Here is a 109,014-nt window from a genome sequence, read left to right on the forward strand (position 1 = left end):
TGGAGATGAAGTGGAGATCTAACCACACTGCCTTAAAGGGGCACTATAACCACACTGTCTTAAATGGGCACTATCTAGTCACAGCATCCTAAAGGGAAACTATCCATGAATAATAATAATAATCCTTGCATTTGATATAGTGCCTTATCACGTCTTCGAGACGTCTCAAAGTGCTTCACAGAATATACTGGATATTTTGTGGGCAAAACACAGTGGCCAATTGAACGCAGTAGTGTCCCACAAACAGTCTTGGATTGAGTAACTAATCTATTTATTTATTTATTTATTTTTTGACAGGATTATTACCCCGGAAAAGCAATCCGCCAAACGACTAATAACTGGGTTCCTACTTATTTCTAGGTAAACAGAGGCAAGTGGAGTAATGAAACTTGCTCAACATTTCGCCTACCCAGGTCCTCTCGCTTGTGAGGTGAGTGCTCTAATCGATAAGCTGCAGGACTCCATAAAATTAGAGAAGGGAGTTTCTCCCAGTGTCCTGGCTATCAACCCTCCCAATAAAGTTAGTCATTCACTTCACGCCTGTTTTTGCACAGCATCTTCAAGGGATACATCTATTTGCCCCTTTAAAATGCTGTGTGAATACAGTAAATCATGTGAAGCAATTTGAGATATTTTGATGACCCCATAAAGTGCTACATTCAATGTAAGGGTTATTATAATAAAGTCTGCCTTTGAAATAGTGCCTTATCATGTCGTTAAGACGTCTGAAAGTGCTTCAAGCAGCCGATTTGCATACAACAATGTCGCAGGAACAGCTGTGGAATGAGTGACCAATTGTATTTATATCTATTTATTATATCTATGTACCAAATTAGTTTTAATATTGAATATACAATAGATGTAGAGACATTTGCACAATAAAGGTCACACGCACACTATTCACATTATATATTGTGGAATCCTGTACCTCAGTGGTTAGAGCACTCATCTCGCAAGCGTGAGACCTGGTTTGATTCCTGGAAGGGCGAAATGTTGGGCAAGTTTCCTTACTCCACATGCTTCTGTTTACCTAGCAGTAAGTAGGAACCCGGGTGTTAGTCAACTGGCAAATAACTTTTTCGGGGATATTAATTCCTTATGAAATAATAATAATTTGGTCACTCAATCCACGACTGTTTATGGGACAGTGCTGTGTGCAATTGGTTGCCGTATTTTGCCCAAAAATATACAATCAATTTACTTTACAATATATTCTGTGGAAGGTCTTTGAGACGTCTTTCTCGGGACAGGCAATGCTGCTAAAGAGGTAGGATTTTAGGTGAAATTTAAAGGCAGGCACAGAGAGGGCGAGACAGAGGGTTGGTGGGGGGAGTTCCATATATTTGTATGCTCAGTGAAAAAGTTTTACTGTTTTAATGCAGTTGATGTAACAGTCTAAATGTGACTATCAGCTCAAGTTCATGGTTTACGGGTTAATATTAGACACCCATGAAAAGTCTTTTGATGAAAAGTCTTTTGATGGGTGTCTAATGACTTTTGAGGAATCAAAAGTCTAGCTTCAGATCTTGACTATTTCTCAAACCCTCAATGTTTAACACTGGCCCACTCGTTATTTACCAGAGTGACCACTGGGTGGAGCTCTTGGCTACCAGTGAAACCCTGAGACAGTGAACAGTTGGAGCTATATTTGGCTTCAACCTCCCAGGAGAGAAAAATCAGCCAAACTTCCTGCTCTTATTGCAGCAGGACGTGGGTGTGGATATCAGCTGAGGGCAGGATTGTGCTTGGCTTTTTCAATAAAAAATAATGTTTTAAAGCAGCTTTTCTGTCTGTGATCGAATTGTCCACGTTGGTATCTAACTTACGCGAGGTTTCCTTGTAGCTGAACTGGTTCCCTGGTGACATGTTTGACAATGGAATGTCTTTAGTCCAGTTCCTGAGCCAGCACAGCACCGCACAGCACAGCCCGGCTCATCGGCAGGACTTGAAAGGGCAGATCAGTCACTGGGGGCAGGGATCATCCCACTCAGCTCCTGTTAACCCTGCAAGCCAAAGCCTAACGGGTAGGGTGGTCCTAGCTGAACAAGCAGTGGGAAAGCTTGCGACACAGTGATAGCAATGGCAAGCCATGTGGTTTTAGCTGGTTAGACCCCAGCAGTACTCCAATGCACACTCTGGGGTCCCCAAGCCTTGGCTCTTGACAACCTGTGCCTAATACTTTCTGGAATTAGGTAAGCAGGATATATCCCTCCAGGGAGAGAGTGCACATTCCATTTCAACAATCTATCTCTGGGATTTCCATGTGTAGGTGGGATGCCTGGAGTTCTCAGTTTGGTTTGGACACTCTTTAAGTATTGTGATGGGTTACCGCAAAAACACAATCTCTCTTATTAGCCACAATAAGAGTGGGCTGGTAATAGCCTGAAAGTAGAGAATGGTGGATACTGGAGGTGAAAGGAAGGAGGTTAAAGTGGGTGTTAAAAGAAATTCTCACAAAAGATCAGAGAGTAAATAATTCCAACCACATGTATCTGAGTCATGAATACCATAGCATCATCTTAAAACTCGAGCTAGGTTGGTTAAATGTGAAATCCAGATAGATTTCTTCATGGAAAGGAGGGTTGAGTGAGATTGTGGATCACACGTCTCCGGAAGACTGGAGATGTGGAATGGACTGAGATATTTAAGACTGAGTTACAGTGGAATGCTGCTTATCTGCAGATCAGGCAACTGCATGTTCCCACTAACGGGCGAAACGTTAGGTTTCCTTACTCCACACACTTCTGTTTACCTAGCAGTAAATTGGAACCCAATTATTAGTTGTTTGGCAGATCGCTTTTGTAAGTCATAAACCCCTTTTTTAAAAAAAATCACTCAAGGACCTCTAAATTATTTGTGGGACACTGCTGTGGGCAATTGGCTGCCACATTTGCCCCACACAAATACACAGTTAATCCACTTTACAGCATATATTTATAAAAATATATATATTTGTATGTGTGTGTAACTGTCACTAGTTTGATATGGAGACTCTTTAAGCACAGTGATGGTTTTCAATGTATCAGACACTCAACACTGACGAAAACAAGCACTAACTCAGCACAGACGGGATTTGAACCTGCAATCTCTGGTTCACGTGGCTCAGATTTCTGTGAGGATTACCAATTGACCCATTAGGGAGTCTTACATTAATTGCTTTGGAGCTTTTATATCCTTGCTGTTGTAACCCAGGGCTGAACTGCGTGAAGACATCTGGAATCAATTTAATATCATTGTAATGACTGGAATTGGCTCAATAACTATGAGTGAAAAGCGGTGACTGGGAACACTTTATGCACATTGATTTGCCTTTCGTGCTGAGCCGTTGCTGGCAGTAAGGGTCCTAACGTGGGGCTTAAGGTTGGGTCTTCCCATACATTGCACTTATTCATTGCATTGGGACGATTCAGGATCACCTTGGAAGTCATTTGCAAAATCTGCATTCTCTACTCTGAATCAGGAAGGTTGTGGGTTCAAGCCCTATGTGAGGACCCCTATCTCCTAGTCTGGACTGATAGCCTTGGGAACCAGTGCCTGGTTAGGAGTGCTTTGCTTCACTATAAAAATGCTACTAGAATGGAGAGAGTGGGGGAGATTGCACTCATGAGGAGCATAAAAGAAACAAAGATCATTACATTTAGCTGATCGCGAGACTATTTCAGTTAAAGCCTGAGATTTTGGCCTGCTCACTTATATAAATGTTGGCAGATATATTACATCACTGCTTTCCTCTGCACTCAATAACTCCAATTTGGTACCCCCACTGCTTTCTGAACAAGGATATTTTCCATGCTTGCACTTCCTTCAAGGTAATTCCTCACTTTCCTGCCCAGATGCTCAGTGTTAAGTTCAAGGATTCCTTTTCACTGGTGGGCACAATTAGCAACTCCTGGACTGGTCCCCAGCACAGGCCTCTGTGCTCGCCAACTCTCTGGTCGTGTAATTTTGTGGTGTATTTTTAACAGGACCTCTAGTTGCGAAACACACTGTTAAGCTTCATGGGAGACAGGACGCAAAACAGCCAAAACCGGAGGTAATAGGCACCTTTATTTTTGTGGGTTCTGGCCACGACTCTGGAGGTCACAGTGGTTTGGTAGAAATGGCCAATAAATCACTGTACCTGCAGTTTTGTTCTTACAGAATGTTTTAAAGGATTTACACCATCAAATACGTTCTGCCAGTTTATTAGCTCATGCCTTTTACCTCCAACTTTGGCTGCTTTGGGTCTTGTCTCCTTTGAAGTTTAATCCCACCTATTCCTCATATCCCTTAATATCCTTATTTCTCAAGTATTTGCTCACAAAACACACACAGTCGCACTTTACAACTCATTGGGTTGTCTTCCTGACATGAAAGGCACTATATCAAATGCAAGGATTATTATTGATTATTGTCTCTCTGTCTATCTATTTTTCTCTCTCTCTGTTTGTGTCTGTCTCTGCCCTCTCTATGTATTCCCAGTGGATGTTGTCTTCTAGGGCAGTGAATACAACACTTTCTGTGTGAAGGAATGGGTCATGTATTCTGTGTCAACGCCCCAAGTGTGAGCTGTGGCAATGATGGTGGAGCGGAAGGTGTTCTTCAAGAGGCCAATCCCAATTGCTGGTATACTCTACAGTGCTGTCCACTCGTTTGGCTATTGCGGAGAAATAATGCTCTCTTTTTAGGAGCCGTCCCCAAAACACTGCAGGGGAAGCAGTCTGGGGTTTGGCTGGGGGATGCAGTCCTGATACACACAGATCACAAAATTGTTTAATTTTTCAATTCATAAAGCTGATTTGAGGTCGAAAGGGACATCATGATAAATGGAACCAGGGGTCCTGACATGTGAACAAAATGCCGAAAAGGTAAAGACCTTGTAAATCTGGCCTTACTTTCAAGCTTTTTGTTAATACAGTAAAATTGGTCACAAATCCAAATCCACATACGTTGTAAAACGTTAATTGTGTTTGCTGTCGAAAATCTAATTAAAAGCATATGTGAATGTTCTAAGCAATTATTATTATTCTAAGCAATCACCTGTAAGTGATTTGAGAACCCTTGCCAGTGGAGTTATTAGTAAAGAAATTTACAATTTTCTCCTCCTCCAAGACCTACCCCACATGCATAAATACAAGTGTTGTGTCTTCCGTTTATTGGAGTATAGTATAGTTGGGACTGATGCCCAACTGTAATCCAATGGCTTTCCGGCGCTCAATACCCAGCTTTACACACAAAGGATGAACACTGTGGATGAGGTACCAGAGGTCCAACAGATCCATGCGCCTGCAAAAAACACAGAGCTTTCAGCAGCAGAGGGGAGAAAAGCAGAGATATTTGGGGAAGGAGACGCAGCAAAGTAGCTGCCCAGTGAACTGCAGCAAAATGAGGAATATCACTCAGACATTGTTGTGTGTAATGGAAATGTGACACCAATGGGGTTGGGTAAGGGGAGTGATTGTCTCAAACATTATTTAATAATGCTTTCCTTCTGTAAACTTTTGTAGCCTGACTGAAGCAGGCTCAAAGAGAGGTTTGGATGAAGAAATTCCTTTGATCTCAGCCTCCCAAAATACCCATCCCCATCGTCCTCCCATTATAGCACCAAGCCGTTTCTTAAATGAGTACATTATCCTAGCCTCCACCACCCTTCCTGCTAATCTGTTCCAGCTGTACTTTTCATGCTATCTAAATGTATTCTGAATAACCCCAACCGCTTGTCTCCATTACTTCAATCGACAGATTATGCTTGGGTTTGCCGACTAATGATTATTTTCCTGCTATTAACTCTGAAGCGCTCAGGGGGCATTACCCCGCGCTACTTCCTTCCCTCTGTCTCTCCTTCCCTCCCTCTCAAGCTCCTGTACCAATGGGTTTTACTTGAAAGCAGTTATCATGTGGCAATCCTGTCTAGGAATTTAAAAGACTTGATCGGGTAATAACCGCCCACTTGTATCCTGGTCAAACTACTGCCTTATGGTTGGGTATTCTGTCAGGAATGAGAATGAAAAAACAATTTTCCATAATCTGTACATTTCCAAATACCATTTGACAAGGTTTCAGATGAAGACAGAGTGACAGATGAAGACAGAGAGCACAGCTTGCTGCAACCAGAAGAGACATAATTTACAATGTTTAGAATCGATAGCTGTAACCCCCGATCAGTTCACTCATGTCCCAACTCTGATCAATGAAGTGCAGGTAATGAATGGATCAGCCTTTCGATCAGCCTGTTGCTCTGTTTCCCCATACACAGTGACATTTTTATGATTATTAGTGAAATTAGTTTAGGCTAAAACTAAGTAAATTCCATTAATTAAATTAATTGTTTTAATAATCCAATAAGCAGCATTGATGTAAAATAATAGTACTAATCTTTGCTTTTGATTATCACATTGCCTTATCACATTGTTGAGGTAGGTTTCCAAGCTCTTCACAGGATTTCACTGTGAAGCTGAGAGACTGCAATTGTAGGTGTACTCGGCAGCCAAATTGTGCCCAGCAATGTCCCCATAACAGCCAATGAAGTGAGTGACCAATTTTATTTGGGGCATTCTCTTGAAGGGGATTTGGTGGATACTATTTCTGTTTTACAATTTGCTACAATCTCAGCTGATTAAACAACAATAACTACTTGCATTTATATCGACCCCTTCACGCAAGATAGCTTCTCGAAGCGCTGGAAAGGCAACTCATTCAGTGTCCACAAACAGTTGGGAATTGAGTGGATTTTTTGGGGAGGAATTTATTACCCCAGAAAGTGATCCCGCCAAGCGACTAACAACCAGGTTCCTACATACTGCTAGATAAACAGACGTGTGGAGTAAGGAAATTTGCCTAAGATTTCGTCCCGTCCTGGAATAGAACCTTGGATCCCCTCGCTTGGTGGGATTTCACAATATGTCTGTGTCACTCTGATCATTTTCATTACGTGCAGTCAAAAATGAGTTCAAGACAAGGAATATTTGAGGCAAACCTGTCTTGGCGGCATTTCCATCGTCACGGTCAACCACACAGAGGAGGACCGAGAGGTCAGGCACACTGGACTGACAAGTGTCACGTTTAGTCAGCTGATCCATCCAGTGCTGCGGCAAACTGAGAGCCCAGAAGACGAAAGTACAGATTTTAAACCTTCTCAAGGTGCTGAATGTGAGGAAAAGGGCCCCGATCAAGGGGGTCACAGTCCCGAAGGCACTGTTACATTGACAACTTCCTGTTAACCTTTGGCTGGAGCAGTAATCTGCTCGTTCAGGCCAGACTTTATCTGTCTGGATGAAAGTAAATGTTCTCAAAGGCTGCCACGTTGCAAGACAGAGACAGCGGCTGGTGCTGTGTGATGACCTGTCAAGAGTGAGGATTCTGTGGGAGTTTAATTACTGATGGGAATAAGATTAATGCTGGGATTTTTTTCTCCTCTTTATTTTTGTATTGTGAAATTTAACGTGTCCAAAATGTTTCTAATTTTCTCCCCACTGGCATGGGGCTCTCTGTTCCTAGTCTGGCCTCCTCTTGCTGGGGTTCACAGGCATTTATGGCTCAAGTGGGACATTGCTGTGCGTAAATTGCCTGTCGTGTATGTCCATAAAACACACAGTCACTTCATTTCACAGTAAGGAAACTTGCCTAAGGTTTTGCCCTGCCTAGAATTCAAACCCAGGTCCTCTTGCTTGCAAGGTGAGCGCGCTAACCACTACTCTATGAGACTTCACGCATACATTCCAGCTAGTCTTAGCCTGTAATACTGCATGCTTATTTCAGATCGCACAGGATTGTGGAGAAATCTTTAATCCAGCCTTATAGAAACAGTTTTCTGTGGTTCATAAAAAAAAGCTCCCAAATTTAAGAACTTTTAGAAATTAGCACTGAATTTAAGAATTTTTGCACAAAACTGTGCAATCATAAATGCTACGACAAAATGGTCTTACAGGCTAAGGTGAGGTGGAATTTCGGACTTGCACAAGCGAAAGGGGAATAATGCAGTTGGGAATTCTCTCTCAATGGCCTCACTTCCTGGAAACAGCTGGAAGAGTTTAAGGCAAACACATCGCTGTCTCGTCCACTGGGAGGACTTGTCCAGCAGCAGATGGAGCATCTGCTGTCAGTGTTTTTTTGCCTCGTGGATTTCCTGCCTGGTGATTCAGGTGGACGTAAACGGACCACTGTTAATCATAATATTAATCCTTGCATTTGATATAGTGGCTTATCACATAGTTGAGATGTCTCAAAGCGCTTCACAGGATATACTGTATAGACTAATATATATTACATTATTACCATATATTATTATCACATATGTTTTACACATAACATATATATGATAATAATATAATAATTCTTGCATTTGATATAGCGCCTTATCATGTCTTTGAGAGGATATGCTGTAAAATGGTTTCACTGTCTATTTGTGGGCAAACACAGCAGCTAAAATGTACCAATTTCCCAAAACAGCCATGGGTTAATTTTATTTAGGGGATTTGTTTGGCAGGATACCAGGAAAAACTCCCTTCTCTTTTTGAATAGTGCATAACATCCACCTGAACAGGCACATGAGACCTTGGTTTAATGTCTCATCGAAGGACGGCACTGCACTGGTGTGTTAGCCAATGGGTTCCAATTCCAACATGGCGCTTGAACACACAACCTTCTGATTCAGAGGCGAGAGTGCTACCAACTGAGCCAGGATGACACACCAATAACAATATCTGACCTATCGCTGTCTAAATAACAATAAGCAAATATGGGAACAGTGGAAGGGAATGCCAGGAGCTGTTCATTCGGTCGATGAATGCACCAATAGGTGTGAAGGTCTCAACTGGGTGACTGGAGGGAAGCTACAACGGGTGACCTTGTAGTGAAGGGCAAATAAGTCAGCCTGGCTTCCTGCCCCTGATTATTATCCAGTGTCTATTGTCGGATGGCATGACTACGTGCGGGTGAAGACAGTTCAGGAGAAAGAACAAGAAGGTAATAAAACAAAATTGTGCTTCACAGGGCATTGTAACTTGGCAAACAGAGTCAAAGTACCAAAGCAAGATTGTATTTCACCTTCAGAACATTACAGAGATCCCAACGTGCCAGTTTGTAACCAGAGTCACTGCAGGGAATGAGCGAGTTAATCAATTGCAGCTTAAACAGAGTCAGACATTACCGTATTATATCAGAGATGAGCTGTGAAGATTCTAAACATCATTGGTGTCAGCATCAAATGACTCGGTGCCATAACAGCATTTGTTGTGTGTGCATTTATATATTGGCTGTATTCCCTTCACAAGGGTTGCAGTTTTTAATCAAAGGAAAGGGGCAGAGATCTGAAACAGTTGGATTCCTCGCCAGGTCACCCTAATTAGATGTTGACAGATGAATTTACAGACATCTTTTTCTATCATATTTAATAATCTTTGTATCCCTGCTAGGTCTTGGCTGGAAATTAAAACAATCCCCATTCTGACTTGTAACTAACTCCCTCCCTTTCACCTTTCAAAAACTGGTCGAAAAAACACTCTCTTGGTCTTTGCTTTCGAGTCTAAGGTTTAGACCACCTCTCCGTACGTTCCAATGCAGTGCTGGAGAGGAGCTACATTGTTGGAGGTGCCGTCCTTCAGATGAGATGTTAAACCATCTGCTTGTTCAGGTGGATGTTCCAAGTTCCCATGTCATTGCTCGAAAAGAGACGGGAGTTCCTCTCTCCTGGTGTCCTCACCAACAATCCCCCTGACAAAGTTGGTCATTCCTTTCATGGATGTTTGTGGGGCATTGCTGTGCGCAAATCACTTGGGGTTCAACAGAGCGGAATAAGTTGCCTTTCCAGCGCTTTGAGAAGCTATCCCGCGTGACGGGGGTGGCAATATAAATGCAAGTTATTGTTGTTCCATCAGCTGAGATTGTAGCAAATTGTAAAACAGAAATAGTATCCACCAAATTCCCTTCAAGAGAAGGGTACCTGTCCTGGCTAACAATTCCCCAAATAAAATTGGACTCTCACTTCATTGGCTGGTTGTGGGGCATTGCTATGTGCAAATTGACTGCCACCTTTATCTACAAGTACAGCGACTATACTTAAGCAAAATCCTGGGTAGGACTTTAAGGCGCTATATGTAATGCAAGAATTATCATTACAACAACAAATTACATTTGTATAGTGGCTTTCATGTAGGGAGGACATCCCAAGACACTGGGATGAGTTATCACCTTCTATCTCTCACACAACTGAGGTTCTCAATGTCTCTGCGAAGATTTCCTTATTGTCTCAGAGACATATTGTTGTTGTAACTATACTTTTTCTGTTCAGTTAGAACCCCTCCACGAGTTATTTGCCAGATCTCAACAAATGACCTCAGGCCAGTGCCTGATTTACATATAGATTTCCTATATGCAAATCATACAAATCCCTTGATTATATCCCAGCCTGTAACTCACTCTCTGAGCAAGGATTAATTGAGGATTAATTATTCTATTTATATACCATACTATCAACTCAATCAGATTCCAATCTGTAACTCACTTCTGGGGATACATTAATCTGTATATAAACCATCTAACTCCCTCAATTAGAACCCAGGCTGCAGCTCACTCCCAGGGATACATTATGATATATATAAACCATGTGTTTGTACACCTCCTGTACCTCATTCCTAGGAATCTGTTATTCTATATACAAAACAAGCAAACTCATTGATTAAATTCTAGTCTGTAACGTATTCCCATTGGACTGTAATTCAATATATAAACAGTCCAAACCTCTCGATTAGATTTCAGTCTGTAACTCTTTCCCATCAAGGATGGCTCTCGAGAGTGTAGCATTGTATACTGCAGGAAGGTTCTGGGTTGGATAATCAAAGATAAGATAGGGCAGCAATGGAAGGGAGAACATCCACAACTGGTCTCAGTGTCCCTGGACTAGAGAGTTCCGCCTGCTGAAAGTGTAGGCGTGTATCCACACCCCGTTCAGGTGGACGTTAAAGATCCCATGACACTGATTGAAAAGAGAAGGAAAGGGGTTCTGGGATGGAGTTCCAGAAGGTGAGGCAGCCACTCCAACTGGTGTCCGGGCCAACAATCCCCCAGAAAAACATTGGTCATTCACTTCATGGCAGTTTGTGGGGCATTGCTGTGCGCAAATTGGCTGCTGCGTTTTGTCTGCAAATGCACAGTTGGCACACTTTGCAGTAAAATGCCCACAGGTCAGGCAAACTCTGTGACAATCACAGCACAAACTGGTACATGAGCAGTCATTTAGGTCAGGCATCAGAATCTTCCGAATTGTAACCCCCACGCTGTGTTTTTCCCTCCCCCCTTTCTCACCTCTCCAGACAGTGATGCTTGAATGCTGGGGCTCCATGGATAAGGATCTTCTGTGCACCTCACCAAAGAGATTTGTCCACAAATATGCAGTCAATTCACTTTACAGCATATTCTGTGAAGCGCTTTGAGACGTCTAGAAGACGTGAAAAGCACTATATCAAATGCAAGGATTATTATTTTTATTATTATTATTAGTTAGGTAGGCTATCTAGAGTTGCCAGTGCAAGCAGGCTAATATACTGTGTGGAGCATCACACTCAAGCCCAAATGCGTCTTCAGTCAATGTCCACACTTTCCAGCAGGAGTCACTGGTGAGTGAGAAATCATGGCTGATTTTGAGCCCAGTTGGAGTGGCTGCTCCATCCCAGTACCCCAAACTCCATTTCTGCCCACCCCCCCTTGACCTCCTCCCACCCCTACCCCCCCTCCCACCCCACCCCTCTTCCACCCCCAGCTCAGGTGCACACCCTTCACTGTCCAACGCCTTGGGATGTCCTTCTGATGCGAAAGGCACTATACAAATTGTTGTTGTAGTAACTCAGCACAGACTAACAGCTCTGGCTTTTACACTAGTCCTGTCCAAAGCACTGACTGCATTACTGAACCAAACTGTGGCATGTACACGATCCCTGTAATGTGGGTCAGACATCAACATTGGATGTCAGGGGGGATGCTCTAGAAGAGGAAGAGTAAATCACATCAACAAACATTTGTCTTATCTTAATTGGAAGGCAGAGAGGGTGAACTGGGATTGAAGAAGGTCCAGGGATGGGGTTTAGGAATGAAGGGCAGATATTGAGGAAGGGCAGGTATAGAGTGGGGGTTTAATAATAACAATAATCATCCTTGCATTTGATATAGCATCTTATTACGTCATTGAGACGTCTCAAAGCGCTTCACAGGATATACTGTGAAGTGGATTTTGTGTGTGAGGTGAATCAAATGGGAAGGAAGGGGTGATGTTCATTCATTCCCCATATTCATTCCCCCTCCACCTCTTCTTCAATCCGCAATCACCCTCTATGAGGAAAGGAAAGTCCTAGGTACAGTATTTTTCATCACAAAGGACAACTCCATCTGTCTAATTGCCCTCCCTCTCCATTAGGATAGGATTTGTTTTGTGGTGACGTGACTCACTTCTCCTGTAGATGATCTCCCCTGGTTTCCACTGTGGATGTGGCTGACACACATTACAAGGAAATCACTTATGCCCATCCCACTGTGGTTCTGGTTAGCAATGGGGACGTCAGTGCTTTGGACAGGGTTGATGCAAAAAATCTGAAGAAGCCAGAGCTGAGTTTGTACAGAGGCTGAGAAAATAATAATAATCCTTGCATTTGATGTATGCAAATATATCAAAACTTCATAGCGCCTTATCACGTCCTTGAGACGTCTCAAAAGAGTTTGATAGAATATATTGTAGAACGTGCACTTTGTGGGCGAAATCTCGCGGCAGCCAAGCGCGCCCAGCGGCGTCCCACAAAACGGTCACGGATTTGCGTGGCCACATTGTTTATCTTTTGAGTTAATTTTCTCGGAAACCGTTTAGAAGGGAGTTTAGAAGGCGGTTAAGGCGAAGAGATACCGGGGGGGAGGTTGAGAAGGGAAATGAAGGCGGATGGGGAACAGGACAGGTGGTGGCTCCAGGGGAAGAAAGGTGACTTTACTGCCCATCTTGGTGGACTCCCTGGGAGGTAAAAAAAAAGAGAGAAAGCTATTTTTTTTGCAAAAGAAAGGCACTAGGACCCAGTGCTTAGCTGCCTATCTGCGGCTGGGAGAAGGGAAGAGTAGCCTTGGAGGTTGTTGCTGAAGCTAGTGGGCAAGGAGGCGAGGGGCGGGCGGTCGAGCAATCGCAGCCCCTGGCAGACAGACAGATACAGATAAGGCAGCAAAAAAAAATTAAATTAGATACGATACAATCAATGCGAGGATGCGGAGAATCCGTGCAAATGCAATCGTCCTGCTGACTGTAGCCTGGATCCTGGGCATGTTGTATTACTTGTGGCATGACAGCAGACCTTACCCGAAACAAGGCAGCAGCAGCAGCAGCAGCGGCAGAAACGTACAGAAACCCATCAGGTTGGAGAGCAGCAGAGAGGATAGGACTGTGGTGCAAGTGGTAAGTGTGAGATCTGTCTATTGTTGTGTGTGTGTGTGCAAGTGGGGAGGGAGGGTGTGTGAGGTCTGTTGTATTTTTGGGTGTGCAAGTCGTTAGGTGCGTGTGGGTGTGTGTCTCTAAGTGTGAGTCTTGTGTCTGAATTGCGATGGATTTGAAATGTGACACAGCGGTCGGTCGGTCGCCGAGGCGCCTCGAAGCGCTTCGCGGAATGTATTCTAAGGTGTGTCTTGCGGGCGAAACGCGGCGGCGGCGGCGGCGGCCGCTCGCGCGCGGATGGAGTGCAGATATTGTCTACGCGCAGAAAGGTAAACATATAGCCTTGAACAGATCACTTGTTTATGAGGTCTAAAGCGATGCTATTATTATAGACCGAGAGATGCGGTGGGGAGCACTGGGTGAATTCAATAGCCCATCGCCACTGTTGTGAATAGCGAGCGCTTAATCGGGGAGGGAAGGGATTTAACGGTGTTAAAAAGTGAAGTTATAAAGTTATAAACGGATGTGGGGGCGGTGGGGGGGGGGTGTGGGGGGCAAATAATCCATGATGCATTTATTGTACTGATCTTTTTCACAAATATATTAATTTTTTTTATCGTCGTGCACCGCAGCACATCATTTTCAGGCTGATGAAGAGCAAAAGGTGTAAATATTTCTCTCCATGTTTCTCCCTTTTTCCCCCATTAAAATAATCATAATTTCAATGTTGGAATAGAGATGGTTCACATCTATCCTCTCCTTTGTCTCTACCTGGACCTAGATTGATAAGCGCTGTACAAAATGCAGGGATTATTATTATTATTAACATTTCCGAGAATCCAGAATTTGGCTCATTTTAAAATACTGTACAGTTCTGATTTTTAAGCTGTTTTCTGAAAATTCTTTTAACAATTGCATATCATTTGCTTCAAAATTAAGACAGAATTCAACAATTTGCTAATTTTCTGGACTCTCAAATGCTACATAAACCCTTTTGACCCCAGGGAATAATTTGCGAAGAATGTTTAGACTTGCAAGATCATAGAAAATTAGGAACAGGAAGAGGTCATTACATCCCATCTGTTCCTCTAGAGTTTTCAATTGGTTATGAACTTAAACCTCCACTTACACTACCGTATAATATTATAATCTTTGCATTCGATACAGAGTCTTATCGGGTCATTGACACATCTCAAAGTGTTTCACAGAATATACTGTAAAGTGGATTGACTATGTATTTGTGTGCGAAATACAGCAGCCAATCGCACACAGCAGTGTCCCACAAACAGTTGTGGATTCAGTGACTAACATTTATTTTTCTTCCTTGCTAATTGCTCCTTAATATTTTTACTCCACAAGTATCCAGCTATCTCTCTTATAAATGTGTCAGCCTGGCTCAATTGGCAGCATTCTCACTTCTGAGTCAAAAAGTTGGGTTCAAGCCACACATTGGGACTTTGAGTTCATAGTCTACATTGACACTCCAGTGCAGTGCTGGAGCAACACTGCATAATCAGATGTGGGTCCTTTTGGATGAGACATTAAACCAAAGCACCATCTATCCGCCTGTTCAGGTGGCACTAAAGATCCCGAGGCACTATTTGACAAGACAAAGGATTTTCTCCCAGGGTCCTGGCCAACAATCCCCCAGATAACGTTTTTCATTCACTTCATTGTTCACTTCAATTGGCTGCTGCGTTAATTGCCTACAATTGCAATCACTGTATTTTACAGTACATCATGTGAAGTGCTTTGAGATGTTTTGACAAAGTGATTAAGGCGTTATACTACTACTAATAATAATAATCCCTGCGTTTGATATAGCGCTTTTCATGTCTTCTAGACGTCTCAAAGCGCTTCACAAAATACACTGTAAAGTGAATTGATTGTATATTTGTGGGCAAAATGCGGCAGCCAATTGTGTACAGCAGCGTCCCACAAACAGTCGTGGATTGAAATGACCAATTTATTCTTTTTTTTTATCTTGAGGGATTATTATCAGGCGTGTGGAGTAAGGAAACTTGCCCAAGGTTTCGCCTTGCCGGAAATCGAACCCAGGTTTCTCTCTTGCGAGGCGAGTGCTCTAACCACTGAGCTACAGTTTAACGTCTCAGCTATAGGAAGCACCGACAACAATACAGAACTCCTCCAGCATTGTGATGGAGTGTCAGCCTAGATACAAGTTCATATCATTTTGTTGTCTGGTTGGTAGCGGAGGAGGAGGAAGTATTTCTAAAGAATAATATTAGCATCTGTAATACGGTAGGAAATGCAGTTAAGTTGTAGATGATAGCTTACTGCAAGATATCACCAGTGGCCAGTGTCAGAACATGATCGTAATGAGTCAGCTATATTAATAAAGTCATTGAGACATAACACATAATGCCAGCACACTGCACGAGTTTGAGAGCAGTGCAAACAGCGAAGTCGTTTGTTTAGTTAGTCTATATTACAGGCAAATAAATGTAAATTCACCCCCGTATGAGCCTTTTTAAATTCCAATTTAAATTTGAAGCTGAGATGCATAACAGAACATAAAGAGATATTTTACTGCTGTGAACAGGACTATTCGAAGATCGGGTTATATTAACCCTATACATTCAGTATATAATAATAATAATCCTTGCATTTTATATAGCACTTTATCACGTCATTGAGACGTCTCAAAGCGCTTCACAGAATATATTGTAAAGTGGATTGATTGTGTATTTTGTGGGTACTATTTGTGTACAGTTGAGAGATTGCTAAAGGGCATTGGAGCATTGGGAGTACCTACCAGTATCCTGGCCAAAAATTCTCCAAATAAAATTTGTCATTCATTTCATGGCTGTTTGAGGGACATTGCTGTGGGTAAATTGTCTGTGTGGTCACCGACAAATACACAGTTAACACACAGTTAAGGCCTCCTGCTTGTCCCTCGCAACCTCCACCACACCATAGGAGGTCGTGCTTTCAGCCACTACACCCCAAAACTCTGGAACACTATCACTCAATCCCTCCGCCTTGCCCCCCCCCCCTCCCCTCTTTCAAGTCCCACCTGAAAACTTTTCTCTTCGAACATGCTCTTGGCCACCTCACCCCTCCCCTGGCTCAGACTCAGGCTCCGCCACTGTTAAGCGCTCTTAGACGCTACCCTGCCTGGAGGGCGCTATATAAGTGCAAGTTGTTGTTGTTGTTTATAGTGAAATGCTTTGAAACCCCCTCCCGACATGAAAGGCACTATATCAAATGCAAATATTATTATTGGAGAGGAAATGGAAAACTAGCAGCAAGTAAGGATGACTGGCTTGAACTAACAATTGAAGACCTTAAAGACTTTTTGGGTGTTCCTCATTCACTATTCTCATTGACTCTAAGATCCTTGTCCTGACCTTGAATTTGATTTGGGCGTCGTTCCTTTCATCTTCGCTATCTCCTCCATCCCTATTCCCCCACTTGTGCTCCCTGTTCTTCCAATGCGGGTCTACTGGCCCTTCCACACTTCCTCCATCAGCCACAGTGCCACCAATCTCATGGAACTCTGACAATATCCCTTCGCCTTGTTTCTTCTATCTTCCTGCTTTCAAAGTCCTCTTGAAAATATATTCTCTTTGGTTGAGATTTGGTCGCTGTTAAATTCTCTTTACTCTCCTCCCTGCTCGGTTCCCTGTTCTCTTTGTGCATCACTTTGAGATGTTTAGTCAACATGAAAGACACTACATAATATAACACTATTTGTTGTAGCAGTGCTAGGTTATCAAAACTGGGAACATGACATAAAATGCTTCACCTCCTGAGCCAAAGGTACTGACTCAGTTGTACAGTAATGCCAGAATCCGACACATCTAATATTAGCCAGGTTCTGTGACATGTCGAAAACAGTCTCATCTTTATCTCGAGGGAGAGCAACAACACATTAGAAAGGAACAAGCTAAAAGAAAGAAATGGTGGGATTGGGTTGTGCAGTGAGGAACTGGATTCAAATCCAGCCCAAACCATGGGATAAATGTCACCTCTCGTCTTCAGTAATTAGAAGCAATCAGGCAGCATCAATCAAGTTCTGAAACAGTCCAAAGAGTCCGAGTGCACCCAATAATCCAGATATTCGTTGAAAAGGGAAATCAGATAGATGCTTCAAAGGGAGGAATATTAAAGGGTATGGGGGGGCCAGCAAAAGAATTGGATTAGATTGAGTGGTTCCATGCGGAGAAAAATACCAGCCTAGGTGTGATGGTCTGAAAGTTCAGTCTCTGGTTGTAACATTATGAATCTATAAACCATTGATTCTGTTCTATCATTGCCTCTAAATATCTGCATGAAAAACCTCAATCATAAGGTTGTCAAGGTATCATACCAGCTGCTATTGTCATACCAGTTTACTAACCCCTCTCCAATGCACCGATTTAATGATATGGCAATATTCGAAAAAGACTCCAGCATTTGTGTAAAGTATTTCTTTACACAGAAAATAATCACCAAGACTTTTAAAGAAACTGCAATGACCCCAGAACCAAATTAAATAATTTTCTCCAATTCTGCACAATCTTAAATTTTAGGACAAAAGTTTCTTAAAGATTAGGTAGAATTATTTTCCATCGATTTCTCTGTTGATCCTGCACAGCACAGACCGGCTGATCAACAATCAGAAAATGACTGAGATCAATGTAATAATAAAAATCCTTGCATTTGATAAAGTGCCTTTTCTCGTTGTTGAGATATCTCAAAACTCTTCACAGGATATACTGTAAAGTGGATTGACTATGTATATTGTCAGCGTAACACAGCAGCCAGATGCATACAGCAATGTCCCCAAAACAGCCATGGAGTGAGTGACCTGTTTTATTTATTACATAAAAATGACATAAAATGTGCTGATAAAATATAACATGCTCGTAACACTTAGGAGATTTACGAATCATGATGGACAACCATATCATTGCAATGAAGTAGGCCGTCTTTCCCAGATGACAAGGTTGCAAGAAAAAACCTTGCTCCTCATTACACTCCTTATGGAGCTGGTTACTGGCTGCGGTTTCATTTGCTGCAGGTCAGAAGCTAATGACTGAGTAGAGCTGCCTCCAGCTATCTGCTCAGTAAATTGGGGATGGCAGGCTTTATCTGGCCTCCTCCGCTTCATTATATTTGCAAGCGCCTTTCACCCATTTCTGTCTTGGCTAACTGGAGAGCTTTTGGATTAGTGAAACCCATGTTTATTTGATGGGAGCATGTGTCATGTACAGGATACCAGCGATCACTTCAGTGAAGGGGATGTCAGGCTACAGCCTGCAGGGTTACTAACTCAGCTGCATTCAAACCTTATTAAGTAAGAGCGACTGACAGGAGTCTCAACCTTTACAACCTTTACTGTTGCCACTGTGGCCTCTTTGGCCAAGTTCAGGATGGTTCAAGCAGGACGGTCAGTCGGTGAGCTAGATTTCTGGCCTCGGGCAAGCCGGCTCTGACCTATTGATATGGGAATTTGATGGAGCTCTGGCTGAGCTTGGTGTGATAATTATCCTGCTCCCTCCCGAGTGTTTCCACTCCTGCTCCCAAATGGCACGTAATCATTTGGGAGCAGGCATGGAAACACTGGGGAGTGAGCTGGATAAACATCACAATTATCCTACCAAAAGCAATCTCATACCAGTGTCAATGGCTATGGCCATTCATTTAATTACTGAGTAATTTGAGCATTAACATTGACCCATCCAGCGTGATTATTTGCTCCCTCTTCCAGCCATCTTCCAGTTACTACTTGCCATTAATCTTCTCTTTGTTCCCAATATAGTTGTGCCACACTGGAACAGAATGCTAGAAGCAGGAGAAGGTCACGATGCCCTTCAAACCTAATCTGTCACAGACTGTTCCATGAAACCATCCACTTTTGAGCTGGAGACATTTTGAGCTTGTCTCAGCAACGGCTGAGTGAGTGTAACCTGCAGCCAGTTACCAGAGCACACAGCCTGGCTCAGTTGGTAGCACTTTTGGCTTTGTGAGTTCAAACCCCATATCGGAACTTGTAACCTACATAGTCTAGGCTGACACTCCAATATGCCTCATTGTTGGAGGTGCTGTCTAAGTTGAAGCGTTAAACAGAGGTGCCATCTATCTGTTCAGGTGATAGTTAAAAATCCCATGGCACAACGCGAAAGGGGAAGGGAGTTTCTCTCTCCCGGTGTCCTGGCCAACAATCTCTCAGATAAAATTGGTCACTCACTCCATGGCTATTTGCGGGACATTGCTGTGTGCAACTGGCTGCCGCTTTGACCCACAAAATACACAATCCATCCACTGAACAGTATATCTTGTGTAGCGCTTTAATACATTTTGATGACATGATAAGGAGCTATGTCAATTGCAAGGATTGTTATTATTTTTACGCCCTTGTAAAATACGGTAGGATGCAGTAGACCGTCAAATCATCTGTGTAATGCTGGGAATATTTTTTAGTCGTGAACGAGTTATCCAGGATCTAGAATCGTGACTGGAATGGAGACTGAACTGACAATGCAGAACAGAGCAATCCAATCCAGTTAAATCCAAGAGAGGGAGAGAGACACACACACAAATGCCCATACACTCACAGACAAACACAGAGGCACGCACACACTCTTTTACGTCAAACACACACAAGTGCCCACATAAATAGTCACAGAGACAGTTAGAGAGGGTGGGGGGGGGGCACATATACAAATGCAGAGAGAGAGAAAGACACACACAGATCTTACACACAGACACAGATACACAAAGAAATAATCACAGAGAGAGAGGCACACAAAAAAATTAATACACAGACAGAAATAATCAGACAGCCAGAGAGAGAGAGACACACATACCCACAGACAATAGACTTACACACAGACAGACAGACAGAGCAGTAAACACAGAAATAATCAGAGAGACAGTTAGAGAGTGAGACACACCCACCCAAACATATAGAAACACAGAGCAAGAGAAAAATAATCCCACAAAGTGTTGAGGAAGGAGACAGAGACACACACACAGACACTAACACATGGAAATCTTACTATCTGCAATACTTTAATTTCCTCAATGGAACTGGTCCTAATTAATAACGATAGTAACAACAATAAAGAGCAGCTTTGGGGCTCAGTGCTGTATCGATCACCAGGACATAATTAGCAGTTCTGTCACTGCATTCGGTTGGCAAATTAAGGGGTTGAATCCTTTAATCTCAATAAACGACTTGGAGCTGTTTAACAGCAATAGGTTTTATTTCTGCCTGTGGGGATTAGGCCATCTGCCTTCACTTTCCCTGATAATTCCCTTTTCCGTCAATCCAGAAAGCACCGTTAAGCAGCAGTCAACCTTCAAACCAGATGGGTGTTAGAATAGTAACATTAGAGGCAGCTAAAGAAGTGGTGGAGTGTGGGAACTCTTTAATTCTTCATCACCCAACAATTGACAAAAAATACTTGTGAAATATTATTAACTTTTGTCACCCTGAATATTAAATTCATAAATAATAAATGGCTCCATACAAAGTAATGTATTGTCAGTGTTCTTGCTGAGACACTTGCTATTAGTTAGACAGAGGGATAATTGGGTTTATTAAGTGCCATGTGTGAACCATGACTAAACACAGGTGTATTATGTGCCACATGTAAACCATGAGTAAACACAACAACAACTTGTATTTACATAACGTCCTTCATGTGGGGCAGCGTCTCGGAGCTGTTAGGTCTATTACAGGTCTACTAAGCACCATATGTAAAACAGGTCTAGTATGTGCCATGTGTAAATCATCATTAAACACATGTCTATTATGCAGCATGCGTAAACCAAGTGATAGATAAGCTCATAACATAAGAAACCCAGAACCATTTAACAGATGCAGTTAAGTTTAAAGTTCACTACACGTTAAACTAACGTTTTGCAAAGTGCTTTGAAAAAGGATTTGATTCTACTGAATGCCAGCATTATTATTAATAGGTTAGAGAGAGAAAGAGTTAGACAGAAGGAGTCACTTGTGAATTCCCCTCATTTAAAGGAGGCCCCTTGTTGCTCGGGTTCCCTCACATGAAGCGTAGCACTGTGGATGCACGGCACAACATTCCTGTGTAGCAGAGTAGACGACCCTCATGACCTCTGCCACTCTGGCTGACGTGTTCTGCCGGGAGCTCACTCAGAAGCCTCAGCAATGGGAGTCTCTCCTCTACTCGTTCAGACAGTTCAGCAGCTCCTTTACAGCAGGCTTTGGGAGCCAGGCAGCTCTCTCTCTTTTATTTGAGCTTAAGTTTTTTAAAAAAATGAGAGCGATGTTCTTATCTTCTAAAGAATAGGAGCAATGTGGAGTACTGTAGCGTAGTGGTCAGCACACTCGCCCCACAAGCGAGAGGACCCAGGTTCGATTCCCTGGCAGGGCAAAACCTTAGGCAAGTTTCCTTACTCTACACACCTCTGTTTATCTAGAAGTAAGTAGGAACCCTGTTGTTAGTCGATTAACGGATCGCTTTCCAGGGGTAATAATCCCTCCAAAAAAAATTGGTCACTCAATCCACGACTGTTGTGTGACACTGCTGAGTGCAATTGGCTACCGTGTTTCGTCCACAAAATACAAAGTTAATCCACTACAGTATATTCTGTGAAGCGCTTTGAGATGTTTCAACGATGTGATAAGACAGTATGTCAAATGCAAGGATTATTATTATTATTAAAAATGCACATTTCTCAAAGCTCTTATATTCCCTATCACATTTTTCTGAAGCAATTTTGTTGAAATTATCAACACGAAGGTTCCAACACTGAACGTGACAAAGATCACGTACTGTATAAAGCTGGCTTCATTGATCACTGTGGAGATAGTGGGAGTTTTGTAAAGACAAATTGCTTTAAATTTTAATGTACATGCAGTCTAGGAATAAAACCTTCCCTTGCACTTCTGGTTTGGAACATTAGTCATTCCCTTCTTGAAAGGGATGTGATTTGATTTTGAATATATTGTGGTAAGCTATTATAATAATAATTATAATCTTTGCATTATGTACAATGCTTAAAACATCTCAAAGTGTTTCACAGTAATTACCATTAATTACTGTAGGCAAACATAGTATTTCTGGGCAAACATAGTGTGCCAATGTGTGCCATCAATGTCCAACAAACAGTGAGCGATTAATATTATCTGAGGGCTTGTTGGCCAGGACACCGGAAGAGAGAAACCCCCTTCACTTTTCGAATGGTGCCATGTGATCTTTAATATCCACCTGTACAGGCAGATGGGACGCTGGTTCAACCTCTCGTCTGAATGACGGCACCAATGACAATGCAGTGCTCCTCCAGCACTATACTGGAGCGTCATGTGTATCACGAGGGAGGTCCCTGGCTCCATCTCTAGTTTGTGTCAAGTTAGATGACTTCAGCTGAGGAGGCAGGAGGATAGGTGCTTTAACTGGTCTCAGTGACCCTGGGGTAGGAATTGTAGTCTTGGGGTTGCGAGGGGAACACAATGCTCCCTTTTATAAGACAGCTGGTCTGCACCTTCAATCCAGCATTTAATTTCTCTCTCTCTCTCTCAGCGTTAAACTACATCCACCTTGGCAAACTCACAACATATTTGGCAACCCCCCCTCCTCTATTGATTCTTACGAATCCAGAAAGTTACGCCAGACCCGAGTCAGAGTCTGGATTCTCTCGAGGGCCCCAATTTTATAAGAGTAATAAACAATGTAATTCCGTCCCAGATCCCTTCTCCCAGACACCAAAGTTCCATCTTCTCACAGACAAGGCTGTCGGGGTATCTGCCTCATTCCCTGCCCACTCCAGTCTGGAGCCATTTGCCTTCTTCATCAGAAAAGCCTTTAGCACGACCCTCTAACCATGCCAAGCCCAGTTTGGACTTTGACTTCACATGGCTGGAAATCCAGTGCTGTGCTAGGGGAGAGCTGCACTAGTGTAAGTGCTGTCCTTCAGATGAGGCTTTAAACTGTTCAGGTGGACGTAAAATATTCGAAAAGAAAAGGAAGTTTCTCCCAGTGTCCTCCATATATACTAGTCATTCATGGCTGTTCGTGGGACATTGCTTAGTGTATATTGCCTGCTGCATTCTATATTTAACAGAAATTACCCATGAAGCGTTCAGAGATATTTTGACATGCTATATCAAATGCAGGTATTAGTGATATTTGAAATACTGTATTCACCTTGCAGTAAAACAGTAAAACACAACCTTTCTCATTGCACAATTCTTTCTATTAAAAACTATCAAAGGCACTGTATAGCTACATTCTACATGAATGTCGAGATAGTGTCTGTCCATTATGCAGGAACAGTGCTTGTCAGACCCAGTCATAGCCTTATTCATGCACTCAAATACAAAATACAGAGTAGTGGTGTACAGCAGGTTCTGACCCCAGTGTTAGCTATGCATAAGAACATAAGAAATAGGAGCCATTCGGCCCCTCGAGCCTGCCCCGCCATTTAATAAGATCATGGCTGATCTTCTAACCTAATTCCATTTACCCGCCCTATCCCCATATCCCTTAATCCCTTTAGTTTTTAAAAATCTATCGATCTCAGTCTTGAATATGTTCAAGGACTGAGCATCCACAGCCTTCTGGGGTAGAGAATTCCATAAATTCACTACCCCCGAGTGAAGAAATGTTTTCTCAACTCAGTTCTAAAGGGCTGACCTTTAATCCCTAGTTTTAGATTCTCCAACCAGGGGAAATAGTCTCACACTATCTACTCTGTCAATACCCTTAAGAATCTTATAAGTTTCTATAAGATCACCTCTGATTCTTCTATATTCTAGGGAATATAGGCCTAGTCTACTCAACCTCTTTTCGCAAGTCAACCCCCTCATCCCAGGAACCAACCTAGTGAATCTACTTTGCACCCCCTCTAAGGCGAGTATATCCTTTTTTAGATAAGGAGACCAAAACTGCCCACAATATTCCAAGTGCGGTCTCACCAAGGCCATGTACAATTGCAGCAAGACTTCCCTACTCTTGTACTTTAACCCCTTTGCAATAAACGCTAACATGCTATTAGCCTTTCTAATTGCTTGCTGTACCTGCATACTAACTTTCTGTGATTGGTGTACAAGGACACCTAAATCCCTCTGAATACTAATACTAACTAGTCTCTCCCTCGCTAGAAAATAATCTGCTTTTCTATTTTTTCTACCTAGGTGAATAACTTCATACTTCCCCACATTATACTCCATCTGCCACCTTCTTGCCCACTCACTTAACCTGTCTAAATCCCTTTGCATCCTCCTTTAGTCCTCCTCACAGCTTACTTTCCCACCTAGGTTTGTATTGTCTGTGAATTTAGATACATTAAGCTCTATTTCCTCATCTAAATCATTGATGTAGACTGTAACAGTTGAGGCCCAAACACTGATCCTTGTGACACTCCACTAGTCACAACCTGTCAATCTGAGAAGGACTCGTTTATCCCTACTCTCTGTTTTCTGCCTGTTAATCACTTTTCGATCCATGCTAATATATTACCCTTAATTCCATGAGCCCTAATCTTATGTAACAACCTTTTATGTGGCACCTTGTCAAATACCTTCTGAAAATCCAAGTACACTATATCCACTGGTTCCCCTTTACCTAACTGGCTAATTACATCTTCAAAAAACTGTTAAACACGATTCCCCTTTCATAAAACCGTGTTGACTCTGCCTAATCATATTATGACTTTCCAAGTGCCCAACGACGACGTCCCTAATTATAGACTGTAGAATTTTTCCTACCACCGATGTCAGGCCAATTGGTCCATAATTCTCCGTATTTTCTCTCCCACCCTTCTTAAATAGCGGTGTTACGTTTGTGATCTTCCAATCAACGGGAACCGTTCCAGAATCCAGGGAATTCTGGAAAATCAAAAACAATGCATCCACTATCTCTGCAGCCACCTCTTTTAAAATCCTAGGATGCAGGCCATCAGGTCCAGGGGATTAGTCAGTTTTTAGTCCCATCAATTTCTCTAGTTCTATTACTTTACTGATATTAATTTCTTTAAGTTCCTCACTAACATTAGTCTCTTGGTTCCTCAATATTTCTGGTAAGTTTTTAGTATCTTCCAACGTGAAGATAGAAGCAAAGTATTTATTTAGTGACTCTGCCGTTTCTTTATTCCCATTATAATTTCTCCTATCTCTGCCTGTAAGGGACCCATATTTACTTTTGTTAATCTCTTCCTCTTTATATACTTGTTAAAGCTCTTACAATCTGTCTTTGTATGTCTAGCTAGTTTACTCTCATATTCCATTTTCTCCCTCTTAATCAGTTTCTTGGTTATACTTTGCTGATCTCTAAAGCCCCCCCAATCCTCAGGTTTACAGCTCTTTTGGAAATATTATAGGCCTCTTCTTTTAATTTTATACTTTCCTTAACTTCTCCAGTTATCCATAGTTGAATCACTTTTCCTGTGGAATTTTTATTTCTCAAGGGAATATACGTTCGTTGGGAATTATCTAATATATCCTTGAACGTTTGCCATTGCTTGTCTACCATCATATCTTTTAATCTACTTTCCCAGGCTATTTTAGCCAAATCATCCCTCATACCTGCAAAGTTGGCTTTATTTAAGTTTAAGATCCTTGTTTCGGACTTAACCACATCACTCTCAAACTTAATATTAAATTCCATCATATTATGGTCACTCTGCCCTAGAGGAACCTTAACTTCAAGATTACTGATTAGCCCTGCTTCGTTACACAATACAAGATCTAGGATCACCTCTTCCCTGGTTGGTTCCTCAGAATACTGTTTTAGAAAACTATCTCTAATGCATTCCATAAACTCATCCTCTAATTTACTTTTGCCAAATTTGGTTTTCCCAGTCTACATGAAGGTTAAACTCACCCACTGTTATTGTATTACTCTTGTTACATGCTCCTCTAATTTCCTGATTGATACCCTGCCCAATACTGTAACTGCTGTTTGAGGTCTATAAACTACACTCACTAGTGTTTTCTGCCTCTTGTTGTTTCTTAGCTTCACCCATATTGATTCTACATCCTGATTTTCTGACTTAATATCCTTCCTCTCTACTGTTTTTATCTCATCATTTATTAACAGGGCTACACCCACCCCCTCATTTTCCATATTGCCTATCTTTCCTATACGTCAGATATCCTGGAATGTTTAGCTCCCAACCTTGGTCTCCCTGTAACCACGTCTCAGTAATCACTTCAAGATCGTACCTGTTCATTTCTATTTGTGCCATTAATTCATCTATTTTATTACGAATTCTTTGGGCATTCAGGTATAGCGCCTTTAATTTTAACTTTTTACTATTTCCCCTACTCATTAATGCCCTATTTTCTTTGTTAAACTCTTTGTCCCTACTTGACACACTCTGTTCTTCATTTCCCAAGTCGCTACTCTGCTCTGCAGTCTTGACTTTTCTTATTTGCTTTGTGAGCTTACATTTAACCGTAATCCTCCCTCCCCCCGCCCCCCCTTATTAGTTTAAAGCTCTATCTACCTCACTAGTTATTCGTTATGCCAGGACACTGAGCCTAGCTCTGTTTAAGTGGAGCCCATCTTGATCGAAGAGCTCCCTCATTCCCCAATATTGATGCCAGTGGCCCATAAAATTAAACCCCTGCCTCCTACACCACTCTTTCAGCCAAGCGTTTAACCCTTTATTCTGCTTGTCCCTGTACCAATTTGGGCATGGCTCAGGTAGTAATCCCGAGATTGTTACCTGTGAGGTTCTGCTTTTTAATTTCCTCCCTAGCTCTTTAAAATCCCTCATCAGATCATTATTACTACTACTACCTATGTTGTTGTCTCCTACGTGGATCACAATAATTGGATCCTCCACCTCCTGCTCCAAGTTCTTCTCCAATCGCGAAGAGACGTCCTTAACCCTGGCACCAGATCTTGCTCCCCCCACTTGTGTGGCCTCCTGTCCAGAGGTGCTGTGGTCAATTTGCCCATGCTCCCTACAGGCTTCCTTACCCACACAGGTTGCAAGTACCTTGTACCTGTTGGACAAGGTTAAAGCCCGAGGCTCCTCGACCATTCCCTCTGGGGTCCCCTTTCCTGCCTGACTGTCAGTCATGCCATCCTGTCCCTGACCTCTGACAAGATCTGTACACCTACTGAGCCTCAGGGGAGTGACTGCTTCCTGGATCAAAATATCCAGGTAGCTCTCCTCTTCCCTTATGCTGCGCAGTGTCTGCACCTCAAATTCCAGCTCAGCAACTCTGAGCTGAAGTTTCCTTAGTTGCAGACACTTGCTGCAAATGTAGCTGCAGCAGTTTTGGAGAATGAGGGCCAGGCAGTGTATCTCACCCTTTCTCCCCCCACGTTCTGTCCTCAGTAGTTCCCCCGCTGTGCCGGTCCCACCATGGGCAGGTGCCTGACACTATCAGCTTTTCTGCTGCCACCCTCTGGAACACCATCCCGGAATCCCTCCATCTCACCCCCTCCCTTACCTCCTTCAAGGCCTGTCTCAAGACTTTCCTCTTTGATTGTGCTTTCGGCCACCCTCCCACCCCACTACCTTCCACCTCTCTTGTTGATTTCAAATTCCAGCTTGGGTGCAGTGCCTTGGGACGTCCTTCCGACGTGAAAGTCACTATATAAATGCAATTTGTTGTCGTTGTTGCAGCCACTGGCCCCCACACAATCTGAGGGACTAGATGGCGTTTGTGCTCTCATGGGAAACATCACTTTGAAAAGGGGAATAACCGGATCAGTCATGAGTTTTCCAATTCCAATCAATGCACTTCGCAGCTCCAACAGTGAGCTTAGGTGTCGTGCCAACAAATTTATCCAAAACATTAATTATTGTCAGAGTTTGGCTGATTAACAGAAGAGAACTTTCACTTTTATAACACCTTCTCATGGCCCAAGGTGTCAAAGCGGTTCATAGGTAATTACCACTACGTAACTTTTTGTATTAGGAAAATGTGGCAGAATAAATCTCGAGGACACCTTCTCTCAGTACCATGGGAGAGACAGGTTTAATGTCTGATTAAACACATTGCTCTTCTAAGCTACAGTAGCCTTCCGGGACTGGAATTGATCTCAGAGCAATCAGACTCCCAGTCCCGATCGCTATCCAATGACCACCCCCTCCTTCTTGGGCATAAGATATTCTACGCAGTTCTGTGCTGATTAAAATTCTTGAGACAAAATTTAAGACCAGGTGGGATTCCAGGTCCCTCGTGCTTTGGGCGAACTCCAGGTAGTCTGAGTTGTGTTCCTTTGCTAATTCAGTTTGGAGGTGGGAACTGTTTCAAATGCGATGTCCCTGCCCAGAACCTGCCAACACTCACAGTCCAGGGTCATGTATGCAGAACGGTCATTCGCACAGGTTGGCGGAGAGCAGCTGACACCTGTGAACAACAGCAATGGCCAGGGGAGGGTCGGGCTCAGGGAGGAATTAACAACAACAACTTGGATTTATATAGTGCCCTCCACGCCAGACGGCATCTCAGAGCGCTTCACAGTAACGAATCCCGGGGCCGATCCAGGGGAAGGGGGAGGAAGGTGACCAAAGGCGCGGTCGAAAAGAAAGGTCTTCAGAAGGGACCTGAAAGTAGGAAGAGAGGGAGCGAGGCGAAGGGAGTGAGGAAGGGAATTCCAGAGCCTCGAGGCATAGTGGCTGAAGGCACGGCCTTACAGAGATTCCTACTACTTGTTTGTTTTCTTCCTCAAGGCATGAGTTAGGATTCCAAGAGCACACTAACCAATGCCGCTCTGCATCTCCCCAGAGGCTGCAAGGACAGATTGAGCTGCCTGATCAGACCTGACACTACTTTGATCAGTCTCTTCATCTGCCAGCTTTATTACCAGCTGCTGCCAGTCTCCCCAATAATGAGTGTGTTAGCAAAAGAACATAACGCAGACTGCCTGCAGCTGACTCAAAGCACCTGGGACTGGAATCCCACCTAGTCTTAGGCTTTGGGCTGCAGTCAAAGGAAGAAATCAAAGACAGAGATAGTGGAGAATCAGTGGCAAATGGAACCATTGCTGAGTGTGAGCAAGGCTGGGAGTAGCCCCTGACTCATTTTCCAATTCCCTCACTACCAGAGTGAGAGGCTCTGCATTAAGGGTTGGGGGAACAGGTGTAACAGAGACTTGCGAGCACACAGAGTGGGAGAGCCACCTCATTGGGCAGTTCACCCAAGTCAACGCTCCTTCTCCGTTCCCAATCCTTTTCCCCATGGTGTCCCACTCCTAGAACCTGCATTAGCATCATGTAAGATAGGAAGATAGGAACATATAAACACAGGAGTAAGTCATTCAGACCCTTGAGCCTGTTCTGCTATTCTATTAGATCATGGCTGATCGGTACCTCAATTCCAATTACCTGCCTTCATCACATATCCCTTGATACCCTTACATAGCAAAAATCTATCCACCTCAGTCTTGAAAATTTGAACGGATCCTTGAGAAGAGGTGATGCACTTCTATTTAGAAGCGTTTATGAAGTCAGGCTGGAGTCATTTGATGAAGGCAGCCTTTCTCTGTTCGATCATCACTCATTAACTCCTCCTCAGCCTGTTTTTAACTCAGAACGTTTTATTAACTGTAGGCAAAGAAGGAGCTAGACAACTGGCTCTGTTTTCCTGGGAGATTGTCCAGGATTGGGAGGGTATCGTTGCATACAGTTCTGGTCACTGTGACATTGGGGGGAGGACTGTCCAAGTTCTAGAGGTAGTACAGAGGGGAATAACCAGGTCGATCTTCCAGTGTTAGAGGGATGAAGCTAAGCCTCTTCAATCATGAAAGGAGACATGTCAGATTTTATAGAGGTGTATATAGTTTTATACTTTGGGATGCACTCGACAGAACAAGAGGACGCGGGTTTAGAGTTGCAAAAGGCAATTTTAGGGCAGATGGGGGTAAATATTTCTTTACCCGAGAGCAATTACCTGGAATAGGCTGCTAGAAAGGGTGGTTGAAACCAGGACACTGGACACCAGCCCTCCCCCACCCCAAATCCAGCTTTTCTCCAGCTAATGGGATGTTGCAGCTGGTGAGGGGTGTTACGAGACATGAAGTAAAGCAGGCGTAACAGTCAGTATGTTGAGTAAAGTGGGAGTTGGATGCCGTGCCAGAGCACACACACAAGAGACACACACACTGGCAGACATCAGCAAAGCGAGTTCTGGATGTATGAGGAGAATGCGTCTCAGCTCAGACCCCCCCCACCCCCACAAGAATATTTTCACCATCCGCCTACTCAAGACTCGAGCCCAGCACAAACACTCCATCAAGACCCCGACATTTCAGCACAATCCGGCTGCTGGAAAGTAACCCCAGAGCCTTAGTAGTCACACCTTATCTTTTCCAGTTCTATTTTTAAGCGAATAATAAAAAAACTTCTATGCATTAAAAAGTGGTCCAGATACTACCTAAGATATAAATTACAACTGTTTCCATTTAGAGTTTACCAGCTGTACTCATCTGGCCCCACAGCTGTCTCGTTCTAGGCGGGACATCCTCCCGACGTGAAAGCTGCTGTATACAGTAAATGCAATTTGGTTTTGTTGCGAAGTTCAAAGATTTAGCTTCTCAAGTTCTCTCTCACTTGTTTCCATCAAGTCTTGTTCTCCCATTTATCACTGTCCCATCTCCCTCTGTTTTCCTCTTATAACTTCTGTGTCTCTTTCTCTCTCTCTCACTCGGCTGCATTGGGTCTTTCTGTCCATTTTAAAATGCACACTTTATAGGTTCCCATTGGGTTTCAAGCCCAGAGCAGTGGAGGCAGTACTCAGCGTTAACAGGCATGTCAGTTGAATGTGGAATAGACACAATAATAATTGTAACAGTAGATTAGAACAATGAAATGTTATAGGGAAAGAACAGTGAAATGGTATTGGAGCAAGTAGTTGGAGTAGGGATAACAATAACAACAATAGTCCTTACGTTTGATATTTTACATTGGGAGGACGTCTCAAAGTGCTTCGTAGGATTTACTGAAAGTGTAGTGGCTGTATTTATTCCTGAAACTCAGGAATCAACGTGCAAGGAGAAAGAGGCTTTAACTAAAGACAGGTCAAAGTATACTGCCTTATGCTTTTTTAATGGTTTTCATTAAACCTCAGCCCAGTGGAGAACCCTGAAGCCCTGACGAAAATGATTTTGTAACAGCAATTTTTATATATTGTTAATAAGACCAAAACATATGACAGTGAAGTATTCCCATCTGTCTTCGATAAAGAAACTCTCGCTTTTATTCCTAAATGATGGATGAATCTCTTGGGCCAAAAAGGACTGGCTTTCTGAAGGCATTTCTGTCCAGAAATCATGTTGGTAAGATTTAGGGCCAGGATTTGGAATCATCCCATTTTCTCCCATTTTCATCTCAAAGCAGATTTTCCACACAAAAAAATGTCCCCCAAGACAATGTGAGCCAACACAGAATAACATTCTGTTCTAATGTATTTGTTATTCCAGATTCCTGACTGATTTTTATCTTCATTTTACGAACTTGTTTTACAAACAAGCCCTAAGCCTCATTACTCCTTTCACCATCGATCGGCGTTTTGGATAGTGTCAGTCAACGGGATCTAATAAGCAGTTTAAATTTAGTAATTCAGATATAGAAAAAATAATAATAATCCTTGCATTTGATATAGTGTCTTTCATGTCAGGAGGGCGTTAGGATGTCCTCCGACGTTAAAGGCGCAATACAAATGTAATTATTGTATTGTAGTGACTGTGTACTTTTTAGGCAAACACAGCAGCAAATTCACACACAGCAACGTCCCACAAACAGCCAGAAAGTGAATGACTACTGTATTTAGGGGATTGATGGCCAGGACACCGGGCAAACGCCTTCTTCAAATATTGCTGTAAATTCTTTAATCCCCCGACCATCTCACCAGAATGATGGCATCTCTGTCAGTGCAGCACCCCCCCCAGGAATTCATGAGCTCAAAGCCCTGATGTGGGGCTTGAACCCACAACCTGTAGAGTGTGAGTGTATTTGGTGTTTGCAGTTGGAGTAGCTTTCAGTGTATTGGGGCATAATCCCGCAGTGTACAGGGTAGAAAATCAGGGCACACTTGCATCTGTTGTGTAAAGTCAGTGCGTAATTATCCAACATCATAGCTGCAGGGCTGATGCTTTACTCTATGATGGGACTGTCTGTAGCACCAGGACCAGAATTCCATAGAGTAAGTGGAATCTTGAAGCGTATTGGTTAGAGCACTTGCCTCGCAAGCAAGAGGACCTGGGTTCAATTCCCAGCTGGGGAAAAACATTAGGCAAGTTTCCTTACGCCACATACGTCTGTTTACCTAGCAGTAAGTAGCAACCTGATTGATTGGCGGATCACTTTGTGGGGGTAATAATCCCTGGAAAATAAAAGTCAATCCAAGACTGTTCGTGGGACACTGCAGTGCTTTTTGCCAACAAAAAACACAGTCAATCTACTTTACAGTATATTCTGTGAAATGCTTTGAGACATCTCAGCGACATAATAAGCCACTATATCAAATGCAAGGATTATTATTATTAATTAGAGAATACATGTGTGCTATGGAAACTGTTACAGTGGGTTACATCAGTAATGCTGGTTAAGTGCCCAGAAGTTGTTTTTTGAATGAAGCATCAACACATACTGTCTGGCTGCTTGTGCTTCTCTGCATCTGTAATAGTTTCCTGGATCTTTTGGTTCGAAGAAAAAATAATTGGACAAAGGTCTTATTGCAACGTAGGCAATAATAATCCTGGCATCTGTTACGCAGAAAATCTGCTGATACTGATCGTAGCTGTTCATATCTAGTCAGTTCATATAAGCTTTGTTGAAGGTTGGAGTCACCTGTAATTTGAAGTTCAGTTCCATTCCTTTTTGTCTGACATGGGCAGAAACCCATTGCTATGCTAAACGAGTATCCAATCTGAGTTTCATACATGTATGGAAATTTCTGCTTGTGTGGGTTGGACTGCACACTGTCTCCCCAGAGGGTCGTAGTACGCTCGCATAATCCTGGAAAGTATAATGTTGGTAGGTTGACAAGACCCAAGGTTTGAAACCCCAGAGTGTACTTTGGGGTACTGCTAGAATTCAACCAGGTAAAACCATGCAGCTTGCCATTGTGAACTCTTTGGCTAGCTTCCTGCTTTTTGTCCATTTAGGTCTACCCTACTCATGTGGGCTTTAGCTTGCAGGGTTAACAGGAGCCGAGTTGGAAGAATCAAAGCTTACAGAAACTGGTCTGCTGCTCCAAGTCCTGTTGACAGGCCAGGTGGACTGGTCCCTCATCAACAATAACAGTACATATTGTGCCTGTCACATCGGATAATGTCTCAGAGCGCTTCATAGTGGTAGTACTATCAACAATACCTGGGAGTACTGCAGACCCATGACTCAGGAACTGGAATACTGATTCTGGGATCACCTCTCGACTGGTACATCCTGGGCTAGAGGAAAGGTGGACAGAAACTACTCTGATGTGTTTACTTCAGCACATTTCTCTGCAGTTTTAATCATTTCTCTGACCATGCCGGTCACGTCTCTTTGCAACAACTTTACATAACAAATGCAGTGACTAAGCTTTAGTGTTGAGGAAGCTGCTGCTGAAAGAATTTCCCTCTGAGGCTACAGAAAGCATTGAGTCAGGCCACAATAAGCCAGGGAGACAGAAACTGAGAAAGGAGGTCAGTGAGCATTTCTTTACACAGGGGGTTGTGAACATGTCGAATGTACTGCCCCAGGAATCAATAGGGACGTTTAAAAGAGATACAGTGGTAGAGAATGTTCCAAGGGACAGTGACACAAGCAATCTGAGTTTTTTTTGAGGGAATTTGGATGTGGGAGGGATGCAATAATAATTCTTGCATTTTTGATACAGCGCCTTATCACATCGTTGAGACGTCTCAAAGCGCTTTACAGAATATACTGTAAACTGAATTGACTGTATATTTTGTGCGCGAAATGTGGCAGCCAATTGTGCACAAAGTGTCCCACAAACAGTCGAGAATTGAGAGACCACATTTTTTTAAGGGATTATTACTCCCGGAAAGCGATCTGCCAATCGACTAACAACATACTGCTAGGTAAGCAGACGTGTGTGGAGTAAGAAAACTTGCTTAAGGTTTCACCCCAGCCGGGAATCAAAACCAGGTTCTCTCGTTTGCGAGGCGAGAGCTCTAACCAATATGCTATAGGATTCCAAACCAATAAGCACACCTTTCTTTACATTTGTAGCAGTAGATCTCTTAACATTCACCTCAATCACAAAGGAAATAGGACCTTGGTCTAAAAATGCGCTTGAAAAGGGGAACAATGGAGCTCTGGTGTCATCTTAGCTCAGTTGGTAGGGCTCTCGTCACTGAGTCAGGAGGTTGCAGGTTCAAGCTCTATGTCCTCTCGAAGTGAAAGTCGCTATGCAAATGTAATCTGTTAAAAAAAAGGCAAAATATTGCAGATGCTGGAAATCTGAAATAAAAACAGAAGTTGCTGGGAACACTCAGTTGCCTGATCTACTGAGTGTTCCCAGCGACTACTGTTTTCATTTGTAATTTGTTGTTGTTGGGACATTGAGCTATTTAACACTCCAATGCAGTGGCGTCCTACTGAAGTTAAATTGTGGTCGGGTCTGCTTGTTCAGGTGGACACTAAAGAGCTCATAATACTACTTGAAAAGAGAAGAGAGTTTCTCCTGGTGCCCTTGCCAACAATCATCCAGACAAAAGGCTGTTTGTGGGAAATTGCTTGTGCACATTGGCTGCGGCATTCACCTGCAAAATGCACAGAAACTACAATTTGCAGAAAATTCTGTGAAGCGCTGTAGGCACTATATGAAATGCAGGGATGATTATAATTCGGATTTGTTCACAATGTAGTACCTGATCTGTGTCTTTGTTATTGTTTATAGATTGCGATACACAACCCTAGCCTCTTGCAAAGCTTCTCTCTCTTATTTCAGTGAATTGAGTCGTTTCTAATAGCGGGAGATATGTTTGTCTGGTGATGCGCTCACTGTGTGGGAGAGTGAAATGGGTGGTGGAACTCAGACAGGAAAGTGTCCAGGATGCTGAGGAAAAACGATCAGCGAGAGAGGAAAATTTGACATATTTACGATGCGCTTATGCAAGAAAATATAGCATTGGTTTCAAAAACAAAATGATTTGTGCAATTACTGAAATTTACAAGAGGTTTAACTGTTTTATTGATGCTCTGGAAACAGTTTTGAAAATAAAGGACTCAGTTATATCGTTTTGGGTACCTGCCCACTCTCAAAACAGCCGAGATTGAGGGAGATATCTTCCAAGGCATTTTAACCTCACCCCCAAAGCAGCCGACATTCTCATCCATACTCCCGTCACCCCTCGCCTTGACCACTCCAAAGCCTTCCTCGCCGATCTCCCGAGCTCCATTACCCACAAACTACAACTGTTACAGAACCCCGCCGCCTATATTCTCACACTGACCTCTGTATCCCCAACACACGAGTATACGCCAGGCTCTACTGGCTCTCTACCACAGAACGGATCGATTCAAGATCCTCTCACACGTCTACAAATCCTTTCACGGCCTGGCACCTGCCTACCTCTCTGACCTGCTTTCTCCCCACTCCACCACCCACTGCCTCTGCTCGGCTGGCTCTGGTAGGGGGTTAGGAGGTCGGAGAGGTAGCGGGGAGCAAGACTGTGGAAGGCTTTGAAGGTGAAAACCAGGATCTTGAACTGTATCCTCTGTGTGATGGGAAGCCAGTGGAGTTGGGCAAGGATGGGGGTGATAGGGTCACGGAGCCGTGTGGGAGAGGATATTACAAGCCAAAATATGCCAAGGACAGACAATAAATCTGAACTAGACTTGACTTTATGCACGGAATGAATGCACAGGCCCCACCATGTAAGACTAAGATGTGCGTCAGTTAGTATTACATGCTTTAAGCTGCACACAGTCCTGTGATTGATGGATCTGAGCAACATTGGATCCATGTCTCTGGGCAAGCACAGAGAGCAGCTCAGCTGTACCTCCAGCAACTGTTTATTTTGCCCAAGACAAAATGAGGTCTACTTTGTGCTGACTGGCGTTTGCCTCGTTGTTGTTGCATTTAGCCACCCACCCTCCTCAACACACAGTAATGGGGCAAGGGTCAGAGCCTATCCATCAGGAAAACTTAGATCTCTGTCTCACCATTGGTAACCAAGCCTTCAGCAACTTCACCCTTTTGAACTCTCCCTCCACCACTGCGCCTCACCTCCCCTCTCTATCTGTTTTTATATCCTGCTTAATTGCCTACCTCTTTAACACCCCCCCACCCTTGCTTGGCATCCAATATTACTCCATGAAGCGTTCTGAGACATTGCCCTACATGCAGGACGAGATATAAATGCAGGGTGTTGTTGTCGGAAGGCTGTTTTTTGATCAGTGAACTGGAATCAGTCTGTCTCTCCTGAGCGTTATTTTGTTCTTTTTATTATTAAACCGGACAACAAATTTGTTGAATGCCTGACTAAAATTGTCGGGAGTTTGAGCTCACAGTCTCGGCTGACACTCCAATTCAGTACTGGGGGGAGCGCCCATCAGTGATGTGTGCTTTGTTGGCCAATAATTCTCCAGATAAATTGGTCATTAACTTCACGGCTGCTTGTGGGACAATGCTAAGCACAAATTGATTGCAACAGTTAAACAATATCAACACTTGACAGTAATTCCCTGTGAAGCGCTTTTTTTGTTGTTATAGCTGCTATAATATTATCTAACTCACATGGCACTGTCCCTGAGCCTACACCCCCCCGTTTCCCTAGATCGCTTGACCTTTCTCTTTTGACTCTTCTGTAGGTAACAAAGGCACCGTGGCTGGACGACCACAAGTTAAAGGCATTTGACGAGCAGGCTTATCTGGCCAGGAAGCAACTCAATCCTGGCGCCGATCCCTATGGGAATCATGCCTTCAACCAGCAGGAGAGTGACAAGCTGGCCAGCGACCGACCCATTCGCGACACAAGGCACTACAGGTAACGAATGGCAGGTGCACCATCAAGCCAATAAGAGGGTAAAATGGTACTCTACCTCTCCCCCAATTAAAAAATAGCCAATGTCATGTCTACATTGTTGGCCTACAAAATATGATCACTACTTTACAGTATATCCTGTGACGTACTCTGAGACAATGTCTTGTCATGAAAGGCTCCATATCAAACGTGAGGATTACTATTGTGATAATGAGATGAAGCTCCACCAACAGATCAGGTTTCACATACAGTGTACTAAGGTTTCAGTTTGGTGCAGTTGGTAGCATGCTTGCCTTTGGTTCAGAAAGGCAAGCCGTCAGAGTCCTGTGCAGTGATGAGGGAGTGCTGTGTTGTCAGAATGAGACTTTAAACCAAGTCTGCCTATAGAGATGGACATTAAAGATCCCACAGATCTATTCCGAAAGAGAAGGGAGTTTCTCCCGATGTCATGGCCAACAAATATAATTGGTCATTCACTTCATGGCTGTTTGTGGGACATTGCTGTGTGCAAATTGACTGCTGTTTCTGCCTGAAAAATACACTCCCTGTGTGCAGTAGATGATTCAACATTCAAATAGTAGCTGCACCTTACAAAGGATCCTGTAAAGTGCTTTGAGACGGCCTCATGACGTGAAAGGCAACAGCAAATGCAAGGATTATCATTTAATGAGTGCAGCGTCCTGGTCTCAACTACCTTTCCCGGCAATCTGCTCCAATCTTTACCCCTGGGTAAGAATCAGCTCTTAATTGCGGTAATGAAACAGAGCACTGAATCCCATTTCACTTTCACAGTTTTGACAGCTGTTCCGAGGGAAAAGATTTTTGTGGCTTCCTGTCAGATTACTGTTCTGCGTCATCACTCCCCAGGTGCGGTGGATGATTCAACATTCAAATGCTGAATTTAAGCCCTGAAATAATCAAAACCCTGGGCACATAATGTCCAGAATTTCATTTGCTTTTATTACATGAACATTAATTGGATCAATAAAGGAGAGAGAGAGCAGAGGCAGTAACTGCCTTATTCATTAAAAAAAATCCCCCTGAGCTTCATTAATTTTATTTTTCTGTCTTCCAAGCATGTTGTGATGTTCTTGAGCAAATAAAACATGAAATTTTTCCTGTATAATATTTCCCATCAGATCACAGACTGTTTACAGCACAGCGAATCGTGCATATTTTACACAGAGGATTATTAGGAAGTGCAAAGCTTCAGCTAGGACTTTGAATCAGAATCTTTATCAGAATCTTTTGTAAGAGGGGAATAAGACAAGCCTTTCATTTCTTTAATGTAATTCCAATTCATGGGCCACTGGCACGAGTATTGGGGAAGATGGGAGCTTTTCCAAAGGAATGGGCTCCACCTAAATAGGGCTGGGACAAATGTCCTGGCTACGCGAATAAATAGGGAGGTAGAAAGGGCTCTAAATTGCTAAGGGGGGGGGGGAGGTAAAAACATAGTAAAGTATAGTCCACCACAGTTAAACTTGAGATCAACAAAAGCAAGAGAGCAGATTAACAAGGGAGAAGAGCAAAGTGTGTCAAGCAGGGAAAGGAAGTACAGTGATAGAGTGCTGGTGAATAGGGTTAATAGCCAGAAGTCAGAATTAAGGTGCTATATCTGAATGCACGAAGCATTCGTAACAAGATAGATGAATTAGTTGCACAAATAGAGACAAACCGGTATGATCTAGTAGCCATCACCGAGACATGGTTACAGGGTGATCAGGGATGGGAACTGAATATTCCCGGCTACGTGGTATATAGGAAAGATAGGCGATGTGGTAAACGAGGAGGGGGAGTGGCCCTGCTAATAAAGGATGGGATAAAAACAGTAGAGAGGAAAGATTTTAAATCTGAAAAGCAAGATGTAGAGTCAGTATGGGTAGAGATACGTAACTTCAAGGGGCAGAAAACTATAGTGGGAGTAGTTTATAGACCCCCAAACAGTGGTCAAAGTATCGCTCAAGGTATAAATCAAGAGATTAGTGGAGCATGTAGCAAAGGAAAGACACTAATTGTGGGTGATTTTAACCTGCACATAGACTGGGACAACCAAATTGGGAAAGGTAACATAGAAGAGGAGTTTATAGAATGTATTAGAGATAATTTTCTAGATCAATATGCTGAGGAGCCGACCAGGGAACAAGCCATATTAGACCTTGTTTTGTGTAATGAAACTGGAACTTAAGGCTCCTCTAGGGCAAAGCGATCATAATATGATGGAATTTAGCGTTAAGTTAGAGAGGGAAGTAGTTAAGTCTGAAGCAAAAGTCTTCAATTTAAATCGAGCCAACTTTGCTGGTATGAGAGAGGATTTAGCCAGAATAAACTGGGAGACTAAACTTAAAGATTTGACGGTAGACCAGCAATGGCAGACATTCAAGGAGATAGTGCAAAATTCCCAACGAGCACATATTCCTTTGAGGAATAAGAATGCCATGGGAAAGGTGGTGCAGCCATGGCTAACTAGAGCAGTTAGGGAAAGTATCAAATCAAAAGAAAAAGCCTATAAAACAGCGAAGATGAGTAGTAAACCCGAGGATTGGGAGAACTTTAGGGAACAACAGAGGAGGACCAAAAAATTGATCAAGAGGGAGAAAATAGATTACGAGGGCAAACTAGCAAAGAACATAAAAACAGACTCCAAGAGTTTTTACAAATATATAAAGAGGAAAAGGCTAGCGAGGGTGAATGTGGGTCCATTACAGGCAGAGACCGGAGGAATTATAATAGGGGACAAAGACATGGCAGAGTCATTAAACAAGTATTTTTCTACAGTCTTCACCGTAGAAGACACTGGAAACATACCAAAAATAGAGGACCAAGAAGACAATGTTAGCGAGCAACTTAGGGAGATTAACATTAGTAAAGAGATGGTTCTAGGTAAATTGTCGGGTCTTAAAACCGATAAATCCCCTGGACCGGATGGCCTGCATCCGAGAGTTTTAAAGGAGGTGGCTACTGAGATAGTGGATGGCATGTCTATAATCTTCCAAAAGTCTGTGGATACTGGAAAAGTTCCCATTGATTGGAAGATTGCAAACGTAACTCCACTATTTAAGAAGGGTGGGAGAGAAAATAGGGAAAACTATAGACCAGTTAGTTTGACGTCAGTTGTAGGGAAAATTCTTGAGTCCTTAATAAAAGACGTAGTTATGGGATACCTGGAAGACCATAAAAAGATTAGGCAGAGTCAACATGGCTTTACAAAAGGGAAGTCATGCTTGACTAACCTTTTAGAATTTTTTGAGGATGTATCCAGCAGGTTGGATAAGGGGGAACCAGTAGATGTGGTATATTTGGATTTTAGGAAGGCATTTGACAAGGTGCCACACAAAAGGCTGTTACTCAAGATCAAGGCCCACGGGATTAATGGGAAAATATTAACATGGATAGAAGAGTGGCTATCGGGTAGAAAGCAGAGAGTAGTGATAAACGGATCATTCTCGAATTGGCAGGATGTAACTAGTGGAGTGCCACAAGGATCAGTGCTTGGGCCTCAGCTATTTACCATTTACATCAATGATCTGGACGAGGACATTGAATGTAATGTGTCTAAATTCGCGGATGATACTAAACTAGGTAGCAGAGTGAGCTCTCAGGATGATGCAAAAAGATTGCAACAAGATATAGATAGGCTCGGGGAGTGGGCAAGTAGGTGGCAGATGGAATTCAATGTTAGCAAGTGTGAAATTATTCACCTAGGTAGCAAGAATAAAAGAACAGATTATTTTCTGGAAGGGGAGAAGTTAGATAGTGTTAGTATTCAAAGGGATTTGGGTGTCCTTGTACACCAGTCCCAAAAAGTTAGTTTGCAGGTGCAGCAAGCAACTAAGAAGGCGAACGGCATGTTAGCGTTCATTTCGAAAGGTTTAGAATATAAGAGTAGGGAAGTCTTGCTGCAACTGTATAGGGCTTTGGTGAGACCGCACCTAGAGTATTGTGTGCAGTTTTGGTCTCCTTATTTAAAAAAGGACATACTTGCCCTAGAGGGGGTGCAGCGTAGATTCACTCGGTTAGTTCCTGGGATGAGGGGACTGACCTATGAGGATAGGCTGAATAAACTAGGGCTGTATTCTCTAGAGTACAGAAGAATTAGGGGGATCTTATTGAAACTTATAAGATTCTTAAAGGGCTGATAAAGTAGACACTGAGGGACTGTTTCCCCTGGTAGGAGAATCTATAACCAGGGGTCACAGTCTTAAAATTAAGGGTCAGCCTCTTAGAACAGAGTTGAGGAAACATTTCTTCACTCAGAGGGTAGTGAACTTATGGAATTCACTACCCCAGAAGGCTGTAGATGCTCAGTCCTTGAACATTTTCAAGGCTGAGACTGATAGATTCTTGAAAAATAGAGGGATTAGGGGATATGGGGATAGGGCAGGTAATCAGAGTTAGGTGAGAAGATCAGCCATGATCTTATTGAATGGCGGAGCAGGCACGAAGGGCCGAACGGCCTACTCCTACTCCTAATTCTTATGTTCTTATGTAAAGTGTACTGACTATTTTATAGGCGATAGAAGCAGTCATTTTGCGCATAGCAATGTCCCACAAACAGCCAGGTAATTTTACACAAGTTATAAACGTTGTACTGTGGCCTTAATATTTGATGGACATGTTCTCCTCTCCCCCTCCCACTACAAAACCGGTGGGGGGGGCAACGTCAATTTGTCTTTGTATTTTTTTACCATACCTTATCCTAGATGCGGACATTCAAGCCGCAATCATTTGGCCTCTGGCGACGCCAGTGGTGGTGTAGGAAGTTTTAGAACTAATACAAAACAATTCACCTTGGAATTTGTCACTATCTTTCCATTTTTCAGCTGAGGACACAAACACACACAGCTCAGGATAAGGGGACCGAATGTCAATTCAATTAAATGCAAATTATTGCATGGAAACTCCATGGATGGGATAAAATTCCCCAAGCGGGCCACTGCTGGAACAGATCTAGGAGTGTTAATTGAAAAAAAATTAAAGTGAAAAATTAAATTAAAAAAACAATAATTGACTCATCGCTCATCATGTCAAAACAATGTAAAGGCAGAAATAAACAAGGCAAACGGAATGCTGGGCTATACTGCTAAATTAGATGAGATCAGATCTTCAGATGTCAAGCTCAAGCTATACCTGGTCAGATTGCATACAAGTCTGGTCACCACAACATAAGGGGGCTGACCAAGTCCTAGAAGCAGTGCAGAGGAGAGCAATGGGGATGATCCCCAATGCTAGGCAAGCAAGGTCTCTTCATTTTTGTTCATTAATAATAATAATCCTTGCATTTGATATAGTGCCTTATCAAGTCATTGAGACATCTCAAAGCGCTTCATAGAATATATTGTAATGGAGATTGAATGTATATTTTATGGGCGAAACACGGCAGTCAATTGCGCACAGCAGTGCCCCACAAATGGTTTTGGATTGAACGAACATTCTTTCTGGAGGGATTATTACCCCTTATCATTATGTTTACAACAGAATTATCATTAAAACAGAATTATCATTCTGTTTCAGAGGGGATTTATAGAGGTGTATAAAATTTTAAGTGTGTTTGTGAAAGTAAACCCAGAACAATACTCTCGGTTACACCAAGGCAATTGATCAAGAGAACATGCTTTCAGGGTTGAAAACGGCAATATCAGGAGACACTAGGAAGTATTTATAATAATCCTTGCATTTGATATAGCGCTTTTCACGTCGGGAGGACGTCCCAAAGCGCTTCACAGAACACACTGTAAAGTGAATTGACTGTATATTTGTGGGCGAACGCGGCAGCCAATTGCGCACAGCAATGTCCCACAAACAGTAGTAGATTGAAAATGACCAATTTAATTATTGTTTTTGGTTTTTGGAGGGATTATTATTAGGCGTGTGGAGTAAGGAAACTTGCCCAAGGTTTCGCCCTGACCTGCCTGGAATTGAACTCAGGTCTCTCACTTGCAAAGCGAGTGCTCTAACCGCTGAGCTACAGGACTCCTATTTCCAGAGGGTAACTGACAACTGGAGGAGGGCATCAGGAATGATGATTGAAGCAGACGTATTTAACAAGCAGCTTGATGCTGTGATGAAGGACAATAGAGTGGGCATGTGGAAAGATGAGATCACATGAATTGAAGGGCTTTTTCATCTAAACTTCTCTTGTGATCTTCTGAATGTCTGATAACCTGTTTGCCTGCATAACACACAATTTACACCTTGCACTTCACACTGAATCTTATGAAACGCTTTGAGATGTCCTCCTGACACGAAAGGTGCTATATTAAATGCAAGGATTTATGATTATCAGGGCGAAACCTTGGGCAAGTTTCCTTACTCCACACGTCTGATAATAATCCCTCAAGAAAAATAAACAATAATAAATTGGTCACTTCAATCCACGACTGTTTGTGGGACACTGCTGTGCGCAACTGGTCACCGCGTTTCGCCCAGAAAAATCTAGTCAATTCACTTTACATTATATTCTGTGAACTGCTTTGAGACGTCTAGAAGAAAAGCGCTATATCAAATGCAAGGATTATTTTTATTTTTTATTATTATAATTGCTGTTCAATCCCTGGATCAACTGGGCGAGCATTTCGAAGGGTGTCAGAGAAATGCTAGTACCTCAACCACAACTGTCTGTCTTAACATGTGATTGATTCCTGTACGTTCACTTTCTCTCTTCCCAATCTTACCAAATAAACATCACATAACCATCATTCCTCCACACACGCCCATTGATATCCCGGCCTAAAAGTGATTGATCAGTCTGATCACCATCGGTTTTTCACACCAGCCCAGCTCGAGACCTCTGAGACTACACGCCTTTTTTATTGTAGCCCAGTAAAGTGGTATTGTGAAATCTAATCCAGGTTTTCACGTTGATGTGAGGAATCGCATTCAGCTCATGAATCTCGAGCAAAGATCAACCCGCGGGTCGTCTGCCATCCCGGCAACGGCAAGCTACTTAGCGCCGTTGCCTGGAGACGCTCAAATCGCCATGGTGACCGTCCCCTGGTGATGAATGACGTGCCATTCAGTGAACGAAGCAGCCGTCAGTCATGCAATGTTATCCCCCTCGGGGCTTCCCTGCGATGGTCCAGTGAGTTCGTGCAGTGAGCAGCTGAGCCGTACAGATCGGGAGGGTTTCATGGCTTAGGCTGAGTTACCTGATCTCAGCTGGGGCAGCAGAAGGGGATTTACAATGCACCTCCAGGGCATTGTTAATGACAGATCAGCCAGCGTGGCTCATCAGCAGGACTTGGAGAAGTAGAGCAGTCACTGCGGGCTGGGATTCTTCTCACTTGGTGCCTGTATCATCCCGTAAACCAAAGCCCTAATAGGTAGGATGGTCCTAACTGAACAAGCAGCAGAAAGCTAGTTGGTGTTTACAAAAACAAACTAAATTCCAGTCGTACCATGACACACAATCTGGAATCCCCAAGCCTTGGTTCTTGCCAACCTGCACCAAAACTCTATGGGATTCAGTGAGCAGGGTGAGATCCATTCCAGACATCCGTGTCTGCCTTACTCAGTTTCATGTTTCAAGTCTCACGTTGGAATTCGGAATTCATATAGTTCACACTCTTAAATACAGTACTTCCATTGATGGAAGTGGCGTCCTTTGGATGAAATGTTTAACCGAGGTCCCATGTGCCTGTCTAGGTGGACGTTGGCAGGATTCGAAAAGAGAATGGGAATTGCTCTTGGTGTTCTGGACAACAATCCGCCAAATATAATTGCTCACTCACCCCTAAATCAGATACCTGGCAGACTTTAAAAAAACAAATGAACTCAGTGTCCTGGGTTGAGGAGAGGTGCAATAGGAGCTGATAGTTCAGGTCATCTGGTACTCACATTCACCTGCCGTCACTGCCTTTTACTGTAAGATCCTGTGAAGCGTTTTGAGATGGGATATGGGACTAGGGATAGGGTCTGAATGTCTGATCTACTGCTTGCTGGAGGGATAACCTATTTGCCTACATAATACACAATTTACACCTTGCTCTTTACAGTGAATCCTGTGAAGCGCTTTGAGATGTCCTCCCGACACGAAAAGTCCTATATCAAATGCAAGGATTATTTTTATTTGGTCAGCTGAGTGTCTGACACATGGAGAAACCCATCACCATGCTTAACAGTATTCAAACCATTTTTCCTAAACAATGGCAATCCCAGAGATGGATTGTTGGAGGGTCGGAGCCTGCTTAGCTAATTCTGGAAAGTATTACAACAGCAACAATTTGCATTTATGTAGCGCCCTTCACCCCGGAGTCTGGAGTGTTTAACAGTTGCGGAGTCTGACCCTGAGCCAGAGGGAGATGGAGGGGGGAAGTCAGCATAAGCACAATCATCAAGGAAGGTCTTTAGGAGAAAAGGCCATTTAGTATATGAAAGCCCACTCCTCCACACACCTTGGCTGCCCCATTGGAGGCTTCACCTTACCCACTAACTCAGTTCTGCTTAGTTAATGCCTAATGTTAATAAGTGTTCCATCCCTATGTCTCCACTATTGAAACTGGAGCTCTTCCCTCCCAATCCCTGGAGCATGTAAAAGTGTCCCATGGAGTATTTGTGTGATTTATTTAGCACCTGATCCTATATTCGTCCCAATACAAGTTTCAAGTAGATGCGTATCCAGCTCTTTGTGGGAGAAGCTACCGCAGTGTGAACTGACATTAATAAGCGTTTTGTGTGCAATGAGTTTTAGATTGAGAGGAGGGAATGAACAGCTGGATTGCTCAATTAAGCAATCTAGCACTAAATTGCAGTGGTTGGGGCACATGGCTCGCAAGCAAGAGGACCCAAGTTCAATTCCCGGGTGGGGTGAAATCTTAGGCATGTTTCCTTACTCCACATGCCTTTGTTCAGCGCCTTGGGACGTCCTCCCGACGTGAAAGGCGCTACACTCTTGTTTTTGTTGCTGTTTACCTAGCAGTAAGAAGAAACCCGTTTGTTAGTCGATTGGCGGATCGCTTTCCGGGGGTAATGATCCCTCCAAAAAAAATGATCACTTAATCCACCACTGTTTGTGGGACACTGTTGTGCTCAATTGGATGTCGTGTTTCACCCACAAAATACAATATATTCTGTGAAGTGCTTTGAGATGTCTCAACAATGTGATAATCCGCTAGATCTAATGCAAGGATTATTATTAAATCAGTAAGGCCACTGTGTGAGGTGATGGGGAAACAAAGATCACACTGATCCAGAGGGGCTATGGTACATTGCAGGGGAGGAGTGGAGGGAGTTTCATGTTACGTTAAGGATCGGTGACCTAATCCGAAAACACGGCATGTTTACAAAACAGATTCCATCAGAGCAGGGGGGCTGATCGATTCCCATTGTAAAGACTTAGCAAAAAAGATCAACTATCTTTATTGATCGGTGTACATCAGGTCTTATCACTCCCTCATCAAAGCTCCATAGACACTTGGCCTCTGTTGTAAGGACAAAGGTTACTGACTAGTCACCATCTAATGGAACATCTGGGTTTACTTAGAAGCTTGTTAGGGTGAAAGGGGCCAGATTTTTTTGTTTGAGTAAAAGCATGAGGTGAGGGAAGTTTAAATTGCAGCATTTAGTGACAGGATTAAGTTTCTTATCAACTGAGCGAATAAAGTATAGAGCCTGCTTCCACCCTCTCCCCACTCCTCCCCACCTCCCCCAACAAAGCCTGAAAGCCCACCCAGTCTTTTAGACCATTTTGTCTTAAGAGTTAAGATCGCTCAGAATTGCGTTAAATTTTTACTTCCAGACTTAACTCGCCTACAAAATGCACAGTCCCTCCGCCTCGCCCCCTGCCTTGCCTCCTTCAAGACCCACTTCAAGACCCTCCGCTTCGACCGTGCCTTGGGTCACCCTCCTATCCCTACCCTCACCGCCCTCCACGGATCAGGTGCAGGTCCCTGACTGTCCAGCGACTTAGGATGTCCTCCTGACGAGAAAGGTGCTATGCAAATGTAATTTGTTGTTGTTGTTACAGATGTGCTTCTGTTCAATACAATAAGGACTTTCTATCAACCAGCATCATCATCACATTCCACAACGAGGCTCGCTCCACTTTACTCCGCACAGTGAAGAGGTGAGTTCCGTTCCCTCCCCCCGCGTCTCTGAGTCACCGACATATGTGTCCTCAGTCTCAGCAACGAATAGCCTACTGCTGTGTTGAGAATATCATCCAGAGCTCTGCAGCCTGCATTTTCTCCCACACAACCCCATCACTCTGTTCCTCGCCAGCTCCCTATTCTCCAATGGATCGAATTTCATCTAATTATTTTTACATTCAAATGCACTCCCTCCTCTCAAACCCAGGCCTGCTTCGTAAGTTCCTCACCCTCTGACCCAGCATCAGTGGGCTAGCTTTCAGCAACCCCTTTAATATTATTTTTCCTGATGCGTTTTCCTTTAAAATTGCTAATATGACCTTGGCTTCAGCAGCCACTTGCGGTGTGGCTTACCACATGCTAACCTTTAATATCCTTCCCCAAGTAATCCTATTCCCTTTTAAATGCTGTTATTGGACTCTTGCCTTCCACAACCATTTGTGGCAAAAGCCATTTGTACCCTAACAACTCCTGGTGTTGAAAGAAATCTTCTAACTTCACGCTTCCTTTTTTTTGGTCAGCTGGGTGTCTGACACATGCGGAAACCATTCACCATGCTTAAGAGTATCAGAACCAAACTGAGAACTCCATGCATCCCACCTACACAAGTTCCAGAGATAGATTGTTAGAATGGAATGCACACGCTTTCTGGAGGGATGCATCCTGCTTACCTAATTCCGGAGAGTATTAGGCACAGGTTGGCAAGAGCCAAAGCATGGGGACACCAGAGTGTGCACTGGGGTAACTGCTGGAGTCTAACCAGCTAAAACCGCATAGCTTGCCAATTATATCGCTGGTAGCTTCTTTCTCCTGTTGATAATGCTTCACTGATTCCCTCTTGAGCCACTTAACTTATAACTACTAGGTTTGTAGAGATGCTGCCATTCATATCGTTGCATCTTCCATTTGCAAATAAATAGAACTTTGCTGAAGGGGGTAGAGTCCCTTTAAATAGTGGTTAAAAAAAAGAACCTCTGATCCGTGACTTCTCCTTCCCCCAACGCCCTCACCCCACCCCTTCACCTCGATCAGCGCCACATGTCCAAACAATTTCTAAACATATTAAACATGAGAGAGCAGGAAATGACTGTAACATGCTAGTTACGGTATCAACTCTGGCACTAGACTCCAGACTCTCGCTTAACACTCCATAATATTGTGTTAGACCTTTATCTGAAAACTTCACCAACCTTTCAAAGAGTTCTATTATTAAGAGATGGCTGCTATTAGCCATGGGAGCTAATGATTGCCAGTTTTCTAAATGTTAGATCAAAGTAGTCTGGTTAGAGCAGATGCCTGTTCACCACAGGTCCTTGTACTGAGCACAACATTACATTTAAAATAAAATCACATTAACCACAGGGAGAAACGTGTGCACATTCAAGGTGAGGGTCGTTAGTACTGAGAATGGAACACTTTCCCACATACTCGTGTTGTGGATACACATGTGCTGAAGTCACTGCACAGCAGAGTCTGCTTCCCACTGGCATTGTCTGCCCACATCTCCTGCTACGTAAAGTCTATTTCAGTAAATGCTGCCAAGCATAGTGACTGCTTTTGTGACACAAACGTGACAGCCCTTTTGCACATAAAAGGTCATAAACAGCCACGTGAAGCACTTTGCGACATTCTCCCAAAGAGAAATGCGCTATATAAATTTAAATTGGGTTGTCCTGAGTTGAATGACCACAATTCGCCTACAAATACAGTCACTTCATCTACGGGCTGGTGGCCAGGACAGTGGGAGAAACTTCCTTCTCTTTTCAAATAGTGTCACAGGATCTTTAAAGTCCATCTGAACAGGCAGGATGGGAGTTTGGTTGAAAGTCACATCTGAAGGATGGCGCCTCTGACAATGCAGTGCTTCCCCCAGCACTGCACTGGAGTGTCAATCTAGACTATGAGCTCAAAGTCCCATCATTGCCTTTCGGCTTGATGCTAGAATTATTTTTAATAAAAATGTCAAAATGTGAAAAACTCAAGAGACAAGCGTTTCCAGACATCCTAGTTGCTCAAAGACATCAGTCATCCCCAGTATTAGGTTTCTGGCTCAATCCCTTGCTCTCCAGAATAACTGAGTTGTTATAAAACAGCTGCACTTCTTCCAAATAAACCCTAAGCTTGGAAACTTGTTCCATGGGAACCACATGAGGAGGAATCAGGTACCAATGAGATCCAAGTAGGTCAATGCATTGTGCCAACAGAGCACCTGGTCATCGCATTCTTTAGAAGAAGTGAGTCATTTGAATGTTTTTTTTAATATACATGGAGAAACCAAAGCTTTGGTTACAGGACACCACCAAGGCTGAGTAGAGAAGAGACAGATCAAAGAAGTGGTATTTTGGAGAAATTGGGGATTAAAATCCTGTGGATTGTGGAGGAGGAAGAGAAGACAGAAGAACAAAAAGAATTTCACAGTTGGGGAGCACTGGGAAGGAATGAGTTAGGTTTTACACACAGTAACCTTACAGGGAGAGTGAATTACAATGATAATTTACATTTATACTTCATGTTCATGTAGGAATTTTACAAACAGCTTTACAAAGACAAAGTAAGAGCCTGAGCTGCAAGGGAGACGGGGTTGTGGGGGGGAGTAGGGAGGAGGATGGGTGGCTGTGTGGTAAAGTCAAAGAAATAGGCCATCAAATAGGTTTTTGAGGAAGGGGTGAGGCTGAGGGAGGTGGGCAGAGAGTTTCAGAGGGTGGGGCAACGTGGCTGAAAGGTCAGTCACAGATGGTGGGGTGGAGCATGTGTGTGTGGGTGGGGGGGCATGAGGCAGGAGGAAAGCGGTCAGAACCTGGATGAAAGGTTTGAAGAAGAGTTGAGAGCCGAACAAAATGCAGAAGTTCTGCATAGCCTGGCTATACAAGTTGGAGTGGGTGACGGGTTGGTCAGTGACTGTCGTTGGTGGCCTATTTGGAGCTGAGAGGAACCAGGGAAGAAAGTTGCAAAAGAAAAGTGGAAGCTCGGATAAAGGTTAACTGCAGGTCATGGTAACATCTGGTTTTAGCAGGCGAGAATGAAAGGATTTGTGTTTCTGTAATGTGCTGGGAATGGCCTGATAAATTGTCACATCTAATCTCCTTCTGTCTCATTTTTCTTTTAGCATTCTCAACCGCAGTCCTCCCAGTTTAGTCCAGGAAATCATCCTCGTTGATGACTTCAGCACAGACCGTGAGTTAATTTGTTCAGCATCATCCCAATTGTGTTACAAACTGGATCCCCACTTATTAAGGGGCCCTTTAGCACCCTGGGACAGTACATGAGTGAGGCACACTATATAAATGCAAGTTGTTGTTGCAAAATGCAGAGCTGCCATTGTGGGAGGCAAAACCAGTGACTGGATGGATTAGGAGAGAGAGGATGAGATAGATCGACACATAGTGGTTAGGTGACACGAGGCGTGTGAATTTAATAATAATAAAATAACAATAATAATCGTCCTTGCATTTAATATAGACATCTCAAAGCTCTTCACAGTGTAAAGTGGATTGACTGTATTTAATGGGCAAAATGAGGCAGCCAGTTTGCACACGGTAGTGTCCCATAAACAGCCATTGAGTGATTGACCAATTTTATTTGGGGGATTGTTGGCCAAGTTGATCAGAGATTAAATGTAACAGGGATCAGTAGGCAGATGGTATTGGAGCAATAGTTGTAAGAGGGATCCAGCTTACATCCATAGCTTACTGTGCTGAGATTTTTCTGACTGAAATGTGACCCATTCACTGAGACGAGTGCGAAGTGGTGCAAGGGGGAGGATAGTAACCTGTTGCCATTTGTTTCTCTTTCAGCGGAGGACTGTCAACTTTTGACCAAGATTCCCAAAATAAAGTGTTTAAGGAACACGAGACGGGAAGGTAGGTTGGGATTCCTCAAAGCTCATGTTTCCCTTTTCCTCTCTCAGAGCAGGTGTTGTAAAATGATGTTGATACCCATCAATTACTAATTACAATAAATACTATTCGGTCCCTTTCACATTTCAAAGCTCTTTCCCGGAGATGAAGAGAAACTGAACAAGTTGGGAATAGATGGAATAGGAGGGAAGTGAAGAGGTAGGTTTTGAGAAAGATTTTGAAGGCATTGAAAGAAGGAGTGCGGACGGAGGGAATTTTTTGAGTGAGATCCAGGAAGAGGGAGCATTGAGGCTGAAAGCTCTCCGACTCTCCCTCACCATTTTCAAAGCCCACCTCAAGACTCGCCTCTTTTGGTCATCTTCCCCCCCCCAACTCTCTTCAGCCCCACATGCTTGGCTTAGTTGCCCAGAAAGCTGTGTAAAGTGTTTTGAGACGTCCTCCTGACTTGAAAGGTGCATATATATATGTATATATGTATGTAGTATTACACTCCTATTCCTAGGAGTTTACATCAAATAGGTAGAGATTACAGGGTCTAAGTCCTAGTATTCATGTCCAGTGAATTATAGACCCTGACCTGGTTCAGATGAAGGGCTGATACTCTCTATCAGTCCTGATCAAGTTTCTCTACCCAAATCTACAGATCTCAATAGTGTGATGCCTGCCCCATGCTTCGGTTTGTAGAGAAGAATTCTGGACTGGTTTCCATAGTGCGGTTCAGAAATATAGCAAACATGGCAGGCACAATATCTTTCATAAATAACTAAGTAGAAATCCCAGAGGAGTTCATTGCTCTTGACTCAGATGATATTGAATGAATTGAACATGTAATGGGATAATAGAACACAGACACCTTGTATCAAATCTGCTCTAAGTAGTAGGCACACAAGAATAGCAGAGCTAATAACGACAGATAAAGTACGCATAACCGAGGAGGGGATGAAATCAGTCGCTTTGTTTGTTGTTCAAGCAGACAAGGAGCCAGGCACTCCTCCTGATTTTGAATTTAGAGATCTTTTTCCAGAGCGTGCAGAAATTTGGTGAATTCTTAAATCCACTCTTATGTTTGAAGCCATTTTTCTGCATGCAAGGATTATTTTTATTATATGTTCTTTCAAGAAAAAATGGCTCCCAAATGAAGATCGAGTTTGAGAATTTGCTGATATTCCGAACTCTCTGAAACAGTACAGGGTGTCCATAAAAGTCCTGTTACCCCCTGTTATGAAACAGTGATACCAGACTACAGAGGAGCTGAAACAATCTGTCAGAGATGCATTTCACCTCCTCACTCTATCCATGTTATGGAAGATGTGGCACGGAACATGGCGATGGATCATTATTTGCCATGAAAATGATAGCGCTCACTCATTCACATCGATCCTCTGGATGTCTAAATTCAGTGAAACTCTTGAACTGAATACAATTAAGCACTTCTAAATACAATTATCATCACTTCCACGTGTTTCAGTTGTTGGTCAGCGCACTGTAGAAAAAAAATGGGGTAACGGGATATTGTTGACACCCTTTAGGTCTAAACCCAGGCGCAGTGTGTGGACCCAGGAGTAGAATAATCGTCCTCTGCTCGCCCCTGAACTGTAGAAAAGTGCCCACTACTGCTCCAGTGTGTCATTACCATTTGCAACTTACCTCAATCAAGAAGGTATCTGGGTTTCCATTGCAACGCTTCTGCTCCGAGGATGTTGGAACCTGAGAAACTTGCCCAAGTGGTGCTGATTGCACATTCACCTTTGGATCTCTTCACACACCTTTGGGCCCGTAGCATTCTTCCGGAGGCTCACATTATCAAGTTGCTGTGGCAATGGGCAGGTTCGCTGTAAAAAAGAACACACTTTTCTGTTAACAGGGCTGATTCGCTCCCGTGTTAAAGGGGCGGACGCTGCCACGGCGGAAGTCCTGACGTTTCTGGACAGTCACTGTGAGGTAAACAAGGACTGGCTTCAACCATTGCTACAAAGGGTTCATGAGGTGAGACTCCATATATTGTCCTACTCAGTAACGCAGCTCAGGCTGGGCTGGGCCGGGCAGTTACACATTTGTCTTAAAGTCTAGTTCAATAGTATATAATAATTCTTGTATTTGATATAGCACGTTAACATATCATTGAGACAACTCAAAGTGCTTTATATGATATACTGTAAAGTAGTTTGACTGTATAATGCAGCAACCAATTGTGCACAGCAGTGTCCCACAACCAGTCGTGGATTAAGTGACCACATTTTTTGGAGGGTGGATTATTATCCCTGGAAAGCGATCCGCCAGTTGACTAACAACTAGGTTCCTACTTACTGCTAGGAAAACAGAGGTGTGTGGAGTAAGGAAACTTGCCTAAGGTTTCATGTGTTCCATATTCCCTGGATGAACACTGAAACTGACTTGAGTGTCTATTTTTCTTTCCACTCAATCCTCTAGGATTATACCCGGGTGGTCAGTCCCATCATAGACGTCATCAGCCTGGACAACTTTGCCTATCTGGCTGCATCGGCTGATCTCAGAGGAGGTATGTACAGTTTTGTGATCCAGAAAGAACACAATACCTCCCAGTAACATAAAAAGGCTCTAAGGTCAAACAAGCCCATCCCATTATCATAAATTCACAAGATTGAACGAACAAGATTGGTTCAGATGGAGAATGCCTTTTGGTGTATTTGAACTCATCCTTCCAGTTTATCCATAGATGCTGTCACAGCATGGAGCTGTTTATCAAATGAGTCCAGTGTATTAGCCTCAACCACCTTTCCTGTTCCAGTCGTTAATTGCCCTTGAGGTAAAAATAAACTTCTGGTTGTCCTGAATATAGCTTTTTGCAACTCTAAACCTATGTCCTTGTTCGACTGTTGGTTCATGCTGAATTACTGTTCTGGGTTTACTTTTTCAATTCCATTTAATATTTTCACCTCTATGAGGTCCCTTTTGAGACTTCTCAAAAACTAAAGTCCGAGCTTGTTTAAAGCTCCTTGCTCCAGTGATATGTCTCATCCCATTTACCTGACACGATTTCCCTGAATATAGAAAGTCCCTGAGTTGCCTTTTGAAACATTTTATACCATCCACTTCACTGGCGGACTCTGTTCAATTATTCTACTTGCCTTTCACAATCTGTATCCAAAAAACACTCCTTCTAATTTCTCATCTTATTCCTAACTTTATAAATGTTTTAAAAACTCTGCTCCTGGTATTTGAATCCTTCACAATTTACTTTCAACCACGATCAGGACACCGTGTAGCTCACTGTTTCGCTCACTTTCTGGAAACCTTCCTCTCCATTCACTCTCTCTTTTTTTTTGTCAGCCGGGTATCTGACACACGTGGAAACCATGCTTAAGATTATCCAAACCAAACTATTTCCATGCATCCCACCTACACATGGAAATTCCTGAGATATTTATTCCAATGGAATGTGGTCTCCCTCCTGGGAGTCATGCATCCTGCTTATCTAATCCAGAAAGTATTAGGCGCAGATTGACAAGAGCCAAGACTTGGAGACCCCAGAGTGTGCCCTGGGGCTTACTGCTGGAGTGTAATCAGCTAAAACTGCATAGCTTGCCATCGAAAGCGCTGTCTGGCAAGCTTTCCCGCTGCTTGTACAGCTAGGTCCACCCTATCTGTTAGGGCTTTGGCTTGCAGGGTTAACAGGAGCTGAGTGGTAAGATTCCCTGCCCCCAATAATTCCCCTTCCAAGTCCTGCCGATGAGCCAGGCAGTGTGGTGCTGTCATCAGCAGTGCCCTGGAATACTGCCGACCCACCGGGCTCAGGAACTTGACTGCCAACACTGTTACAGAGGGCTGACTCGATTTGACATTCCGTTGCCAAACATGTCACCTTGGAGCCAGTTCAGTTCAAGGAGACCCTGCTTACCTCGTACCCAAGGAGGATAGTCACTAGTTGGTCATTTGACATCTGACAAGCGTGAGTTTGAGCCCTTACAAGGTGGATGGCAGGTAGCAGGAACTGCCTGTGTAGTAGGAACTCCCTATAAGCTTCCTGGTGGGCAACGCAGCTTAACATTAAGTGCATGAGAGCATTGCCACCATATTCCTGCACCACAACCTGGACACACATCCCTTCCCATATCTCTCACTCATTGCAATAGTTTGTATGAATCTAAGGCAGCCACAAACAAATTCTCAATACCGTCCACAGCCTTGAACTGCCCTTCATTCCGCCCTAAATTAGCACTAAATTATAAATCCCGCTCAAAAAGCAGGGAAATAAAAAATCTTATATCTGTCCAGTAGGGGGTGCTGTTCTGAGTTGCTAGTCATGTTGTGCTCGATTATTTGCACGTCTGACTTGCAGACCAGTAAGGTCCCAGGTCAAATCCCAATAGTTTTACTATATCCTTCACCCTTTCAATGAAGAATTCAAGGATCTTACCATCTTCCTCATAGGAGGGTTGGATGCATGCGGTTGATGGTAAATGGAAATTGAATTCATTTTGAAGAGACAAACTTGACAAACCCAGGAGCAGATTTCAGTAACACAAGGCATTGGCAACGGTAGACCAGCCTGTCTGGCTTGGAAATGAACTGTAATTACTTGGGAGGACTTAATTCAGCAGGTTTTTCTTGTCCGGACAAGGGGGCAAGGTCACTGATATTCTAAAGTTAGGCTAGAGGCACGATGCAGAGGTGAAGCAGGGGGTGGTTTTACTCTGCATCTGGCTTGTATAAAGGCTGACCTGACACGGGTATGTTTCCTTTAGGCTCTGGATTGAAAAATTCCTCCTGTCGCTCAGCGTAGACATCAAGTGACTTTGGAACAGTTCAGTCAACTGCGCCGCATTTAGTGTTTGCTCGATCTTCATCTGGACCTTGAAACATTGCTGTTTTCTTCCCTCCCCCCAAAATCAGGGTTTGACTGGAGTTTGCATTTTAAATGGGAGCAGATGCCAATCCAGCAGAAGATGGCAAGGACTGATCCAACACAGTCCATCCGGTAAGCCCTGTACATAGAATTATATAGAGTATATAGCACAGAAACAGGCCATTTGGCCCAACTGGTCTATGCCGGCGTTTATGCTCCACGAGCCTCCTCCTGCACTTCCTCAACTAAGCCGATCAGCATAACCTTCTGTCCCTTTCTCTCTCATGTATTCATCTAGCTTTCCCTTAAATGCATCTATGCTATTCGCCTCAGCTACTCCTTGTGGTAGCAAGTTCCACATTCCCACCACTCTCCAGGTAAAGAAGTTTCTTCTGACTTCCCTATTTGATTTATTGGTGACTATTTTATATTTATGGCTCCTGGTTTCGGTATCCCCACAAGTGGAAATTAATTCCCCACTAGGTCCACTCAGGCTTTGGCTTGCAGGGTTAACAGGAGTTGAGTGGGAAGAGTCTCTGTCCCCAATAATTGCCCTTCCATGTCCTGCCGATGAGCCAGGCAATGTGGTGCTGTCATCAGCAGTGCCCTGGAATACTACCGACCCACCGGGCTAAGGAACTTGACTGCCAACACTGCTACAGATGGCTGACTTGAGATCTGACATGTGGAAATTAATTCCCTACAAGTGTTAGGTGAATAACAGTCTTTATTCATCCACAGTGTCTCATTATTGTTTAGCTTTATCTTATTTTTTAGCGGAATACATTTCTCCTGGACTTTACTGATCATCGTTTTAGATGTTTTCCACTGCTGCTCTATCTCTTTGTTTGCCAATATTGGTTTCCAGGTTATTTTCCCAAGTTCCATTCTCATCCCCTCAAAATCAGCTTTTTTCCAAACTTTTACCTGGGTCTCTGTCATACTCATGTCCCTCTCAATCTTTATCTGAAACCTTATTAAGTTATGATTGGTATTGCCTAGATGTTCTCCAACTCTTACTTCTCTGGTTCATTTCCCTTTACTAAATCCAGCAGCGATTCCTCCCTTGTTGGGCCGCTTACATACTGAGTAAAGAAAGTTTGAAGGAACTCCGTTCCCTTATCTTCTAGCCAATTTATTAGTTGAAATCTCCCATGATTATTACAGTATGTCTTTACTCATTTCCCTAATTTGCTTGCATATTTTTTCCTCTACCTCCTTCCACTATTAGGTGGTCTGTAGAGTACCCTTATTTGTGTGATTGATCCCTTATCTTTTATCTCTATCCACACAGATTCTGTTTCTATCTTACTGATGGCTATGTCACTTTTTTCTACTGCCATGATGTTATCCCTAATAAGCACGGCTACTACACCACCCTTTTTCCCATCTCTATCCTTTCTAAATATGTTTAATTGCCAGTCCTGTTCTTTCTGTAGCCATGTTTCAGTAATCCCTACTACATCTGCTTTCTCTCTCTGAATTAGTGCCTCCAGTTCTCCTGTTTTATTTTGGATGCTGTGTACATTGCTGTACAGACAGTTTAATTATTTTTTATTAGTTGTTCCTCTCACTTTATTTTTGACACTTCTGTTCTGTAATTGTATTAAGTCCCTGATCTGCTCCTTATTCCTTAGACTGTTAGACTGTTACCCCTTTGCTGCTGAGTGGGATAGTTGACTCAGGCATCAATTCAGGCAGAAATCTAGGCAGTGAAGTGAGGCAAAGCAATGGTGAACCAATGTACAGCTCCATGATCACAACTCACATCCCAGTTCAAAAATATATATTCATGCGCCTACAAAATACAATCACTGCACATAGTAAATCCTGTGCAGTACGTTTGATGAGCCTAACTCTAAACATGTTAAGCCAGCGAATACGACATAACAGCAACAACTTGCATTTATATTGCATCCTTCAAGCAGGGTAGGTAGCATTTCGGAGAACTAAAACATTTATTCAGTTAATTTATTCTCTTCAGTAATGTTGAGCTGTTTTTGTTTCAGGACCCCGGTCATCGCTGGAGGAATTTTTGTCATGAATAAATCTTGGTTCAACCATCTTGGCAAATACGACACTCAGATGGACATTTGGGGTGGGGAGAATTTTGGTGAGTTGACTTGTACATGGTGTTCCTGTTCTCCCGGCCTGTTGCATTGAGCTGATGCTCTGGAAGAAGAGACCAAGTAACACTGGGTAGTTGAGGTTATATTCCTGGGAATGGGCTTTGGACTCTCCGTCTTGTTGGTGTTCAGAGCCCAGTGCCAAGGGGGGTGTGGGGGAGGAAACACCTGAATCAGTTGAACTAAAATGACATGTTGTACATTGGTGGTGGGGGGAGGAACGAGGATTTCTAACAGGATTCTTTAATGTTGGAAGTATGTCACACTGACTAGTGGGAACTTTGCACCCACCTAACCTCCCACTCAGATTCCTTATTAAGGAGTCACAATAGAATTGCCGCATTTTAGATGCTGCCGACCAGTCGAGAAAGGGGAAGCCACTGTGGTCCACTGTCAAGACAGTGTGCTGAATCTCAAATAATAATAATAATCTGTGCATTTGATACTCGCTTATCACCTCAAAGTGCTTCACAGAAAAGTCTGTAAAGTGAAATGACTATATATATTGTGGGCGAAATGTGGCAGCCAATTGCGCACAGCAGTGTCCTACAAACAGTTGTGGATTGAGTTTCCAAATTTTTTTGGGGGAGGGATTATTGTCCCCAGAAAGCGATTCACCAATCAACAAACAACTGGATTCCTGCTTGCTGCTGGGTAAAGAGAGGCATGTGAAATAAGGAAACTTGCCTAAAGTTTCACCCTGCTCGGGAATCGAACTGTTTGCGAGGCGAGTGAACTAACCACTGCTCTATGGGACACAGTACTACTCATTGTGTGAAAATTCTTTGCCAGGTTATCTGACCTGATCTGTACGGCCGAATGCTGCACTGCGGTGCTTCATACTGACACTCGGGACAACAACTGTCCTGTTCCACCACCCCTCCCCTTGAGGAGCACAACAATTAATTGAGCTCTTTAGTGACTGGGCTTGCAATGTGTTGAGTGCTATGGTTAAACACCAACAAAGGAAAGAAGGGGTTCTCAGGAAAAGTTCGGGAATGTCCTGAGTAGTGGCATCTCGTGGTGATCTGCAGCAGGGCTCCTCCCTCAGGCTTTGCTCCCTCTTTTCCAGAGCTCTCTTTCCGGGTCTGGATGTGCGGAGGAAGTCTAGAGATTGTGCCCTGCAGTCGTGTGGGGCATGTCTTCCGCAAACGACATCCATATGACTTTCCTGAGGGCAATGCTCTCACTTACATAAAGTAAGTATATGTTACATTATGTAGGCTCCAACTACTTTACCAGTTCCACAGTTAACACACCTTTTTAGCTAATAACCTGGCATTCATTTTGTCACTAGATTAGCATTCTCTCACTTGTTTGGGACTAAACTATATTGGGTTCTATTTGATATTGAGCTGATGACTAGACTCATATGTGAGTACCACCTCTCCTTCCTCACTGTTATTCCCAATCCTGACATCTGTGTTCCAGCGGATGTCTGGCTTGCAGATTCCAGCATTCCAATGAGAATGCTGGCCTTTTGAAGTATTTTTGTTTGCTAAATAATATGTAATAATATTTGCAGTTGATAAAGCACCGTATCAGGTATCAAAGCACTTTACATGATTTATTGTAGAGTGTAGCAAACTGTGTATTTCCAAGCGAATGAGGCAGCCAATTTGTACCCCAATTTTATCTGGGAGATTACTAGCCAAGGCACCTTGAGAAACTCCCTTCTCTTTGCAGATAGTGTCATGGGATCTTTAATGTTCATTCAAAGCACGGCACCTCCACTGAGTTGGAGGATCCCTGTCCAGGCTACATGGTATCTCAACTGATTGGAGCTTTTGTTTCATTCTGGGGAGGAGGGGGTGGGTGGGGATGAATATTGAGTTTGTGTCCGTGTTGTTACACTAAGACTTGGCATGCTTCTCTGCCCAAGGAACACCAAACGCACGGTGGAAGTGTGGATGGATGATTATAAACAGTATTACTATGAAGCCAGACCATCTGCTCTTGGAAAAGCCTATGGAAAGTAAGTGAAGGCAGCTGTGTTTTTCCACTTTCTCTTCCCAGTGGCTGGAATGCAACTCCCATGGCTTGTCTCCCAGGAGATCTGTGCAAATCTGTTGGGACTACATCACCTGGTTTCATTCCTCCTGTAACTTAGGAGGACCTGTTCTCCCCCACCGCCCCACCACACACACACATCCTGGTTTCCATTAACTAAATTAACAGCTGGAACAGATTACCAGGTTAGGTGATCAAGGTCATAGTTGAATTCATAGAAACGAATGCATAAAAGGAGGCCATTCAGCCATTCGAGTCTGCAAAGGCTGTCAGAGCAAGATGTTCATGCATTCCCACTACCCTGCCCTATCCCCATACCCTTCAAGCCTCTATCCTTCATATACCTGTCTACTTCCCTCTTGAAACCCACAATGGACTCTGACTCTACCACCATACTTGGCAGAGAATTTCACATCCCAACAACGTCAGCATGTTCAGATGTCTCCAAAACAAACTGCTGAGAGTTCTACATGTGGATGGTTCCCAGTTGTCTACTATGGAGTGGGCATTCTCTCCCTGCTTACCTAACCCCAGAGAGTTTTATGTACAGGTTAGCAAGAGCCAAAGCCTGAAGAGTCCAGAGGGGTGGGTTGGGTTACTATTGGAGTTGAAGCAGCTGAAATTGAACAGGTTGTTACTAAGAACCGTTGTAAGATTCCTTCTGCTTGTCCATATCTAAGACCACCCTACCCACTGGAACTTTGGCTTGCACTATTAACTGGAGCCAAGTAGAACAAATTACTTCTCTTAGCTCCAAGCTCGGCTGACAAGCTGGGTTGAATGTTCCGTCATCAGTACTGAGGAGCTGCCTGGCTCAGGAACAAACTACAGCAACCATCACAGAGGATCTTTCAACTACAGTCTATTGGTAAGGTGAATCTATTCTGCAAGGATGAGATCAAAGCAGCCAAAAGGCATTCTTCATCTGAACCTCTCCTGAAAGCTTGTGTGAGATCACTGACAGGTCTCATGGCTGCCTTCTTCTGACCTCTGGCAGTAATTTAATGAGCTGTCTCTGCATTATTTACTCAGACTTAGACTGAGCCGACTGTTAGTATCTAAATATCTGGAATCTGTATAACACGTGTTGTTGGCAACTGAAGCCTCTTGTTAAATCTGCCACAAAATCAGCTCTCTCTCAAGCATCATCCAAAACACACCCAGACCCATACACACACACACCATATATACACACCACATCATATACACACACATACATCACACATGGAACACACTGCACATGCACACCAGAGCACCTCCACATACAACACACAATATGCACTAAACACACAAGGGACCACACCACATACCCCACACCGACTGTCACACTCACCACACAAACACACCACGGGTATTACAAATACAGCAATACACCCAGACCCACACATACAACACCCCCACCAAAACATACATATACACAACACACCACCCACACCCATTACACTACAATAAATAAACAAACAAACACTCTCACATATACGTTCACAGAGTAATGTAAGAATATATTAGGGTGGGTCCAGGCAGGATCAGTGAGCGCTGGCTTGAGGACACAGCGACAGACTGTTTACTCAGGGTGGTGGGGTGGGAGCGGGAGGGAGTATGTCTGTCTCGCCCATCATGCTTTGATGCCTCTATTTGTTTGTAATGTAGCATTGCAGAGCGAGTGGACCTACGCAGGCGACTGAGGTGCAATTCCTTCCAGTGGTACCTGCAGAACGTGTACCCGGAGCTCAGGTGGGAAACTGATGTTTAACTCAAAAGAAAACGCTGTGCAGAGAGCGACTCAACCACTGACCTTGGCCATGAGTTGAGTCAAATGGAAGGATTATTATTATAATTAGTATATTATAATAATTAGGTCACTGAATCTACGACTGTTTGTGGGACACTGCTGTAGCCAATTGGCTGCCACGTTTCTCCCACAAAATATACAGTCAATTCACTTTACAGTATATTCTGTGAAGCACCTTGAGATGTCTCAAAAACATGATAAGGCACTGTAACTAATGCAAGGATTATTTTGTATCAACTATTTTTTGTATTAATTTGTATTAAGTATTGTGACTGTATTTTGTAGGTGAAAACAGCAGCCAATTTGTGCACAGCAATATCCCACAAACAGCCATGAAGTGACTGTCCAATTTGATAGAGATTCTGTCTTTCAGATGAGATGTTAAATCGAGGGTCCGTCTGCCTGTACAGGTGGATGTTAACGATCTCATGGCACTATTCGAAATGAGAAGGGAATTTGTGCCAGTGTCCTGTGACTCCAGTGGCCAACAATCCTCTAGATAAAATTGGTCATTCACCTCAAACAACACAATTTATATAATGCCTTTCACAATGAAAGGACATCTCAAAAGAGCGTCACAGTCCTGGACAGGCAGCTGAGCTGACGGTAGGAGCTGTGGAGGGTAAAGAGAGGAAAGACAACCAAAAACACGGTCAAAGAGGTACATTTTGAAACACCCTCATGGCTATTGGGGATTCTTTGCTGTGTGCAAATTGGATACTGGTACCTATAAAATATAACAGTAATCCTTGCATTTGATATTGCACCTCATCAGGGCATTGAGACATCTCAAAGCGCTTCAGAATATATTTTAAAGTAGAGTAACTGTATATTGTGGCGGAAAAATGACCTGTCGCTAGAATTCATAGAAAATCTTTGAGACATCCTCCTGACGTGGAAGGCGTTGTATCATATAAAAAGATTGGTATTATTTTCCCCATATTGTATCGTTTTCTCTCTAGATTGTAAACCTACAGATGTTTTTAATTTTGCATGTAAAATAACCTCCAAACTTTGGATTTGTGCTCAGGATTCCGGAAAAGGAGGTGTCGGAGAGAGCAGTGGTCAGGCAGGGGGAGAAATGCCTGGAGGCTCAGGACTTGCACAGAGTGGTGTCAATCATCGCCAGCTTGAGGCCGTGCAAAGGATTGCAGAGCAACCTCCTGTTTAGCCAGGTGAGAGAGGCATTCTCAGAATAAAGCTGTTACTTGGTCAGCCAGGTGTTTTGATAGATGTAGAGACCCATCACCGTGCTTAAAGAGTATCCAAACCCAACTGAGAATTCCACGCATTCCACCTACAGATGGAAATTCCAGAGATAGATTGTCGGATTGGAATGCACATTCTCTCCCTGGAGGGATGCATCCTGCTTACCTAATTCCGGAAAGTATTAGGCGTAGGTTGGCAAGAGCCAGAGGTTGGAGACCCCAGAGAGTGCGTTGGGGTACTCCTGGAGTGAGAGGGAAAGAGAGAAAAAGAGACGGACTGAGCTTTATTGGCACCCTGTTGATTTACAAGCATCTTCAATTCTTATTTCCAACTCTAGACTCAGCGTTTAACTGTTATCTCACGGGACACTGATCACGATAAGCAGATTTCCACGAAGCCTGGCTGACACTCCTCTATTGGTGATTCCAAAATAACAAATGGCAGCGAGGAAATGAATGGGGTCAACCATTGTATTGGAGTTGAGTGGGGTGAGGAGTGGGGGGGGCACAGGCTTCTTAATAATAATAATTCTTGCATTTGATATAATGCCTTATCACGTCATTGAGATGTCTCAAAGAGCTTCACAGGTTGTACTGTAAAATGAAATGACTGTATTTTGTGGGCAAAACGTGAAAGCCAATTGCTCACAGAATTCATTTTGACACGTTTTTAACGCATGGAAACTGTTACGAAACATTGCATTTCCTGCCCCACTGGCGTTTCAGAGACCAGAACTCACTCTGTTGATGCCACGGGAAATGGAACAAATGATTTTTGTTGTTTTCAAAATAATGCATATCTTTGGTTCCTGTTTTACCTTTTTGGACATTTCTGGGCAGCACGCTCAGATCTCTTCAGCAAAACATTTGATATTCTATTGGAACAAGTTGCCAAAGTTTGAATATTGTGTGAGAGAAGTCTAGGCCGACACTCCAATGCAGTGTTGGGTGAACGTTACAATGTCGGAGTGGCCATCTTTCGAATGAGCCATTAAGCTGAGGACCCACCTCCCCGTTCAGGTGGACACTATAGATCTCATGGCACTTTTCGACAAGAGAAGTGCCCTGGCCAACAATCCCACAAATAAAATGGGTCATTTACTTCATGGCTATTTGTGAGACAATGCAGTATTCACATACAATACAGTCACCACACTTTACAGTATATTCTGTGAATCGCTTTGAGATGTCTCAATGTGATAAGGCGTTGTAATCAAAGGCAAGGATTATTATTATTTGATGTTTTTTTTAACAGGAATGGGTACTTTCGGGTCCTCTGATCAAACACCAAGACAAGTGTCTGGCTCTCACCAACTTCTCTCTAGGGTCACAGGTGATACTCGACTTGTGCAATCCACAGGATGGCAGACAGGTGAGACATTTCCCATTATTTACAGCAGTACACTTAACAGTGCTGGAGCTCAACAATAAGCGAGGGAGAGAGGGGAAGTGACTGTAGGCATGATCAAACAGGAAGGTCTTTAGGCATGAATTGAAGATGAGGAAGGAGGAGGCAAGGCAGAGGGATTGAGGAAGAGAATTGCATAGATTGGGGCGTAGTGGCTGAAAGCGCAGCCACCGTTGGTGGAGTGGAGGGGACGAGAGACAAAGCAGGAGGCCAAAGCCAGCCAAGCGGAGGTGGCGGGTAGTGGATTGGGGAATAAGCGGGTTGGAGAGATAGGGAGGTGCTAGGGGTAAAAAAAATCGCTGCTATAAACGACCGCAATGAGGAATGGGGGTGAGGAGGGGTAGGAAAGGAAAGTGTTGATGGGCTGACTTGCACCGACTCTCGGACATTTCATTACTCAGTTTGATATGTATAATATTTGAGGCAATGGGAGACCGAGCTGGAAAATCGTCACTTATACAGTACTAGTTGCCCCTGACATAGTAGCCAAAGACAAATGAGTACCTCTCGTTCTATACTCATGCTCTTATACAGGAAACCTCTCCAGCCTTCTCCAGGGATTTGCAACTCTGGAAATACTGCACTTAGCTAACAGCTGTTTTATAACTGGCAGCAGGACAGCTTTACAGTCATAATATTTGTGAGTGTTTATTTATATTCGACTTTATTCATATGCGCTAAGACAACGAGCCTTGGTGTTTTTCGAAGGACAGTCTGACCAAACAGTTGAACAATACTTATGGGGAACACAGAATTCCATAGCGTTTCAATATCCAACTTTGCTTTTTGCACACCGCTCTCCCGACACAACAACTTGCATTTATACAGCGGCCTTCACGCTGGGTAATGTCTCAGAGCACTTAACAGTAACGGAGGCTGACACCGAGCCGGGGGGAGGTGGGGAGGTCGAAGAGGAAGGTTTTCAGGCGTGATGTTAAAATGGGGAAGGAGAGAGAACCAGGCACAGGGATAGAGGGAGAGACCCTTGACTCGGTCACACAGGAGCCCTCCTTGTTTCTCGCCCAAAGGTGCCCATGCCATGGTCAACTGCTGCTTGCTTTACAGTCCAACCCGACTATGACCTCTCTCATATCTGCACTTTTCAGTGATCGGGAGTGGGAGCCCACGGCTAATCATGATTACCCAATCCCAGGTTGGAGTTGAAATCAAGGTTAGCTCCCCCGAGTGTCGCCCCAGGTGACAACAGATAACGTGGGGCAAACTGGGGATTGAGCAGGTCTCGATGAGTCCCATCAACTGAGCCACTGAGGAAATATTACCTTATAGGATGTATGATGGGCTACTCAGTTGATGGGCAGCATCTGGACTGTTCGTGCTCCTTAAAGTCACAATGCCATCTCCTGAAGAGATGGGCAAGGGAGCCAGTGCAGCTGTGAACAACTGGAGCTATTACTGGATCAACAACAAACTAGAAAGTTCAGCATGCTCCCTAATCTCTTCACATTTGGCACACACACACAACACACACACACATATATATATATATATAAAAAACCCTGCTGAAAAAAACGGGACTGTAAATCAGACTTGTGCCCAGTGTGTTTATGTGTGGGTTGTGACAAATGGAACAATCTTTAACACACAGGTTCTGCCTGACGCTTGTTTTTTTGCCAAACTTCATTTATCAAAACCGACAGGAAGCACTCCACCTCAGCAAGCTGCAAATTAGGCCACCTTTCAACTCTTGGGGAAACTCACTGGCACATGAGAGCGCCCTGGGAGCTTGGGGGAAGGGAAGCTGCTGACATCAAAATGTCTGTCAGACGGGAGAGGCTGAGAGGTTCTTCATCTGACTTTAAATAGCATCAAATCCACGTTTTGCTGGGAACTGTCAGCAAATGGGATTTGTGATTATTACTCTTATTTCTCAAAGCTTCCCAGACAGCAGGGATATGATTATATTGTTCAGAGCGTGGTGCACTGTGTGTAATCTACCCCTGTGCCCCGCAAGCTTTGCCTTCAATGTAACACAAAATATTGCGTTAAACAAAATGATCTGGAGCCAGAAAGAAGTGGAGTCTAGAGTCAGGATCGAGGATTACAAACGTTCTGGGACCCAATCCTGCATCAGGAGCGCTATATAAATGCAAGTTGTTGTTGTGAGGCTGGGAACGGGATAAATTTTGAGCTCGGAAGAGGACTGAGTGTGGGACTGGGATCAAGTGTAAGACTGGGACTTGGATCAAGGGTATAATCCACCCCTGTGCCCCGCAAGCTTTGCCTTCAATGTAACGAGGTGTGATCCTGGGAACGAGATTGAATGTGAGCACGGGAATGGGATCAAGTGTGAGCCTAGGAATGGATTGAGTGGAAGCCTAGAGCTGGGGCTCAGCGTACAGAGCTGGGCTTGGGGTCTGGCGTGAGCAACTTTTATAAACTGCCACGACCCCTACACCAGTAAACAATACACACCCCTAACCCAATTCAGCAAAAAAAAATTGGGGTCAGAGGATTGCGTAATTTGGTAATCATCTCGATAACAAAGAAAGCCTCACATATGGTGATTGCCTTTTTTGGAAAAAGCTTTTAAAATGATTCTGGAGAGGGGGTGGGGAATGTGTTTGGAAGAGAGCCTTTGGGGCTGACTGAGACTCCACATGTTGTTACAGCCTATCCTGAACATGTTGTGAGGGGAGCGAGTTCCACACCGATTCTGTCACTGGAAAAACATAACAGCTGAAGCTCTCCTTTGCCAGGGCCAAGGAAACGGGCGTTTTTCTGCCTTGTTTGCCCGCCATTGGGGGTCCTAGCCCGGAGGGAATAGCCGTTTAAAATAATCTAAAAGATGCAGGCATGCTGCTTGCCTACCGAGTGATTAATTGATTCTTGGGGCTGCCAGCCAGGCAAACAAAAGCTCTTTTGAAGCATCACAAGAACAGTTTGTGGATCTGTCTTGTTTGACTGTGTCGGATTTCAAGGAGTTGCTTCACTTGTGCGAATCTCCACCACCTTCCTATATGCTTCTTTCTCATCACAGGACACTGCTGACCTGTCTTCTATAACATTCAGAGGATTAATTGGATGCATGTTTAGTTAGAAAAAGCCCCAAAGATCCCCTGCTGCCTAGACTAGGATGGTTTTAGAAACTAAGCTTCCAATGCATATTTTTTCCCCAAAAAGGGAAGAGATGGAAACTTGAGGCAGCAAAATTCTGCTTAAAGGGATTTAACAAGTTATTTGTGAGCAGGATGCGATAGGTCTTGCAGCCATTTAAGATGCCAACACTGAGTCCTCTTCCTCCCTCTTTCATCACCAACACCATTCATGATCTATTTGTTAAACTCTATTCATGCTAGCTTGAGACAACAGACAGAAAGCAGATATGAAGATGTTCTTCACAAGACACGTATTTCACAAGGCTCCATCTGCCTGTTCAGGTGGACGTTAAAGACCCATAGCACTGGGAGAAGAGCAGGGAATTCTCTCAGTGTCTGGGACAAAATCTCTACCTTGTCCACATTCACCAACACAACAGCAACAACAAGATTTCATTTATAGAGCGCCTTTCACGTCGGGAGAATGTCCCAAGGCGCTGGACAGTTGGGTCAGGACCCGAGCAGGGGGGAAATGGTCAGGGAAGGGAGGGAGCGAGGAGGGGGTAGAGAGTCGAGAGGGGAGCTGAAGGCACAGTCGAAGAGAAAGGTCTTGAGATGGGCCTTGAAGGAGGAAAGGGAGGAAGCAAGGCGAAGGCACTGGGGGTTGGAGTTCCAGAGTCTAGGGGCTGAAGGCCCGGCCACCGATGATAGGGCGGTTAGGGCGGGAGATGTGGAGCAGACCAGAGCCAGAGGAACGGATGGTGCGGGCAGGTAAGTAGGGGGATAGTAGGTCGGAGAGGTAGGAGGGAGCAAGGCCGTGAATGGCCTTGTAGGTGAGGATGAGGATCTTGAATTCGATCCTCTGGGGGATGGGGGGCCAGTGGAGGCAAGCGAGGGTGGGAGTGATGTGGTCGCGAAGCCTGGTGCGGGACAGTACATGAGCTGCAGAGTTCTGAATGACCGGGAAGACCGGCGAGGAGAGAGTTCCCATAGTCCAGCCTTGAGGTGATAAAGGCGTGGACCAGTGTTTCAGCGGCGTGAGGGGTGAGGTAGTGCCGTAGTCTGGCGATATTCCGGAGGTGATGGAAGGTGGTGCCAGTTGTGGCGCGGATATGAGGAAGAAAGGACAGCTCAGGGTCGAACAGAATGCCGAGGTTCCTGACTGGCTTTGAGAGGTGGAGAGTGCAGCCTTGGATGCTGATGCTGTCAGCGCCTGAGGTGCGGATGTGCTGACGCAATCCAATCAGGAGGGCCTCAGTTTTGCGCACGTTGAGCTGAAGAAAGTTGTCTCTCGTCCAGGACTCGATGTCGGACAGGCAGACTGTCAGGACATCGGTGGTCGTGGAGTTGAGGGTAGAGGAAAAAAAGGTAGAGTTGGGTGTCATCCACCTACATGTGGAAGTTAACAAGCAATTGATCATCTCCATTCACCTCATCATTGAAATGTTAAACTGAGCTTCCGTCTGGCTGTTCAGGTTGATGTTAAAGATCCCATGGTGCTATTTAAAAAAAGGGAATTTCCACCCTGGTGCCCTGGCTAACAATCGCCGAGATGAAATTGGTTATTCACTTCATGGCTGTTTGTGGGATATTGCTGTGTGCAATTTGGCTGCTGTGTTTGCTTAAAAAAGTCACTACACTTTACAGTAAATCCCATAAAGTGCTTTGAGACGTCCTCCTGACGTAAAAAGTACTGTAGCAAATGTAAGGATTATTAAGTTATCATGGTTTGTGGAATATTGCTGGCATCGGCATAATCATTACTGCACTCGAAAGTAACTCATTTTGCTTTGAGGCTTTGATGCAAGGACTGTTTTTATGTTCTATTCTAGTTACGCCATGAAGGAGAGCAATGCAATGGGAGTAGAACTCTTTTCTGCCTTTTGCAATTAGTATCAGTGCTGCACGCACACACGTCAAATACAGAGTAGAAGCTCCTCCAACTCCATCCCAGCTAAGTGCCTGAAGAGCACCTCCTTGTGAGCCTGGGAGTGAGACTGCCACTCAATGCTGGATTATTGGTCATTTGGTATTGGCTTTGAAAACCTTGTCATTTCGACTCCATCAATGATCCACACGCCTGCTCAGAGACTTGGGGAACTGACCCAAGCAGCGAATGCACTGAATTGCACATTAAAATAATCCTTCTCTGATGTTGGCTTACCTCCTATTCCCCGTGATGGTCCAAATTTTGCATCCGTTTTTTCCTTGATTCCTGCTGCCGTTCATGAAATGATACTCTCGACACATGCTCTCATCAATGATTACGTTTTCTCAGCTCATTCCTGCTGATGTCCTATACAGCAAAATAATCCGCGTTAGTTTCTAAACTCACCGATTAATATCACTTTCATTAAATAGAAGGCTGGAGCTCCACCTGGGAGACTGTTGTATCTTAAAACTGTGGAAAATTCTTAAATGCAATCTTAATTCAGAAGCCCCTTTTCTGCGGTTCCTAAAAAGAATTAAGACTTTTCCACAATTCATCTTCATCTTAACTTTTAAGGCAAAGTGATCTTCCATGCTAAGACTAGGTGGAATTTGGGGTCTTACAAGCACTTAAGTAGAATAGTTCACCTTGAATGAACTTCTTGACATGCTTATTAATTAAGAAACTCTGAGCAGGGAGACTTTAGGGGTATTAAGCACGGTTAAATAGATATGTTTCAGGATGAATTTTGATGGCAGGAAAAGAGGAAATGAGGCGAAGAGACTTTCTAATTTGTTACAGAGGACAGGGGCATAGTTGCTAAAGGTTCGGACACTGATGATGGAACAGAATATGAAGAATCGGAGGTGCTGGTGGGAGTGTAGAAGTGGAGGAGATTGCAGTGGTTGGGGGAGGGGGTGGACATAAAGGTATCTGACAGGCAAGGATTGTAAAATTAATCCACTGGGGGAAATTCCATTTTCTTTAACCTTGGAGGCACAGAATTACACTGTACGCACACACAATTAAAAGCTCTATGGTTGTTAATCAGACCCCAGTGCTGCTGTCAGCGTGAAAGCTCAGTGACTGCAAAATCTTAACATACGTTTCCCATTTTGTTATTATGTTCTAGAAACCAGGGAACATGGTCGGGTAGTGGCAAGCAGAAAATTCCCATTTGTAATGGGATTGGTGGTTTTTCAATGTAAAATCAACAGGAATCACTGGCAGAGACTTCAGTTTCAGACCTTTAAGAAATTCCCGAGACAATTCATGAATTATACGGTAATACCAACAATTGCAGAGTGTAGACTGCAATAAAGTACAGTCACAATACTTTAAAGTCCTGTGAAGCACTTTGAGACTTCAGCCGTGAAAGAAAAATGCAAAGAATATTATTATTATATTACCACATCACATCAGTTTGTTTAAAACACATCAGGGCTGATGAAGGTTTTACAATGAAAGGTGAGTCAGCTTGAGCAGGAACTGCAGAGTGAATTTTGAACGTGGTTTTCGCAGTGTGTTGCAGTTAGATAAATAGCCTTTACAAATAGTCTGCCGAGACTTTTAACCAGATACAAATAGGATTAATCAGACGCTATCTGCTGTGCAGTTTGGAGATTTATTTCCGTGTTATCTGACGATCAGGAATCCAGCAGCTTCAGCACAAAGGGAGAGATGAGATTAGTTCAGGGCAAGTGTAGGATTCTTTGTAAAACCATGAATCTACAGTACTGCAGGCAGCGCTGGGCTGCTTTTGAAAGTGATGGATGGATGCAAGTTACATTTTTAATTAAACTTTTCTTTGTTTTTCCTCTGGTTATTTTATCCTTAGCCCTCTGGGTTAGGGAGTGAAATCAGACAGGGCCCTGATAACCATCTAGCAACCTTACAATGTATTTAGTTTGGACACGATGGGTTTCTAACATTCAGGGAAACTTGCCATGTTTAAAAGTCTCCAGAACAAACTACTGAGAGTTTCACGTATGTATATTGTACTTTTGCAATAACCTCTGACCTTACTCCCTCCGCTCTGCCAGCTCATTCTGAGTTTTCAGCCACTTTGTCTCCGCTCTGAAGAACTTTCTTCCCAAATCCCTCCGCCTTGTCTCACTGGGACTTTTCGAGACTTTCTCTCAGTTGTGAAAGGCGTTGTATCAAATCCAAGGATTATTATTATTATATTGCTTCTCTGCTTTCCAAACCTGTTTGAAGATCTGTATATTTGACTGTGCCTTCAACCACCTCCACCCTATTTGCTCCCAGCTAGGACTCCCACTCCATCTTTTTAAAGCTTTGAGATGAAAGGCGCTGCATAAGTATAAATTGAAAAGAGGAGGGTAAGGGATGACCTGATAGAAATCTTTAAAATGATGAAAGGTTTTGATAGGGTAGACATAGAGAACATGTTTCCACTTGTGGGGGAGACCAAAACCAGGGGCTGTCAATATAAAATAGTCATGAATAGATCAAATAGGGAATTTAGAAGAAATTTCTTCACACATAGTGGGAATGTGGAACATGCTACCACAAGGAGTTGTTGAGGCAAATAGCATAGATGTATTTAAAGGAAAGCTAAATAGGTACATGAGGGAGAAAGGAATAGAAGGTTATGCTTGAAGGCTTAGTTGAGGAAGGGCAGGAGGAGACTCATGTGGAGCATAAACACCGGCATAGACCAGTTGGGCCAAATGGTCTGTTTCTGTGCTGTGTATTCTAATGTATTCTAAGGTAAATTGTTACTTTTGTGTGGCTTGGTTTAAGCACTCTCTATCCAGAGGGACACAGCCTGCTTGGATATTCCTGGCAAGAGCTAAGTTGCATGAGGGTCACTATATAACAAGTTGTTGTTGTTATAACTGCATTTTGTCTGGGATTGGGAATCAGAAATCTCAGGATAGCCCTGAAAGGTTCCTGCTAAACTAATACTCTATTCTGTTCCTCGGTATGTGGGGTGGAGAATAATTCTGTCTAATTTGTTCCAGAAATGGAAAATAAAAGGATCGTCTATCATGCAGTTGGTGACAGGGGCATGTCTGGATAGCCAGGTGGAGACAGAAAAAGACCGGGTGGGAACAACATCTTGCCAACCTGACCTCGCCAGCCAACAGTGGGAACTATTGCAAGTCACGTGACACCAGAGGTTGGAGCCTCCCCGATAACCGTGCATGGACTTTGAAATGAAATGTTTTTAATTTGTACGTTTTCACTGTAGGCTTGAGATAAGAAGCTCCAGAGTCAAGGCACCAGCTGTGTGAACTCCAGCTGTCAAAATGCACAAATAGTGAATTTCCGCAACAGCCTAAGACACAGCCGAGCACTGAAAGACCTGGAATTGAGTCAGGATACATCGCGTAGAGGTGGACTGTATGACATCCTACTGTAAAGTCACAGGATATTACTGCAGCCATCTATTTTCTTCCTGAAGGACAATGTCACCCTCACTGCAGTTGGTCAGCTGAATCATCACCTACCATCACTTCCACTCAAGACAATCTGAAGCTGTCACAATGTGCATGAACTACAGTCATCCCAAGCCAAGGTTGACACCATTACAGCTTCCAGGGCTGTGCCTAGGAGGTTTTGTTGAAACAACTTCTTGTGTTAACAGATTCTGTTGGTCTCTTTTTGTGGGTTGAACAACAAAGGAAATTATATTTGCAATTTGGCATGTCCAGTTTTACGGGAATAAAAAAGATTTAAAATCAAAAACAATCCCAAATAGTTCACATATTTTAGTCGACTGTTCGAGCAAAATGAAATTCTTTTGATAGATGATTCCTATCCTATTGGCTTCCTGTTTTGTAAACAGTCGGCTGTCAAATGTGTTTTCACTAAACTGAATTATGTTGCTTATCTTATCTACTGAGCAAGATACCATTCTGCTCACATCGAGGCAGTGAGAAGAACCAAATGTTATTTACTTCATCCTAGAAATGTGTTAACTTAAAAAAGAAACTTTGAAACAACCCCAATGTGTTACTGTAATATTCTGAAGCTTTACAAAATATATTTGTGAAGATGAACCTACAGTTTGGATTTAATAGTAACTTTAGTGGAAATTAGTCTTGTAAAGATGACTGTTCAGTTTTACGATTTTGAGGGATTTCTTGGGAGGAGTGAAAATTGTTGGGAAACTAAATGCAAGTGGCAGAGTCTTAATATTCCCCTGAAATTAATTTGTGTAGAATTCAGCAATCCCCGCACAAGCCTAAGGAACCCAAATTCAAGACACTTGGGGTTTACAGTTTAGTTCATAACTCATTTAATTTATGGCTATGTGGAAATCCTACATAATACATAGCCACACGTTTTTAAATTGGACCCTCAGCTTTCTAGAAGTTATGAATTCATCTCAGTTGGAATGACCGAAATACCAGTGAGTTTGACAGACCTGTCACTGGTGCTGGCTAACAGTTGTAATTGGGTGGGAACTTACAGGAAGTGTGCTGTGCCTGCTTGGTCATATTGAAAATGTCAGCTGAATCAGGGGAAGCAGCAACACTACTAAGTTTACATCAATTAAAAAAAGTCTTTTTCATACTCGGCAGCCAAAAGGTTGGACCACCCTTGTCTACAGCACCATAGTAGTCTGCAAGAGCAGCTATTGGATCCTTTAAAAATGTATAGTCTTACTACTTTGTATCCCTTATGTCATAAAGAGTACAGTATATAGTTCCAGTGGCGGAATTAATAATAATCCTTGCATTTGATATAGCGCTTTTCACATCTTCTAGACGTCCCAAAGCACTTCACAGAATATACTGTAAAGTGAATTGACTGTATATTTGTGGGCGAAAGCGGCAGCCAATTGCGCACAGCAATGTCCCACAAACAGTCATGGATTGAAAAATGACCAATTTATTATTGTTTTGATTTTTTGGAGGGATTATTATTAGGCTCTGTGTGGAGTAAGGAAACTTGCCCAAGGTTTCGCCCTGTGCCTGGAATTGAACTCAGGTCTCTCACTTGCAAAGCGAGTCTTCTAACCACTGAGCTACAGGTCTCTTGGCACCGGCAAAGGCTTCTTGGCTGAATAGACTATTTTTGTGTTGCAATTTCTACCCTCATTGGCCAGAATAACACTATAAATGATTTCCGCTATGAATGTGGGGTACCTGGGTTCAATCCAAGCAGGACTGATAACGATGCTCCTAATTAGGCATACCCAAGAACATTTTGTACAGTACAAGCTCTATTCATAATTCAGTACTAAATGAGGAGCCATAAAACGGCTGTGGATAACCTCTCCCAAGTGCAGCAGGTATGCTCTTAAGTCAGTGGAGTGTGGTTGTTCAGCCAAAGCACAGAGTACCGCCATAACCAGACAATACCTGGCCAGCCGCAGGTGCAACAGAATGGAAATGGGTGCCCATTCCCCAACATTACATGCCTCTTCCGGAACCCATGGCTTGAATGAAATATCACCAAGTGCCAGACAGGAGCAAATTGTGCTTGATTAAAAACGTACCTTTCCCATTATGTCCATTATGTTCCATGCAGGCGATTTCTTGCTGCAGTCATCCAACAAAGTCCAACTGCCACCAAATGATTTGGAACATTTTCAGTGAGAGGTAATTGGAAGCAAATGGAATTTGGATTCATTATAGGTGCCATTCAAAAGCATGCCTCGGTACAGAGCTGAAGGATTAAGTCAGGGAGAGGGAAAGGCAGAAAAGCAGATTCTTGTTCAGTAATTTGGCTCAATGTGTAGTGCTTTTATAATAATAATCCTTGCATTTGATATAATGCCTTATCACAACGTTGAGATGTCTCAAAGCGCTTCCCAGAATACACTGTAAAGTGAATTGACCGTATATTTTTGTGGGTGAAACGCAGATTTGAGTAACCAATATTTTTAAAGCAATTATTACCCCTGTAAAGCAATCCGATAGTGATAAGGCACTACAACGTCAAAATAATTATAATTATTTACACCAACCACTCCGATTTCCCGCTAGGTAAACAAGACGCGTGGAGTGAGGAAACTTGCCTAAGGTTTCGCCCGTCTGGGAATCAAATCTGGGTCCTCTCGCTTATGAGGCGAGTGCTCTAACCAATAAGCTAAAGACTTCACTTTGACTCTAGAATCAAAGCCTAACACTAGGACATAATCTAGGTGAACACTCCTGTACTGTAATGAGATTATGTCCTTTGGACACAGCATTAAACAAACCAATGTTCAGTCATGATTCACTGGGAAGGAATTGGGGGTGTGGGGGCCTGGGGAAGGGGGTGAAAACGAATCAGTCCATTATTAGTTAAGGATTTTATGGCACTATTTCAAAGGAGCAGAGTTCCCATTTTCTGGGATATTCCTCCCAGATCCAAATTTGTCAAATAGAAACTGGACAGTTAATCGTTTGGCTCATTGAAAAATTAGCTCCTACCCAGCAGTCATTAAAGTGCTAGGAGACATTTTTGTTTCAAAGTGATCAGGCACGACTACATCAAAAAATAATTATAATTATTTGCACCATTAAGCAGTGCCGAGTAAAGAACTGGCTTTAACTAAAGGACAGCGATTGTATCATGTGAAATTTTATTGCTCAAAAACTACAAAAAAAATCCATAAATAAAAATAGTTTGTAGACCATACACAGAATGCTTCCGGGTAAAGTATTTCTTGCACATTTGTTTGTCAAAATGTCACGGTGGAAGAGCAATGTCTTAAAATAGTTTGAAAATAACCTCCAAAACATGCTGAAAAACTAGAACTGAAAGCACCTATTTAGCACTGATCAATATAGCACAGTGTAGTTAGTGTATCTTTTAAAACAAGGAACAGACTCAAGAGTTCCTTCCGTGCTCTGGCACTAAATGGAGAGAAAATGCAGAAGGCTGGGACAGAACTACAAAACAAGTAATTGTTTTTAACCTTTATTGAAAAGTAAAAATAAGAATTTAAAATGGCATCCCAACCAAACAAACAATTTGCTTCAATTGATGGCATCTATTAAACTCTAGTACAAAGACAAAACCAACATCTGCACGTTTATATAAAAAAAACGTTGTCATCATTACCCGTCTGCCACAGGGTTCGGGTGCTATTTCCTGTTGTTTCCCATTACTGTACCAAACTGAACTGAGTGAAGAGAGCACTGCTTGAACACTAACACTCGGGAAGTGCACTGTATACCGCCTGCTGTGTGAACTGCTGGCTATTTGCCCGCCTGTTGGGCCTGTCTGCGCAGGAGGACGTAGATCTTCTCTTTGATCCAGTCCTTGTTATAGGGCTGGTACGTCTGGGTGTCGGCTCGGTAACTGCAGGTGGGAGAAGAGGACAAAATAATCAATAGCACCTTTGTTGCTTTAAAAAAGTGTGTGAAAGACAAGTTCAGTTCAAAGCTGTATTAATGGGAACCATTGGGTAGAAATGCCATTTATCCCCATGCACTCCTATATGGACCTGCAAGACACCCACAGAACAACACCAGTTGTGCGCACAAGGTTTCTAAGAATGCTCTGACCCTGCTGATCAGAGAAACTTGGTGTGCACAACTTTCCATCCATTGCCCCAACAGGACTTCATTTTGTTTGCTGGTAGCAAAGGCAACTCATTAGAGGTGGAAATAGTCTACAGATCAAGAGAGGTATAAAGTTACAGACAGAGACACACTGACAAAGGCAGAGAGGGAAAGACACAAATTGGGGGAGAGAGAGGACATACACGCACTCTCAAGAGGAAAACATCGCAAAGAGAGAAAAAACGGACTCAAATTGAGAGAAGGGCTGTCATACTTTAAGTGCTATAATAATATAATAATCCTTGCATTTGATATAGCACCTTATCAATATATTTATAATTTATATAGTTAAGAAAGTAGCTAATCTGTATTTGGTTTTATGTCCAATTATCCACACTATTTGCTTATCTGCAAAAGTGTAGTCCCAAATAGTTCAAAGAATCATCTGTTTACTGTGTGAGCCTCTTAGGTACACAAATTATTGCTGCTGCCAAATAACACATAAGGTATTCCATACTACATTTCTTTACCTCCATTTAATGACTGGCCAAAAACTAGCAAAAGCAGGGAACAGGACAGGGCTATACAAAGAAGCAAGAACAACTACCACAATTCTATCTATGTGGTGTGGGAAGAAAAAAAGCACTCCTGCTTTATATAAGTCCTGATTGACCTTGTAACATAAACACAAGCAAACTGTCCCAAACTGTGAGCAACAAGGGGGAGTGAGAATTAAACTGTATTGAATCTGGTGGGCTGCCAGGGTTGGAATTTTTTTCCCCAGCATCCTGCAATCCTGCAGCCTGAAACAGGAAAAAACTGTTGACATTTGGCAGGAGAATGCATGTATTAGACCACTCTGATCAAACGTAAAACTGAGCATGCACATAGGGGTGGTGGGGGAGAAGAAAGAGTGTAGAATGAAAAGTGAGAGAATTAATCCATTCTGAGACCATTTACTCGACATAACACAACAAAATATCTAATTTTGCTGCTCAGGATACTGCTATGTAGCTGAAGATCGTAAATACTTAACTTGAACCCACAAACTCCTGACTCAACTGAGAACACTTTAAAAACTCTGCATTTTGAGGTTATTCCTTATTCCTTCTTTTATACATTAGATCCAGTACAGGGTAGCTGGAATGAGGTAATGATTAAGTGACTGTTTGAGGGAAATGATCCAATACACAAAGCATTTACACTTTCTCTGTATTCTCATTCAGCATTTTGTGAAGTTAATCTAGTTTTGTACCAGTTTATGAAGGAGATTAAATTGATACATTGGGATTCAACTAGGGTTTGAGGGAAATTTGCTTGCGATTTGGAAGGTCCTTTGAAGGACCTGGCAACAGGAACAATCTAACTGAAGTGGTGGGCTTGCAAGGCTCAAGTATTGCCCCCTTTTGTGGGGCTTTGGGAGAGGGCTATTAACCTGTTCCCTGCAATTTATTTTAGGCTACCCAATGGGGTAGATTGATTGTAGGTAACAGGCTAACAGAGAGAGAGAGAAAGAAATGGGGGTTGAAATGTGCATCATAAGGAAGGCAACTGGTCTGTGAAGGTCCCATGTTCAGTCCGTTATTCTGAACTCTAGCCACAACCTGATGTGGACAACAGACACTATAAGTAAAAGCTATCAATTGAAACAGATCAGAACCTATTTGAAGACACTCTGGACTATTGACAAAATGTCTGAATTCACACGAGATGACCACCAAATGCTATTTAAATAGCAATCACCAGTTTAATAAGATATCTCATTTCTTTATTGACAATGCATTTGAAGCGATCAAACATTTAAGAGAGATTTGCACTTTCAGATTTTCTAGGGCATCTGCAAATTCCCTGAGGCCCTGGGTAATGGAAAAGAACGTTCAGGCATAAGCAAACACGATGGCAATTATTTTGAGGGGAACCCAAGCCAACATCTTGCTGCTGTGAATACAGAACAAGTAACTGGATTTTCTTTTGCTAATTTTCTCTTTGCCTCAAAAGGCTCGACCCCTTTTATCCTTCTGTTAAGTTGTCATTCTACAGGAACAATGGTACCTTGAAGCAAGTGGGCACTATTCATAGTTGTGAATGTTGGCAGGATATATGTTCATTAAATTGGGGGGGGGGGGGGGGGGAAGAGAATAAATCTCAGCTCCTCCTGTCCTCACCCGACAACCATATCAGTGGGTTCATCTGGGTATTGATCAATAGAAATAACCCAGGCTGATCATTTCCTCCTTGTAGACGTGACAAAGAGCACCAGTCTTCAGTTTAAGAATACACACACGTATGAGACCCACTACAAGATCCAACACTTCTTTTTTGTCAGCAAGGTCAGCTAATTCAGCATAGAACCAAGGACTGAATCTGGAACCTTCACAGTCCAGCACCACGTGATTCCATGTGACTCGGGTTTTGGTACCAGAGCACAATGTAGCCCACGGCTAAGATGGTAACCTCTCATCGTGAAGGGCTACAGTATCAGTTGTGCACTCATTATAACTGAATGTCCTTTTAATTATCCTCATTAGCAAGAATTCTTATGCAAGGAAGTGTTAGATGCTGTCATTGATAAGGTATGGTCACTCACCTTTTATACACTGTAATCTTGTAAAAATAAAACACTAAATACTACAGCGTACAGGTACAACAAAAAGTTTTCACAAAGTTATACAGACAATTAACATTTGAAGTGCTGCACAGCACTACACAACATTATACTTTCTATTTGTTTTAAGCTTCTAAAATCCCTTTTTGTGCTCAGTTACACACAACTCAAATCGGATATAACCCAGCAGTGTGCTGGCGCCACCCAGTGGTTGCTCATGTCATTGCTTAATACTGTACAGAAGTCGGTATTCAAATTTCCAAATTTTTGAGTCTTAAAAAGACACTGTAAATCAGTAGACTGACATGTCACATACAGATGTCACATTCCACAATCAGTTAATTATTCAATCTTTCACCTGAGCTCGACTTGAAGAGGACTGTACTTACACAAGGCAACTGAGATCAGCTAAGTCATCAATAAAATCGAAGAGCTGGCTAATGTCATAAGTAATCGATGGGCTGTTCGGGTTCATTCGCTTCAGATGCTCTTCATACATCTTACAGACACCTAAGGACAAAGTCAAGGCAAAGGTAGCCACTTTATGTGTGCAATGGTTCCACGTTAACTAGCGTTTAATGGCTAGAATTGGCCAAATACAAATCAAGAAAATATATAACAATCAATTGGGGAATATGCGTTTAATCCAGGCAATTACACAGTAGCAGAAACAAACTAATTGTTGATGGCTGCTTTACGAACACTAGGCTGAGAAATAAAATCACTTCCGTTGTCTCAAGACAGAATTCAAATAATCGCTAGCCAATAATTCACTGTTTAAAGCTGTAGAATGCTTATAGCGTCTCCCTAAACAGACAAATGCCATCAAGTTACTCCCAGGCAAAGTAAGAAAGATGAAGATGATGAAAATCTGACAAAATTTGAGCTAATACAGTAGACTCTTGTTACGTACACCAGAACAAGTAACTGTTTGTAGTATGATGGTAGCAGCTGACCCCAAGAACGCAAGTTCATTTATAGTGTAGTTCTAGTGTGGAACATAACTTACTGACATCCCAAAAATCTAAAATATAGGTAAAATGGTCAGTAGTCTTGCTTTAAATATGTGTGTTAAAAAAAGGCCAACTCTGGTAACACGTCCCCTATGTGAAAGGAGCTATACAAGGGCAAGATGTTGCAGTTGTGGGTGGTCTAGATACAAAGAGTTAATTTTAAAATATTTCTAATTAAGAGAGGTGTAGGAAAGAAATCAAACGTCACAAGAATATGGAATGAACTAATTGGAGTCAATTGAGGCACAAGAGAGAGACAGAGAATTGCTGACTCTCTTATTAACTTAACCTGTTGGTCATCTCTTATTAACCTGACCAACCTGTTGGTTAGTCAGGTTAATAAGAGATGTGGAGAAAAGATGTAGCAATGGAATTAAATAAATGTTTTCATTACTGTCAGGTCATCATTACAGTGTTCCTAAAATACACCTGGAATTTCAAAGGAGTCACCTTCCCCATCATCATCTAAAAACGAGTGTGGAGTGGGATAGAGGCTCCAGTAAGTCAATTTGAGAGATTTCTACTTTTTAGGTTCAATTTATATGTTAGTGTCTCATGAACAACAAAAAAATTACATTTGTATAGCCCTTTCATGTCGGGAGGTCATCCCAAAGCGCTGGACAGTCAGTGTTTCGGACCTGAGCTGGGGTCGGGATTGGGGAGAGCAGGGGGGGAATAAGGGTGACCAAAAGCACGAGAAGAGGGTCTTGAGATGGGTTTTGAAGGAGGCAAGGAAGGGGGTGAGGCGGAGGGACTGTGGGATGGAGTTCCAGAGGGTGGGGGCAGAGTGGCAGAAGGCCAGCCCGCCAATGATGGGGCAGGCGAGGCGGGGGACCTGAAGCTGGCCGGAGCCCGTTGAGCAGAGGGAGCGGGTAGGTTGGTAGGGAGTTAGGAGGTTGCAGAGGTAGGGGGAGGAGCAAGGCCATGGAGGGCTTTGAAGGTGAGGACAAGGATCTTGAACTGTACCCTCTGCGCAATGGGAAGCCAGTGGAATCAGGTGAGGATGCGGGTGATAAGAGTCATGTAGCCAGGTGGAAAAGACACGAGCATCATAGAGTTCTGGATGATCTGCGGCCTATGGAGGGAGGGGTTGGGGAGGCTAACAAGCAGGGAGTTTGCACTCAAGCCTGGATGTTATGAATGAGTGTATGAGGGTTTCGGCAGCCTGTGGTGTGAGACAAGGGCGGAGCTGGGGAAAGGCAGAGTGAGTCATTGCATGGATGTGGGGTAGAAAGGATAGCTGATGGTCAAAGAAGACCCAAGATTCTGGACTGGTTTAGTAAGGTGGAGTGTGCAACCATGGATGATGATGCTGTCAGCGCCTGAGGAGGGCTTCAGTCTTGTTGATGTGCAACTGAAGAAAGTTAGCTCTCATCCAGGATTTGATGTCTGACAGACATTCTGTCAACACAGCAGTGGTCCTGGAGTCAAGGGTGGAGGCAGAGAGATACAGTTGGGTGTCATCCGCATACATGTGGAAGTTGACCTCATGTCTGCGGATGATGTCACCAAGAGGGAGCATATAGATGTTGAAGAGGAGGGGACCAAGGACAGAGCCTTGAGGAACGCCGCACGAGATGGTGCGGGGGCTAGAGGAGAAGTCGTTTGTGGAGATGGTGTGAGAGGTACAATCTGAACCATTGAAAGACAGAACCATGAAGTTTGAGGTGAGAGGAGAGGCGGTGGATGAGGATAGAGTGGTCAATGGTATCAAAGGTAGAAGAGGGGTCAAGGAGGCAGAGAGGACCCTGGTCGCTGACGGACAGAATGTCATTTGTCACTTTGACCAGAGCCATTTCTGTGCTGTGGGCGGCATGGAAATACGATGGAGGGGTTTGCGAAGGGAGTGGCGGGAGAGGAAGGAGCGAAGCAACGACTCATTCCGGTACCTTGGATAGGAAAGGGAGGGTGGTACTGGGGCGGTAGTTTGAGAGCAGGAATGGGTCCAGGGAGAGCTTTTTTTAAGGATATGAATGATGATAGCCGTTTTAAAGGGGTGGGAACGGTGCCAGTGGACAGGGAGAGGTTTATGATGTCTGTGAGTGGAGGGTCAAGGAGGTGAAGCTGGGAGGTAAGGAAAGGGGTGGGGATGGGGTCAAGGGAGCAGGTGGTTGGTTTCATGCGGGTTATAGTGGTGGTGAGAGAGGAGTGGGAGACAGGTTCGAAGTTGTGGAGGGAGGGATGGATAGGGGCCAGGGTGTGAGGGGGAGATGGGGAGGGGGAGCAGACGGAAAGGCAGAAGCAGTTGAGTAGATCCCCTCGACTTTGGTTTTGAGGAGGTCCAGGGTCGCCTCGGAGGTGAGGATGGGAGAGGCATGAGCGGAGGAGTCAGCTGGTGATGGAGAAGAGGAGCCTGGGATTGTCCTTGGCCTCCAAGATTGTTTTGGAGTAGAACGATGATTTAGCGGAGGCGAGGGCAGCGCAGTATGGTCCAGCCAGATCTGTGGATGGACTGTTAAGTTGGACTTAAGCCAGATGCGTTCAGCAGCACGCAGCTGTGCTTTAAAGGAGCGGAGATGGCTGGTGTACCAGGGTGACTTTCGTGAATAGGAGACGGTTCGGGAAGTGAAGGGAGCAAGGGAATCGACAGTGGTGGAGAGGGAGTTGTGGAGGAGCATGACCGAGGAGGATAGGTCATTGTGGGAAGAAGCCCAGAGAAGGAGAGGGATGGTGGTGGGGGAGATTTTTTTCAGGGGCGGTAGGAAATGGAGGTGGGTTGGGTGGCGGTGGGAAGAGGGATTGAGTTAAGAGAGATGAAGTGATGGTCCGAGATGGCTTTGGGGGCAATAGTGAGGTCCGACACAGTGAGGCCCCGAGCGATGAGGTGAAGTGAAGGTTGAAGTCGCCTAGGATGAGGAAGAGTTCAGAACAGAGAGAGAAGGAAGATAGGAAGGTGGAGATGTTGGAAGGGAAGATGGAGGAGGGGGGCGATAGATAATAAGGATTTTGAGGGAAAGGTTGGAGGGATGATGGGGGGTAAGGTGCTCAAAGGAGGGGAAGGTTCCAGAGAAGTAAGGCGATAGGACGAGCAGGGACCGGGAGATGAGTGCCTTAACAATGGTTAGAGCCTGACACCGAGCCGGGGTGAGGTGACCGTAAGCACATTGAAGAGGAAGGTCTTCAGGTGTGATCTGAAAATGTGGGAGGGGACAAGGCGGAGGGATTGAGGGAGAGAATTCAAAAGTTTTGGGGCGTAGTGGCTGACATCACAGCAGGTGGAGTGGAGGAGACGAGGAACAAACAAGAAACATTAACACATATGTCAGAGAGGGAGAGATACACACACACTTCTATGAGCTATTAATATAGCAAAACAGGCTCCATGGTTCAAATAACCTCCTCCTACATTTCAAACTAAAAAAAAGCCTCAAGCATTACGGTTTTAAAACACACAGAAGGCAAGAAGAAAGCACTCACCTTCCATACATTCATTTACAGACTCATAGTCAGCATATGTTCTGCCTTCCGGCCTTTTGGTTGGCTGAACCAGCAAAATTGTATGAGACTGCGAACAGAGGAATTAACCTGTTTATTAGATGCAAAATGACACCTTGCTCTCACCTTACTGCAAGCAGTAAATAAAATATCCATAAAATAGAAAACTTCCTCTCAGACAAGGCATTATAACCTAAAAGCTTATTAATTCCTGCTCTTTGAAATCCCATATGTTCTCCACCCTCAATACTTGGGATCCACAGCAGTAATATTAACTGTGTCTCTATCACATCTTGCCAAGAGGCAGATACCCCACCTTAAGACTTTTAGTACAAAATCAATGTTGACCTACAAACCTCCCAGCCAGGAGAGCTGGAATAACAGTGCAAAAGTGCACATCAGCGGGTACATTTATGATCTGTGTCTTAGCATAGCGTGGATGCAGAGAAATTGCAAAGACTAAACTTAATATATCAATATGTTTTAGCATGGCAGAGCTAACAATTTACGTTAACTCTGGTTAGGATTTCAATAACTTCCATCAAAGCAATAAGTTCCATTTATGTATAAAATTTGTACTGTGGCTTGGGACTCACTGAGGAGTAGAAATATAACGGCTGACACGATTATATATTGATTATAAGCTGACTTTATTTGTGCAGGTGCATGGTGGGGAAAGTGGAATAAGTTTGGTGGGGCGGAGGGGAGTCGGGAAGGAAGGAAATGCAATCACATAGATGGAAACAGGTCATTTGGCCCATCTAGTCCTGCTGGATTGTATGAACAGGATCCGAATTGTAATATTATAAAAGAGCCTCCTGAAATTGACTGTTAGTGATCAAGTGTGAATAATGAGCACTTGGTGAGCTGTCAAACCTATTGAACTATCAAATACCAGCTGACTGCAGAACTGCAGCCCCAACAGAAGGAAAATGCCTTCAGATACGTGGGATAAAACTTAGTAGAAAATTACTGATGGGGGGTAAAAGAGGATAAGAAATTCCATATAAAAAAAGATGAGCGACACTCACTATAGTATCTGCATAAGTAGCCAGAAAAAAAACTTTCAACTTCTTCCTCTAATGCTGGAAATATGGATGTAACCAAACGGTAGTGGTATTATAGTAAAAGGACAACATCCATGTGTTGACGGGACTATTATGTTCCATCATCTCCACCCACTCTACTGCTCTTTTTAAAGCACACAGCATCACTCTTTCTGCTGGGAGTCTTTTACATATCCACAACTTGGTGGAGGGGAGAGGGCACGGTGGCCACAATGAAAGTAATTTAAATCTTGTTAATTTAGTACTCATGACCTGTAGTTTTCCTTTATGGTTCAAATTAAATAACTTACATTTATATAGTCTCTCATGTAAAAGAATGCCTTGAAGCAGTTCTTAAAACAAAAATAATTTTAGATAGCTATGTTGTTACGCAGGCATACACAGTAGCTAACACATACCAGTGATATCTCAATTAATATTAATTTAACAAATATTATTAACAAACAATTTTCAAGCAATCTTTTCCATTGAATTATTCGAAAACAGTTTTGATGAGGGAGAAAATTAGCCAGAACATGTGGGGGAAATTTCTGCTTTTCTTGAAAAGCTGCATCATTTCAGATTTCCCACAAATTACTAGTCAAGTTTTATTCATATAAAATGGATAAAATCCAAGAAAAAATACAGTAATTACATTATGTTGTTCAATCCTCCCACCTGGATCACGTTCCCCTTCAACCTTTTCTCAAATATTGTGTAAGATTGGTTCAAAATTTTACCGAGTCTTAGAGGAATGAAAAGTCACTCTTCCCTGAACAGCTCCTTAACACAAACATGCCATTGAAAAATTAGGAAGTGCAGAAACTGTGTAAACTTGTCAATTTGCTTTCAAAAATGATGTATAACAGCAGATTGTCACACGATATGCTACTTCTACAGGTAGTGAAAAGCACCTTCAGAAACACCCTGTTAACATGACCAAACCCTAGAGCACAACAAAGACAAAAATTTTAGAATGGATCAAATTTAAATGGATGTGGAACACAACTCCCAACAAATGTTGCAGGGGTTACCTCCTTCAAAAATAACTGATCTGCTTGAGAAAAATGTTGGGAGGTTACGGGTGCAGCCAGACACAAACCCTTGCTTCCTGTGCTCGGGGGGGGGGGGGGGGGGGTGAAGGGAAGAATCCATAGGGAAGGAGGCTAGAATATTGATTCATAGATTTTTTCCTGAAAGTTTCTCTCGATTATACTTAGCAAAGAATTCGGAGTGGGTGGGCTACAATTCACAATGGATTTTTGTGCTTCTTGTACAGAGCCTGAGATCTTGATAAGTGAATGGCTGTGTTTTTAAAATATTCTACACTTTATTTTACTATTAGAGTAGGGCACTGATAAGACTTCGCTATAACTGCTGTGTTGGCTATAGTACAATGGTGCAAAAAGTTCTTAATCTGACCACAAATACAATTTATCAATAAATTACATCCAAAAATGCAAGACACCTGTTGGAACAATTGCTATATGCAACTTTAAGAACTAAACACTACCCAGGAGAAAGAAACATAACTACTAATTTAATTTCGCAATGCATCACAATGTCCTTGAAGGTTAATTCACGAACAAAAAAAGCTGCCTTAATAATTTCTGTTGATAGAATCCAAACTTAATTAAAATTATGCATATCTGGACAGTTACTTCATAATTTTAAATACACACTAGTTCAAAAGTGCATAAAGGATGTCCCCAGAAATGTTATTTTCCTTCTTGCATTTTACAGATGTGTTCCTAGGTACAAACGATAGTTCTGTGCTAGTTCCAGCCACATTTTTGATAGCATCAATACCAGATTCCTATGGAAATTCACCTGCACGTTTACTGCCTGAAATATATAAAATAACATGGATTAGTAAATGCACAAATAGCTACAAACATAATATCCTATAATGTACACAATGTTTTTAATCAATGTCAACTGACTGACTTCCTTTAAAAAAAACATTTTTTTTTACTGTCTCATTTTCCTAGTTTTAAACCCCTGTCTCTTAAAAGCAGCAGCTTATGCTATCTTACAAATTCTAGTCAGGATTCATTAATTTAGGATGGATGCTCATTTTGGTCAAGTGTGGCCTATTTTGAAATGTTCACTTTAGCAGTTTAAACAGATTTACATACATTCTTTGTTAAAGTGCATCACACTCGTAACATTTTCCTCACTGTTGACCGCCTTCCAGTTTCATGTCCCAGTTTTGCAAAGTAGAAGTATATATTTCTTTCGCTTAACTTTGCAAGAAAGCAAACTCGGCCGTGCAAACGGTCGCAATTCACAATCCGTGAACTTTTGAAACGACAAATCACATTTGCATCGCAAGTTTTCGAAGTTATGTGCAATGGCCTCTCTCTCTCCCGCCCCCCCCTCCCCCACTCCCGAGATGATATCGGCAACCGGTTACCAACAGCACAGCCCCGAGTGAGGTTCCGGGGGAGCCCGTAGGCCTCAGACCCTCTCATCCAGTCACGGCGCGAAAAAAAAAGTAACGCTGGCTTTTCACGCTGGACTTTATAAGCAATGTTGACGGGAAAGACGACCATTTTCTCTCCCCCCCCCTCCACCGCCTACGTTATCCCGGGCTCTCTCGCAGCCCCCCACCATGTTGAACCCTGGAACCGCTGTAAAATAACGCGCCACTTCTCTGCCTCAACGGACACTCGGCGCCCGCCGCCATCTTTGTGCGGGCCATCAAGCCTCCCTCCCTCCCTCCCATTCTCGGTTCGACCCGGTAACAAGAGCCCCGGCTCAAACCGGAGCTGAGCTTTATTCGCCCGAAACGTGAAGGGAGGCCCGAAGCGAGGAAGGTTTGTGGGGTTTTTTTTCCGACGCTTGCTTGTAAAAACCAACCTCTGGCGAAGTCGTATCGCCGGCGGCCATCTTTGTGCGGGGCAGAGAGGGCGGGAGCGAAGCTCTGAACATTCACAAAACAGCCGCGACCGCTTTATGTTTTTCTTTTTTTTTAAAAAAAATATACCGCCTGAGCGATCCCGAGCTGGATCGGGTCTACCGCCGAAAAGGAGCGCGGGCGGGCGGGCGATCGATCGAGCCGAGAGAGAAGGACTTTTCGTGGCGTCTTTTGTTTTCAGCGATGTAACGTGACGCGGAGACGAGACGAGCGAGAGACCCGCGGCCGCTTCTCCCCGGAAGTGACTGTGTGGCGTGAGCGGGTGGCGCGCGAGCTCACGCACGCACGCACACACACGCGCGCGCACGCACGCACGCACGCACGCACGCAGGCGGGCGGGGGGGCGGGCGGCCGGAAGTTGACCGTGATGGCCGTGCGGTTGGGCTGGAGACGGGGTTCGCGCGCGGGTTTTGGCCCTTAACTCTCGCCCGAGGACGGCGGCGTGTTGACTCCCCGTTGGAAGAGCTCAGAGGAGGCCCCGGGGGCGGTGGGAGCGAGGGAGCGAGGCCTCGAAGTACCGTGTAACCGGTTGGCGGTGGTGTGGTGTTGTGTGGTGGTGTGAGCAGGGGCTTGGGCTGGCAGTTGTCCCCGGCTCAGGCCTAACCGCCTCTCCTCCCCCCTCCCGCCCTCTCCTCTCCTCTCCGTGTGTCTCAGGCTTCTCACCCCCCGCATGTACCTGGCAGGGCCGGGGGGGTCACCATGGACGATCTCACGTCCATCAGCCTGCTCTCGCTGGCCATGCTGATCGGCTGTTACGTGGCAGGCGCCATCCCCTTGACTTTCAACCTGTCTGAGGTAAGGATAAACTGAGGGGGAAGGGGGGGGGGGCGCTCGCTCGGTGCATCAGATCACGGGGAAACCGTACATGCGTTTGATTTATTTTTTTGGGGTGAAAAAAGGGGTAACGAGGGGCTTTGCTCTGGGTTCCAAAACGATGATCAATCGTTATTTTTCCTCCACCTCCTGCTGAATTAGTCTCTCCCATCGTTAATGAGTATGTGTGTGTATGTGTGTGTGTAAATATATATAAACACAGACACACACACACACACACAAAGTGAAATCCAGTCCCCGAAGGAAAAGTTTTGCTTTTTATTTTTTTGGCAGATTCCTAAACTTTAAAGTTCTCTAAAGTCCCCCCGCCTCAGCGCATTGGGACGTTATCCTGATGTGAAAGGTGCAACTATAATTAACGCAATTAATTACACTCGTTGTTTTAACTTCACTGCTATTTGCCCCACGCTTGTGCTAAGGCTGAGTCACACTAATAGGTTGTAGCGAAGGTCAACTGGGCAGTCCGAAGTCAGGTGAAACGAGAATTCCTGCGGTTGTTTTTTTTTGAAAAAGGGAGCCACTTGAACAGAACTGTTTACGTTTCTGCACATGGAAGCATTAAATAATAATAATAACCCTTGCATTTGATTATAGCGGTTTTCACGTCTTCCAGACGGCTCAAAGCGCTTCACAGAATATACTGTAAAAAGTGAGTTGACTGTATATTTGTGGGCGAACGCGGCAGCCAATTGCGCACAGCAGTGTCCCACAAACAGTCGTAGATTGAAAATGACCAATTTATTATTGTTTTTTTTGGAGGGATTATTATTAGGCTCTGTGTGGAGTAAGGAAACTTGCCCAAGGTTTCGCCCTGACCTGCCTGGAATTGAACTCAGGTTTCTCGCTTGCAAAGCGAGTGCTCTAACCACTGAGCTACAGGACTCCACTAAATGCAGTTCAGGCGTCTGGTTCAACCCGCAGCTGTCCTTCCCCACATCTGGTCCCTGACCAGGATCACCACCTTTGCCGCATTGCCCATCTCCGACCGTATCTTATCCCAAATGCAGCCGAAATGCGTTTGTCATCTCCCGCCAAACACACTCCTCGCTGGTCTCCCCAGCTCCACTATTCAAAAGATCCAGCTCATTCAGAGCTCTGACACCCACTTACTTACTTGGTCCAAACTCCGTACCCACATCTCACCAGTTCTGGCCAGGCTCCACTGGCTCCCTCTCACACAACGGATCGACTTCAAGATCCTCACACTTGTGTTCAAATGCCTTCGTTCTCTGGCACCTCCCTACCTCTCCGACTTCTTCATTCCCCAAGCCACCACCCGGCGTCTCCGCTCGACTGGCACCATCCGCCCCACCATAGGAGGTCGCGCTTTCAGGCACTACACCCTGAAACTAACTCTTCCTCGATCCATCAGCCTTGCCCCCTCTCTCCCCTTTTTCAAATCCCACCTGAAAACCTTCCTTTTCGACCGTGCTTAATGCCACCGGAGTGAGGCTCCGCCACTGTTAAGTGCTCTGAGACACTGCCCTGCGTGGAGGGCACTATAGAAGTGCAAGTTGTTGTTGTACACTATTTTGTATTTTATTCCTCAACCTCAATTAAACTCGCCGGCCTCCCTCCACAAGCTGCAGGTCATTCAGAACTCTGCAGCTCGTGTACTGTCCCGCACCAGGCTTCGGGACCACATCACTCCCACCCTCGCTCGCCTCCACTGGCGCCCCATCCCCCAGAGGATCAAATTCAAGATCCTCATCCTCTCCTACAAGGCCATTCACGGAGTGGAGTCCTGTGGCTCAGTGGTTAGAGCACTCGCTTTGCAAGCGAGAGACCTGAGTTCACTTCCAGGCAGAGGGCGAAACCTTGGGCAAGTTTCCTTACTCCACACGCCTAATCATAATCCCACCAAAACAAAAAACAATAATAAATTGGTCATTTTCAATCTACGACTGTTTGTGGGACATTGCTGTGCGCAATTGGCTGCCGCGTTCACCCACACATATACAGTCAATTCACTTTACAGTGTGTTCTGTGAAGCGCTTTGGGACGTCTTCCCGACGTGAAAAGCGCTATATCAAATGCAAGGATTATTATTATTATTATTGCTCCCTCCTACCTCTCCGACCTACTATCCCCCTACCTACCTGCCCGTACCCTCCATTCCTCAGGCTCCGGTCTGCTCCACATCCCCCGCCACAACCGCCCTAGCATCGGTGGCCGGGCCTTCAGCCTCTCAGCCCCGAGGCTCTGGAACTCCATCCCCCCGTGCCTTCGCCTTGCCTCCTCCCTTTCCTCCTTCAAGGCCGGTCTCAAGACCTTTCTCTTTGACCGTGCCTTCAGCTCCCCTCTTGACTCTCTACCCCCTCCTCACTCCCTCCCTTCCTTCCCTTCACCCTGACCATTTCCCCCGTGCTCGGGTCCTGACCCAACAGTCCAGCGCCTTGGGACGTCCTCCCGACGTGAAAGGCGCTCTATGAATGGAATCTTCTTGTTGTAACTTTGATTTTACTTGAAGGGTTATCGATCTCAAGTGGCATTCATTATTTTGGGTTTTAAAATGAGAAGGTTTGAAGTAAATTACTGCAGTTTGAGTTGATTCATATTTCCAGAATATTTCATTTTAATGTAATATTTTATTAGTTAGTGGTTAGTTTGCTTATGCTATAGGTTGGTATTTAGGATAGAGGTTAAGAAACTTGAATGAGCTTGGAATAGGTTGTGTATGTGTGGAAAGGGAAAACAATGTTGGTTTGAACATGCATAAGATGTGGAGGGAACGGGTACTTATTTGAAGGGTTAAATGATCTTATTAACTAGAAAGAAAGAACTTGCATCGGTCACCCTCCCTTCTCCCTCTCTGACCCCAGTTTCGGTCTGAAATGCTGTAAACTGCCAGCGCATTAGTATTTATTAATAAAATAAATAAAGAAAATGTAATCTTGTTGTTTTTGTTATTCAGTGCAGTGACGATTTAAAGGCAAACACAACCGCAATGTCCCACAATCAACACTGAGTTGATTTATCTGGAGGTTTGTTGGTTAGGACAAACTCCCCTCTATTTTAGAAGAAAATTGATGGATTACTAACATTCAGCTGAACAAGCAGATGGACGTTGACTACATGTCAGTTTGGCTCAGTTGGTAGCACTCTTACTGTTTGAGTCAGAAGATTGTGGGTTCTAGATGCGTGTTGAAACTTTGAACTTGTGTGTCAGCTGGGGGTGTGCTGCATTGTTGGAGATGTTATCCTTTGGATGCGAATGTTAAACCGAGGTCCTGTATGACTGTTCAGATGGACTTTAAATTCTGGAGAGAAGCGCTGCATTGCCAGAGGTGCTGTGCTTTGGATAGAATTTTAAACTGAGTTTCCCGCCTGCGTTTTCAGGTGGACGTTAAGATCCCATGACACTGTTCAAAAGAGAAGGGAGTTTCTTCTGGCCTCACAGATATTTAAAAAATGCTCTTTCACTTCATGGTTGCTGTGTGCAAAGTGGCTGCCACATTCGTCTAATAAATTAACTTACCTCACTTTACAGAATTTTCTGTAGACTGTTAAAGACCTGCTATTCTGAGACCCATTATTTAAAAGTTAACCTTTTATCTTCTGGACGTTTCATTCACTGTTGCTGTAAAACAGGAATTAAATGATTCTACATGATAAGATGCTGTATCATGATGCAAAGATTATTATTCATTCTGTCCATTGTTGGATGCTCTACACTTTCAGCCAGTACATGCAAGGATGGATTACCTTACTGTCCACATCTCTCATAGAGCGCTTAAGCCAATTTTTTTATGGATAGATTAGATCAGTGAATTTACAAAGTGAGAGTCATGTGATCTCTACACGGAAAGAGTCAGTTTGGAAAAACTGTGTTCCTCAAAAGCTGCATTATTTCAGCTCTCATGTTGAAATGTACTACAATTTGCGGGATTTACAATGTGACTGCATTTGATGATGTAATTGTTAAATGTGTCCAGCCTACTGGAAGTTTACTGAAACATCAATGCAAGCCTAAAAATTAGGAAGCATTTTTTCACTCAAAGGGTGGTAGAAATCTGGACCTCTCTCCCCCAAATGGTTGTGGATGCTGGATCCATCCACACCTTCAAGAAAGAGATTGACAGGTTTTTGGTAGGTCGGGGTATTAAGGGATACGGGGAGAGAGCGGGAAATTGGATTTTAAATTCTAGTAAAGATATAAATCAGCCATGATCTGATTAACTGGTGGAACGCTCGATGGGCTGAATGTCCTCCTCCTGTTCCTACATTCCTTTGTTCCTTTTGATTAATCAACGACTCTTTCATATGTGTGATACGCAATCTTTTTTGGTAGGCGTTTGGCTAATTTGTGCATACTTTGATAGATGTCACACAAATCACTTTACAGTATATTGTGTGAAGCGCTTTGAGACATCTCAGTGACGTGAATAGGCGCTATATTAAATGCAAGGATTTATTATTATTGTGTCTTGAGCTAGTATATGCTGGAAAACAGAAAGCTCAGATGAGCTATGTTACATGTTTTAGTGCTCAGTGATTCAGCGTTTTATTGTTCTTTGATCAAGGCCAGAATTGTAAAAAGAAAAATCGTTTTAAAATTTACAGGGACTATAAAATGTCAACTACATTTGGATTATGTGCCCCAGAAATTAGCTGGAGTTCTTTGTACTTTTGCATGTACTGATTTGAGCATAAAGGAAATGAGTTAGTGATGCTTTGAAATTGCAGTGTATTCAGAAAGGTAGGTCATGTAGCAAGTGATATCACCATGGTTTCGGAGCCAGTAACGAGATACTTCAGCCAAGCAACTTGACTTAAAAGCCATTTGTCAGTAAGTAGTCTGACAGTTAATGAAATGTAATTGTGCTTTGTGCTACAGGGCTTTAAATTAACACCGTTAAATGCCCGAGCTGCAAAAATGTAATTGAAATGATCGTCTGCTGTTTCTGATATTTATTTGCCTTCTGGAGCCTGATATGCTCTGGGGCGCTACCCTGTGGAGAGTATCAGGCTCCGCTTGAAGGGCGTTATATAAATGCAAATTGTTGATGTTGAGAAGCAATGAGCTGTGTTAATATTCTCAGTATAATTTATGCAAAGGCAGACCATCCTATTGGTACTAATCCAATTTTAATTTTTGGTGTGAGCTGAATGCAGTCCTATTGGTAGATTTAGAAAAAAAACTGATTCTAAAATAAGATGAAAAACTGTTCTTTCGTTTATCAAAAACATTCTCTTCAGTTCTGAGTACAAGTTCAGTTCTTGAATGACAGAATCTTGCTTTTGGTTGAACCTATTAAGATGAATGCTTGAGCTTCTTAGAGTACATTTTTTTTCCCCCAAGTATTTTTTCTTCTTTCACCTTTCTCATTTGCCTTCATTCTCTCATTCTCTTTCTTTACAACAACTTGCATTTATATAGCACACTTCACGGGGGAAGAGGGGTAACGTCTCAGAGGGCTTAACAGTGGCGGAGCGGAGCTGGGGGGAGATTACCGTAAACGCAGTCGAAGAGGAAGGGCTGTGATGAGAGCTTTTGGTTAGGGTTGTCATGAGAGCTCGAACTTTAGTTGTGTTCATACTGGCATATATCTGCAGCGTTCTGGAGTTAAATGTTGTATCGGTTTCATTTTGCTGACTTAATAGGATAATGCTGAAGATGCTTTTTAATTTTCTCTAGGAAAAGTTGAAGTTGGTGACTGTTCTTGGTGCTGGGCTGCTGTGTGGAACCGCTCTTGCTGTTATCGTTCCCGAAGGAGTACACGCACTTTATGAGGATGCCCTACATGGTGAGGTTTACACCGATGACCCAGTGAAACTGAATTTCATTGTATAGTTAATGGTACCTTAAAATTATTCTGCCAGTGCAATGCTTCAGTTTGTGTGAAAGGTTAGGTAAGATTTCCACGTGCTGCTAAAAGTCAGACATTGGTGGTTGTCTTTAAATTGGGAAAAATCCCATTAAACTCCCATTATAACATTTAATGTCCAATGGAAGTTTGCACTAATAGTTTGGATGAAGATGACCCTTCAGCCCATTTGATCTTATCCACCCAGCATAACGTCTTCCCATTCACAGCATCAAGCTGTTTCTTAAATGATTCCAGGGTCCTGCCTTCAGCACTGTTCCTGGTATCTGTTCCAGTCGTTAATTAGCCTCTGAGTAAAGAAATACTTTGGTATTAGTTAATTTATTAACCTAGTTTCTGTCATAAACTTGCCCTTTGCAACTCTAAACTTGCGTCCTCTTGTACAACTGCCTCGATGTATTCTAAACATTGTTCTCGCTTTACGTTTTCAATCTCATTTAAAATGTTATATACAATACAAATTTAGATTTATATAACACCTTTTCATCGTGTGACTGGGGGAACAGTTTTGTGCAACCGAGTTCTGTTCCCTATAACATAACATGTAGGAGCAGGAGTAGGCCATTTGGCCCTGCGAGCCTGCCCTGCCATTCAATCATGGCTGATCTTCTAATCTAACTCCAGCTAATAACCTGACCCTGCCTTATCCCCATATCCCTTAATCCCTTTTGCAATAAGAAATCTATCTATCTCAGTCTTGAATATGTTCAAGGACTGAGCGTCAACAGCCCTTTGGGGTAGTGAGTTCCATACATTCACCACCCTTTGAGTGAAGAAGTTCTTCCTCAACTCAGTGCGAAAGGGTTGGCCTCTGATTTTAAGGTTGTGACCCTTGGTTTTAGTTTCTCCAACCAGGGGAAACAATCTCCCACTATCTACTCTATCATGCCCTTTGATGATCTTATAGGTTCCTATAAGATCCCCTCTAATTCTTCTATATTCTAGAGAACATAGGCCCAAATTGGTCAGCCTATCCTCGTAATTCATCCCCTTCATCCCTGGTATTAACCTAGTAAATCTATGCTGCACCCCCTCCAAGGCAAGTACATCCTTCCTTAAATAAGGAGACCATAACGGCACACAGTATTCCAGGTGTGGTTTCACCAGGGCCCTATACAGTTGCAGCAAGACTTCCCTACTCTTATACTCTAATCCTTCCATAATGAATGCTAACATGCCGTTCGCTTTCCTAATTGCTGCTGCACCTGCAGACTAACTTTCTGTGATTGGTGTACAAGGACACCCAAGTCCCTCTGGACGCTAACACATTCCAATCTTTCCCCTTCTAAAAAATAACCCGCTCTACTGTTTTTGCTACCTAGGTGGATGACTTCGCACTTCCCTACATTATACTTCATCTGCCACCTACCTGCCCAATCACCTAACCTATCTATGTCTCACTGCATTTTTTTAATGTCATCCTCTGTGTTGATACTTCCTCCTAGTTTTGTGTCATCCGCAAATTTCGATATATTAACTTTGATGTCCTCATCTAGATCGTTGATGTAGATGGTAAATAGCTGAGGCCCAAGGACTGATCCTTGTGGCACTCCACTAGTCACATCCCGCCAATCTGAAAAGGACCCGTTTATCCCTACTCTTTGTTTCCTACCCGTTAACCATTCCCCAATCCACGTTAATATGCTCCCCCAATTCCATGGGCCCTTATCTTTTGGACTAACCTTTTATGCGGCACCTTATCGAATGCCTTCTGGAAGTCCAAATAGACCACATCCACTGATTCACCCTTATCTAGTTTACTCGAAATATCCTCAAAAAACTCTATGAGATTCGTCAAACATGACTTCCCTTTTGTAAAGCCGTGTTGATTTGGCCTAATTATATTGTACTCCCCTAAATACCGCACTACCACATCCTTAATCAATGATTCTAAAATTTTTCCTGTCACTGATGTGAGACTAACTGGCCTATAGTTCCCCATCTTTTCCTTTCCACTTTTTTTAAATAGTGGTGTGACATTTGCGATCTTCCAATCCATAGGGACTGTTCCAGAATCCAAGGAATTTTTGAAGATCAGACATAAGGCCTCCACAATCTCATAAGCTACCTCTTTTAAAACCCTGGGATGCAAGCCATCCGGACCAGGGGATTTGTCACTTTTTAGTGCTAACAGTTTCCTTAGCACCAATTCTCTACTAATGAAAATTTCCCTAAGTTGCTCCCTGTCCTTATCCCCTTGGCGCATCTCTATTGTTGGCAGACTTGTTGTGTCTTCTAGGGTGAAGCTAGATGCAAAGTACCCATTTAGGGACTCTGTCATGTCCTTATACCCCATCACAACTTCTCCCGTCTCTGACTGAAGTGGACTTACATTTACCCTCACTAGCCTATTCCTCTTATATATACAAATATATTTGTAAAAACTTTTACAATCAGACTTAATGTTCCTCGCGAGCTTACCCTCATACTCCTTTTTCTCGCATTTAATGAGTTTTTAGTTTTATTTTACTGATTTCTAAAACTCTCCCAATCTTCAGATTTGCTCCTTTTCTTGGCAGTTTTATAACTCTTTTCTTTTAATTTGATGCTTTCCCTAACTGCTCTAGTTAGCCACGGATGAATTGCTTTCCCTGTGGTACTCTTATTCCGCAAGGGAGTATGCGACCGCTGAGAATTTTGCATTACATCCTTAAATATTTGCCACAGTTGGTCTACATTTTTACCTCTTAATCTTATTCTCCAGTCTATTTTACCTAGATCTTTCCTCATACCTACAAAATTAGCCCTATTTAAATTCAGAATACTTGCCTCGGATTTAACTATATCCTTTTCTAACTTAATGCAGAATTCAATCATATTGTGATCTGTTTCCTTCCTTTCTAGATTTACATTTAGAAAGCTGTTGCAAGTATTTTAAACGTGGCTTTCAGATAGCAGTTATTAACCACAGTTTTGTTGCATAACTTTCTGAACCTCGCCATCAGTTTACAATCTTGCAGTCATGTCCAGCGGTCCCTCATAGAAATCATAGAATTTTACTCCATTTGGAACATCTTGCGGGTACCGGCTCTTTGAAAGAGCTGATCGCTCGCTCTTACCCGTAGGCCTGGAAATTTTTCCCTATTCTGATGCATATTCAATTGTTAGGGGGATTTTGTTGCAATGTTACAGGTTTCTCCGCTAACCACCAGAGCATACATAATAACTTCTGACATCTTTGAGTGAATAAAGAATCTCAATGAGGGCCAATGGTCAAGGCTGTACAAGCCTCTTTGTTGTCTCTGAAAAGTCTACCATTTTCTTCAATTAGTCGTAATGCGAGATTTCATATGGTGTAATTAAACCTTTGAATCACCTTATAGCTAATCTGGTGATGCCTTTATTCTTATTTTTTGAAACAGAGTTAGCTTTTAAAACACTAGCAACTGATAAAAGATTTGAGGCATGTCCAGGGGTTTAGGAAAGAGCAATATTTGCATCAGAGTGTCTTACTTTGCCCATTACTTGAGTGTGTGGTGATTTATAATAGTGCAGTACTAATGCAGGTCCTAGCGGTTCAGTGTCAGCAACTGCTGCCAAAAGCTGCAGCAGCATCTTGACTTGCTACAGGTGGTTTTATAACATGATGAGGATTGGGAGGAGACCTTATATATATTCAGCCTTATTGATGTTGGAACAAGAAAGGTTGAGGGGTGATATGATAGATATTTTAAGATAATTAAAAAGATTTGAAAGGTTGAATGATGAGGAACTATTTCTGCTTTCAAAGACAAGAGGATATGAATTTAAGAGGAAAACTTAATTATTCTTAATATTAATATAGGTGCGTGGAAGATTTAGCACTGAAAAGAGAATTTCAGAAGCACAATCAACAAGTTGCACTTATTTGTGCTATTCACAAGGAAATGTAGGATTTAGGAAGAATATCTCAAAGGTGTTTCAAAGGATGATGGGCTTTGAAAAGTGAGACTGGGGGATTTGAAAGGGACCTCCAGATGGTGGGGGCAAAGTGTCTGAAAACCTGGCCACCAGTGGTGAGGCAGATTGGGCAGAGACATGAGTTGGCAGAGTGGAGTAGGTGGCTGTAAAGTTGAGTTGCAGGAGATTGCAGAGTTAGAGTGGAGCCAAAGTACGCATCTTAAATTTGAGCCTTTGGAACCGGAGAAGTTTAGGGATGATGGTATTGAGGAACCAAGTGCAGGAGAGGATGTCGCTTGGAGTTCTGCATGGTCTGTAGCTGGGAAGGCTGGCAAGCAGGGTGACTTGGAAAAGTCAAATCTGGAGGTGACAAAGGCATGGATGAAGATCTCAGCTTGTTTGGGTGGTGAAGTGGGAGTAGTAGTAACAGTGGTGGGAGATTTTGTGGAAATGTAAGAAAGCAGACTTGGTTAGAGCCTGGTTCAAAAGAGGTTTAAAATAAAATAAAACTTTTGGTTTCTGCACAGGCTCCATGAGTTGGCGTGAGCGATGAGGGGGATTGATTCACTCAGTGCGCGAAGAGAGAGGTTCTGAGCAGCCGAGCAGAGGCTTATTTTTTATCGACATCTAATTGGAAAAAATTAAAACTCATCAAGGATTTGGTGGCTGACGGGCATAACTGCATTAGTCCTGGAGTCAAGGGTGGAGGCAGGAAGGCATAGAGTTGAGTGTCATCAGCCTACATGTGGAGGAAGGGTATTAGAGAGTACAAGGAAATAGCAGGGAATCAGTAAAAATGGCTTCAATGGATGAACAAGCAATGACACGAGTGCAATGGGTTCAAATGGCCTTTACTTTTATTTCTATAGTTCTGCATCATTGAAGTCTACATGGTTTTATGGTTCTACATTATTTCCCAAACTCTTTGAGATGTCTGGAAGACATGATAAGGCGCGATATCAAATGCAAGGGTTATTATTATTATTGAAGTAAATTCAGCATTGGAACTTTTGTATGAAAGGTCACGTAGGTCTTGGAAGTATAAATTCACGTGATTAATATCCAGTGTTAAAGTAGTTGGGAAAGGCTTTTCAAGTGAGTTGAATTGAATTTGTCCCTTTTTTCTTCTTCAGGTAAACATCACCACGCAGGAGAAGTAGAAAAGGTGGAGGAGTCGTTGAAGGTTGGCGAGTCTGTGGAGACTGAACATGTTCACGAGCACTCAATGCTACATGCGTACATCGGCGTCTCCCTGGTGCTTGGGTTTGTTTTTATGCTCCTGGTTGACCAGATTGGCAGTTCCCATGTGCACTCTGGCGATGGTAAGATGTACTTAAAATCCAATGGGTTGTCCAGTCACGTACTTGCACTCAGAGGAAGCAAGACTTCCAAGAGGACAATGAAGGCGAGGAATCTGTGATGGCTATTCAGAAAGAAAAAAATGATTCAGTCACTCAATCTGTTTGTGGAACACTGTCGTGCGCAATTGGCTGTCCTGACTTGCCCACAAAATATATAGTCAATTTGCTTTACAGTATATCCTGTGAAGTTGTTCTGGAACGTCTCAAAGATGTGACGAGGCACAATATCAAATACAATGTTTAGGCCTCTGCGATGCAATAATGCTAACATGAAAGCCGCCACTTCCTTAACTGGACAAGTTATTCGATCAGTTTTACATTGAAATTATGTACTTACAAGAATTCCTACAAATGCAACGAGTTACGTGTTCAGCGAAGTAACAAGTAAAGCTCTGGCCCTGATTAATTATTTTATATGGAAAGCTGTCAGGATATTGAAAACATGACGACCTAAGTACGAGTAACAATTTAAGCCAGTGTCAAGTTATCTAGAGTTTACTCTGTGTGTATGTATTTACTTTGAGACAGAGATAGAAAAATTTATCTGGAATAGAGCTCAGCTATTATTTCAGCTTTAATCCAAGTTGAGCCAACAAGTTCTTTCAGTAGCTTAATGTAGCCTGATTGCTCAAACTCTATTGGAAGAGGGAGAATCCTTTAAATGTTTTTTTAATGTATTATATCCATTATGTCTGTCTTTTGAGCACTCTGAGACGCTACCCCGTTTGAAGGGCACCATATAATGCAAACTGCTGCTGTTATGTTTCATACAATACCTTTATTAGTCGGATCTCAAATTCAGTGTCTTCTCGTTGCAGCATTCAGAAATATTAGAATTAGAATTTATTATGACTCATTCATGAACTTCCCCCATCCTATGGCAGTTTTAAGTTAACCTCCAGCTATTTCAAACTGCCACTTTTATTGCAGTAATCTTGTAGTCTTGGCAAATTAGTCTGTTAATTTAATGAGCCTTTCATTCACATTACTCTTTGCTGCGTTGTCTGTTTGGCTCATATACTAAGTGCGGAATGGAGAATTATCAATTTTTATGTCGTGTTTGGAACACTGTTGTGTCCCACGAGCTTTCATTTAAGTGTTTGTTTATTGTGAAAGTGCTAAGAAATCCCAATGCTTTGTGGTGATTCATGAGTTTCTTTTTTAAAATACGCAATATAAGCCATATTTTAATGTGGGTGTACTCTTCTGCACAGTTAAAAGACAATGGTTGAATATGTACTTTCTAACTATCTTCAAAGACCTAAGATAGTTAGCCTTGCATTATTACAGTGAAGGGCAAGTGTATGTCAAGTGGGAATCTTTCTAGGCATTTTATGAGGTTTGTTACAGTCGTTATTACTTTAGTCTTAAGATTTTGAGCCACATGTTCTGTTCCCTTTTTACATTATTTCACTACATTTATAAGTTCTGTACAATCTAAATGAAGTTGTAACTCATCTCCGCCCAACTCAGGCTCCTGCTCAGATTTTTTTAAAGCACTTCGAAATGTTCCAAATTATTGTCGTAATGCTGACTGGAAGATGTGCTGCTGTTGGGAGGTGGGCATGTGGCTGAGGGGGACAGGCATGTGGTGGGGGTGAAGTTGTGGGCTAACACGTCAACCAATTCTGCCCACAGTAATGGCCCGCAAACAGCCGTGGAGTGAATACCCAATTTTATCTGGGGGATTATTGGCTAGAACACCGGGAGAACCTATCTTCTTTTTGAACAATGCCAAGGGATCTTTAATGTCCACCTAGACAGGCAGATTGGACCTTAGTCTCAACTGCAGAATGGCACCTCTGACAATACAGCGCACCCCCAGCACTGCATTTGAGTCTTAGGGGCTTCAACAACAACAAAATTACATTTGTATAGCGTCTTTCACGTCGGAAGGATGTCCCAAGTGGACAACCAGTGTTTTGGACTCGAGCTGGAGAGTTCACAATCTTCTGATGCTGAGGCGGGAGTGCTACCAACTGATACTAATTGTTCAATTTGCTGTATTTATTGTATTTTTAGATGCTGAAGCCGTGAGAGCAAATACCAAGATCACCACCACACTTGGACTGGTGGTTCATGCAGCAGGTAAGTGCTGTGCCCTGTGTGACCTTAGTTTGACAGCATTGCTGCACCACGGGTCAATGGAGTGGCTGGAATTTAAAGACCTTAGGCCGACTCTAGTGAGCCAGTAAGAATTCAGCATTGATTATGATATCCTGCATGATACCCTGAAGCAAACCCATTGCCCAGTCTACACATTGAATTTAAATGGACCAAACCATTTCCAGTTCACTGCCACTGTATAGCTCCTGAACCGAGCAAAAATTGTTCAAAGCTCTCACAACTGCACAAAGGCATTTGAGTCATCTCCCTGTCCCACCACCATTTTTGTTCTGGGTGTAACAAACAACACCTATACCATGTTCCAGAAGTGAACGTAGAATGGTTTATTTTATTTTACTACCTTCCCTGCTTTTTTTTAATCTGCAGCAGGACTGAGCAGAACATGAAACAATGTCATAACCCAGCTGAGTAGACAGTTCATCTAAAATCATACCATTCATTGCTCCCAAGCTGTCAGTGAACCTCCACCATGTACTAAACACTGGTAGTCATCCTCACCTACAAGGCCATTCACGGCCTTGCTCCCTCCTACCTCTCCAACCTACTATCCCCCTACTTACCTGCCCGTACCCTCCGTTCCTCTGGCTCTGGTCTGCTCCACGTCCCCCGCCCCAACCGCCCTACCATCGCTGGCCGGGCCTTCAGCCTCTCAGCCCCCAGGCTCTGGAACTCCATCCCCCAGTGCCTTCGCCTTGCTCCCTCCCTTTCCTCCTTCAAGGCCGGTCTCAAAACCTTTCTCTTTGACCGTGCCTTCAGCTCCCCTCTCGACTCTCTTCCTCCTCCTCGCTCCCTCCCTTCCCTCTCCTCACCCTGACCATTTCCCCCTCCTCTCTCCCTCCCTCCCTCACCCTGACCATTTCCCCCTGCTCGGGTCATGACCCAACTGTGCAGCGCCTTGGGACATCCTCCTGACGTGAAAGGCGCTTTATAAATGGAATCTTGTTGTTGTAGTTAACCTCAGCTCTCCTCACTATCCAAGTAAAATGTACCACTTGACTACATTCTTCTATTACGTGCAATGTTACCAAGAAATAATGTTTAGGTTCATCCCTTTTGCAAGTTGTAAAAAAAAAATTGGGGGTATGTTTATGATAAAATTTTATTCAATTTGTGATTTGTGCAGAAGGTACTGTGTATAAAAGCAGTACCTTTTTTCTTATGTTCCTGTATTTTCCCCCATTGATGTACTGAAACAAGGATTATTTTGTTCATTCTTTTCTCTAACAGCGGACGGCATTGCATTGGGTGCAGCAGCTTCCACATCCCAGACAAGTGTACAGTTGATTGTATTTGTAGCTATTATGTTGCACAAAGTAAGTATCGAAGGTTTGCAACCATTTTATTCATATTCTTGCTTTATTCCCTTTTGTGTACAGGGACCTCTTTTTAGAGAGCAGGTTCAAATGTCCAAACGTTTCATAGCAATTACACACCAAAGTACGGATTGATCCAATTGTTGGGTTGGCTGGGTCATTTTGCCGTTTCCAGCAATATCAGCAGTATTGATTCCAAATCCATTTCAATAATGTTAGCAGATAAAGTGTAGAAAGAGGAGGGCCAAAAGCACTTAAATCTTCCTCAACAGCACAATTCTCCCCAGTGCCACCTTCACAAGCAAGCTAATATTCTTGACTTTCAGCAGAGCACTTGGAGATAAACGGTCCCTTCAGAAATTTGTGCTACGCAGTCTTCTCAGTCAGATGTTTCTCCTGCCCCACATGCTTACCATCACCTTTGTGTAAAAGAAAGCTTCATTTGGGTCACACTTCAATGAATTAACCTCCTGTTGTCATGATCAGCGCTTTGAGATGATATCCGGCGTGAAGGGAGCTGTATGAATACAAGTTGTGTTGAATAGAAAAGTCTGTTTATGCAAATGGTGCATATCTGCAGATTCTTCTCCAGCTTTGCCCTTCTGCAAGGTTTGAGTCCAGTCATTGCCTCCATCGCACCCACCTTTTCAGTTTTGATTGGTTGAGACCCACCACTTTGGAAGGCTCCTCTTCGGTCAGCCCTTTGTGTATTCCTTTTATTTTCCCTTTTCATAGCCTGTTTCACTGTACGTTGGATTTAGGACTGAGCAAAGCTTGGACGTGGAGACACAGGCAAGCAGATCGGTGCAAATCTTGAGAATTTGGCAATGTTTAGCAGCTTCTTTCAGTTGCCAAAGTGTGACACCTTTTGAATAATATTGACCAGTGATTTTCCACACCTTTCTAATGAGTGGTAGGAAAGTGAACAGAATTCCTGCCCACTGGCCATATTTTGCAGTGCAATGAAATAAAATCCAATACTTTGTTATATTGCGTGTTTAATGATGCTACACTGGTACCTAGAACAAAGTTAATAGTATCAATATAATTTTATCTATAATTTTAAAATTGTTTTTAAAACAGATTTTAAAGCTTATTTTATGAATCGAATCATTTTCAGCTCTTCAAAGGGGACTTTCATTATAGGGGGAGCTGTTTGTGATTAGGGTGTATATGAAGGTTGCGTGTGGGACTGTTAATAACAGCACTGCTTTTCTTTATTATTTTCCACTTCAGGCTCCAGCTGCATTTGGTTTAGTTTCATTCCTTATGCACGCAGGACTTGAAAGGAATCGAATCAGAAAACACCTCCTGGTGTTTGCATTGGCAGCACCAGTCTTGTCCATGCTCACTTACCTAGGCCTGAGTCAGGTATGTTCTTGTCATACTATACTTTAGCTCATTATCCAGAACCCGTTAATACCACCTTGACACAATGGGGCCTGACCATTACAAGAATTGTTAGAAAGAGTCTCCCTGTCATTGCAAATTTTCAGATCCTTTTCTGTGTGTGTTTTTTTTCTCTTCGTTAACCCAAGGGTGCGGGGTCAGTTGTAGCTGCTACAGCTGAGATCAGCGAACTCAGCACAAATTGAACTTGCCAATCTCACATCTGTAGCCGAATGCTATGTTGCCTAGGGCGAAGCTTTTATCCATTTGGCTGTCAAGGCGGTTGAGTTAGTGAAAACATCAAGTTTACTATAAAATCTGTTGTGCATTGTAAGCTGAATGTCCGACATCATATAATATTGATATGATTATATCAGAAAACAACTTGGGACTTTGCTTTGAGACTCCTTCGACTCACCGAGCACTGCTGTTAATTATGGTCGAGTGATCCTTTATCTTTATCTTTTCACTGTTACTCAACTAATCCTCCTGTCAAGTTGATCAAAGAATGGCGCTGATGGGGCTGACCTGCTGTGCTGGAAGTGAAGGGAATGCAGTAATAAAAGATCCTGGCTGGGGCGAAGGTTGAAATGGAGGAAACTTGACCCTAGCTTAATGCACTAAAGTGATAACTAAAGCTTGTTCAGAGGAACATGACTTGTTAAAAGCTAATTCACAGGTGCAGAAAGCATGGTCTATAATGAGGAGTCGGGAATAAAAAATCATGGACGTTGTGTAGAGCGCTAGTCTGATCTAATTTGATGTATTGTGTTCAGTTTTGGGCACTCAACCGTACTGGGTTTCGAGGATTTCCATTGACAATTCACCAAATTAATACCTGTGGTGAAAGGGTTTAGCTTATGAGAAGGTAGGTAAATTTGTTATAATCATTTAAAGCGATTGAAGCATTTGAAATAATGAGGGCATTGCTGTGCTATATTGGGGTGGGTGGGGGTGGTGACTCTTCACTCCTAAAACATGGGGACATCTTGAAATTGGAGTCAAACAAGTTAGGACTGACACCAGAAAATGTAATATAAAGGATTGTGAGAATGTGGAATCCACTGCCAAAAAGGCTGTAGATTAAATCAATTGAGGGACAGATACCTGAGAATTAAGTGGTGTGGACGAAAAGGGGGAAATGGAATTTAAAAATGTATCATGATCTGAAAAATTTTGGATGCATAATGGGTCAAGTGACCAAATAAAAATGATTAGAGCTTATGCAACAACAGGCATAGGCATACATAGCAGGAGGGATAACTCCTAAGGATTTTAGACACTTTTCCTGGATTGATGTATGTTTGAAAATTCTCCAAAACTTTCTGGTGACTTGTATTTGCATTTCTATTTGCCTCCACTTGCTCCCAATCCACTAGCGGATCGAAATCAATATCCTTGTTCTTGCTTTGAAATCCCTCCACAAGCCTTGCCTCACCCTACCTCTGTGATTCCTGCAAACCTACCACCCCTCCCTCCCTTTGCTTGCCGAATTGATTTGCTGCGTGTCCCCTACCCACCCCAGCATCAGTGAACAAGCTTTGAATGATTCTTCCCCGGTCTCTGGAACTCCATTCCAAAGATCAGCTGCCTTGCCTCCTCCCTCTCCTCCTTTAAACATGTCTTAAGATGTTTCTTTTCGTCCTCTTTTGGTCAGCTTTTTTTCCCCCCGCGTCTTCCTCAGCTCCCCCACCCCCAGCTCGGGCTGCCAGTCGATTCAGTAAAGTGCTTTCGGATGTCATCCCAACCTGAGAGGCACTGTGTAAATGTAAAAATATTATTGTTGCATTGTTTTTTTGGATCTAATGTTGAATCGTTGAGAACTGAAAGTCTGCCCTTTTCCTCCCTTACAGAGCAGTAAAGAAGCACTTTCAGAGGTGAACGCCACAGGAGTCGCCATGTTGTTCTCAGCGGGGACGTTCCTGTACGTGGCCACCGTGCATGTGTTGCCAGAGGTGGGAGGCACCGGCCACAGTCACAAACCGGATTCTGGTGGGAAGGGATTAAGTAGACTTGAGGTTTTCACTCTCGTCCTGGGCTGCTTGATCCCATTGGTCCTCTCAGTCGGCCACCAGCATTAACCATCGACCAGTCAGGCACGTGGGTCAGTCGCCTACCAGTGTCTGGTGTCTGCGGATTTGCTGCGCTTTTCCTTTTTGGGGTCTTTCTCATGGAGTTTCCGAGTGAAAGAGAATTGTAACGAGTGAAAGAGATTAAACTAAAATTTGACAGGTTGTAAACAGGGAAAGTCAGGACACTCTCTCGTCAGGGTAGGCACTTTGAAAATGTTAACCATGAATTTTTGTTTGTGTGTATGGAAGATTCCACCAGACACCTTCGTTCTCTTGTTCAATCAAACAGGACAATGAAATACAACCAAACTGAGTATCCGTATAAAAGGATATAAGCGAACAATCTATACTATTAGAATAAGGAACGTGGGTACATTACTGGCATTAATCGAGCCAAGGGAATTAACACTGGGTTTATAATACGGTCTACGGAAAATAATTTTTACCGTATTTTACTCAATAGCGTATGGTCTTTGTGTTCAGCTACTGTCTTAAACAGTTTGTTCTGCCATAAATTTGGTGCCTGCTAGCTCAGTATCCCTGTGTTTAATCGATAGAATCGCTAAGTATGTGAGTGTATCAAGAGAGACTGCTTCTGAAGTGCTTCATTAATGTATAAGAGGAAGGATTTTTTTTAAAAAACAGTTGAGTTCAGTTTTAATGGTCAAAACACATTGAGGTCTGAAATGTAGTTGTTTCAGATTGGAATCCTTCAATAAGGAATCTGAGAGAAGTCTTCTGGGCAACAAGATGTACAACTCGTAGGACCTCTGTTGAACGTAAATTGTGTTGTGTGAATCTCCAGTGAGTAGGCGGGATTTAATTCCAGCTTCCTATGTTGAGGAGCACCGAAAACCCCTTGTTTTAGACCTTGTTGTATAAAGAAGGATGGGGCTGAGAAGGAAAATTTTCTTGGACCCGTGGAAATAAAACTGAAGAATGAAATGCCGTTGATATGACTTCCAGCTGGTGAATAGTCATTGTTCTGAACTGTGTTTACTGCCTCTGTTGTTTATGTAACCAAAATCATTCCATGGATGGCTGGCTGCCTTACTTAGCAAACTCTTATCTCTGCACATTAACAGATCTTGAAATTTTTGAGGGGAGGGGAATTGTTTTAAGATTCTACAAATAAATTTTTAATAGGTGGTCATTGTTTTGTTTTCCACATCTTTCTTGAACTTTAGTTTGGAAAAGTGGAATTTCTTGGTAAACGAGTGCCAGCCTGCCTCAGCTGATAGCGCACGTGTCTCTGAGTCAGAAGGTTGTTGGTTCAAGCCCCATGTCGGGACTTGGAACGTATATATTCTATGACCCTCCAATGCAATGCTGAGGGTTGCTGCATTTTAGGAGATGCTGACACTATACTTCATGGCGTGCTTTCAGACATTTTCATATAAGATGTTATAAAATGCAAGTTCTGGTTGTCTAGGTGGATCTTAAGATCCCATGACATTATTCAAAAACAGATGGGAGTTTCTTCCAGTGTCCTAGCCAACAATTCCCCAGATAAAATTGGTCATTCATGGCTGCGTGCATAAATTGGCTGCCGTGTTTGCCAACAAAATACAGTCACTGCACTTTACAGTACATCATGTGAAGTGCTTTGGGACATCCTCCTTAAATGACACTTGCCTTTGGTGTGGAAGGAGGACCTTTACCAGAAGCTTGTGATGTGCCAGCCACTTGATCATCTAGCGGTCCAAGTTCAAAGCCATGTACCAGGTTTACTCAGCACCTCCTGCTGAATTTCATGTTTTTGTTTGAGGTAGATGTGCCCACTCGAAACCAACTACACCTCCAAGGTGATCAGCAATAGGTCAGTGTGGGCTCCTGGCAGCCCCTTCCTCTGTTTACTACCAATCCACCTCGCTGCTTGGACCTGCGTTTCACAATGGGCTGCAGGAAAAACCTTTCGCAGCATTCTAGGAGAACGAGTCATGACTGAATGCATTTTGGACATGTCATACATCACAAGCTTAACCTGCATTTGGGACTCTGCTATTCTTGAAGAATGACAAGAGCAGCCAGAGAACAACTTTCGCTCCCTTCATGTGTTCCTGCAGGACTGTTTCTAAGCAAAAGTTGGTGTCCATCATCAGCCCAAAGTACCGATAAGAATCAATAAGTTGGACAGATGCCCCTTCAATTAGTCCCTTC

At 43.3% G+C, this 109,014-nt stretch overlaps 3 protein-coding genes and 1 long non-coding RNA gene across 6 annotated transcripts; 2 read left to right on the forward strand and 2 right to left on the reverse strand.

The window, feature by feature from the left end:
- Nucleotides 1-12,872: 12,872 nt before the first annotated feature.
- galnt16 (UDP-N-acetyl-alpha-D-galactosamine:polypeptide N-acetylgalactosaminyltransferase 16) lies at nt 12,873-73,053 on the forward strand. 2 transcript variants are annotated; one of them, XR_006085299.1, is made up of 16 exons: nt 12,873-13,399; nt 37,094-37,269; nt 47,231-47,329; nt 50,458-50,525; nt 51,146-51,211; nt 53,073-53,194; nt 53,639-53,726; nt 56,081-56,165; nt 58,043-58,146; nt 59,232-59,358; nt 60,042-60,134; nt 61,820-61,903; nt 62,992-63,136; nt 64,425-64,541; nt 70,696-70,847; nt 72,551-72,611. XR_006085299.1 is itself a non-coding variant. In XM_007893219.2 (15 exons), the coding sequence occupies exons 1-15, from the start codon at nt 13,211-13,213 to the stop codon at nt 72,698-72,700; spliced, it is 1,713 nt and encodes a 570-aa protein (XP_007891410.1). In that variant the 5' UTR covers nt 12,873-13,210; the 3' UTR covers nt 72,701-73,053. The 2 variants fall into 2 exon arrangements, 1 of the variants encoding a protein (XP_007891410.1); XM_007893219.2 differs by lacking the exon at nt 70,696-70,847 and having other exon boundaries at nt 72,551-73,053.
- Nucleotides 52,978-75,100, reverse strand: LOC103178464. Its single transcript, XR_487850.2, has 3 exons — nt 75,037-75,100; nt 69,798-69,929; nt 52,978-53,040 (listed from the first exon to the last, which is right to left on the reverse strand). It is a non-coding gene; the product is annotated as an uncharacterized LOC103178464 (long non-coding RNA).
- Nucleotides 75,101-76,432: 1,332 nt separating this feature from the next.
- On the reverse strand, nt 76,433-88,302 carry erh (ERH mRNA splicing and mitosis factor). Of its 2 annotated transcripts, none has more exons than XM_007893217.2 (5): nt 87,994-88,302; nt 86,962-86,976; nt 84,068-84,155; nt 80,027-80,147; nt 76,433-76,829 (listed from the first exon to the last, which is right to left on the reverse strand). In XM_007893217.2, the coding sequence occupies exons 1-5, from the start codon at nt 88,063-88,065 to the stop codon at nt 76,727-76,729; spliced, it is 399 nt and encodes a 132-aa protein (XP_007891408.1). In that variant the 5' UTR covers nt 88,066-88,302; the 3' UTR covers nt 76,433-76,726. The 2 variants fall into 2 exon arrangements, with proteins under 2 accessions (XP_007891408.1, XP_007891407.1); XM_007893216.2 differs by having other exon boundaries at nt 86,941-86,976.
- An 83-nt stretch (nt 88,303-88,385) lies between these two features.
- Nucleotides 88,386-108,007, forward strand: slc39a9 (solute carrier family 39 member 9). Its single transcript, XM_042338070.1, has 7 exons — nt 88,386-88,846; nt 94,524-94,632; nt 99,726-99,914; nt 101,976-102,041; nt 103,308-103,393; nt 104,630-104,764; nt 106,636-108,007. The coding sequence occupies exons 1-7, from the start codon at nt 88,751-88,753 to the stop codon at nt 106,861-106,863; spliced, it is 909 nt and encodes a 302-aa protein (XP_042194004.1). The 5' UTR covers nt 88,386-88,750; the 3' UTR covers nt 106,864-108,007.
- The last annotated feature ends 1,007 nt before the right edge of the window (nt 108,008-109,014 follow it).

The sequence above is a fragment of the Callorhinchus milii genome, unplaced genomic scaffold (genome assembly GCF_018977255.1).
Source record: "Callorhinchus milii isolate IMCB2004 unplaced genomic scaffold, IMCB_Cmil_1.0 Scaffold9, whole genome shotgun sequence".
NCBI classification, from domain to species: domain Eukaryota; kingdom Metazoa; phylum Chordata; class Chondrichthyes; order Chimaeriformes; family Callorhinchidae; genus Callorhinchus; species Callorhinchus milii.

Bases quoted from the DNA above. Each gene is read 5' to 3' on its own strand.
- galnt16 (XM_007893219.2), top strand. From the start codon at position 13,211: ATGCGGAGAATCCGTGCAAATGCAATCGTCCTGCTGACTGTAGCCTGG. The intron at 51,212-53,072 runs GTAGGTTGGGAT...TTCTGTTAACAG, and splicing joins AAGGAACACGAGACGGGAAG to GGCTGATTCGCTCCCGTGTT. The intron at 56,166-58,042 runs GTAAGCCCTGTA...TTTTTGTTTCAG, and splicing joins GATCCAACACAGTCCATCCG to GACCCCGGTCATCGCTGGAG.
- slc39a9 (XM_042338070.1), top strand. From the start codon at position 88,751: ATGGACGATCTCACGTCCATCAGCCTGCTCTCGCTGGCCATGCTGATC. The intron at 102,042-103,307 runs GTAAGTGCTGTG...TTTCTCTAACAG, and splicing joins ACTGGTGGTTCATGCAGCAG to CGGACGGCATTGCATTGGGT. The intron at 104,765-106,635 runs GTATGTTCTTGT...CCTCCCTTACAG, and splicing joins CTTACCTAGGCCTGAGTCAG to AGCAGTAAAGAAGCACTTTC.
- erh (XM_007893216.2), bottom strand. From the start codon at position 88,065: ATGTTCAGAGCTTCGCTCCCGCCCTCTCTGCCCCGCACAAAGATGGCC. The intron at 84,156-86,940 runs GTATTGATGCTA...CTCTGTTCGCAG, and splicing joins TGAATTTCCATAGGAATCTG to TCTCATACAATTTTGCTGGT. The intron at 76,830-80,026 runs GTAAGTACAGTC...TCCCACCTGCAG, and splicing joins GCTGATCTCAGTTGCCTTGT to TTACCGAGCCGACACCCAGA.